At 34.3% G+C, this 121,896-nt stretch overlaps 3 protein-coding genes across 9 annotated transcripts in view; 2 read left to right on the forward strand and 1 right to left on the reverse strand.

The window, feature by feature from the left end:
• The window catches only part of LOC136027674 (carbonic anhydrase 7-like), a 56,206-nt gene extending 28,039 nt beyond the window's left edge, over nucleotides 1-28,167 (forward strand). Inside the window, exons 3-9 of the mRNA XM_065705121.1 lie at nucleotides 5,834-6,063; nucleotides 6,911-7,036; nucleotides 7,833-7,958; nucleotides 16,044-16,188; nucleotides 19,710-19,824; nucleotides 24,421-24,651; nucleotides 27,907-28,167. Of these exons, the coding sequence (XP_065561193.1) occupies nucleotides 5,834-6,063; nucleotides 6,911-7,036; nucleotides 7,833-7,958; nucleotides 16,044-16,188; nucleotides 19,710-19,824; nucleotides 24,421-24,651; nucleotides 27,907-28,065 (1,132 nt within the window). The 3' untranslated portion in view covers nucleotides 28,066-28,167. The remainder of the gene's footprint in view (nucleotides 1-5,833; nucleotides 6,064-6,910; nucleotides 7,037-7,832; nucleotides 7,959-16,043; nucleotides 16,189-19,709; nucleotides 19,825-24,420; nucleotides 24,652-27,906) is intronic.
• Nucleotides 28,168-30,631: 2,464 nt separating this feature from the next.
• LOC136026989 (zinc finger protein 391-like) lies at nucleotides 30,632-42,434 on the forward strand. Of its 4 annotated transcripts, none has more exons than XM_065703867.1 (2): nucleotides 30,632-30,669; nucleotides 37,679-42,434. In XM_065703867.1, the coding sequence occupies exon 2, from the start codon at nucleotides 37,684-37,686 to the stop codon at nucleotides 39,100-39,102; it is 1,419 nt and encodes a 472-aa protein (XP_065559939.1). In that variant the 5' UTR covers nucleotides 30,632-30,669; nucleotides 37,679-37,683; the 3' UTR covers nucleotides 39,103-42,434. The 4 variants fall into 4 exon arrangements, with proteins under 4 accessions (XP_065559939.1, XP_065559938.1, XP_065559941.1 ...); XM_065703866.1 differs by having other exon boundaries at nucleotides 30,647-30,782; XM_065703869.1 differs by lacking the exon at nucleotides 30,632-30,669 and adding an exon at nucleotides 31,835-31,854.
• Nucleotides 42,435-51,943: 9,509 nt separating this feature from the next.
• Nucleotides 51,944-114,405, reverse strand: LOC136026991 (atlastin-like). Of its 4 annotated transcripts, none has more exons than XM_065703872.1 (9): nucleotides 114,312-114,405; nucleotides 97,539-97,781; nucleotides 83,725-83,856; nucleotides 76,746-76,901; nucleotides 74,392-74,680; nucleotides 65,512-65,918; nucleotides 62,724-62,938; nucleotides 57,245-57,311; nucleotides 51,944-52,721 (listed from the first exon to the last, which is right to left on the reverse strand). In XM_065703872.1, the coding sequence occupies exons 1-9, from the start codon at nucleotides 114,312-114,314 to the stop codon at nucleotides 52,593-52,595; spliced, it is 1,641 nt and encodes a 546-aa protein (XP_065559944.1). In that variant the 5' UTR covers nucleotides 114,315-114,405; the 3' UTR covers nucleotides 51,944-52,592. The 4 variants fall into 4 exon arrangements, with proteins under 4 accessions (XP_065559944.1, XP_065559942.1, XP_065559945.1 ...); XM_065703870.1 differs by lacking the exon at nucleotides 114,312-114,405 and adding an exon at nucleotides 111,932-112,015; XM_065703873.1 differs by lacking the exon at nucleotides 114,312-114,405 and adding an exon at nucleotides 103,108-103,127.
• Nucleotides 114,406-121,896: the final 7,491 nt, after the last annotated feature.

The raw sequence follows: 121,896 nt of genomic DNA on the forward strand, positions 1-121,896 counted from the left end.
ATCTTCTTTTTTTCTATGTAAAAATACCATATTGGAGTGTATGATCGTGAACAATGTGAAATTCGGACGGCAACGATTCGGGCACATTCATTTGGTCGGTTACAACGTCACAACGTGTTCTATGGTGCACACTCCCACAAATCTTAACAAAGGCTGGATTTAAAATCTGTTTAAAGATTTTGTTTTCAACCTTCGTTTTTGACTCAGGTTATTTACTGACAAAGGTGTCGATAAACATCTTTTTACATGGCTTTTGGTCAAATTTGTGGGTTTCATGAATCTTTTGACCTTGAAATTGTTGAACAGCATCCACCCCAAATGAACGTGATGTACATCAATATACTGCTTTAAGAAAAGGTTGGCAAAAAGCTTTTGTTTTGAGGGGTTCCAGTACATACCCCCATCCTCTACAAAAGAAATACGATAGGGACTTAATGAATCTCTAGGAACCGGTCCATTTATACACGGGAAAACAGAATCCTTTACCGAGTCATGAAGTTCCACTGGTTTTTCAGCAGCAATATCAAAAAAACCTCCTTGTAGTCCATTTTCCTCAACGCTTGCAATGTTGAGGAAAGTAGAATCACAAGGATTGTCAAGCCATCTGCAATTCCAAAACAGCAGAGAGTGGTGAGACATTGCTGACGGATAAAGGGAGTTCATATCCAGAAAACTGTATTTGAGATTTCAATTGTGCTTTGTCTGTTGGATCGGTTTCCAGGATACGATCCCCGTGGAAAAAATATCCTTCCTTCATGGATCTCCCTATACATAATTGTTGATCCACGTCAGTGATCAGATCTATTTTTTCACTAGTGATTTTTAAAACTAAATCTGTCACGAGATTAGGAGTTGAAAAAATAATAATCAAAATCCAAACCAAATTTCTCGTAAATTTTGTCCCTTTTTTTTATGGACGATATCCAACAACGTCAATACATCACTTGTCAGGTACATTTTATAATGATCCTCCAGATTTATACACTCTTCCTTGGCCTAATCTCTCGTAGAAAATTCATTGTCAGCAGTGGCAGGATCACAAACACTTCGATGGGTGGCAATCTTTCTTCACGTAGCCTCGAGGGGGAGGTTTAGCACTCATTTGGGTAGACATCACTACTCTTTAATAAGACATTCATTTTATCATTTTGAAAGAGCTGTCTGAAGAGAGGAAACTATTAAATCGTCGCCTTTTTTTGTACTTTAAATAATTGACTTAGAAAAAGCTAGGATTTTAGGAAAAAGCTATAGGAATCCAAAAATTATATTTTATTCAATTACGTATTATTATTTTCAACTGCTTTTCATTTGAATTCTAAGAGCAGCGTCTTCTAAGATGATTTGGCTAGGATTTTATATGAAAAAGCCTAATCTACTCATTCGCCATTTTATTACCAAAATTGAATTTCTTCTTTTTTATTTACATTTAACTAGAATGTTGTATAAGAAAAATGTCAAATGTATTTTTACCGTGATGAACTTCAAGAAGACTAAGATTTGACAGGGATCAATTAGAGTGTTGATTGTATATCAACATGATTTATCTAAATCTTGAATAAAAGCAACAGTATTTTTCAATTTACAGTTTCTCTAGATTAAAAGTGAAATAGCTCTTATCAATTTTTCAGCCAATGCCACTTTTATTGGACAATGACTATAATAAAATGTTTTATTATATTTCAATGAAACATTTTTTAAAGCTGGATTAACAGATTCACTACCTCGATCTGTTTGAATTTTTTTATACCAATACTGCTGAAAGATAGATTCAAGTGCTCTAGAAAATTCATCTCCTCTCTTTGAATGCAATGAACCGGTATGTCCATAGGCACTAAAAAAAACTGATTGGAAGTAAAATGTAATTGTATGTGACGACTGTGGATCTCGTTTAGAGTCAAAAATCTGCTTGCAATATATACAATAGGAAAAAGACTTGATAAAGACCATCTTGATCTCTATGATTTCGATGAAGAGTGTAAATGATTTCTCTCTGTAAATACTCTGTCGTAAGCTTCCTTTCAAGTCCAGACACTGAAGGAAGTGTTGTGAGGAAACTGAAACATCCCACTGCACCAACATTCTCATAAATATCTTTGAGAATGTGAACCATTTTGAAGGTAAACGTGGTTTCAATTGTTCACTACCCTTTTGTATATTAATAGGTGATGCGCTGATATTAGGACACCTGGTTTTGATACCTCTTAAATCATCATCACCAATTAGCGTGCTAGTATTTTCTGAAAAGTGCCTATTTCATTTACTATGTAAGTATGTTTATTTTGAAAGGGTTTTTAATATTCAAGTGCTTATTAAATGTGTACGTGTGCATTTTATGTTCTTTTTCCCAAGTGCTTTTTAAATAGTTTTTTAAGTTTATAGCGCATTTATTATATTAATGGAAATATGTATTTTATATTTGTCTTTTTGAACATAGTTATGTATTCAACATATTGAGGGTAAGCTGGGTTACTTTAATTTTGACAGCGAAAAGAGTAATATGTATAAATTTAAAGCTCCATTCAGATCATTTCTTTGAGGACTATCATTGTCGGGCTAATCAACACTTCTAACGAAAATGATTCAAATCATTATAAAAGGTTTTTAGAAAATCCGAAAAATATCTGCATCGTAATTTGTGATGAAACATGGATTAAAGACATGAAGTGCGAAATGAAATTGCAATCAGTAGAGTGAGGCCACACCTATCCCCCCAAATAAGTACTAAAATGCTTTCAAACGATGTCTGCAACGGAGGTTATACCAATTGCTTTCTGAAACATGCAAGGTAAGCCTCTTGCGGACTTCCTAGAACTAGGAAGGACAATAAACTCAAAAATGTATTGTCAGACTTTGCAAAACCTTAGAAGAGGGATGCAAAACAAGCATAGGGGAAAGTTGGGTACGAAGATTTTTCTTTTCCATGACAAAGCCTGATCCAGCACGGTAAATCACGCACATAAAGTTCTGGATTATTGGACCATGCAACGAGTGACCATGGTTTACAACTGCTGACGTCTCAAAAAAATGTAAATCAAGGCCAAAAAAGTTGGATTATTGCTAAAAAAAGAGTACAAGTCTAAATAGTTGTGCGCGTGCGGCTGCTGATGTGTGTACAGCCATTCTCACGGTTATGATCACTGTCTTATGTTATTTAAAATTAATTATAAGTTATCCTGCAATACTACTACTACTACTAGTACTACTAATAACTCACTGCAGCACCAAGCCGCCTGAGGCCAACACAGCCACGCACGCTCCTCCTCCAACCTAATCAATTTAAAGCCTCCCTCTTCACACCCTCCCAGGAAGTTCCCATTTCCTTTAAATCTTTATTTATGACATCCTTTCAACCCAGACAAGGACGACCTGCTTTCCGTGTAGCCCTAGACGGTTGGCCAAAAAGGACAATCTTTGGTAATCTGTCATCCTTCATCCGTAGAACGTGGCCTAGCCATCTCAACCTTTCTTTCATTATAGCCCCAGAAAGCGGGATTGAGCCACACTTTTCGTACAACCTACGGTCAGTCAGCCGGGTGCCCAGAACAATCCGTAGGCAATTTCTCTGGAAAACATCTAGTAAATTTTCATCTGCTTTTTGGAGTGCCCATGCTTCAGAGCCATATTTGACCACTGTCATCACTGTAGCTTCCAATATTCTAACCTTGGTATGTAGACTTATCTTTCTATTCTTCCAAACTTTTTTCAACTGTGAAAAAACACCCTGAGCTTTAGCTATTCTACTTTTAACTGCTCCCACCACTGCTCCCACCGTCTTTACTAATAATACTACCAAGGTAACTGAAGCTCCCAACCTGATCAATCTTTTCGTTACCTAATGTCACCTGTTCATCATCACTTATTCCTATCCTTAGTGACTTAGTCTTCTTAACATTAATTTTCAAGCCTATTTTAGCACCCTGAACTCGTAAAACCTCTAAAAATTCATTCATTTTGCTCACACTTTCATCTAATATGCTTAAATCATCAGCATAATCTAAGTCCAGGAGCGTTCTTCCTCCCCATTTGATTCCATGGTCTCCAATTGCCTTTCCTGTGCTCCTTAAGACGAAGTCCATCAAAGTGATCCATATAAAGGGGGATAGAACACAACCCTGCTTAACTCCTGATTTAATACAAAACCAGTTGCTAACCTCATTTCCTACCTTAACCGCAGCAGTATTATTCTCGTACATAGCGCAAGTCACTTTAATGTATTTTTCTGGTATACCATATAACGCTATACCATATAACGCATATAACGCTATATCCGGTATACCGTTAGCGCTGTTCTATCAACAGAGTCGAAAGCTTGTTCATAATCGATAAAACTAAGGACCAAAGGTGTTTGACAACGAAGGGACTTCTCAATTATTAACCTAAGAGTGAAAACATGGTCGACACATCCTCTACCTTTTCTAAAACTGCATTGTTCTTCCCTTAAAAGTTTGTCTACAGCATGTCTCAGTCTAAAAAGTATCATATTACTCAGTAATTTGCTACCTACAGAGACCAGACTAATGCCTCGATAATTACGACACTCACTCTTGTCACCTTTCTTATACAGTGGTTTAATTAAGGTTTTCCTAAAATCATTGGGTACTTCTCCTTTTTCAAAAATCATGTTCATAATCTTCAGTAGCTTATTCCTAACCTCAGAGCCACCATATTTAAGAAACTCATTAATCATACTATCAACACCTGGGGCCTTATTATTTTCTAATCCTTTTAGTATTGTCGCTAATTATTCCTCACTAAACAAATCTTCCTTCACATCCAAGGTATCACAAACTTTTTCATTTTCATCTATATCTTTTCCTGCAACTGTATCTCGGTTTAGCACATTCTCAAAATGTTCCACCCATCTTTCTTTAACTTTTTCCTTATTACTAATTGTGGCCCAATTTCTATCTTTAACTGGGACTAGTCCGGATTGGCTACTCCCTTTCAATTTATTAACATGCCAGTATCCTGCAATCGTTATACAAATTGCACTTAAAATTTTCAAATGTATTTCAGAGGGCTCCCTACTTGAATGAACCTTTAAATAATGAGTTAGATAACAATGCTTGTTCTTTTTATAGCTGGAAGGTAATACTCTGCTAGAAACTTAAGTAAACTTTGATAAGGTTTGTTTTGGTCGTTCCTTCTCCATTACCTTACTGCACACTCACTTTTCAATTTCGAAGAAGCATGGTTGTGCCACACAGCTTTTGACTTCTTTTATTAAATTTTGGATTTTAGCTTTCCACGTATCCGCTTGTTGACTTGATTTTGATTTGATCTATTTTTTCTTAAATGGTTGGAAATGCTGGAAATACGACTGAAAGACTAAGGAAAGGCACAGGCAGAGATAACGGAGACCATAACGGCTAGCGGTTGCATCGTTTGCACTCAAATAATTTAAATTGAAGTTTTGTGTCGCCAGAACTTTAGGTATCGTCATTAGAGTGCAAAAAAGATGGATTCTAGCTATAAATTGGCAAAAAGAGAACATTTCCCGTCCGTCAAAGGGTAGGGTTCAATAAGGTAAGAAAAAGAGTGCAAAAACTACGAAAGTGTGCAAGTTCGCAAGAGTGACTATCACTTGTGTCTAATAAAGTAAAAATGGCTGACAACGCAGCGTTTTGACGACTATACAAAGCTGCAAGAAGCAGTGACAAACTGGATGAAGACCCAAGCAGCAGAGTTTTGCAAGAAATGAAACCGCCAAACCAACTCATTACTGCGGTAAGTGCCTAGATTTTTAATTTTGAAAAGTAGTATTTAAGTGTGGCTTTCAAGTATACATAGTAGGTCCTTCGTCTTACACCTTACCTATTTTATACCTTTTTAGGACGTATCATGATTTTTATGGTTATTCCCAGGCCAATCAAATTCAGCCAAGTATGCAACGCTTAACTGGAGTAGAAAATTTAATGTTTTTACCAAACATATTAGAGCTTCTCCATGGAAGAAAAAAGAATGTCCCTTCTACAGTTATAAGAACGGATGGGTCGTTGAGAACAGTAACTATACATTGCATAAACCCTGAGGAAGGCTTACCATCCAACCTGTGCATGAAAAGTTAGTAACTATTATTTCTTATATATATTTTTTTTCTTCTAAGATATCGAAGAAGTTTTGGTCTTTAGAGAAATAACCAATAAGATGAAAATCTGCTTCTCAGGTCACTGATTTTGGTATGAGCGTTTTTTCGTGCCTCTGTGTGTTTCTGAGTGATTGTGGCTTTTTGAATGGATGTGTGTGTGTTTATGTATTTGTGCATTGTGTCTGTTCGTGAGATACTTTATGGGTCTGTGCTCGTGTGTACCAGTTTATCTGAGTTTGAATTAGTGTATGGGCACGTGTTTATGTAAAGGTGTGTAAGTGTGAGTATTTTTGCGTGTCTATGTTTAATTTGTATATATTTTTGTATGTTTCTGCATATCTCTGTATACATCCACTCAAATTTGATCAGAAAAACAGAGAAAGGGGAAAATTCGTTAAGTGTATCATAGAGATACACTCAAAAGTGCAACATAAAATACTAGTGACTGACAACAGCTAAGAGAGAGAGAGAGAGGGCGAGAGAGAGAGAGAGGGGGCAGAGAGAGGGGGAGAGAGAGAGAGAAAGAGAGAGGATCTGTCTGTTTGATAGACAGAAAGAGGCCAAGTAACGTGGACGCAGGCGGGGGTAGAATTTCGAGTAAAAAAAATGGAAAAAATGAGTCATAGTAATGGTACGTTTCAAGGAATTTTTATGGAGAATCGAGGAAATACAGAGATTCTAGCCCTTTGGAGAGCCAAATGAATGGCTGCAAATTATAATACTACAAAAGAGAACGTTGAAGAAAACAAAACCAAAGCAAATATAGCACTTCACTTTTATAAAGACTAGAACTCTCTAACTATTTCATTTCCTTCATTCTAGATCCATGTGCACCTAACCCCTGTACTAAAAATGGAGATACAAAGGCTGTTTGTAACGTTAAAGGTACAGGCTTCTACTCATGCCAATGCACTAAAGGATTCTTCGACAATGGCATCTCGTGCATTGGTGAGTTTCTGTCCATCTTTTTTTTCATTTTTCCCTTTATATTAATAAAGCTTGTGTTTAAGACCTCTCGAAAATTTTTCAAGCTAGATTTTAAATTTGCACTTCAGCTTTCAATAAGCTACTTCATTTAAGGTCTCCTAAAAACTTTCAGATACCTCACAACGTTACATGTCTAATATAAAACGCAACTGTTTCAATCATAGGTGATAATTGTGCCAGCGCCCGTGGTCCTTCAAGGCACAGCTTTAAACTTAAGTCGATTACTCGATCTTAATTATACGGAAACCCTTTCTGGTACTTTTCTCCCCTGACCCTACACAAAGCTCATACAGGTCCAGATATTTGTTTCAAAAGATGCATAGATATTTGTTAGAGTTTGTTCACAGACGTTCGTTAGAAAAGATTGGCATTATTACCGAGAAGAAAAAAAGAGATTATTGAACATGACAAAAAGAGTGTTTCAGTTCCAATCCTTTAATTGTTCTTACATTTTCATAAGCTGCTCGTATTATGCCATATTTCTAGAGAAAAATAGCTCAGTGTTTTCTAACTAAGCTAACTTATGCTTCTGGTTTACTAATGCTTAGTGAAAAGTAAAGACTGACAAAAAAAAATCTATTTCTGGAGGGACAAATGACTACCGTTTTAAAACCTGGTTGGTTCTTTGTGAGTAACAACAAGCTTGTAATAATAAACAAAAAGTTTTTTAGCCAAATGGTTTTTAAAAGTAATCTCTATGTTTCTCAGTGAAAGTACTTCCAATATGTGCTCACGTAATAAATTCTTTATTTCGTAGGTAAAGAGCAATCACCAGTGAATATTGATACTTCTGAGGTGGTTGATGAGAACATTCAAGATCTAGAGCTTAGCAATTATGATTCCCCTCTCCGTGAATTTGTCGTTCAGAACACTGGTAAAACAGGTAAGTACTTCAGATTCGGGTTTCAACAAATACTCTGAGGTATACTCAACAAAAAATACTCGGGTTTCAACAATAAATAATCTTCAACAATTACTCTAAAATAGACTAGAAAATAAGTGGACATGAGTGTTTAGAATTGCATCAGTGACTAATTTTAGTTGCCGTTCTGTTTTTTACTCAGGATATTTTCCACCTCACTATAAACAGAAAAAAACACAATTACAGTCCCAAAAGGATACTCGAAGCACTTGTTCCTGTCCCAGGCTCTATAGTTGTGTGATGCAACACAACTGTGATACGGCTTCAGAACACCTCCCAAAAACGTCTCTGTGCCTTGTTTTCTCTCTTCAAAGCAAAGTGTATCCGATTGAGTCGAGACTTCTGGGTGGTTAGGATCTTACGATGGATACATGCCGTCTTTTGGTGCCTGTTCAGACCAATTTTTCAATTGCCATTTGTCAATACAAAATGGACTCAAAATCACAAGCTTCCAAACTCTGAACATCCCCTTTGATATTTTCAAATTGTATTTCAGGGTTCCCTTTCTCCTAGAAGGGCCACGATCAGCCTCCTTGAATTTCTCACAATCCTCTCAAGCGATAAGTGCAGCTATGTATACCTTCTTTTCTTCCCAGGACATTTTGTCCGAAAGCTACCAAACAACCTGTGCCTCTCACGTTCAACAATGGTTGTTTATTTCAGTAACCAATCGTAAACTCAGACTTTCTTTATTGCAATGGAATTGCATTCCAATATTTAGCATTATTTGCATTATTCTTTGCTTTTTTCCTTTGTATTCTTTCCATTGGAATCTAGCAAAATAATGTTTCAATCGGTTTCACTATGCTTTGATCTGTCTTTGTTCCTGTTTTTTCTAGATAAGGTTGTACTGTTTATCAGTTTGCTGTTTATTTCTGCGTCCAAAATTTTAATCTGGCAAACTTCCTAGATTTATCCTGTGGATTGATAGGTTCTCACTTTCGTTGGCAGGTATATTTGGTGAGAACACTTATATCTGCCAATTCAGCCAGAGTGCATTCCTTAGAAAAATTTTCGATTTGATCCGTTTGCTATCCCTGTTCATTCTTTGAGTTCACATCGGGACTGTCAATTCATTCAACATTTAGTAGCTCTGATATATCAAAAGGTTCATTGGTTTGCTTTGAAAGCCAAAGATTAACACTAACTTCTGTAAGTGAAGCAGTGTATATTCTGATTTCTGGAAGAACGACTACAAAGATGTATGTGCTGTAACCTCACTCTTGCTTCCTTCTTCTCCAACGAGTACTCAATTCTGACTGGCTTTGTCACGTCATAATCCAACTGAAGGCAGTAAGGGTCAGGAATCATCATAATTGTTTCTGAACTGGAAATGTTTTCAATATTAGATGTTGGAACCCATTCTACCACTCTGTTGGAGTGTTCTGCAGTAACCCAACCTAATATTTGGTTAGAGTGTTCTGACGTTTTTAAGTTCTCACTTGATTGTTTCTCTTTCTTCAGTGGTCAGAACAAAACAGTGTAATCTCTGCTGGAGTATTCTACAGTAATCCAACCTGATATTTGGCTAAAGGGTTCTAACGTTTTTAAGTTTTCGCTTGATTGTTTCCCTTTCTTCTCTGGTCAGAACAAAACAGTGTGATAGCATAGCATATTAAATTCAAGTGTCTAAGCTCTTTTCCAAAGGAAGCTATGAGGGGGTGTCAGAATCTGTAGACGGGTAGCATAATATTAGCAAACTAGATATTATAAAAAAGAAGAATCCTAGTACTCCAACAATTGGGTAAAGTAGCCATCACTGGCCTTCAACCAGTGGGCCATGAAATGACTATAGTGTGCATGGCTGTAACCAAAGGTGTTCTTTCATCAAACAATGGTACATAGATTGAACTATTAGGTGCTACTCTACCCTGATTTGAAAGTATGTGACTATAGTAAGGCGTCACCTGCTAAGGGGTTACACAGTGAGCGCATTTTATTTCCATAGGACAAACCTCATCCATAGAACTGTGTCCTTCTCTCTTGTCCAGTACGAAAGCTTATGCAATCAATCCTGAACTATTTAAACTAGCAATTGTTAGTGATAGGGGTCAATCTAGTTTAAAGACGTAATTTGGCAAATGAGGAATGAAAATTCTATGATGGAGCTTAAATAATAATTTGAAAGCTTGATTGATACAGGTGTTAGAAGTAACTTGGATAATATGTTAATTTGGATCTCTTGGAATTACTTTAGACCTTAGTTCCTCGAGTGCCTCCAGAGGTACAAAAGGTGTCAGCTAATAGCCTCCAATCTTCCTTCAAATGAGCCGCCTTGAGATCTCTTCTCTCCTGCTCCTATGTTCTACAGAGCATGGTCTTTGGTCTTTCTCGGTGATGAAAGACCACATCACCATGGTCTTTCCACGGTGGCGTTATTCCATTGGAAACGCTAGTTTCCAATAGAGGAGCATTTTAGGATTTCTATGAGCTGGTATACGGGAGGATATGTCCAAGGTATCACCATCTTAGTTGCTTCACAGCGCAAGGGATGTATGGTTGGTATTTGCGAGCACAATTCTCGTCGTTGCTGACTTAGTCTCTCAAGCCGATGTTTAGGATAAGGCAAAGCCAGTTATTTGAAAGGCGGTAAGACTTTTCTCCTGTTTTGCAGTTCCTCTCTTGTAAGGCGTTCCATATAGCAACTCATAAGAGATAAAATATTACTTTGGAACAGTCTAAGCCTCAGCTTCTGTGAGGATACTTAAATTATGGATTTCATTCTTAAATCCTGCTGTTGAAAACATTTGAAGGCAATGAATTTGAAGAACCTGATCAATAGGATATTATTGGACCTGATGATAGGAGATTTTGATACAATTTTTGTTTTTGTAGAATGCGTTCTAGCTCTTTAAGTAAGTTAATTTGTTAGTTACGTATATTTTTTACTAATAAAAACGTTCATTAAAAATTAAAAATTCTAGTTGCCTCTTTAAGTAACCGAAAATTGAAGGGCAGCTAGGCCTCCTCTCTCACCCTTTTTCTCAAAATCGTCTAATGAAAAATAAGAGAAAGGCACTTATCAAAAGACAAATTAATACGCAAATTTCGTTTTAATTATTCATTTGCAGAGAGCCAAAATCATACATACATTAATTCAAAACGTTCAGAAATTAAATAAAAAAACAAGTTTTTTTAACTGAAAGTAAGGAGCGATATAAAAACTTAAAACAAACAGAAATTACTCCGTGTATGAAAGGGGCTGTTCTTTCCTCAACGTCCCCCTCTTTACGCAAAAGTTACTTACTGTTTTATAAAGTAGAATGGAGAGAAAGAGTCAAACTTTAGCGTAAAGAGCGGGACGTTGAGGAAGGAACAGCCCCTTTCATATACGGAGTAATTTCTGTTTGTTTTATGTTTAATGTCACTTCATATAGTTTAGTTAAAAAACTTGTTTTTTTATTTAGTTTAATTATATATATATATCTATGTTTTTTTTTCTCGAAAACAGCCGCACATTTTTTCGGGAAAATTTGATATATATATATATATATATATATATATATATATATATATATATATATATATATATATATATATATATATATATATATATATATATATATATATATATATATATATCATGAAAAGAGAAATCACCAATGCAACAGCACAAGCACAAAAAAAAAAAAAAAAAAAAAAAAAAAAAAAAAAAAAAAAAAAAAGAGACAGAAGGAGAAAAGGAAGACTGTTTTCCTAAATTAGTGATTAATATAGACCAGCACTTGAATGAGGCCTTAACCCTACTCATCCATACAATCACATAGGTCAAACAGCATAGCCACACACAATCAACCATAAAGAATAATCCATGGACAGGCAGTCATGTCGTCAATAAGTATAAGTCGTCATTTACCAAACAATAGAAAAAATAATATAGACAAATAATTCAGATTATTATTATCACAAATATTAATATTTAAATCTAAGAAATGATCTTCATGACCAGCGCCATGACTAGGCTCAAGAATAAGCTCTGATGGATATATATTTTTAGAAATATCAATGAAATGCTTACAATTTAAGACCAAAATATCATCTAAATATCTTTTATTATTTGACAAAGCATGTTTTAAATTAATTGGATTATTCTTATCCATCATATATTTATATTCTAGTTGACTTAAAAACAAGTCAGCTATAAATGGGCTGGCATTCCCCCCCATGGGAATTCCCATAATTTGCTTGTACAAATCACCCCCAAATCTTATATAAGTATTGTATAAAACAAATTCCAATAACTCAAAAATCATATCCAAGCTGTAACATCTCAAGTTAACTGTAGTAGTAAAGCAGTTTGTCCATATAGCTTTTTTATTATAAATGTCTATTTTTAAGAACCTTTTACTAGATAAGAGGAAAGATTTCTTGATAACAGTTTTTAAATTATCAAACACTACATTAAGTGATAAATTAGTATACATTGTCGCAAAATCGAAAGACTCAATTCTTTTAGCTGAAACCATTGTTAAAGAATCTATCACCTGCAGTGAATTATTAACACTCCAATATGGATTAAATTTCGAAAAATTTTTAATACCAGAACAATAGGTTTTAAGTTTATTTACAATTTCCTTTAAAATTAAAGAGAGGTCAGTAGCAGCGATGCGGGTTGGACATTTAGCTGCTCCAGCAATAAACCGTGGTTTAGGGGGATTCTTATGAAATTTTACAGTCCAATATAGGAAAGGGGACTTTTTATCATTGCCATTTATTTTAATATTAAATTTTTTTAAAAGTATTTCTTCAGTCTTTTCAATTAAATTCTCATCCTCTATATTTACCTTATCGTAAACATTAGTTGTGCATAACTCCCTTTTTAAGATATCGCAATACAGCTTCTGACAAATTATGGCAAAATTATTATTAGCTTTATCCACTGGCACAATTACAAATTCATTCTTTAGATTAGCAATTGCTTGTTTAATCTTCGCATTATAAAATAATGATTTAGTGTTACTATTTTTTAAGTTAGAATATATTTTATTTCTTATTCTACTAATAATTAAATTCTTCCAACTTTGAAAACTCTCTTTATTTTTATTCTCTTTCTTACACCACTTATCAATAAATAAATCAAAATCATTTTCCAAGCCATCAAATAATATCATCTTTAATGACGATGTACCTTAAATAAAAAATAAGTACAGAAAAGAGAAATCACCAATGCAACAGCACAAACACAAAAAAAAAAAAAAAAAAAAAAAAAAAAAAAAAAAAAAGAGAGACAGAAGGAGAAAAGGAAGACTGTTTTCCTAAATTAGTGATTAATATAGACCAGCACTTGAATGAGGCCTTAACCCTACTCATCCATACAATCACATAGGTCAAACAGCATAGCCACACACAATCAACCATAAAGAATAATCCATGGACAGGCAGTCATGTCGTCAATAAGTATAAGTCGTCATTTACCAAACAATAGAAAAAATAATATAGACAAATAATTCAGAGGCAACACCCAAAATAAGGGCTCATCAGGAGAATACACTGGCCTATATAGGGTTTCGCCACTCTAAATTCTCTACCCAGCACAGTGTTGTGGCTACCACAGAATATCCATGGCATCCCCACGTCAGGTATCACCCTCAAAATACATGTCTATGAAAAAAAAAAAACAGCAAATGTAAAACAACCAAGTAAAACCAAAACAAGCTTATCCTGTTAATATATCCCTCCCTTTAGCAACAATAGGTAAACTAAATATTATAAATTTTACCAAATCACAAATATTAACACATTGCAAAAAACCTGAATGAACTAAACAATTATAGAGTTCATCATTACCATGTGGCTAATTTTTAAGAAAATCCGCTCAATTAGAAACACAATTCAAAATAAATGGCGCTGTGACAACATTTCTCGAACCTCCGAAATTATTTAAAAATTTCTTTAAGTATTTCTAGATAATTCTTTTGATATTTATTTAAAAGTTCGCTATAATGAAAACTAAATTTTTTAAATTGCCAAGTTAATTTATTTGCAGAAAAACCTCTTGATATCAGTTTTTGGCTTAAGATTTTACATCTATTTTTAAAATCAATATAATTACTACAAATCCTTGCATAACGAAGTAACTGTGAGAAAAACGCTGAATATGTGATATTTGAGTGTATATTACTTTCAGGGAATGGGAAACTAATCACTTCAATATATATATACATATATATATATATATATATATATATATATATATATATATATATATATATATATATATATATATATATATATATATATATATATATATATATATATATATATATATATATATATATATATATATATATATATATATATATATATATATATATATATGTATATATATATATATAATATAGATATATACATATATATATATATATATATATATATATATATATATATATATATATATATATATATACATATATCTATATATATAAAAATAAGTTGTCTGTGGATGGATGGATGGATGTGTCAGGTGACGTCACCTGAAAAAACTGGATCAGGTGACGTCAAAACTGAAAAAACTAAAAAAAGGCAAAAACTACAAAAAAAACTAAAAACTAATAAAAAAAATAAAAAAGCTAAAAAACTAAAAAAAACTATAAAGGTAAAAACCAATAAAAAACTAAAAAAAAAACTGAAAAAACTAAAAAAAGGCAAAAACTACAAAAAAAAACTAAAAACTAATAAAAAAAGTAAAAAAGCTAAAAAACTAAAAAAACTAAAAAAACTAAAAAAAGGTAAAAAACTAAAAAAAATAAAAAATAAAAAAAAACTAAAAAAAAGGAAAAAACTGAAAAATAAGCTAAAATAAAGGTAAAAACCAATAAAAAACTAAAAAAAAAAGGAAAAAACTAATAAATGACGACACTCAAAGAGAAAGCGACCAGGACAAAAGGAATGTTCGATTAGCAATCAACAAAGCACCGGGACACAGGGAGTATAAATGACGACCAGGACATAAGTTCGACCGGGACACAGGGAATATAAATAACGACCGGGACACAGGGACACAACTACAACGGGGACACTGGGGGAAACAGGGGGATATAAATGACGACCGGGACAAAAAAACTAAAAAGAAAAAAAAACTAAAAACTAATAAAAAAAACTAAAAAATCTAAAAATCTAAATAAGCTAAAAAAGAAAAAAAAAGGAAAAAAATAAAGGAGAAAAACAAAACTAAAAAACGAATGTATATACAGACCGGGACACCGGGATACAAATGACGACCGGGACCCGGGACACAGGGAATATAAATGACGACCGGGACACAGGGACACAACTACAACGGGGACACCGGGGGAAACAGGGGGATGTAAATGACGACCGGGACACCGGGACAGGGAATGGTCGATTAGCAATCACCATCAACAAAGCTCAAGGGCAATCATTAGAATCATGAGGTATAAATCTGAATACAGATTGTTTTCCCATGGACCATTATATGTTGCATGTTCAAGAGTCGGTAAACCTGACAATCTATTTATATGCAAAGACAATGGGACAGCAAAGAATGTTGTATATTTGCAAGTTTTACGTAGTTAAAACCATATATATATATCTATCTATATTCACAGGTGGGACATAGGGACACAACTACAATGGCGCGTAACTATTATGGCGCGTAACGACTTACGCGCGCGGGGGGGCTTGGGGGGGCGCGAAGCGCCCCCACCAACTAGGTGTTGGGGTGGCGCGAAGCGCCACCCCAACAGCTAGTATATATATATATATATATATATATATATATATATATATATATATATATATATATATATATATATATATAGATATAGATATACCATTATCATTCGTTTAGAAATATATATATATATATATATATATATATATATATATATATATATATATATATATATATATATATATATATATATATATATACTATCCTTACGAACGAGTAATGATTGTATATTTACTTATATGTTTATGTATGTATGTATTTTCCCTAAAAACGGCTCCATATTTTTCGAGAAAATTGGCATCCTAGGACATTTTGGCCTAATAAGAGATCTAGATAGGTTTCTTCCTTTTTAGCGCAGGCTTCTGTCAAAACTAAAAGCGGTGAAAAGATCACAATAAGTGGTGCTGGACTAAGTGGAACATATGAATTTGAGCAGCTTCATTTCCATTGGGACCTGGATACCATGGAAGGATCTGAACACACGATTGATGGTGTCGGGTAAGTAAACTATCACTACAACGAAATGCAAAAAGATTGGTGTTTTTTTTCTCTCTTCTCAAATCTAATTTTGAGACATAGCTTTCCTCAAAAATATTTAATGATGAATAACAAAGGCTTTGACGTCTATTTGAACAACAAACTTGACCCTAAACGATACCAGTAGCACTAGTAGTTTATATTGGGCTAGTACCCAATTTTGTTATAATAGTCCACGATTGTATAATAATTAAAATAAAGTTACTAAATCATTAAGGTCGTATTTTACATTTTTCTAAGTTTACAAGGTTTGAATCAGGCGGTGACTTGGGGTACAACTAGATTTTTATCATCAGAAATACTTTTCACAAGAATATCAAATTATCTGATGTACTAAATTATTTGAAAGCATAATGTTCAATATTCAAAAACAAACCTTTATCCTCGAACAAAAGCCTGAGTAACGAGGAGAAATAATTAAGAAATAGTTTCAAAGTTAAGAAATATTTGTAGAGTAAATCTTGAGAGAAGAAGTATTAGTAAACTACAATTGTTATAGGGTGGTGGTTCACTCTCATAGCAATGAGCCTGACAGTTCCCCCTTCAGATTTATATTTTGTCTGTTTTTCTATGTATTTCTCCGCGAATTATATTGTTGCATAGTGTGGGTGAAAAATAAATAGTAGTTACAATTCACTTATTAATCTGACTTTGTGGTCCTGCTGTTGGTGTATTGTTGAGACAAGAGTAGCCATTTGCCACTTCTAGCCGATCCTGGGCCAGTGTTGTATTGATGGATCAAGCTAAAAGAAAAATTTTTGGCCAATTTTTGACAGGCATTTGAAATAGGTTACCGAACCAACACAGGGTTTGCAGAAAAAGCTAACGGGAGGTGAGACTCTGGTTCTTAAGTGACCATAGCTGGAAATTGGAGACGGATGTCATGTCGCTTTATAATTTCTATCCGTCATAAGAGATGATCCTCTTTCAATGCTGTATCGAGTCGTATGTTTATTACTCCCTATTAATATGGATGTCAGCTTTTTCTCTGTCGCAAAACCCCTTTTTAAGGTTTGTAACAAAGCAAGGAACCTTTTTTAAGAAATTAACCGTGCCAAAGCTACATCTTAAACCGAATTGTGTAATTTCAAATGCACATTGTACTTTTTCTCAGCTCCACAGTGATCGTCGTAAGCTGTCGAGTCCCAACTTGAAAGGTTAATGTTGTGTAGAAACTCTTGCCTAACAAATGAAGATTGTTGTTTTGGGTGGATTTGGCAAAAGACAACTTGGTAATAGATAAAACAAAAAAACCGAGCCTTAATGTGCGACCCGGAGACAATTGGTTTCAAGAGGATCAAAGGTCTCTCGAGTGGAGGATCATAAGGAACAAAGTTGTTTGTGAGATTTCTGCAAGAGTTTCCACAAATCATTTACGTATGGATATGATGTGAAAAATATGAAACTCGGGGAATGAATGGCATGGTAATGGACAGTTTTTTTTTCTATTGGTTTGTAACAAAGAATTTTCTTCTAAGCTTCCATAAAGCTAATAAAAAGCTGAATGAGCAGCATATATTTTAGCACAAATGAAAAAGAAGATTACACTAAATAGAACCTTCATCATTGTCCCTAAAGAAGGGTAAAATCAAACAAATTTGGGTGGTTTTGGACGTGATATTTTCAAGGTAGAGCTGGTAAATGGTTTCAAAATACGATCTTTGATGCAAAAAAATTATTTCAGTTAAATGAGGGAAGGGAGAGTTTAGTTTCTTAAGTTTCTCTCATGGATTATTTTTAAAGTCCTTATTGCATTAAAAAAAAATAAAAAAAACTACGGTAAAATTTTTTAAGCAACAATGTGTCCACCTTGAAAGAAGAAGTATTAGTAAACTATAATTGTTATAGGGTGGTGGTTCGGTAATTTTTATAGGTATAGGATATAGGGTGAAGCTCAATGTAAGGGAAAAAAACAAAAACAAAAACAAACAAACAAACACGCTTTATTCGGCTTTAAAATAGTATAGGCTTATATATCTGCCTGATATTCAGTGTTCTTGATGTTCATTAACATCCTGCTCTCTCCTACTCTTAATATAGTATTTGCTATTATATGTATGTATTTTTCGGTTGGAAGGAGGGGGGCAATTTTTTCCTGGGGGCATTTTCCACGGAGAGATTTTTACATGGGGAGAAAGTTTCCTGGATGTGAACTTTTTAGATGAAGTTTTACACTGGGGGAATTTTGTAGAATTCCTATATAAAATTATTTTTATTTGCTTTAGTTTCTCTTTGCCGACTCGGTTCTAAATTTTGAGATCTTAAGGGTAAGTGTCTAGAATAAACTTTCACCTAGATTTAAATATTTAAAGGATCTTTCTATGGGGACAGATTTTTCCATGGAGGGGGGGAGACGGGCTTCCCAACATTATCAAAAAATTATGAAAAATCAAATTAAAAAGGTGAGCTTTTTAAAATGTAAGTAAGGCGCAAAATTAAAGCTCACAACGAACAGAAAATAGTATGTATAAAAGGGAGGTTGCCCCTCCTCAATACCGCGCTATTTACGCTAAAGTTTGACTTTGCCCAAATTCTTTAAGAATCGCTCCTGAGACACAAGGGTCGTTTAATTAGAACAATAAGAAGCTTTTTTAAAAGTACTAAAAACTATTAATGTGAGGAGCGAGGTATTGAGGGGGGTTTTCTCTGCTTTTATATAATCAAGACAGGGGCTTATATATGTAGCTTGATATCAAGTGTACTTAATGTCCATTTCCTTCCTGTTCTCTCCAAGTCCCAAGTTTTTACATTTTTTTTTACCACTTGCAAAACTGCGTGGCCTTTTTCTAGTAATCCAACATAGCAGTTGAAATGATTATAAAGTGAAATTGCCGAATCTGATATTATTTATACATAATAATATTAGATAAGAATAAAATAGTATAGCAATTGTGTTTATTACTTATATTATTGCCTTACGCTAATAATGACAAAATATCCCAAATGCCAATATTGTGCCTTATAAGCTACGAATAAACTAGGGCACGTTCTGCGGATGAAGGGTGACAAACTGCCGAAGATTATCCTTTTCGGTCAGCCGTCTGGGGCTAAACTGAAAGGATGTTGTCCGTGGTGATGAGAGGATGTCGTAAAAAGATGTAAGGGAAATGGGAACTTCCTAGGAGGGTGTAAAGAGGAAGGCTTTGAATAGATTAAGATGGAGGAGGTGCTTGCGTAGCTGTGTTGGCCTAACGCGGCATGGTATGCCGTGAGTTTTTAGTAGTGGTAGTAGCAGTAGTTATAGCATTTCTATCCTGCTCTATCCTACTCTTTTTGTCGCTTTTTTTACCAATAATCACCAAATAAATAACATTATACAAAGCGTATATGATTTCAATATATAATAAGAAATTAATAACGATTATTATAAGTAACTATTGATTATCTTATAATATTACACTGATTATGTAAAAAGATTACATATACTGTTCTTGTGCCTTATAAGCAAGGAGGAACTTTTTTTTAACTTTAATTTAGGTTTAACTTTTCAGGTATCCAGTTGAGGTACACCTCGTTCATCGCAACACTAAATATACTTCAGTTGAAGAAGCTCTAGCTCATCGGGATGGTCTTACTGTAATTGGTGTTCTGTTTGAGGTAAACAGATAATTTTATAAATATCTTCTTTTCCCTTTGGAAGCCGAAAACTCCCAAATATACTGGGAGGCGTTACTCGCCAAAAGCGAGGTATCAAAACTTGAATTTCTTTTCAACAACAGCGCAAAGGTTATTTGAATAATCAATTATGGTAAATTCTGTTCTTAATAAATCAACTATGCAGTCATTGAATGATTGAAAAATTGCATGTAATTTGTAGTTGAATAATTTTAAAATTAGATTGTAAAAATCATTGCAAAATTTGATAAGACTGGTTGAATAAACAATTGAAAATAACAGGCAGTTTTCACCATCGAGTAAAGTTCTTAATAGCTTTATTTCAAATTCGTTTTAATTTAGACGTTCAATTCAAGTTGCTTTAAAAAGATTTGTGTAGGTTATTTAATATTAATCAATTAAGCTAAATCAATCCACGTTATTTTTCAAGAACAAAACTTATTTCTATTTGGATGTTTCGGTTGATAACAGTGGACCATATGAAAATATAATTTCATTTCATGTAACTCAATTAACGTAAAATTGAACTGTTTTTTTTTTTTTTATTGCTTTAAAGAAGTATTATGCATTAAGTATCAAACAAAGAATAATATTAATAAAGAATTAAATTTTAAATATATAGAAAATATTAATATTAAATAATAAAAAAAATATTAATAAAAATTCAAAAATTTTTTTTATTCTAAAAAAAAAATAATAAAAAATATTAAAAATAATGATAGAAAGAATTAAATTTAGAAAGAAAGCAGTTGAGGTTTTCAAGCGTATGTTAAGCCTTGATAATAAGTTGAATGGGATAGTGCTGAGAGGGGATATAGGAATAAAGTGTATGAGACAGAGTAGGTTAATTAGCATGGTTAAATATTAGGAAAGGGTGTCATTGATAGAAAATAATAGGCTAGTTAAACAAGCATTTTTAATAATGCTTCAAGAAAGGAGGAAGGATTCGTGGCCAAATCAGGTGAAAATATATAGTAGACCGTGCAGGGCTCGGTAATTGCTGGAATGAGAGAAAGGGGATAGGACTGTATCTAGATTAGTTGCCACTAGGCTAGAATCTCAGGAAGTTCAGGTTTGGCAAGCTGAAAAGGCCACTTCGCCATCCCTTGGGATATATGCAGAGGTCAAGGAGAACTGAGACGAAGAAATTGACCCAAAAATAGGGCTGGCTCCGGAAGGTATGAAATGGGTAATGTATGTGAGGGGGAATTTTATGCCTCTTGCAGAACGTAGGAAATATTTAGGGAGAAGTAGATAGAGGGATGGTCCTTACAGTTGCCCTATGTGTGGAGAGATGGATGAGTCTTTGCATCATTTTTTAGGGGAATGTATGGAGTTGAGGGAGTTGCACTTGGATACATTTGGTAGGGAGGTCGGAGGGAGAGATTGGATTTTGGAAATTTTGAGAAGTAGATACTACTTTTGTTTTGGTGTTACTTGGTTGTTCTACATTTGCTGTTTTTTTTCATAGGCATGTATTTTGGGGGTGATACCTGACACGGGGATGCTATGGATATTCTGTGGTAGGCACAACACTTGACTGGGTAAAGAATTTAAAGTGCCCAAACCCTATAGGCAAGTGTATTCTCCTGATGAGCCCTTGTGTTGGGTTGTTGCATCTGAATTATTTGTCTTTATCGTTTCTATTGTCTGGTAAATGACGACTTATACTTATTGACGACATGACTGCCTGTCCATGGATTATTCTTTATGGTTGATTGTGTATGGCTATGCTGTTTGACCTATGTGGTTGTATGGATGAGTAGGGTTAAGGCCTCATTCAAGTGCTGGTCTATATTAATCACTAATTTAGGAAAACAGTTTTCCCTTTCTCCTTCTATCTCCTTTTTTTTTTTTTTTTTTTTTTTTTTTTTTTTTTTTTTTTTTTTTTTTTTTTTTTTTTTTTTTTTTTTTAATGTGTTTGTGCTGTTGCATTGATGATTTTTTTTATGGTTATATAAATAATATTGGAAAGATTGTCCGGATAGGTATGAGATATCGTGATGATTTTCTTAAATAATTAGTTTTAGTGTCTTTTCAATCTACTTTTTATTGCTGTATATGTTTGGCTTGTTTTGTGTACGTTACCATTGCCCAATTGGGCTTTCGTGTAAATAAGTCTATCTATCTATCTATCTATAAGAGAATCGATCGAGTTGAATTTGTCTTGTGCCAGCAAATATTCGTTGTTTGTAGTTGTTTCCTACGATCCAAACAAGACTATAGGGTATTGACTTTCAAACAGTTCGTGGTAACGAACAAATGGCAACGTGGTAATGTGGTAATGACGGGTATCGTAACGTAGCCATCAAAAGTTAAGAGCCTGGAAAAATTTGCCAATTTTTTGAAAAAGGGGGGAAACAACCCCAAAACATCAAATGATCTTAATGAAAATCACATCATCAGACTCAGCATACCAGAGGACCCCACTATAGAGGTTCCAAGCTCCTATGTACAAGAATTTGGAGTTTTACATTTTCTGCCATAAGAAAGATCGCGGATGCGTGTTTGTTTGCTTGTTTGTTTTTATCCCAGGGTTGATCATATCAAAAGTTCTAGTACCCTTTTAAAGTGACCAAAAATACTGGAGGGCAGCTAGCTTTCCCCAAAGTTACCTGATCAAAATTTTTAGATAGTTTTTTTTCAGGGTAGTCGAAAAATCTAGCAACTATGTCTTTGAGGATGACTTAAGCCTAAAAGTCACCGGGGGAACGACTGCAATTTATAAATTTTGACCATTGTTTGCACATAGTATTCGCTATTAGGAAGTATTCAGACATTTTTAGGTGGAATTTTTCTGATGGAGGTGAGGGGGAAGATTTACGTGGAAGGATCTTTCCACTGAAAAATTTGTATGGGGGAAGGGAATTTTCTATGGAGGGAGAGCAGGATATCTCAGCGTTATTTAAAAAAAACGATCAGAAATTAAATTTTAAAAGACGTTCTTTCAACAAAAAGTAAGCAGCAACATTAAAACTTAAAATAAACAGAAATTATTATGCATATGAGATGGTTGCTCCTTCTTCAATACCTCACTCTTTACGCGTAGTTTTTTTCTAGTACTTTTAAAAGAGCTTTTGATTCAAATTAAACGGTCTTTGTGATTCAGGAGTCATCCTTAAAGAATTGGGACAAAATTCGAACTTTAGCGTATTGAGTGAGATATTGAAGAGAGGGCAACACCCCCCATATACGCCATAATTACTATTTGTTTAAGTTTTAACGTTGCTCCTTACTTTCAGTTGAAAATACTTTTTTTTTTTTTATCTAATCATGTACAGATCCAGAAACAGCAGCACTAAAGGGGCTATTCTCCCAGAAATACCTCATGTTGTAGTATTTTTTCATCAATAATAAAAAATTTACAGATTTAGATAATTTCAGTTGCTTATTTTGGTTTTTACAAAAGAAATTTTTAGAAATTCTAGATTTTCTAGTATGAAAACTGCATTTTGTCATTGAAAAGTTTACAAAAGTATTCAGAGCCCCCCTCCTCTCCAGAGTATGTTTTGAGCTTCAGTCCCCTCTCCTCCACCCAAATTTTGGACCAATCTGGTCACTGTCGGCTATGAAACTGCGTGCAAAGAGTGGAACCAGTGGAGTCAAACTGCGCATTTTACAAGTGTATTTTGAATAATTGTTATAGTTGTGTATCTTAATTGAAACTTGTTCATGGACGTGACTATAGTCAGGCCTGGGAACAACTAGTTTTACAAGCGACTAGAATCAAATTTTTAATTGAAAGAAAAATACTTATATTAAACCCCACAGGCTACGTTAGGGGGGGAGTAAATTCAAATACTCGCAGCACAAATGGAATCTAAAAGGAAAATATAATCAAAGCTTGTGATCGTTTTTTTCTTTTGAATGCTGTTATTAAAGGCTATAAGTATTTTTTTTAACACAAAACTGTGAATAATTAACCAAAAAATAATTGAAGCGTAAAGTTGAATATAGTAAAAAAAAAAATTTATCCTATAAGCATTTGAACCATGGTGGCTCCTTCCTTTTTGTGGAAAATACCTGATGCAACCATGGGTGAGGGAATTTTTTTTCCGCTTTGGGACTTTCTTACATCCTAGCTCCCAAGCCAATTACTTTATCAATAAAACACTTTGGCTAATTCTCAACATGATCCCCAGCAAAATTTTTACACTTGTCTCATTGTTTTTTCAGTTTGTGTTTGCCTCTGACATAAAATTCTTTGATCTCGAAGTTATTTTGCACCTGATATTCAACTTCTTTGATATCAAATTTTTTTCCCGGGTAGAGCTTCTTTAAGTGGTCCAAACAAATAAAAGTCTGCCGGGACAAGGCCAGGGCCTTTGAGTAATATGGAACGATATTTCTCCTAAGTTTTGAAGTGTTTCTTGAGTAAGCAGTAAAAAAAACGGTCACATTTTGTCGTAGAGTAAATCCCGCCTTTAATCAGGAAACTACAGCACTTTCTTTGAATATACTATACTGTAAATTGCCGCATATCACTGTGAAATCGGATACTGATGGTTCGTTAGTCATCAAGATAATCGCAATAAAAACCACATATCAAAGTTAAAAATAAACTACTATTTTTCTTAGATTTCAGCAGAAGATAATCCAGATCTTGAAGAATTTTACAGCATTTTTTCATCAATAACTAAAGCGAAATCAAAAATCAAGCTGACAGATCCTTCAACTGTTCTTAATGACTTCCTACCAGGAGACAGTTCTAGGTTTTACCGATACAGAGGATCCCTTACAACTCCCCCATTCAGTGAAGTTGTTGAATGGATTGTAATGGCTGATAGAATCGTTTTGTCACAAGCTCAGGTAGGAAGCAAATTACTCAAATCTACTATAATGTATTTTTTACCATTTTCTGAAAAATACACTACTCTCCTAAAAAAAGCTAAAATTATTAACATCATTCTCTAAATAAGTACTGACCTTTTACTGACTTTTAAGTGCAATTTGTACAGACCTTTTCTGGGTCAGGATTGGAGAGCGGTATTGATGTGGAAAGGGCGTGACAAAATAGGGTATAAGACAAGATGTTTATTTTAAAAAAGGTATTACAAGCCTTGAAGGGCCAAATTTGAATTTCAGGGTCAGTAAATTAAAACAGGACAAAAACATAAGAAACTTAAAGAACAACAATACAGTTAAAACTGGTAAAAGAATGCAAAATTTAATTGTAAAATGAATAAGTCGCTCATTAATCATATTTCAAAACTGTCATTTCATCATATTCGACCAAAAATATAAACGTGTAAATTGTTCTTAACATGTTAAAAGATATGAACAAGTGGAATTTCATATAATACGTATATAAAAATCAAAAGGAACATTAAAATATAAAAATGAAAGAAAACGAGCAAACATATACAAAACATGGGTAACGCCAGCAAAGTAATCAAAAGAGAGAAAATAGCACGATGCTTTACTAATTTTTTTACGTAATGGCGTAGACTAGGGAAGTAATTTTGGTTGACCTCCTATTTGTTAAAGTAGATAGACATTGCCCTACGAGAATCTTCGTTTGATGATTCTGTCAAAAGTGTAGATGCAGCAAAACACCTACCAGTGCCGCACCATTCAATCTTGCATTTAAGTGAGCAAATTTAACATGGGGTTAAAACTTAGTTTTGGAGGGGCACTGAGAATCAAAAGGTGGCAGAAGAGAGGTCAAAGACAGTAGATTTGCTGGATGTCCAAGATCAATCCAAAGATGTGAAAATATGACTATTTTTTCATCTTACCATAACAGAAGAGCTAAATTCAATAAAAATCCATTGCACTTTCAGTTCTGACCAATACTGACTGATCATGGTACTTCACCCTTTAATGTTTCCTGAGTCTCCATGGACTACAGCCAAATGCAAAATTTCATAGTTATCTCAACTACCTTTCAGTAAAGATATGGCTCTAATAGCAATATTTATATTACATAGGATTAAAAAAAATTATTAAAATAACTAGAAAAAAAAATTTAAGAAAGATTAGAAAAAATAAGAACAAGGACTTTGATGCAATTCAAGTGCCTTAATTATTGAGCGAGCCCTATCTTTGTACGCATCATCTGACCCCGAAAATTACGAAAAAATTATAAAACCTTCAAGTTAACAGTAGTTTTTTAAATAAACACGGTATAAGAGATGTAAAGATGAATTGGACAAACATGGCAAAACCAATGGAATAAATCCTTAATTTGCTGTGTTTTCTTAGTAATTATTGTACATTCTTCTTTCATTGTCTCCTTTTCTTCTCTTTTTATTCAAGTTATTTTCGATTTTTCACCCTCTTTTAAATGATTTTGGTTTCAATCCTCTCCCTTTTTCAACACTGAGGACGTCTCGCTGTAGCACAGGCGATATGTTTTTTTTATTCTTCGCTCTTTTCTTCCTTTTGGCCGCAGACCCGTTCCTTCCAGAATGTTCTTCTTTTTACCGAAAAACCTAAACTATTTTTTAGAGTCAAAGTGGCATATATACTGAGTAGTTTTTCTTTCAAAATGTGCAAATTAGAAAAGCACAATCCTATGTCAAGTTGTTTTTGCATCAGTAGTGGTTTTTCTATCTGTAAGCTTTTAAAGCTAGGCAGAAAATACAACAGAGCCGTCTATCCCTGTTCCAAAATTTTGACAGTACGATTTAATTTTTATGCTTAGCAGGGCTTTATATATATTTTTAGCTCATAATGATGGATCAAAATTAAACACATTATGTAGCTTTTGCTTCGCTTGAGATTCACTCGCTCCTTGTATCCACAAACCAACCGGCAATTCAACCAAATTTAAAAAAAAAAATCTCGATGGAATTGCTTCGAGCGGAATATTCTCGTCCTAAATTGTCAGAAAATAAACTTAGTTGGTAAATGCAGTATATTAGTTTATGGAGCAAATTTATTTTCTTGGGTTATGTTTAGTTTTATTTTCCAATTTAGCCCATAGATGGTAGGCTATATTTAGTGATCAATTTTCTGTTTTTTTATTATTCTGTTTTCTTTTTCATCTTCATTTTGTTTGTTTTGATAGCTCATAGTTTGATTTAAGAGCAAAATACTCTTTTGGTAAACTTAATTGCTCATTAATTCATTTACTCCTCACATTGGGTTGATATCATAGAATATAGGAAAACTATCATTAAGAACTTCAAACAGTATGTGCATTTTTTAAAAACAAATCTAAACAAAATATGGGTTTATTCTTTTGACACTATGTTTTTTAAACTATATTTTTGTGTACTTCTTTAGTTGCACTCTTCAAATCAAATTGTAACACTGCATACGAGGCATCTTTAATTAAATTTGCCATAAATATCACTGACGATGCGAGACACATTGGCTTATTGGCCTTTGCTATTAGCTTTCATTGGCTGTTGGCATTTGCCATAAGTATCACTGACGATGTCTGCATGCAGGGCTAATGGCCTATAGGCTACTGACTTTTGGCTATCACAAAATTTCTAAGTGTTCTTCAAAGCTGTGCAATTTCCATAGCCCTAATAATAAAGTAAGCTGTGGATGCCTATGCATCAAACTAAACCTTAGAATATAAACTTTTCACTGACTTGAATTCTCTAATGTGTTGTATCTTTGAATAAAAAGAAGACTTCATCAGGAAGCTAGTTAAGTCAGCTTAGCTTTTTGGATTTCTAAGTTTAAATCGTGTTTTCATCCCTACTTACAAGGATGTCATCTTGAATGAAATTATAGAATAAACCTCAAAAAATGAAATATATATTTATCTATAAAAATCTGACTGAGACAGAATATTTTTGCTTAACTCAGTACCTTCTTTACGTATAAGAAAACATATGGATGATACTTAGAATCTTGTATCACATTTGCCACTTTGATGCCTCTGTGGCAACCTCATATTGAAAACACATACTGCAGCCTGGACGCCGTAAATAAATACTTTTTCTTATTTTCACAACTTTTTCGTTGTTGCTGTTATTGAACGGAGCTTCCAGAATTTCTTCTCTATAATCCAGGATCCTTTTTCTGTTTTTTTATCAACCTAGGAAAAAAAAACTTTTTTATAACTTTTTCCGAGTTTGAATTTTTTCGTTTTCTCCATTAAAGGTCATGAAGTTTGGTGTACTGCTGAACTCAAAGCGGATGCCGATAAGGTTTAACGACAGAGACGTGCAGCCTCTCAAGAACGGAACAATTTATAGAAGATATGGTGCAATTGATTCTAATAGAGACTGGTTTACACTACTCCAAAATTGGTCAGAGTAAAACTTGATGTTTGTTCGTCTTCCAATGTTCATTTTATTTATTGCATATTTATTTTTTTTGAAACTTTTATAATAAAAAACAACATGGAGTCATATCTGATCATGTGGTGTTATGGATTTGGTAGCAAAATAGGGTCCATTCAACTTTAAATGTCATACAAGCAAAATTTTCTAATGAGTTTTCTAAAATGAAAGGACACTGTGTAACACGATATAGACAAGGACTCAGCTGTTTCCAAAGCCGGGAAAGCAGGCAACCATAATATATGAAAAAATAGTGGGAAAATACTAGCGAAGAGCGTCTATTTCGAGAATTTAATGAACAACGGATGAAAGATTCTGAGGAAATGCGAGTTGCAGTTGAAGTAGAGCTTAAAAAATGGAGCAGGCTGGCATAATTGCAGTACATCAGGCATCACATTAAAGCAGAACAGCTGTCTGACAAAACAATTACTCAATGTTGCCAGAAAGAAAATTTAAATTTGATCCCATTCCAATATCTCCTTAATTACAGGAATTTCTGCCATCTCATAGTCTTCATTCAAAGAATTTTCTTGAGAGCATACTTTTCACTTGTATTAACTGGAGCCAGTATTCCACATCTCCTGGTTATGAACGTTATTGCTTAATGTCAAGAATATTAAAGAATAGGCTCACTTCTGTTATGAATCCTATTGATGATCGAAATTTTAATTTTTCATAATTGTATACTATTGACCTTGATGAAGCATGTCCACGATGCGAAATGTCAAATCCGACAGAAGAAACATGGATATTGGAAAAATGGAGAAATTGTTTTGAATTGTTTCTTTTCATCTTAATCTTGGCAAATCATCGTTTGTGAATTGTACAATTTTTACAATATGGACTTGTAATGAAGCATACGATTGAAACAAATGTTATAGCTCATTTTCATATCCAAAAAATACAGAATGAAATTATTATTTTTAACGTTCCAAAAGGACTTGAATTGAATATGCGATAGAAGCAATTATTTTATTCATAAAGACAGTAAAAAATAGAATCTAGTGAAATCTGTAGCAAAACAGTTTGCAGTACATAATTGGGAATCAAGTTTTTATTTATATGTGAGTAAAATCTGATTATCCAGTTCCAGTTTCAGAATTTGTATGAGGGTATATGGACTACCATGCAGTCCTTTCACCCCTTTGATTTCAAAGTAAAATCTTCAATCCTTCTTTTTTTCAGTAGTTCTTCCAGAATTGGCCAGCAACAATTCTTTTTCTTCATATTAAGAGCACCAGAATAAAAAAATACACCCCACTAGTCCTGTCAATTGAAAGTCATAAATTTGATGATGGGTTGGTGGGAAGCATGAATATCTGAGCTGCCTCTCCCCAACAGTTTAAGGCCAATAGGCCGGTCGGTACAAATACTGCTCTTCTTACTCATGCCTGCTCTCTTTTTCACTGTAGAATTCTATCAATATTCTATTGTCTTATTCATGACTGAAATCATCATATCATACATTGGTCTTTTAATATTCGGATGTAGTTGTACATTATTGATGGAATCCAATATTTCTGGAACACCAATTTTCTTGCAGCTTATTTTAATCCTTGTGGTTAGTGGTGCCAGTGCAAAACACTCAAAAAAGATATGTTGGGGGGTATCTATTGATGTCGAACATCACTTATATAGTGATGAATGATGCAGATTCCATTGGAATCGAAGATAATTGAGCAAAAGGTATCCTGATTTTGACCTGTAATACCACAGTGAATCCTTCTTTGATTGAAAGGGGGAACTCAGGAAAAGAGTGCATTTTGGTTTTGCAAGTTGTTTTATAATATCTCCAAGATTTCCAAGTTTATAGTTTGGAGGGGTGCAAGCATTTGTTTCTTCTTTATCTGGCATATCAGCTGTCATATTTTGGGTCGGCCCTTTATAGCTGGGAATATGGCAGGAAGCAAACTGAAGTGTCAACATTCATAAGGTTTAGGAAGAATCTCTAATTGATTTTAAATTTGAATTAGCAGCCTCACAATTTTTTTTTTGATGGCAGATTTAGAATCTGTGAGAATTAACACTTTTTTGCAGCAGGTCTGAGGTTGACCGTAACTTCCGGTGCTTATTGAATGGCAAATAACTCTGCTGACATTTGAAGTATTGGATAGGAAAATTGCTGATATAACAAGAAAACATAAGGAATGCATAGCACTGATCCTGCATTCACTGAGCCCCTTTACTAAGCCATCTGTGTAAATTTGGGAAATAGTTCAGAAAAAAGTTAGGAGTTTTATTCTGGTGGATATCCTCAATTCGATCCTGCAAGTCATCTTAGGATGATGAGTCGTTTTAAAATTGTCGTTTTCAACATCATCACATATGGTTGCCATTTTAAACGAGGGTCAAGTGTCACACCTGGTGAACAGGCAGATGGCTCATATGCTATTATACCCCCTTCTATCAATAAGAGTCATCACCAGAAGATCATCAGTAAATTTTCCATTTATTTATCCATGAATTTATCGGCGCGTTTTGAAATTGAAAAATAGCGCTATCTAACATAAATATTCTTGTTTCGTTGTCTGATTTCATCATTTCTTCACAAGACTAAAATTTCCGTCTATGGATTAAAAAGGTTGGTTTAAATGTCAGAAATATTAAATTTAGTGCAAGTCATTCTAATTCTAGAATATCTTATTTTTTTTTGTGAATTTCCTGTCATATCATGGTTTAAATAATATGGACAAGGTAATAAATCACCACATGGTAGGGCTCAAAATGGAATTAGTTCCAGAAGCAATTATTGGGTATTGACCTAGGTTTAGTTTGAGGACTATTCAGAAAGAAATATATGAAGAAAACAGTTAGGCCTATTACTTCACAATATGCAGAATAATTGTAGCTAGCACGTGTTTTGTGTAGCCCTGCTATACTTTAAATCCCTTCCTAGTGTACAAATATGTAGCCCAAATTATTTAATTAGGCTATAGGCCTAATGCATTCTGCCATGAATCACTTTTAGGCTATTTCTAGTTCTTGTCTTGCCACACTTGATATGATTTAAGGTATTTTACCTTAAATTGCATTTACAGCAAGATAAGGTGGACTGCATCCTCCTGTAGGATAGGCTATCTCACTGTTGAATTGATGTTTTCTTCTTTTTTCAACATCAATTCAAGAGCTGTTTTATTCTTTTTTCAACATCATCACAAGTGGTTGCCATTTTAAACAAGTGTCACACCCGGTGAACAGGCAGATGGCCCATATGCTATTATACCCCCTTCTATCAATAAAGGTTTAGGGACAGTTGTTTTTGATTATAAAATACTATTTTCTTTGTTTTCAGAAAAGAAATGGGCATTCCAAAAGCTTTAGAAAACAGGAAACATCATTTATGTCTTCCTAAGTTATGCTTTGGAGTAAGGTTATATTCTTCTGTCTATTCCACACCAGAAGATCATCAGCAAATTTTCCATTTATTTATCCATGAATTTATCAGCGCGTTTTGAAATTGAAAAATAGCAATATCTAGCATAAATATTATAGTTTTGTTGTCTGATTTCATCATTTCTTCACAAGATTAAAATTTCTGTCTATGGATTTAAAAGGTTGGTTTAATGTCTGAAATATTAAATTTAGTGTAAGTCATTCTAACTCTAGAATGTCTTATTTAAATTTTGTGAATTTCCTGTCCCTGTAAGTTTCTTTTTACTTACCCAAGATAGCTGAAAGTAGAATTTTGCTTCTTATTTCAAGCCTATGTCTAATTGGTTTAACTTCTTTGTTAATGTTACATCATAGTTTAAATAATATGGACAAGGTAATAAACCACCTCTTGGGACACCACATGGTAGGGCTCAAAATGGAATTAGTTCCAGAAGCAATTATTGGGATTTGGCCTAGGTTTAGTTTGAGGACTATTCAGAAAGAAATATATGAAGAAAACAGTTAGGCCTATTACTTCACAATATGCAGAATAATTGTAGCTAGCACATGTTGTGTGTAGCTCTGCTATACTTTATCTCCCTTCCTAGCATACTAATATATAGCCTAAATTATTTAATTAGGCTATAGGCCTAATGCATTCTGCCATCAATCATTTGTAGGCTATTTCTTGTCTTGCCACACTTGATATGATTTAGCCTACAGGTACTTTACCTTAAATTGCATTTACAGCAAGATAAGGTGGACTGCATCCTCCTGTAGGATAGGCTATCTAACTGTTGAATTGATGAGGTGACACAATTAGTGGGTGTGATAGGGTGTGGTGTCCCAATGGTACTTACACTAGTACATGGGTTGAAACAAGAGAGAGGGAATGGGAGAATACATGGTAGATATCTAATTTTGGCTGTATATTTGCACATTGATTTGAGGGAATAAAATATAGCAGAGCTGCATACAAAATGTGTTAGCTAGCCTACCATGTTTCTGCATAGGCTATTATGAAGTAAGAATTGTTCCTTGTCATGTCACATTCTAAATAGCCCCTAATCTAGACCTATATTAATTTTTGAATCTGAGAAGACCATAAAAAGGCATCAAGTAAGGCTTCCCCAGCTAAATTATATAAATATGTATAAAACAACCAAGAATTTATAATTATATCATTCCTAATTCAAGTTAAACTTAGAACAATGAAAAATTGCTACAAACAAGACTTTGGCTGCTGTCTCTTTTCCCCTCTCCTTGCTGTAAAAGTCTAAAGTCTGTTGCGTCATTTGTGTTTTATTGAAAACTGTATGTATCTTGAAGAGTGTGCTTTTGTTAGAAACATTGGCAATAAATAAATAAAAAAATCATTACAATGAGCAATAGAATCACCAATGAACATAAACTGGGATATATAATATATTGCCTTGGGGAATACACTAAATATTTGCAAAATTCACACATATAATCATATATTCACTTATATAACCACATAATATAATATGATTTTGCCCTAGGCATCACCAACCTTAGGAACGGTCATGCTTTTAAGGGATCAAAATGAAATTTGCCCCAGAAGTGATAATTGAATTTGGAAAAAGCATAAAAAGGGCATCTTATTATGCATTCTTTTTCTTCCTGGCTAAATTATGCAAATATTTATAAATTTACGGAATAGGCTAGGCCTACTTCAATAACAAAATGTTATTTTGACAGGAAAAAGGAAATTCATCCATACAAGTTCCAAAAATCTATGATGGAAAATTCAGCTGAATTCTAGTGGGTATTTTTTTTTTTCAAAAAATACTGGACACAGTTGAGTCAGGTAAATGAAAATTTCAGGAATTCATCCAGAGCCAAAGTGATGTCCAGGGAATATGTTTTGAAGCATCTACTTCCACTCCTTCTCCCACAATAAAGTATTAACCTTTGTTGACCTTAAGAATCTCTATGTTGCAAAAACGAAACTTTACAAAATAGATCCTCTATTCAAATGAGGCCCAAAAAATGGAGGTAAGCCTAAAATGGGGGCTGTTGAGAAAGAAACATGTCAAGAAAACAATTATTACTTCATAATCTTCAAATAACAGTAGTTAACACATTTTGACTACAATTTCACTAACCTCTACCCCAAACTCCCAATAACATACAAATATATAGCCCAAATGGTATATTTCTCATGCACTTTGGCATGCGCCACTCTTGTTTCAACCTGTCCATCCATAAATTGAATCAAAGCTGACGAAATAAAGAAACAGAAAATACATGAGAAATCTATAATTTGGGCTATATATTTGCACATTGTGGGGTGTCGTGGATAAAGTACAATGGAATCACAGTCAAAATGTATTAAACACAGTTATTTTTCGTGTTATCAAATAAGAATTGGTTTCTTAGCATGATTCCTTCTCAACAGCCTCCACCCTAGGCCTATACCAAAAACATTTGAAGCCTTTAATGTTATTCTAAAATAACAAAAACACCTAAAACTAGAATTTTACCTTCTGTGTAATACAGAAATCAAGTAGTAATATCATTTGATTTGGTATTTCCAAAAAGGTTTTCAGTTTAGTGGCTGGCCACTTCTAAGGGAGGACAACCAATATATACCTTATTTCATGCTCTATCCAAATATTATGACTGTTTTTCTGGCGGCACAATCCCCCCAGACTTTTTTTTAAATCATTTGCCCTGATTTACACAAAAAAAAACTTTGTGTAATTTTTCTAGATTTCTTTTTTGTTTTCATAAAATACAAAAGGAATGGTAGTTTTCAAACTTTAGGAGTCAATTTTTCCCATCTGATTCACATCCCTGGTTAGTTTTATTTAATATAAGGTGTCTATCAAAATGTTGCTAAGATCTCCTGGATATTCTTAATCAAACTCATTTACCTAATGAGTAAATTAATAATTCCGAAAACATCATTTTTTTTTATTTTTTTATTTATAAACATGAAAAGAAAAACCAAAGCACACTTTTTGGGTGCCATATGTCACTTTATGATTGCCGTGTAAATTCAAATTTACAAAGAGCGATTAAACATAAAATTTAAATTATAAATGATCATATATTTAGCTCCCTATGATGTCCATGTGTCGGACCCAGTCTTTCCATTCAAAAAAAGTCACCCAAATCGCACTTGTAGTGTGCCATGTTGCACTTTCTAGACACCAAACAATATGATATAATATTTATTGTTCATGAGTCCTTGAACAGCTCTTTGTGATTTTTCAGTGCCTAAATTCTGATGAAAAAAAAAAAAAAGGCAACATATCATTGCTGCCCTCGTAAAAGAAAGTGATTTTTCTTTCTGTTCAATGAGTGTGGTTGCATTTTGCCTAAATAATATTTCAACAATGGTAATTTAAAGAAGATACTTTTTGACTTGCTAAGATGTCATTTTGAAATCTCATGAAGTGATGCACAGGGTTGTTGGAATAGTGTTTAGTTGAACTGTGAGATTTTGTCTCCTATGATAGGTAAAGGTTTTTTGGAAATGGAAGGGGATGGGGGGGGGGTAGGGACTTTAATGTTAACGGCAAAGAATCCAAGCTTATTAACACGTCTCAAGTCAAGCTTATTGACAGTAATGTCTTTGCTAAATAGTAATTTTTCTTTGTTATCGCTGGAAAAATAAATGTCCTTTTGAAGACTTAGGGAAGGGACGGGCCATATTTACTTTTTGACCGCTTGGTATATCTCTCCCCCTCCCCACTAGGTGGAAGAGTGCACATATGGTCCCAGGATCAGGACAGCTGGGCTGCTAAATATTATGTAAATTATTAATTCAGAATAAGTACGTCCTTAAGCTCAGCAATGTAAGATGGCCGAACTTTTGATTCCTTAACCAGTTCCCTAAAAACTAGCATTGTCGAGCTCTCATCCTTGATGTGATTTATAATTTTCTTAAAAAATTTAATTTGTATGAATTTTAATTGCTTCTAACAGGCTAATACAACCAATAAAGGGTACAAATCCTTTCTTCCTGTCTTTGGCTCAGAACTAACTTTATAAAGCAACGATAAGTTGAACAAGAAGAAAAAAGATATTGAAAAGGGATTCGATTACCATCTACGTCTTTTTATAGCAACACAAAAATGACAGTGGAGACAAACTTAACATTGAAGGCAGCTCAACTTTGATCAAATTAATTAACAGATATGATCCAATTAATGGTCCAACATCAACTTTGGCTCATATTTGTGATGGCTCCTTTTGACAAAGAGACATGATTTTTGCTTAGACTAATGGAAAACAATCAGAATTTTCACCCTTTTTTTAAACACCTTTAGGTTTGTGTTTTCACAAGTTTTCTAATATCCTTTTCACCACAGGTGGTCTTAGAGACGAAAGGTTTATTGGCACTCACCCCGAGCGTAAAAATTCCAGGGACACAAATTTGAAATAAAAAATCTAAAATTTATAATCATTTTGTAGTTAGAAATAAAAAATCTAAAATTTGTAGTTTTAAAATTGTATCTTTATTGAGACAAAGTAGGGGTTGCAGTTGGCAGTAAATTACTTACTTACTATAAATACCTATATGATAAAACTTAATACTTACTGTGAATATAAGCAAATTGAAATAGCCAGAACCACCTCTGTTTTTCCCTGAAGAATAGTTCATGCCCATTGACTATCCAGAAGTGGCTCTCCTCATACCCCCTTCCTTAATAAAAATGCTAGAATAGCGCTCCTTGTTTTTGCTAAACTGGATTTGCTCTCTAGGTTGAAGATTTTAAAAATGGTAAATATTAATTTTTAAAAAGCTAGGGATCTTTGCATAGAACTGTAGTATTTATATTTTTTCTACATTAAGATTTAAATATATTTATTATTTTGATTTTGAGAAGATAATTATAAATTTTGAAGCAATCAGAAAATGGGGCGTTATGATATGAACTGCCTCCCAGAAAGTTTTGCAGTAGAATTTTAATTTGGTTAAATCACTATATTCAAATAAAAGTACATAATTAATTTTCTGAAGTGGTTTAAAACTAAAGGATATATTTATAATCAATGTTTTACCAACCAGAGGCATATTTATCTTACCATCAAAGGTATTAGAAACAAAACAAAATGGTGAGATTGAATTCGTCATATTGCATACCAGGAATCCAAAATGGCAAACAGACCAAAACAATTTGCAAGGCCCTCCTTGAAAAATAATATTCTGTCTAACTGGTGACTGCCACTTTTTCTCCTTAAATGTTTTGACTCTCTAAATTGTCTCAGACTTCTAATCCTGATTATTTCTTTCAATTACTTCTTTAAGATTAAGTTGCTAATCTTTTTACAATCTTGCAATATAAGCTTTGCAATATAATCTTTTCTTTAAAGTAGTGGAAATTTCCCTGTCTACTACCCTGATTTTTCAGGTAGATTTCAGGTAGAAAGGACCAGCCTAGAAGACAATATTCCTCGGAATTAAAAAAAATAATAATAATGCCACTATGTTTTAAGCCATTGTGTTATACTCTAGACTCTATGAGGCTCTTTCGACCGAATTTCTGAACAGCATCTTATAAACAGCTGTTGAATAAAAATAAGAACTGTCAAATTTGATAAAACCAACAAAAGCAGCCTACTACTTTTTTGTAGCTTTGAAATATATACAAGTTTTTGGGCTGATGAGGGAAGTGGCACTGTGCATTAAAACTGGAAGTGATTCTGAAAATCTTAAGTTTCAAATATATTACAAAAATTTATGCTGATTAAACAAATTAAAAATTTCATTACCGAATGTAATTTTAATGTAATATTATACATTTAAGAGGGGAATATAAATCTGTCGAATTCAAATATTAGTTCATTCTCATTATATATTTTTTAACCTTTTAGCGGTATTTTACATTTTTTTTTTTAATGAAAAATTTGTTGATTTTTTCGTTTCATTTTAACGTTTTCAGGATCATGATGTCAGTAGTAACTTGTTATTTAAAACATAATAAAAGTATTACCTACATACTATCTGTTTCAGCGCTACTCTGTAGTGAGTTTTTTAAATATTCTAATTCAACAAACTGATAGTTTGAAGTATTTCTTTCCCTTCTTCTTCAATTTAGAATTAAGTTTGATCTGTGCTAAGATAGCTTAAAAACTTGAAAATACCGAGGAGACAATTTACATCCTAATCATGTATTACTTTTGAAACGCTCACTTTTATTTATAATTGTTATGCTAGCTTCAATTTTTTTTTTTTACTTTAGAGATAATGAGTTCTACTTTGAGCACTTCTGATGGTATAATTCAACCAGAACTCTTAGGCCCAAAACTAATCATTGTCGTGAAAAGGCTGAGAGAGAAGACTATAGAAGAATTAACTGCTGGGATCTGGTGTTGTGACTCCTGTGGGAAAACAGAGAAATCATTTTTGATGCTGAATCTTCATTTTGACACTGGCTGTGAAAAACTTTCACCAATCGAGTGCGATGTCTGCCCTGCAGTAGCTCGTGATTACAGAGAGTTTGTTCCACATTTTATGGAACACCAAATGGGAGAAACAAGACGATGCCCCATTTGTTTGTGTGAATGCATTGATGATATAAAACAACATCTAATAATAAAAGGTCACTTTTCACCAAACCTGTCTGAACTAGACCTGCAGGAAAATGCATTGCTAGTGGTTTCACAGAATCAGTCCACTAATGGTTGCTCGAATTCACATGAATCAGAATCAGAAGCGAAAAGTATAGAAAATCGGGAAATAATTTCTAATAGTCACTGGCACTTTGAAAACCGCGGAAAATTAGAAAGATGTCCCAGAACAAACACGGGGAAAATACTAAATAAGTTTGATGTAGGCAAGAAACGCTTTTTTCATTCAAGCAGTTTGAATATCCACCATAGATTGCATGAAGATGAAAAACCGTTTAAGTGTGACGTATGTAACAAAGGCTTTTCTCAATCAAGCCATTTGAATGTGCACCAGAGAACACACACAGGTGAAAAACCGTTTAGATGTGACATGTGTAACAAAACCTTTTCTCAATCAAACGATTTGATTCGGCACCAGAGAGTGCATACAGGTGAAAAGCCATTTAAATGTGACGTATGTAACAAATGTTTTTCTGAGAACAGCAATTTGATTAAACACCAGAAAACACACACAGGTGAAAAACCGTTTAAATGTGACGTATGTAACAAAGGCTTTTCTCAGTCAGGCAATTTGATTAAACACCAGAGAACACACACAGGTGAAAAACCGTTTAAATGTGACGTATGTAACAAAGACTTTTCTCAATCAAGCAGTTTGATTCAACACAAGAGAACACACACAGGTGAAAAACCGTTTAAATGTGACGTATGTAACAAAGGCTTTTCTGAGAACAGCAATTTGATTAAACACCAGAAAACACACACAGGTGAAAAACCGTTTAAATGTGACGTATGTAACAAAGGCTTTTCTCAGTCAGGCAATTTGATTAAACACCAGAGAACACACACAGGTGAAAAACCGTTTAAATGTGACGTATGTAACAAAGACTTTTCTCATTCAGGCCATTTGAATGTGCACCAAAGATTGCATAAAGGTGAAAAACCGTTTAAATGTGATGCGTGTAAGAAATGCTTTTCTAAATATCAGAATTTGGACGCGCATAAAAAACTACATATAAGGTTTAAAACTGTTTAAATGTGATAAACGTAACAAATGTTTTAATGAATACGGTAATTTGATTGAAAACCAGAGAAAACACAGAGGTGAAAACCATTTAAATATAATGTGTGGAAAAGATGCTTTTATTTAGCAGTCCATACTAACGAGCATAAAAATTACGTACAGGGGAGAAATCCTTCTAACCTGGTATTTGTTAGAAGGAATTCTCCCAAATGCTTGAATGTCAATCAAGTATTTTATACAGTTGAGAAGAAAATAGTAAATTTTGAGGTGTGTTGTGTGGTTGAGGTTTAAGGTATGAAATGTGTAAAGTATCTGCTGTTTTCAGTATAGTTTATATGGCACTAGGTATTTAACAAGTGACATATAGCGATCGCAAATTCCAAGGTACGTGACTGGCATAACTGGAACTGATCCGCTCTTTTTGGAGGAGTTGGGGGGGGGAGGTAATTCGGAAAAAAAGAGGTATTTGTAACTTACGAATGGGTTATCAGATCTTTATGAAATTTGATATTTAGAAGGAAGTCATGCTTCTGAGCTCTTATTTTAATTTCCGACCAGATCCGTTGACATTGGGGGGTCCAGTGGTTTGGCGAGTTTGGTGCTTCTGGACGTGCTAGGACGATGAAAATTGGTAGGCGTGTCAGGGACCTCCATAAATTGAGTTTATAAAGTCATTTTCCCCGATTTGACCATCTAGGGGTCTGAAGGGAGAGGAAAAATTAAAAAAAAAGAAGGTATTTTTAACTTACGAGTGGGTAATCGGATCTTAAGGAATTTTAATATTTACAAAGACCCTGTGCCTCAGAGCTCTCATTTTAAATCTCGACCGGCAATAAGCCTCTGATTTTCCTTTTAAATTAATCTATTGATTCTTAGAATGTTGCTAGAGCTCATGCCACATGAGCTCTTGGTTCTTTCGACCTCGTCACAAGTGTCATATGAGCTCTTAGCTCTTGTTATGTTTCCTTCCCGGTTTTCGTGCTCTTTCTTGTGGTTCTGTTAAATCTATTTATTGTTTATATATTTTATCCTTTGTGTAACTTTTGCAGTAAAAAAAAATTTGAGTTAGTTTGTTACTCTGTCATTAAAAAAGAATATCTTGGTTTTGTACGATTGTCATATGGGAAATAAGTATGTAAAACTTAATTTGGAACATATTTATAATTATAGCTGGGCTTTGACTCAGGTAGGTGTCAACTTATCTGGAGATGGTTCCTACTATAGATTAAATAAATAAATTACAAGTTTTTTTAACGGAAAGTAAGGAGCGACATTAAAACTTAAAACGAACAGAAATTACTTCGTAAGTGAAAGGAGCTGCTCCCTCATCAACGCCCCGCTCTTTACGTTAAAGTTTGACTCTTTCTCTTAACTCTACTTTTAAAAAAACAGTAAAAAATTTAGCGTAAAGAGCGGGGCGTTGATGAGGAAGCAACGAAGTAATTTCTGTTCGTGTTAAGTTTTAATATCGCTCCTTACTTTCCGTTAAAGAACTTGTTTTCTTATTTAATTTCTGAACGTTTTTGAATCAATGCATTTTTTTTATTTTGGCTCTCTGCAGATGAATAATTAAAACGAAATTTGCATATTTATTTATTTTTTTGCTAAATAGTTTTCTCATAGTTTTGATCGAACGATTTTGAGAAAAAAGGAGCGGGGGAGGAGGCCTAGTCGCCCTCCGGTTTTTTGGTTACTTAGAAAGGCAACTAGAACTTTTAATATTTTACAAATGTTTTTATTAGTAAAAGATATACGTAACTTATAAATTAGCTTACGTAACAAACTTCTGTATTCTCATGTTTTTATTACGTATATGAGGGGGTTCACCCCCTCTTCAGTACCTTGGTCTTTACACTAAAGCTTTAATTTTGTCCCGATTTCTTAAGAATGACCCCTTAATCACAAAAGCCGTAGAATAAATAGTTGAAATTACTAAAAATACTTTAGCATAAAGAGCGAGGTATTAGGAGGAGGTGAGCCCATCATATGCATAATAATTTCTGTTCGTTTTAAGTGGTTTTAATTCTGCTCCTTACTTTCAGTTGAAAAAACTTTCATATTTATTTTTTAATTTTTTTTTAATAATGCTAGAAAATCCTGCGCTCCCTTCATGGAAATTTTCTTCCTCCAAGGAAACTTCCCCTAACATATCCTCCTCTTTTCAACCTCCCCCCTTCCTCAACCAAAAAATCCCCCTGAAAACGTCTGTACACTTCCAAATAACCATTGCTATATGTAAGCACTGGTCAAAGTTTGTAACTTGTAGCCCCTCCCACTGGGACTGTGGGGGAGTAAGTCGTCCCCAAAGACAAAGTAATAAGGTTTTTCGACTTCGTTGAATAAAATGGCTATCCCAGAATTTTGATCTGTTGACTGGGAAAATATTTAGCGTGGGAGGGGGCCTAGGTGCCCTCCAATTTTTTTGGTCACTGAAAAAGGACACTAGAACTTTTCATTTCCGTTAGAATGAGCCCTCTCGCAAGATTCTAGGACCACTGGGTCGATACAATCACCTCTGGGAAAGAAGAAAAAAAACGCATCCGTGATCCTCTGGCAAAAAAATACAAAATTCCACATTTTTGTAGATATGAGCTTGAAACTTCTACATTAGGGTTCTTTGATACGCTGAATTTGATGATGTGATTTTTGTTACGATTCTATGGCTTTTAGGGGGTTTTTTTCCCCCGTTTTCGAAAATAAGGCAAATTTTCTCAGTGAATATTGACTGAAGTGACACCCAAGCAAGCTTGTGATTAAGGAATGCACAGAATAATCGAGTGATACAAACGCATATGGCCTATTGGTTGAACGTCATGGAGCTGGAAAAATTAGGGATGGTTTTTTTATTACGTCACAATAACTCACCCCTGCATAGGGGATAAAATAAATATATTATATTTTGGTTATGGCAGAGGGTGCTGCCATTTTCATATATTATTTCTTTACTTTTCCTTTATCCATAGATTACGAACTTTGATCAGATTTACAATATAAATATACTCTCTGAATTTAATCCTGACAGGACTTGATTTTATCCGCTTAAGTTGATTTTTGCTTTCTACGATACCGAGAAGACTTGTCTCCAACTTGAGTCCAACTAAACTATTTTTCTGCTTGAAATTCTTTCCTCTTTTCCAAACCTTCTTTTTTAGACCTGCGATTCTTCCCTTTCTTTAATTTATGTTATTTACATTTGATTAGTCAGCTATTCGCAATTAATTTTTAGTGTTTGATTAATTTTTGTGATCTTTAAAGATTATCAAAACACTTTTGTTTGGTATATGTGGTTTTAAAGTTAGCTTTTACTTATAAAAAATAAGCAATAAAAGTTTATTTGAAAAGGTTTTATTTTTTATGTGCTTGTAACTAAATTTAAAGTAAAGAGAAGAAAGTGTGAAGTAAAGAAATCTCTCATCGAAAACAATAAAAAGTCAAACTTTTTATTGAAAACTACATTTATAACCCTCGGCTTAAATGAAAGGTTAAGCGCTATACAGAAAAAGATATTCAATAAAAATATTATTTAATATCTTGCATTTGGTAAGCATAAGGATCAATTTTCATAGTTTTAAAGAAAGTCAAAGCTCTTCTTATGTTTTCTGATAAGTTCTGGCTCAACTAGATACGTCCTATGACCACGCCGGCTATGTATGTTTAAAAAAAAAGTTAAAAATGCAATTAAAAGAATTTAGAATCCAAAACGAGGCTTATTTTCAGCCTTTAGAAAAGAAACAACAAAAAGACATTTGAAGATCTATTTATGTGTTCTGATACAGTTTACTTCAAAAATTAGTTTTCGTGTTAAATATATTCCTGAAATATCTTGCCTTTTCGTTTTTCCTTTCAACTGGCTAAAAATCAGCCTCGCTTTGGCTTCTGAAGCTTTTTTTAGTCAAATTGGCTACAAGTACATATGGATTTCCATTATCTAAGTGGGCTGAGCAGAAACTTCAAAACCATCCATATCTTTAAATACTTGAAAAAATATTGAATTCAATTTGTAATGGGAAATATCTCACGCGGGTGTGTAGCTTTTAGTAGTAGTGAAAGCCAAATAAAAATGTACTTAGGCAGGGGAAAGCAGAAACTAAGTAAAAAATACATGGTCCTAAACAGCTTAACACTGACAAAAATGTAATTTTGCCCTAATAACACTATTATTTTGAAAAAAGAAAAATATTTTGTCTTTGGAAAATGGAGAATTCTTTTAAAAACTGCTCCGCAGATGAATAATTAAAACGAAATTCGTGTAATTTTATTATAATTTTTTTTTGCTAAATGGCTTTCTCATAGTTTTGATCGGGCAATTTTGAGAAAAAAGGAGCGAGGGAGGAAGCCTAGTTGCCGTCCAATTTTTTTGTTAATTAAAAAGGCAACTAGAACTTTTAATTACTTACGAACATTTTTATTAGTAAAAAATATACATAACACGAATTAATTTACATAACAAACTTTTATATTCGTATGTTTTATTACGTATATAAGGGGAATATATATATAAGGGGTATATAATATGAAAAAAATTCATATTTATTTTTCTCTGTCTCTTTAAATTATGCTAGAAAACCCTGCGCCCCCTTCATGGAAATTATTTTCTCCCATGAAAAATTCTTCTACGGAAAGATCCTCCCATTTAACCCCCTCCCATCAACTACTTTCCCCCAACCAAAAAAATTCCATGAACCAAAAGAATTCAATGAAAAATGCTCATTGCCGCACATTAGCGCTTGCTGAATCTCGGCTTGAGTAAAATCTAATTGTGATTGAACCTCAAATGCCATTTCTGAAGTCTAAAAACCTTTCTGTTTCTTAAACAAATATTCCTCTCCATTTTCCAAACTTGTTACTGTTAGGCCATGAGTGCTTTTTATTTTTCATTCTTGAAATTATAATTAAAAGTCGCACTAAGAAAGTGATGACAGATTTTTATGGGAGGTCTATGTTTAATAAAAAAAAAAGTTGTTCACAATGCAAAAAGTTTGCCTAAACACATGCTTGAAAACATTCCCTCATCAAAAAAAATCTGATTATATATTTGAAATTATTGTGAAAACATGCATTTAAAATATAGTAGAAATCTAAATAATGTGAATGATGTAATTGTTCTGACGTAAAAGCTTGGCGTTCTTATAAAAAGGTAAGATCACGTGAAATTCAGCAAATCGAAGTTCTCAGGCAATTTTTACGCAAAAGCTGTTAGGATAGAATTAACACGATTGCCTTTTTATGAAATCAGCTAAAAAGGTTCTATAAAGGGACATGTTTTTATCCTAGATGCAAAGTCCTATGTTTTTATCCTAGATGCATCTATTTACAATAGTTTCATGACACTGAACAATTGTTCAGATAATAGGAACATTGACCTGCTTTTTCTCTGCCTTTAGTTCTGAAAATGTAATTCCTATTATTTGAGTAGAATTTGGAGCCACATCAATGTTTTTTTTTGCAAAATTTTGGAAATATATTTGCATATCTTTAAAACCTTATAAATTGGGATTTAGCATAGTTGTGAAGCTGAAAACAATTTTGTTGTACTTCATTCAAGCAGAAGATCTATTTTGCAAGGTTTCACTTTTATAACACACATTTTTGAAGGTCATCAAAAGTCAGGACCCTCTAGAGGGAGAGGGAGTAGAGGTAGGTACTTCAAAATACCTTCCCAAGACATATTTTAGCCTTTAGACTCATCCATGAAAGTTTTGTTTTCCTAACCTAACCCCTTTACAAGATAATATGAAAAAAACTTCGTTTTCTTAAAGAGTTAAAGAGGCTGCGTCCCAAAGTCGAACCTTAAAACGTACAGGAAATAGGAGAGGCAGTTGGAGGGCTGCCGCCCCCCCCCCCCAAACCCCCCGCTTTTAAAGACTCTTTTGTACAGGTTTTCTGTTGTGGGGGGCTGCTGCCCCCCTAACCCCCCGCTCTTGGTTTCGGAAAGGCCCTCTTTTAATTTACAAAAAATTGAAATGAATGAATAATGGAATAACTTCGAAAATGTTAAACGCAAGAGGACAGGAGAACCATTGGGCCCAAACTAGTAATTAGTAACAATGAAGTTGACCACTCCATTTACATTTTAACATAATTATTGAAACTGTTTCCTAGACACAGAGCACACAAGCTAAGAGCTGGGGGCGGGGGTAGGATAGCAAACAAAATCCTGTTTTGTATTCTTTGTTAATTAAAAGAGGGCCTTTCCGAAGCCAAGAGCGGGGGGTTAAGGGACGGCAGCCCCCACAACAAAAAACCTGTACAAAAGAGTCTTTAACAGCGGGGGGTTTGGGGGGGCGGCAGCCCCCCAACTGCCTCTCCTAATTCCTGTACGTTTTAAGGTTCGACTTTGGGACGCAGCCTCTTTAACTCTTTAGGAAAACGAAGTTTTTTTCATAATATTTCTGTACGTTTTTCTACAATCCATGGTGGATGTAATTTAATAATTCCTGTACTCCTCGTACAGGAATTAGGAGAGGAAGTTGGGTGGCTGCCGCCCCCCAACAGGCTTTTAAAGACTCTTTTGTACAGGTTTTTTGTTGTGTTCATGACAGAGATCCTCGACACTAAGCCGAAGTATAATAAATTTTTTTTTTACGAAGTATTCGTAGAAGCCGAGAGGAAACTGCCGGATGATGGTGAGTTTTTATTTTTATTTTTTCCAATATAAAATTTAATTACGGATTAAGACAGAATTTTTTGAAGCCTTCAGTCAGTCTCACCATGTCGAGCTGATCATTTTGATGTATTTGAATGTTGAAATTCGTAACTTTTAACAACAAAAAACTTTGTTGGTCGAAACTTTCGGCCAGATTTTCCCCATGAATGAAAAGTCGGAGGGGGATGAAATTTGGCAGGTTTCTTAGTTGGAGCTTGGGCTACGAAATGCATCCCTCTCCATCCCTCTGCGACCATTGGAACCGAATATCGCTTAACATTGTCGTGGTTCGCCTCTTTAAAGAGGCACGAGTGTACCTCCTTCAAATGGGTTTTTCTAAGTTAGAAAATCGGGGGGTTAAGATTTTCCGACGAAACTTTCCAGGAAAATTACTCGGAGAATTCCGCGTCGAATGAGTCTTCGTACACCCAGATCCGATGTCGGCTGTCACCTGTAGGCGTGGCAGAAAAAAAGGGTTTCTGTCATTTTTCTCAAATAAAAATTTTACGGATTAAGACAGAATTATTTGAAGCTTTCAGTCCGTCTCACCATGTCGAGCTGATCATTTTGATGTACTTGAATGTTGAAATTCGTAACTTTTAACAACAAAAAACTTAACATGGGCTCTTATGGGGAAATGAGGTTTTTTTAAGCTAGAAAATCGGGGGGTTAAGATTTTCCGACGAAACTTTCAAGCAAAATTGCTCGGAGAATCCCGCGTCAAATGAGTCTTCGTACACCCAGATCTGATGTCGGCTGTGACCTGTAGGCGTGGCGAAAAAAAACAAAAGGAGCACATGAACATTAAGTGGCTATGCGTGGTTTCTGGAAAACAGGGAAGGAGTTATCAGATCGAGCTGAAATTTCGTGGATAAGCTCCTGGGCCCTAGGGGACCTTAACTTGTGAGTTTCAGCTCGATCGGACAAAGTTAAAGGGGGGGGGGGGGGGGGGGGTGGGGTTGGGGGGTCGAAACTTTCGGCCAGATTTTCCCCATGAAGGAAAAGTCGGAGGGGGATGAAATCTGGCAGGTTTCTTAGTTGGAGCATGGGCTACGAAATGCATCCCTCCCCATCCCTCTGCGACCACTGGAACCGAAGATCGCTTAACATTGTCGTGGTTCGCCTCTTTAAAGAGGCACGAGTGTGCCTCCTTGATAGCCAAAAGTCAATCAACTAGAATTTTACCCTTATAACATTGTCAAGTATAGATCAAACTAGCTTGCCTAGTCCTGGCAATCTAGTCTAACTTTGTCTTTTTACCCTAGGTATAGTTGAAGAGGAAATATTCCACTAAACTGGGTGTTTAAATTATGTATTACAGGAATTTGCAGTACCAGCTTAGGAGTGCCCCTGTCTAGAAGGAAAGAGCTAAATTCTAAATTTAGTGACAACTGAAGGTTTCATCAGTGAAATTTTTCCTTCATTGGCTCTGAATACAAGACATCAATTCAGACCTAAGGTTTTACTCCAAAGTGAAACTCACTTGTCAGAGTTAATACAGCATATAGCAAATTGTTTAAGTAACGGGAATATTTAAAGAATATACCCTAATTTAGTAAGTTGCTTAAAATTGGACGTAAAAACTAGCATATAAAGGTAAGAACCATAACACTTATGGATCTTGCAAAATTGTTGCTAAGCATACAAAGGAAAGAACAAATGACGCGGCTCAATAGTAACCAATATATATATATATATTTGAGGAATGGGCTTATACTGACTTCGAATTATAGTATTCATTAAGCATAGTGCTCTCCCATACAAGGATACGAGCCTGAGAAAATGTGCTGAATTTTTGAAAAAGGAAGGGGAAACACCCCCTAAAAGTAATAAGAATCTTAAAGAAAGTTACATCATCAGGTTCAGCATATCAGAAAACTCCACTGTAGAGGTTTCAAGCTCCTCTGCAAAATCTAGAACTTGTATTTTTGGCCAGAAGAAAGATCATGGATGCGTCTTTTTTTCCCTAGGGTTGATCGTATCGAACCATTGGTCCTAGAACATCAGGAGAGGGCTTTTTAGAACAGGAATTACAAACTCTATTGCCATTTCTAAGTATCTAAAAATATTGGAGGGAACTAGCCCCCCTCCTACACCCCTTTCCCCCCAAAATCACCTCTTTATCCAACTATATGGTAGCTGTAATGGGGCAAGGTAATCCTTAGCTACGTACGTAAATTGAAAAATTGTGGATTAATCTGCAGGGCACTCTGAAAACATGATAAATAGACATTTCCTACATATTATAAAGTAAAAGTTTTGTTATTATAGTGTTTTTGTAGATTTTTGTAGTTGGCCTAGGGTAATGTCTTGCCTCATTAAGAGAGGGAATTGGGTGCGATTTTCATGGTAGGGAGGGTTATGTTTGAAAAGAGTGTTGAATCAGGAATTAAAATAGTATTATTCTTTATACTATTATAGTGTTTCCTTCAGAACATATATTATATAGATAGTGTCTTTTTTTATTATAGTGTTTCCTTCAGAGGGTGAAATCATTCTGCATAACTGCCAGGTTTTCAAATTCTCAAGTCAAAGAAAAGTAGACTCAAACCAAACGAAGAGGAAAAAATACAATCTGATACCCATTCCTAATATGATAATCACTTCTGTTATAATTACACCTCTTCCCTCTTCATGCAGCCAGGTACGACCCAGGGCTATATAAAAAGTTTTTTTTTATACGTCTTTTTAATATAGGTGTTTTTGTTAATATTTTTGAAGTCTTTTTATATAGGGAAATATAAAAAGTTTGTTGATTATGTTTGCTTTTCAAATAGGAATGAACAAACTTTTGACACACAAAAAATAATGGCAAAGCTTCCAAAATGGATAACTTTTATACATAGCCCAGGAGTGTGCCTGGGCCTATCAGGGAGGGAGAGGCTGGGACAAAATTACAACAGCAGAGACTAACGCGTTTGGAAAGGGTTATGGTCTGTTATAGGACAAAAAGCAGATAGGAAAAGAAGAAATTAACCATTATAATTTCTGTTCAATTCATTTTTGAATATAAATAAAATTGCAACTGCAATTGCAGAAGAAAGAAAAAAAAGCTGTTCATGAAAGGTCTGCTAAAGCATGAATATTAAGAAAAGGCTTTTAGAATTATAAGTAAATAGATATAAGCCTGGAAAAACGGCAGGCTACCAATCTCATCACATTCTCTTCAGTCCCCTACATTGTGAAGATTTAAATCTTATATACAAGTTAAGCTCTATTCTTACTAGTTTCAAAATGGAACATAGCGCAACTTTTGCATTGCCTAGAAAATAACACCTTCTTTTTGAAATATAGAAGACCCATTACATTTCAAAGCGTCAGTAGGACTTTTTTTAATCTAATGGCGGAATTCTCTAGAAAACCAGAGAACTATTCGAAGGAAACTCTAAAAAGTTCTGAAAACTACTTTAAAACAATGATAAATACTTACTTCCTTAAGATACACTGTTTCATCCCCTCCCCCATCTCTTCGATCTGATAGATTAATATAGTAATATAGATTAAAATAGTCCATATTACATATTTTTTTATACTTCACAATAGCAAACAGCGAACGCTACTTAAGAGGAAGAGAAAACAATAGCACTATCATAAGTATAATAGCAACGTATATAGGAGCAAATTATGTGTTGATAAACCATAGCAATACAATTTTAGAAATGATAAAAGTAAGCAGGCTACTTACAATTGTTTTAAAGTTGTTTTAGTAATTTTTAGGTTCCCTTCAAATATACCATATTCTTAATCATTGTCAATGTGATTTCAGTAAGGGGTAACACCAGGTCACATTCAAAGGATGCCCTAAAAATTTGAGGACTGCTTCCATTCACATCCAACAATGAATAACAAAGGTGGAATTTAACCACTGAAATGAACAAATGACAAGTGAATTGTTTAACTGAAAGATCCAATTCTTATTAACAAGTTAAGCCGTATTCTCACCAGTTTTAGAATGGAAAATAGTGCAAAGTATATCCTGCTTTAGACTCTCAATAATCTTTTAGTTAAACAATCTATTTGTAATTCGTTATGGAACCGTTGGTTGTATTACATCTCTGGGAATGTCAACCTCCCCCACGTTCCTCGCAACATGGGCTGTAAGCTAGGTAACTCGTTCATTGTTTACGCATAGTACTGGGTCTTTGATAGAATTCATGCATGTTTGTACAAATAATGTCAAGGGAAGCACCACCTTTTGTGGTTGGGATATTAACAATTTGTTTTAGATTAGCTTCCAGATAAAGATGACTTATATTTAGTTCATTTTTGTCACCGGTAAGTAGGATCCCAGCATTTGGATGTTTAGATTGGAAGTAATCAGGCGATGCATGGAGTTTTTCCAAGAAGTCTTTACGTTGCTCCGATTTTTGGCCGGGTGAATAATAAAAGAACCAACAATGATATTAGTTAATGGGCATGATAGAACTTTCGGTTTAACTTTAATCCAAATTATTTCATAATACTCATTTATTCCTGGAACATATACTTCCCTTGGCGACAAATTATCATGACAAAAAATTATTACCTCCCCCCCAAACTTTTTACCAAGGTAATGATCATGTGGGTGGAATTTAATAAACTCGTTAAAATAAGCCATCTTCAGACTATCTAGGTTTTGGGACTGAACCTCGGTTATACAAATTAAATCTAATTCTAGCTTATTCGCCGTAATTTCAAGCTCAATAAGTTTTTCAAAATTAAGGCTTTCTGTATTACTTAATAACAACCCAGGGAAATGGTAAGGTAATTTATTATTATTATGTTTACTATCATGAGCACAAGAAACACACGTTTTATCTGGCAAACGATTTGAAAAGGGAGTTAGAGGGAGAAGAGTTCTTTGCACTTTCTGGGAGTGGCTGGGGTTTATCATATTTAGCAGGGACGAGGCTGCTGTAGGTAGGGACAAGATCAATTTGCCTAGTAGTAGGGTGACCAGAAGGGGGACTATTTATTACAGGATAATTTTCGCATGCAGGAACTCTCAAACCAGAGTCACATTGATTGGGTACCAGCTGGGAATAAAGTGCAAGAGATGGGGGAAAGGTTTCCTAGTGATACGAGAAGTCAAATTGGGAGTTAAAATTAGCAATTCGTCCTCCAAGTGAAACCGAAGTTGGAATTTTCGCTTTCAACAGCAGCCACTTTAGGCTTTGTTCTCATCTAATAACCTCCATATTATCTGGGCCATTTCTAAGCTCTGCTTCAATGGATAAATAGGAACTTCGAAAAGCAAATAGTCAAGAATTTTCTTTTTTACACCCCCCCCCCCATAAAAAAATTTTTTTAAAGGACAGTAAAGTTTGTAGTTTCGTACCTCATTCCAGAAAAGTCCATTCGGGTAATACTGCTCAACATATGTTCCATGGCTACAAAGCTTGTATTTACCACAATTGTTTGGGTCTCTTACGGTGGTACCATCCTCACAAGCTCCTGATGAGCTTCCTCCAACATTACCACCAGTACCTGTTCCTGTTTCGCCACCACCTCCTGAAGTGGGTCCTACTGTTTTGTACTTTGGACCATCTTCTTCCTTGCCTCTTTCTCCTATCCTTTCCGAAAGAGTCCTAAATTCTCCGAACTTCCGGATACTTCTTATTCAAATTATCAAAAAATATGTTTCTTTATGACTGTTCCCTCAAAAAAAAAAAGATAAAAAATAAATCAAATAAATCCCCGTACGTGCCTAGTTTAGTAATGAGGATGATTCAGGTGAGGATTTGGAACCTTCTAAATTTTCACATGTCATGTAATACAGCGCGCACGTAGAAATGATATAAATGATTAATAAAAATGTAAAAAGTCGTATTTTTGACTAAGAGACATGTGTCTTATTTTATTTTTGAGGTTTTGTGACAGAAAATTATCTATAATCAAGGGTTGTAAGTTATTTCATATATATATATATATAAATATATATATATATATAAATATATATATATATATAAATATATATATATATACATATATATATATATATATATATATATATATATATATATATATATATATATATATATATATATATATATATATATATATATATATGTATACGTATTAGCCATTCATTTTCAACATCTTCCCTTTGCGTTGCCGAAAAATAAAATAAAAATAAAACAAAATTGTGTCTTATTTCATAAACCTATAGACTCTTCAGTCAGACCATCCTAATAAACGTATAATGCAACTTTAAAGGTCTTTAAAGGGTAAAGATATTACGATACGTTTTATCATATATATACACTCATCCATATAAAAAATAAATGTAAGTCACTTTCCTGCTACCCCATTATGGCACACAAAAAACAAACATAACATATTGCTTTTCGAGAGTTGAAAACCTTAGATACACTGGAGTATACAAAACATTCCTAACATAAAAGAAAAGAATCATCACCAGTACTATATGCCTTAAGGATTTTTAACTAATGAAACACAAACATAACATATAATAATAATTAGAAAACGAAGAAACTGGATGCTGCCTCCAATTAACTTCTCTGTTTCTTGACAAAAATAAAGTTTTATAGCTCTTTATCGTGTTAGCACCCATTTCTGCGTTAGACAGGGACAATTTTTAGTATGAAAAGATGGACATTCCTGAACGAAAATGATATAGACTTATTCTAGGAATCTGAAAGACAATAAAAAAAGAGGAGGGGGGTTGTTTGAGCAAAACTTGAGAGGATGTTAAACAAAAAATACTAACATACTGAATAGGTCATTAAAGGCACTTACCCCCCCCCCTCCAAAAGGCGACAGGATTAATTAAGCTATAAGCCCCAAAAACATTTTTTCAGCTGTTTCGCATTGATCTAATCAAGGCACGAATGGCATTAACTAAATTAGTCTACAATTAGGATTGTTTTTGCTTTCCATTAATCATGTGTGATGTCAAATTTGTCACAGCGGATTCAACTAAACGTTGTCTTGCCTCCTCATCTATAGCACCAGTAATAAACTTCCGGTACGTTGGACGTAGAACCTGAAATAAAGTTAACAGAATTAAAAAAAAGTAATTAATAGAAAAGGCAATCAATAAAAGAAGATAAATAATTGAAAGAAAATTCATAGAAAAGATTATTACCTGAAGGTAATTAATAAAAACACGATTAATAAAAAAGGTAATTAGTTAAAAGAAAAATTAATAGAATTAATAGAAAAGGTAAGTAAATAAAAAATAATTAAAAAAACAGGTAATTAACACAAAAGCTAATATATTAAAGGGAAAAAATAACAGAAGAGGTCATGTTTAATCGCAGAACACGGCAAAAACCAAACGCTAAAAGCATAATCATGATCCCTAGATTAATAGAATTAACAGAAAAAGTAACTAATTAAAAGATAATTAACAAAAATAGGTAATTAACACAAAAGCTTATTAATGGAAGGGGAAAAATTAATAGAAATGGTAATATTTAATCACAGAACTCGACAAAAACGCTAAAAGCATAGTCATAATCCCTAGATTAATACATCAGTTTTCCAAGTCTAAACTAATAAAAACAACTAAGATTAAGCTTGTAAATGAAAAGCCCAGCCGTTCTGTATACTTAAAAGCTTGATATATACAATATTTTCTTATATATGTATACATAGATATACATGTTCCTTATATATAGATATATGTAGAAATTCATAATATTTTCTTCCATCGTCTAAAGAGTTTGCATGTCTGAAAGATAAGCTGGCTTTTCCACATAGAGGCCCTTTCATGGCAAACATTTTAAACTTGAAAAATACGGATAATCAAAAAAGAAAATTTATTTCATCAAACCATCAATCAACATCAAGTGAAATTGAATGGGAGAACCTTACTCAGCGAGAATCTCTATCGCCTGGTATTTACAGAATACTGAGTTGAAAATATTTAGTTTCATTAAATTAAACTCTCTAGCTTGAAAATATCAGTTTAAAAAACGCCCAAAGTGACTGTTAATCTAGACAACACTCCTATTTCAAGCAGCTAGCTTGAATCCCGCCCGTAATGGATAAAGATGGTACAGATGGCCTTGAGGTTGACAGAAACAAATATTAAATATAACATACGAACTATGATTGTGAAATTACGAAATATAAAAGTCGCGCAACATGCAAATTGCGATATATGATTGTTAAGTGTTGTCATGTGTCAGATTAAAACGTTTTCATATAAATCCTTAGCAGGGCTAAAACAGGTAGCAACAAGCCTTCTAAGTTATCAATTCTGTTCTGTAAATTTTACAGGCTTGGTTGAAAAATAACTAGATTTACGTTGCATGGGCAACGTGAGGTGTTGCGGCAACCTTTGCTCGGCTTCACCGAGTAAAGTGTTGCGAGAGCAACACTTTGGTTTTGTTTCCTCGCTGCGACTAAACGCTGAAGTTGTTAATCTGTAAGGATGCTAAAATACATACTAGGTACACCAACTCGCAAAAGTTGCAAACTCCTCATTGCTAAAGATGATTGTAGCCTTACAGCCGATTATTACTTACAAGTCCCCTACATGTCTTACCACTGGAACCAAATTGGTCTTACCATCAAATACAACGGAAACAAAAAATAGGTACATCAACTAGTAAGAGTTGCGAACCCCTCATTGCCGAGGATGATTATGAGCTAACAGCCGACTGTTGCTTACAACTCCCCTATATGTCTCACAATTGGTATCGGCCTATTTTTGGTTTCAGTGTGTACCTTACTACTGAAGTTGTCAACCCCTTTAAACTTTCAAACTGGTATATCTCATGAAGGAATTTTTGTACAAAAAAATGGATGACATATACTTGATCAGCTCATCAAAAGCTATCGACTGCCGTCGAAAAAAAATCTATCTGTCTTAGTTCAAAAGTTGACTTTTTTGCCGTAGGCCAACTTTCTAACGTCATCACTTAGAAAGGAGCAAAGGATAAACTCTAATTTCTTTAGCAATGAGAGAACTTTTAAAGTTTAAGAGGCACATCTGATACCATTTCTCTACCGCAATCCCAAGTGCGAAAAACCGAATGATAAACTCAGCTGAAATCAAGAACAGAAATGGGTAGAAACAATAGATGGTAGTACTTTCGGACCCGTGGGAAAATGCCGCTTTTTTACTTCTCTAAATTTTTCTATTTATCACTCAAAGAAGATATATTGGCTGTGGGGCAGGGTAACTGTCGCATATATTTAACATTTATAGATTTTAGTCCATCTTCAATTTGTAACTGGTGCCTGCCTGCTTGCCTGCTAGTTTCCACTCGAAAGCAGAAACATGGTTTGATGAAACGAAAGCTTGGCTGCATAACTTCAGATAGTCCTCTCTGACATAGGCTATACAACTCCTCTTCACTTCACACACTATAGGCTCTGGCTCAAGGACAAGCAAAAACCATCCTTTTTGGCCCCAGGCAAGAGTTCTACGAAGCTTTCCAAAATGTAAAGTCATATTCATCAATCCGGCCTAAGGTCCACACTTTCCGTAAAAACCGCAGAGGCTAGACCCTTACCACTTTCTAGGAATAAGCTGAAATCAAGGTGCTGGGAACAAAAAAAAAAAAAAATCACGACAAAACCAAAGCGTTGCTCTCGCAACACAATGAATGAACTTTGAAATTTTCCTGCTATATATTCTATAAAAAAATCTATTGTAGTTAGTGAAAAAATGTTAAGCAAATACTAGAAATATATGAACTACGTGCTTTCATTTCGAGTGCTTGTGTCGCTTTCTGTTGAGGGATGCGGATTTTCGGAACGTGTTACAAATAATCTTTGTTGAAAAACGTTATTTATGTCTAGCACTTATCGTAGTTTATATGAAATTTATGCAGTAAGAAAAAAATCGTATTCATTTTTAGTACAAAAAATAACAAATTTTTTGTTAGCAAGATATCTTTCTTCAGGTTTAAGATGTATATTGGGAATTAAAAGCTATTTTAAAGTATTTTAAATGTCTTTGTTAGTTTCATCTTTACTAAACCCTGGGAACCATCCCTGAAGTAAATTTAGTCAAGAATAATCTTTGTTGAGAAACGTTACATATGTCGAGCACTTTTCGCAGTTTACATAAAACTCATGATAAAATAATTCGCATTCATCTTTAGTATTAAAAAAATTCAATTTTTCCCGTTAGCAAGGAATCATTTTTTTTTAGTTTACAGCATACACTTGGATGTAAAAGCGTTTATGATTTTTTTTTTTATCCTTGTTAGATTCTTCTTTACAGAACTCTGGATGTCTACCATGAAAGAAAATGTTTCCAAGAAACTGATAAGGCATTGTACTGCAGTTGCTCAGCATGCTTCTCACCCAGGGTGTATCCGGGGTGAGAAGCAAAGGGGTATTGAAAAACATTTAGAGGAGGACATATGTTTATTTCACTTTTATAAAAATAAAGTTTCAAATAAGCTATTTTTCAAAAACTAAGGAGGAGGGTCAATTTTAACTTTTTCAATTTTCTTCAATGAAAATACCCTAAAAGGCATTTTTCAGAATCTAGGAGGCTATCAGTCCCATCCTCCAATTGGTGCCTCTATTTCCGCCACAAGGAGTTTTCAGCAAGAAAATAATTTGACTAAATACATCATGTTTGATGGGTGAAATTTACATTGCTCCGTCAGCATATATTCTGGGATTTCGCGCATTTGTGGCATAGTGTTTTTTTTTTCTTTCTTTTCTTAACAAATATCAGGGATTGACAATAAAAAAAAAAAACTCCCACCGTTACATTACATGGAGATTAAAAAGGACTATGTGCCCTGCACACAGAAGACTAAGGAGAGTGTAAGAGTCATCATTCCCTCCCCCAGAAAATACCCTAAAAACTTTTTTAAATGAAATAGAAATAGCTATTTGGGAGATAAAACGCACTTTTTGGTTCCCCTGCCCCTGCAAAAATGTTCTGAAAAAAGTCACCAACAAAAAACCAATGTTTAAATTTATCTGAAATTTCTTTTGCTTATTTTACAAAAACAAAATCCTGTTTCTTACTATGATCATTTTTTAATCTTTTTTTTTTATCAGTTTAGGAATAAAAAAAGAGACAAGAGCATATACGAGGACATTAACATCATAGTTTTTTTTTGTCATATCATAGCGGTTAATAGGTTTCCGATAAAAAAAAAAGAGTATACGTTACGGTTTATTCTATGCCTAACTTCCGCAACCTCTGCTGCTATTATCAAATATATATGAGAACATTACAAAATTGGACAAGAGGGAAGAAAAATGTAATTTTTTTTCTAGCATAACAAATCAAGTGCTATTAAAACAATTACTTGAAATCATTTTTAAGGTCAGTTAATAGATTAAATTATTTTTAAATTATAACATATTAATTTATATACATAAAATTAATAAAATCAATTCAAATAAACTTATATATCAGAGGACATTAATGATATGTTATTACAAAAAAAAAAAAACATATGAGTTTTAACTATTTATTGTCACCAGAAACAGTAAGCAGACCGTCCTTCCACTCTGGTTATTGCAGAGTGTTTACGCTATAATGTATGAAGGTCCGAAATTGACCCTAAAAGAGGTACTTACATTGTCCCAGATGCTGGCAGCCACAAAGTCAATCATTTGGCCAATTTCTCTAAATTCCCCTGCATACCTAAAAAAAAAATTTATATGGAAACATTTTCTTGCGAAATTCCTTAGCTTGAAAGTTGTTTTAAGGATAATAACATAATGCAGGTATATCAAGTGGATAATCAATTAGGAAAAGGCTGTAATTCCCACTTAAGTTTGGGTTCAACAGTCTTTCACATCATAAAGTATAATGCAAAATATTACTCCTCTAATGGTGCTAACGGGAAATACAGAGAGATGTGCCTCCTAAATACTAAATATTATTTCCGATATATACATCTAAAGAAGTTATATCAGAATTCAGGATTAATAGAGACTTTTTCCTTTCTTCATATAATTGATAAGTTTTCAGAACCCCCAGTCGTTCACTAATATAAAACATAACCATGTGATGATATACAACGTATACCTAAAGCCAAGCAAGTATGTCTCATACAAATTGTATAGTCACTAAGACCGATTTAACACCCTAACGTTAACTTAGTAATGGACAAAGAGTTCTACTAGATTTTATGCTTTTTCTCAGAACAGGGGCCAAGTTGAACGACCAGCGAACAGTATTTTGTTTCTTAGAAGGAGGGGGAGTTAACAGTAATTAGAAATTAATGCTTGGGGCAAGGGGTATATATATATATATATATATATATATATATATATATATATATATATATATATATATATATATATACATATATATATATAAATATAAGTTATATGACTATATAAGTATAAGTAAATATATAAATAAGTAAATATAATGACTATATAAATATAAGTTATATGACTATCTACCTTAGTTCTACTGCCCTAGTAATGACGCATGGACAGATAATAGATAGACTTATCTATCAACAAATGAACTAACATCATTGTCATACAATCCTAATAAAGGGTTAATGCTAGAAGTGCCTTTTATTCAAATTGGACTATTTGTCTTAGCTCTGTCTTAGAAATTGTGAAATTGGAATTTTAGAATTTCGTTTCTTTTTTTTTAAGAGTGAAATCTTTACTTGCGAAGAAGAAACCTATCCAACACGAACAAACAAAAAACCTAACGGCACCGACGGCTTTCTCTCTTTAACACGCGGTAATAAACCCTAACGTAAAAGAATAAAATAATCAAAACCTCACAAAACTAAACCAAAAATCAACTAATACCACTTGAGAGAGAAACAAAATAAGAAAGAGTGGGGGAAAAAGAGAAAGAGAGAAAAAGCTGAACTCAGAAAAGAGAAAGAGAAAAAAAAAACTCAGAAATATTCAGACAATGGCCTTCTATCGTCTCAAGAAAGCGATTAGATCCACCTCAGAATCAAATCCTTCTGAAAACGAATTTCCAATAGGGAAGGACAAGGCGACTAAACAAATAGAATAAATTTTCAGATCAAATAGAATATACCAATCGAATTCCTTCTATACGCAAGCAAATAAGACAACAATACTTCCCTCATCAGATGATAGCAAAAAACTAAGTAATTTTCTAGAAACTAAAAATTCACTAAAATACTTATTCTCTTGGAAATAAGCAAACACAAAGAAAATTTGAAATATTATCTCCGCCAGGTAATTGGTGAAATAAAATATTGGAACTAGGATTTCTACTTTATGGAATGTTGGACTTTATGGATTATTGATATATATATATATATATATATATATATATATATATATATATATATATATATATATATATATATATATATATATATATATATATATATATATATATATATATATATATATATATATATATATATATATATATATATATATATATATATATATATATATATATATATATATATTGTGTCCATTTTCGAATCATTTGATTCTCTAGTAATACCTTAATCTTATTCTTAGTGGCCATGATCTTTTATTCCACTGCAAGAGTATATCTTCATAAGCTGCCTTAAACAACCTGTCACTCGGTAACTGGACGACTCTCAACCAAAATTTAACCATTGAGACAAGTCTTGTCATTTATTAGTGGCCATATACCTAGATCGCCATTTAACAACTGGGAATTATTTGTTCTATGCAGCCCAACAATTTCTTATAGTACCCTAATTGAATACTCTCTACCTGAGCCGCTTTCTCATGCCCCCGAATCTTTGCTCCATAATGTGGAATGAGCATTAATCACGATAAAAGACCCTTTTATGCAACGACAAACATTTTATTCCCATTACATTATTCTGGAAAATTGTGAACATTGCTACTCTTCCCCGGTTTAACGTTTTCTTTATGTATGAATTCCATCTTCCATTACTTTGAAAATATATCCAAGATGCTTAACTTTATCCACAATTTACGTCTCCTCTCCCTTAACTAAAATTACTTCTACAATTATAATAATAATAATAATTCATTTCTTACCCACTTACAAAAGGCAAAAAGTGGAGTACAAGGAGAAAAAAAAAAAAAAACAAAGAATTACAAATAACACAAAATACAAGAAAAAGAAATAACAATTTAGCAAAAGAGGCGGATAAGATGATTGTTAAGACCAAGACGGATTGGGGCTTCGTCAATTAATTTTGAATTAGTTTTTCCACTCAGAGAACAATATCCGTTGCCTGATATTTACTACTTAACCTTCGGTTCCGAAATGATCGTGGTAAATAAAGTAAGAGCTTACAATACCGATAATTATCCGTCTTGACCCTCTTTACGTCACCTTTATTCAGAAGCATATAAAACCCAGTAACAATAACACAGAATGGTCGCAAAAAAGCACTTACAATACAGCTTTGTAAGTGCTTGTCGCCGGAAATGTCCACGATTTCCAGCAATTTTAGAATACCTCACTTTAAGCTTAAATTGAATATCCCGGATTGTCTGAAAACAATAAGAACTTAGAGAATTGGGAACGGAAATCCTAAGCCATCGAAAAGAAGCGACTTGTAGTACGGAAAAAGAACTGCAATCCAAAGGATGAGACGAACTAACCCCATTAAATATAAGAAATTCACATTTATATACGTTTATCTACGTCACATTTATGCGACGGATAGGACAGAACGCGCTAAACCAGTCTCAGTTCGGCTAATAAGAAGCAAGTCGTCAGCATAAGCTAAGTATGATACGTCTGTGAATCCTGTAAAACAAGAACTACATATACCAGACAAAACATCTTCAATAGAAGCATTAAAGATATGAGGAGAGAAAGAACTCGCCCCTGTCTAGCTCCATACTTGACTAGTATATGTCCGAAAAAATCACCATTTCCTGACTTTAATCTTAAATAAGAATTTGAATACCATAACTTCAAAACCAGACTCACAGGCGCATTAACACCAAGTTGACTAAGAGCATACCCAGCCCGAGTATGGCAGAACACCATCGAATGCTTTATATTTATCAAGGGTGAAAAAATGAAGACTATAATTACTCCGAGTGGCTTCCTTAATAAGCTGTGCTAAAACACTATGAGCACGTTGACAGCTCAGACCTGACTTGTAGCCGAATTGGTTAGCCTCATAATTAACAAATTCATCGATATGTGGAAGTGGAACATACTCAAATAATTTGAGTACAGGCGACGGTAATCGGCCTGTACGAGTTACACGAACTTAGGTCTTTTCCTTTCTTTAATATAGAAGTAACACTTCCACATAAAAATGAAGCAGAACAATAGACCCTGAAAGGCACACCCAAAATAATAACTGAAGATGCGATAGAAGTTCAGTTGACTTCGGATGAAGATGAGCCGCACAAATACCATCAAGGTCACAAGACTTTGACTTTAACCGTCGAAGAGATTTCACAATATTAGATTTATCAACAGGTATAACATGTCTTTGGCTCACACGATTAGGAAGAACCTTCGCCACTAAAGCAATAAAACGGCTATGAACATCATAATTAATGGCGGAATAGATGCGCGTATAATGTTTAATCCATAACAATCTCGGAATAATTTAACTAGAAGATGATTTTTCGAGTTTCAGCACAGCACAGCACATTCAGCACATTTTGCCACTGTTTACCATTAGTCGGAAATTCAGCACCCGAAAACCGAACTGCACGAAGATGAGGCTTACAAGCCGATTTTGTTCTCTACTTGATGCTAAAAACTTGCCTACTAGAAGGTCTACCGCAAGCAATCCACATTTTCAACCAAAACTTGGCTTGGTTCTTCACTTTCTTAAGTTCTGAATCACACTTCCAAAACGTCTTACGGGTGTTAAGTCGCACGCGAATCAATGAAAAAGCTATTGCTTCAGCTTATTTAATTGAAGAAACGATATTTCTGTAGTAAGGCTTTAACTTACCACGAACATCGCTGACAAAATAACCAGCGCCAAGAAGTTGATAAGGCACCGAAATAGTGGATAGCAGAAAAGCGAGAGTCGAAAAATAGAGTGACTAATTTGCATTATCCCAATCTCGTTTGCAAATCCATTTCTTAGGCTCCTCAGGAGGAGCACTGAAACTGATTGTAGAGCTAATAGATAGATCTAAATTAAGAAGGAGATGGTCGTAGTCTCTTTCCTCATCGTCGACATGAACATCAGAGGAATGAAGAAAGGGCGAACACACACAATGGTCCAAATCAGAAGCTGCTCCACTATTATGGATATAAAAGAAGCTGCAATCGTTATTTATAATCCTATACTATAATCTTATAGTCTTCTTGTTAAATATAACCACTTTTGATTTCTGAACATTTACCTGAAGGAACTTCATCTTTAGATAATCATATGTTAAATCCAATAGCTTCTGTAAATTATGTGCCGAATTGGCCACTAGAGCAACGTCATCCGCAAACAACAGCAGTGAGAAGTTTTAATTACCTAATCTTACTGTTGGAGCCCTTTTTTTTTGCTAAAAATTCAACAATATCCTTAATAAAAAGAGCAAAAAGTCGAGGTGACCCTGCTTTACTCCTTACTTAACTTTAGAAGGCCTCGGAAGACCCGACCTACGTACTCTGACTATTGCACTAGTTTCAAAATACATATTTACAACCAAACGAATGAAACAAGAAGGTAGCTTCACATCATCTAGGCTTTTTTTAAAGCAGAAATCTATTAACACATTGAACTTTTTTTTTTGTAAGTCCAAAAATGCAACATATAACTTATTTTTTCCTGATACATACTTTTCAATTAATCCACTTAAAATAAACACCCTATTCGTAGTACTATAACCTTCTCTAAAACCTCCCTGTTCTTCTTTCATAACTCCAAAACCCTCTAGCCAATCATTTAATCTAAAATTTTCTCTAAGATTTTGCTAAACATAAGATCTAAGACTATCAACATATTATTCTCATGATCCCTGGGACTCCCCCTTTAAATATAGGTACCACTATCGATGTCCTCCGTGTAGAAGACCATACTCCATTACCCCTATATATATATATATATATATATATATATATATATATATATATATATATATATATATAAATATAAAATTGGCTACTTACTTGGTATAAACCCAGGTGAAGAGGAGAACCAACTGAATTCCCATAATAATATTACAAATATTGGCCACCGTGTAGAGCCCAAATAGACCAAAGAGTCCAGAAAAGAAATAGAATATCATAACGACCACAATCAAAGTTCCAGGAGTTTTTCCAGTTTTGAATATGTTTTTGCTTTCGTTGCTCTTCTTAAATAACATAAACGATTCTTCTATTTCCTGAAATTGGGAAGAAAACTTTTACTTAGAACCCTATCTAAATTGATCTTGTGGCTGGTCTTCATTTACAGTTCAACGAGGAAATTCCTGGTTTAATTTCCCGGAGGTAATGCTGCTAGGGCTGTTTTTAATGCGATTTCTTTTATATTTTTTTCTCATTTGTTTTGCTGAGAACAGCCCTTAGATATAGGGTCGAAATATCCATTTAAAGTTGCATTCTACTGTCTTATATAAAACAAATTCCCTATTGATCTACTTGTTGTTTATGATGGAAAGGCAGTGTGGTCTTCGTCGCTATTTACGATATGCTAATGAGACCAATACCACAAAAGCAAATCAATGTTCTAATTTTTTGTGGCCTCAAAAATTAGAAGTAGAGGAAGGCGTGGTCTATTATGCACAAATTTAAAATCTTGTATCTCATACAGGACTTTGCATCTAGGATAAAAACATGTCCCTTTATAGAACCTTTTTAGCTGATTTCATAAAAAGGCAATCGTGTTAATTCTATCCTAATAGCTTTTGCGTAAAAATTGCCTGAGAACTTCGATTTGCTGAATTTCACGTGATCTTACCTTTTTATAAGAACGCCAAGCTTTTACGTCAGAACAATTACATCATTCACATTATTTAGATTTCTAATATATTTTAAATGCATGTTTTCACAATAATTTCAAATATATAATCAGATTTTTTTGATGAGGGAATGTTTTCAAGCATGTGTTTAGGCAAACTTTTTGCATTGTGAACAACTTTTTTTTTTTATTAAACATAGACCTCCCATAAAAATCTGTCATCACTCTCTGAGTGCGACTTTTAATTATGATTTCAAGAATGAAAAATAAAAAGCACTCATGGCCTAACAGTAACGAGTTTGGAAAATGGAGAGGAATATTTGTTTAAGAAACAGAAAGGTTTTTAGACTTCAGAAATGGCATTTGAGGTTCAATCACAATTAGATTTTACTCAAGCCGAGATTCAGCAAGCGCTAATGTGCGGCAATGAGCATTTTTCATTGAATTCTTTTGGCCAATCAGGAAAGTCTGCGAGAAAATCTGATTGGACGAATATAGCACTAGTTAAATCTCAGTATTAGAAAAGGTCATTGAGAATGGGTCTTTGAAAAAACCCAAAACACACTTGATCTAAACATATCTAAGCACTATATTCCTGAATAACACCTTTTTTTCCTTTCCCGAGGGGAGGGATCCTTCATAACATTTTTACTTATTGAAACAATCCATATGTGAACGATTGGTACACATTTTGATTCAACCTCTTAGATCCCCAGTCTCATATAAAAGAAGAAACCCGAACTGCCATATTTGGGCAACAAAAAGTGAAATAAATCCGCTGGAACTCAAGACTTTACCAAGCTCCGATAAGATATATTAATGAAAAAGAGGCATTTTATTTCACCTACAATTTAGATAGAATTAAATAGAATTGCTGTTCAACCAGGACGTTTGCTAATAACCTAGCAACAAAAAGCCAATGATTGCACGTGTTTAAAAAGGAATAACCAAAATTTTCACAGTGACCTATAGAATAATATCAAAACGTACGTTTATAATATTTCCATGAAATAGAAAGCTTCCATCACTTTTTATATAACAAAACCTAAAATTTATCAAGAAAACTTGACTATAAGCCAAATGTTTGACGAAATAACAAATTCCGGAAATTTTGCATAAAAATTCAGCCTCAATATAAAATCTCCTCAAAATAAATTTAAATTTTTTGCCCAAAAGCTGTGACAAAAATGAATATTTTGATAGAAACAACAAGAAAGAAAGTTTGATCATTGGAATTTAAACATGTGGTTTGTTTATCGCTAATTCAGATATTTGTCAAAAAATCTGTAAATCAAATATCTAGGCCAAAAACACGAATTCTCAACCAAACATCACTCCTATGAGAACAATAGTCTCTCCCCAACATCATCAGACGAATACTAACAGGTGGCCCAATCTAAACTAAGCACTCATCAGACGCAGTCTTTTGGTTGGAATCGACGGTAAAGGGTAAGAACACACCATGACAAAGTGCTTGTTAGTCTTGAACTTCCAAAAGAAAACAAAATCCAGACCGATGTTAGAAGACGAATCCCCCCCCCCTCTCAGCCCCATAAAACATTTTGTTTGCAGGTAGTTTTTAGTAGAAAATGCCATTAAAGCTCCCAAAACCCCCTTTTTATTTAAGAATCTCTAACATCCTAACCCGGATCGAAGTCCCCCTACAACCTTATGGTAAAAGTTAAATATAATATTCTTTAATTTAAAATAATGGGTATAACCTAGAATACACCAATTTTTTTTTACTTTTCCAAAGTACAAAAAGGCAACAAAAATTTATTCAATCTTTCCAGAAATAGATACAAACGATTTAGCAGACTTCGTAATTCCTATTATACTTCAGAATTATAACGTTTTCCGATAATTTTTGACCTCCTTTCTAAATACCCAACCTCCTTGTCCCCACAAGGAATCTTTTGACCATCCACATAAATGTTAAAAGCATACATTAATACATGACAGGCGCTTATAAACAAGAAAACACCAAATAACACAAACCTCTTCGAGTTTCAGCCTATATTTTTCAGAGAATTCAGCCCCTCCCATCTTCCGCTTATTGGTAAAAAGTTTCATAGCAGCGTCTTTATGTCTCAGATGCTCCCTCTCTAAAGTACCAGAAGCTATATACGGCCTAGATGCTCCGCATAAATTCTCCATTTCAGTACTGAAGAAATCTTTCGCGGCTGCTACAGCGCTAAGATTATTAGCCTCCGCGGTTGCTTCGAGCATCGACTTTGGCTCAGGGAGCTCACCACCTCTGTAAATACTCATATAAGATTGAAAATAGTACAAAAGATCTTTTGTCCGGATTTTCACGCCGCTAATTTCTTTCACCACAATGTTGGAAGGAGTGAGGAGGGTTTCCATTAAGCTGTTTAACTGCTCTTTGAAGTCTCGCTCAATTTCTGAAAAGACAGAGGCGAGAAAATTAAAAGATATATTTATGGTGTTTTTACGGCGTTACGAAGGTGTTAAATCATAGACTACTCACTATAAGTGATTTATAAGAAAAAAAGAAGAAAATAGTACACCTTTAAGAACCTAGATATAAACAGACACCAATTATAAATTTCCTATAATAAATTCCTTTAAAGTGTTAAGTTTCAAAACTTAAACAATATACAAACAGGAATGTATTTATAGCACAATTTTTAGGTCGAGAACAAGTTTTCCTGATTTGATTCCAAACAGAAGCAAGCCGAACATTGGTCCAGAGCCGTTTAAAGGAAGAGGCAGAGACCGGGTCAGCTCCCTCAGGGATCGCAGCTAGAGGGCGCCGCTACTGGGGGATTGTCTGCTTTTATCAAATTGTTCACTTGGATTCGAATTTTTTGTTTATATTTGAGTAGGAAGGGGGAGCCCTGTAATTAATTTTTATCCGGGCAACCCTAGCAACGGCTCTGGTTCACATTAAACTCCAGTCAGCTTTTCAGTATTAATGACATTGAAAATGAAGTCTGAATGTTTCAAGAGGTTAATTGGAGGTTTCCACAACCACATGTAGCTTACAAATTAGGAAATTGATAATTCAATTTTCAATGAAAAACTTCTATGCGTTACGAAAACTTTTTGCGTAAGAAGGTATAAACAATTGTCAAAAAAAAAAATCATAGTTTTCTTCTGATGATGCAGGTGTTTTCAGGAATCAACATATTGGTAATGCCAGAATTTTACGGACGAAAAGCACTACGGACTAATCAGATTTGCTTACATTTTTCCACGATTCAACATAGCAGCAATGACGAAACTATGATACAAGCCGAGCAGGGCCGTATCTAGGATTTTTGTTCGGGAAGAGTTATTTTGTGTGTGTGTGTGTGTGTTTGTGTGTGTGTGTCTGTGTGTGTAAGGGGCGGGGGGGGGGGGGTAAAAACTACTCAAAACGAATCAGGAAAGCATTTGGTGGGGGAGGGAGGGGTTCCAACCTCCTAGCCTCCCTCCTGGATACAACCTTGTATCCCAGAAACTTAATAATCGTGAAAACACCAAAAAAAATCTTAAAAATGCAGTTTTAAAGCATGAAAATAGAATTAAGATAGGTAAGATTTAAGGGACAAGAAATGTCTATCTGTTGATTTCTTTGGTACTGTAAGAAATTAAAGGTAAATTTTTATAAGAAAATAAAAATTGGGATCCATAATCCGTTGATCTTGCAAAAATAAATATAAATGGCTAGTCAAACAACTTTTAAATGTACGAAAAAAGGTTGAAATTCTTTTACTAATAGAATACGTATGTATTTTTCTCAATAAAGCACAGACTTGGGCCTTTTAACAAAATATTCGTAATTATTAAGGAAACCGATTAGGTGGTTTACAATTCCTATATTTTTAATTTGCCATAATCTAGCTTCTTATATCCTTATTTTCTAGTGCCAATATAACCCAGATGCACAAAAGAGAGAAAAACATAAAAACATTGATTATCCCATAAAAGGGCTAATATTTTTTTTTCGAACGACTTGAAACTTGCACTCTTAAGTTTTTTGGCAAAGGGAATCATAGTGTAAACACAATTAGGTTGGGTTCACTGGCTCCTAAAAATTTGGATCAGAAAAAAAAAGAGATCGCCTGAGAATAGAAGCCGTAAGACGGAGCGGACTCTAATTCTAAAAAAATAGTTTGGAGACACGGGTTCCCTCGACATTGCCGTCCAAATAAAGGCCAAATCATTTGCGATTGGTACTAAATATTCAAGGATTTTGTCTTGTCTAAGATAACCGCACATTGCGTATTGGAGTAGGAAAGTTAGGGGGGCCATAGATTGCCCAAAACCTTCCAGCACCAGGTCAGTTTCAAACTTGTAGTTACAAGTTCTAAAGTCAAGAGCAACCTAATACAACAATTAGTTTAAGATCATGGTCCTCCCCCAAAATGAATCTAAAAAAGGATAAGAAAAACTGAGTAGCTCAAAAGTTTAATCCAAAACTTGTTTGGCAAAGAGGATGCAAGTAAACAAGAAAAATTGAAAGAAAATACTGGTTCCTCCGAAAATGGGCCAACAAACTTTTTTCCAAATTGTCAGAAACTTAAATCCATCAGTACCTGGACTAAGACGAAACGAATTCACAAGATAATTTTTTTTCATTTTTTAATGTCGACTTGCCTGAAAATTTATAGGGTCAACAGTTGTTGTATCGCATATTGAAATTTCTGATCGAATTACGACTCTAACATACGAGAAAATTTTTAATCTAAGGGCAAGGTATTCATTTCGGTACCGAAATGAAGAAAAAGGAGGACCAACAGACTTTTCCTTCGATCGGCTTGACACTCTCAGGAATCGTGGGTTGGAGAAAAAGACGGATCATTTTTTTGGGACGGGGGGGGTGCTAGGGGGCCTGGGAATGAGCCCAGACATTTTTTTGGCCTTACCAACTGGAGTTAATTAAAGAAAACCAACATAATTTGGAATTCAAAAACTAGATTGTTTTTGGCTCTATCTGTTCATTACACACGAATATGACCATTAAGTTTGTTTCGTCTCTGAAAAATTGTAAATTAATCAGGCATGCAAAAAGGGTCGGGAATAATTTTTATGTTCCCTATGCAGTTTTTGGTAGCCTATGTTATTTTCCTGCTCTTTAACGTTTTCAATACACCAAACAAAACACGACACATTTTAAAACACAACAAAACACGAAACACAAGCAGGACAATTTTACAATCATTTCATATGTGAAAACCATGATTTTTAAAGATTTTCCTTTCAGCTCATTTAAAATTACGAAGTTTTTAGGACATTGTCATATTCTCATCAGTGTTGCAATATTGAACCATGAAAATAAGTAACTAAAATTAGTTAATTCAAATTTGACAACACTTTTCGTCCCTAAAAAAAAAAAAAAAAAACAATCCATCCATTTGCAGTAAAAACTACACCTTCAAAGGAAAGCACTATCTTCAACCGTCTAATGCCACGATTTTAATTTTTTTTTAGCTTATTTGCTTGCTGATTAGATTTGTCACTCACTATTACCAAAACTGCAATTGCTAATGAAGGTCTTTTCATCAAGAAATGATGAATTTTTTCCTAATTTTTCCCGATATATATGGATGTGCAAGTTTTATTTAATGTTTAAACAATCAAATTCGATTTTCACTATGCTTTGTACTTTCAACGTAAGGCATAGAGACTGGGACAAAGAGATCTCAATGAACAAAAAAATAGTCAAAAGCACACTGTTGTATTGGTTCGAGATGCCCAAAACATGCTAGAATTCATTTTTTTTTTCCATGGCTCGCAAATTAATAGGAAAGCAACCCAAAAAAGGAAAGATATTTTGAAAAAAATTGGTTTTGTATTAGCCCTTCACATCTCAAAATAGGCCAAAAAATGTTTTGTTCGAATGACACGGAACTTTTAGGGTAAGTAGACTGAATCAAGAGGAACTTAATGAAGACAAAAAAAAAAAAAAAAAAAAAAAAAAAAAAATAGGGGAAACATTTATTACATTGATTCTTAGCTGTCGTCCCCATTGAAAAGCAGATCGTCCCGATTATGGAAGGAAGATGTAAGGAAACCTAGGGGAAATAGGACCTTCCTTAGAGGGTGTAAAGAGGGAAGCTTTGAATAGATTGAGACGAAGGAGGAGCGTGAGTAGCTATAGGGGAAACATTTATTGCATTGATTCTTAGCTGTCGTCCCCATTGAAAAACAGATCGTCCCGATTATAGAAGGAAGATGTAAGGAAATCTAGGAGAAATAGGACCTTCCTTGGAGGGTGTAAGAATAGATTTGAATAGATTGAGATGAAGGAGCCTGAGTAGATGTGTTGGCCTCAGGCGGAATGATGTTGCAGTAAGTTTTTAGTAGTAGCATTGATTCTTAGCTCGAAAAATTCGGTTTTCGCTGACTCGCTGGAAAATTTTAGGGCAGGATGACAGGGCAAGAGAACCTCAATTAAGACAGACAATCAAGGAAACAGACCCGGATGAATTTATTCTTGCCTTAAAGGCCGTATCTAGGAGGGGAAGGTAGGGTTTCGATCACTCATTCCCGAAATGTTTGTCCGACTCGAAAAAATATAACAAAACTGCATAAGAGAAAATTTTAATGTATTTTCACAGTTTTTTTTTTGTAAACTCTTCCCAAGAAAATAATGCTCCCCCCGTAAGTATCCTAAAACGAATGAAAATTAAACCAAAAAAATAAAAAAAAATAAAACTTCAAACGAACATAAATTACCACCAATAAAAGTTGGGCTACCCCTCCTTTAAACTATCTGAAGACCAGAATGTCATTTATGCTTTGTTGAAAACAAAGCGCAGTATAAGCAGTTTCTCATTTATTATAACAATATTTCAAAACAAAATATTCTTGACACTCCCTGGAATTAATGTAATTACAATTAGGTAATCAATCTAGTTTCATCTGTATGATATTCAAAAATTGTTTATCTAAACTTGTTCCATATTTAATGCATTTTTATCGACAGTCATATAATTAAAAAATTCAGTTATTTTTAAATTATTTAATTAAATTTTATTTATCTATTTATTTATCTTTTAGATAACATTTTTAGCACATTTTTCATTTTAATTAATAGTTTAGTTATTTCAATTGGTTATAAAATTATTCATTGAATCATAAGCTCAAAATATCGCTTCAAAATTATCAATCTTCAATATGAAAATTTCATATAGGAATCAATGTTCAATTTGTTTGTATGAAATACGATCAAAAGGAAAGATTATGACAAAAAGTGCCCTTAAACAACAGTAAAATTATGTTTAAAGTGACAATGTAACTATTCTTCATTTTTTTTTTTTCTATTGAGCTGAGTCGCTCCTTATTACAGTTTGTTACCACAAACTGTTTGATTAGTCATATACTTCACAAAGTTCTAGGTTGAGGAACGTAGAACCTTGTGTATAAAGAGACTTTCGCATCTAAAAAGATGAAGGATAATTTCAGATATATAGCCTATACATTACAAGTCATTTAAGCCTCGACTAAAAAAAAAGAACTTTGTGTTAAAGTATCTGACCACAAAGAGAAAAAGATCAAATTGACGAGCCTAGAACTTTGTGTATAAATAAGCTTTCGTATCTACAAAGATGAAAAGATTGATTTGAGGTAAGTACATATGATGATACAGTCCATTTAAGCCTCTACTTACTAGAAAATGTTCTTTTGTCTAAATATACCATAAATGCCAACAAAGAAGATAAAGAATGGGCGTCAAAAGAACTCTGTTGAAGTAACTGACAAATAATACGAATATACTTCAAAATTGAGCCGCAGAGATAAAAAGTATCCATTAGAGAAAAGAATATTTGATAATACAGTTTATTTAAGCCTTTTCTTACATGAAGAATGATGTTTATTTCTCTAGCTTCACAATATTTCAATATATACGACAAAAAAATGATTTGAGCTGAAGTAAATGACTAATAATACAAATTAGTCATATACTTCAAAATTAAGCCACAAAGATGAAAAGCATTAATTTGGGTAAGTATATTTGAGAATCCAGTTTCTGTAAGACATTACTTACGAGATAAATTTGCTTCCTCTTGCTTCATAATATATATCAATAAAGAACACAAAAAGGATGGGCGTCAAAGAATCATTTTACTGAAGCATCTGACTAATAATACATCACTCAGCAAAAACAAAATTTAAAGCTCACCCTTTGTCTTCCTTGATAACATATATTATGATACTAGAGAAAAACATAATTTTGCTTGTAAGTAACGGCTTACAGGAACTATATTCCCAAATATGCTTTCTTCCAATTGGTCCCTTTCATCTATGTGGATTAATCTTGAAGATGACCAATGTGTATTATTAGTCTGATACTTCATCACAAACATCCTTTAACGCTCATTCCTTGTCTTCTTCATTGACAAATATTATGAAAAGAAAGAAAAACATTTTCTTATAATCAAATGCTTACAGGAACTGTATTCCCAAATATACTTACTCATATTTTTTCTCTAGCTTCACCATATATGTCAATAAAGCCGACATAGGATGAGTTTCAAAGGCTCTTTGTACTGAAGTATCTAAGTAATGATACAAAATTGTCATACTTCTAAATTAAGCCACAAAGATGAAAAAGATCAATTTGAGAAAGTATATTTGGGAATACAGTTCCTGTAAGCCTTTACTTATATGGCAAATGATGCTTTCCGCTAGTTTCATAATATATGTCAATAAAGAAGACATACGATAAGCGTCAAAGGATGTTTGTGCTAAAATATCTAACTAATAATATTATTATAATAATAAATTATAATAATAATTATAAAATAAATAATAAATAATATAAATAATAATAAATAATAAATAAATAATAATAAATTATAATAATAATTAGTCGCATTTAAGCAACATAGATAAAAAGGATCAATTTGAGTAAGAATATTTGGGAATATTACAAGAAAATGATATTTTTCTCTAGTTTCATAATATATGTCAATAAACAAGACAAAGGATGAGCGTTAAGGGATCTTTGTGCTGAAGTTTCTGACTAATAACACATATTTGTCATATACTTGAAAATTAAGGAACATAAATGAAAAGGATCAATTGGAGGAAAGTATAATTGATCAAACGTATATTTGAGCAATATAAAAGCCTTTACCACTCATTTAAACCTTTACTTAAAAGAAAAACCTTTTCTGGGTTCATCCTTTATCAGCTTCTAATGCGATTATATTCAAGGAATTATTAGACCTACTTTTCGGGCACTGTTGAAGAATAAATGATTTTTTGTGAACGGTTTAAGACTTTTTTTTTATGTTTTCGTTCTTTTTTTGTAAATAACAAAGTTTCAACTGGTGATTTTCTTATCCTAGAAAATGGAAATGGTTTATTTTCTGCTGGATAGTTTTTTTTTACTATTTGTATTGTTATAGGCCAGCATTTTTGATTTCCCATGCCCTAGCTTCTCTGCGACAGTCCCTTCAATATGATTATATCCAGGAATTTGATAGGATAGCTTTTGGGATGTTGTTGAAGAAACATCACTGTGGCGTGCATGACTAATGACTTTGTTATGTGTTTTCGTTTTTTGTGTTTTTTTTTTTTTTTTTTTTGTAAATTTTAAACAAAACTACTGTTAGGCCATTGTGATTGTCTAAAATCACAGGTTTACAAAATAAGGAAATATATAGATTGCTATTATTGAAAATTAAACAAAACATGATTTTTATATGAAAGTAAAGAGCGACAATAAAATTTAAATACAGAAACTACACTCTTTGTTTAATGTAGGGCCTCAAAGAAACTAATACACACTTTGAATCGCTTCTTCTTATTAAAATACTTTGACAATGACTGTATCTACTTAAGTAAATTTCGTTTGCAACATAGGGGTTTTCGGTAATACTTGAAACGGCAAAATTTTCAGTTAATTTTTTTTTAAGGGCAATAGCTAAATAATATGCTGTTAATGATCAAGAGACTATATTTGTTACATTCTAGTAAGCTCTCAGTGAAGCCAGAACTAAATTCGACTGTGGAATGCCTTCCCTTCTTAGCTTTGGTGTAGTTTTCACTGACACACTTGCATATATACGAATCTCTAGCAAAAAAAAAAAAAATCTAGGTAGAAACGCACATGCGCTTTTCAATTCACAACGGTAACAACGATATTCACAACAATAGAATGGAGCAACACACAAATGTGTCTCCTATTTGCAACAAAGAGGTATCAGCAATACTTGAAAAGACAAAATTTCAGTTAAAGTTCTTTTTAGACAAATAATTAAATAAAACAATGGTAAATATCAAGATATATGTTAATTTTTGTAGTAAGATTTCAGTGAAGGTAAGGTCAAACTCTACTGTGAGGTGCTTCTCCCTTCCTAGCTTGATTACACACTTACGTATATGCGAATTTGTTTAGCAATCAGAAATCTATGTAGCCTCTTACCCCCTCTCCTTCCGCAATCCCGGTTTCCCTACCATAGAAAAGGAGCAATAAATTCACTAGATTTGTTTCATTTGGAACACAGGGGTTTCAGTAAAACTTAAAACGGTACGATTTCAGTTCAGATTTTTTAAGGGAAATAAGCAAATAAAACAATGATAATTATTAGAAGGCTATGTTTGTTATATTCTAGTAAGCTTTCCGCGAAGACAAAGTTTAAATTCCCTATGGAGTGCCTCCCACTTCTTAGCTTAGGTGCAGTTTTCACTTACCACACTTCATCTGTGCAGCAAAATAAAATTTCAGTAGTCAAATATACCCCCTCCTCTTCCAACAATCCTGGATCTAAAACTGTAAAATGGGGCAGCACAGTGACTCTTCATTTGATATTTCTATTGATTTTTTTAGTCATATATTTAAAAAGTCCTTTAGTAACTACTAAAATATCACGGCCAATTTACACATTAGAAAGTTAAAACTAAATTAAATTAGTCTACCTGTGAGTTTTCCAGTAAAATGAGGGTCAATTGCCACCTTCAGCCCGGGATGGGGCATCAGAAAGCACTTGATGCTTGTGAAACAGGCCTTTATATGCTTACGAAGAGCCTGAAGCTCTGGATGCTGCTTTTCAGACACTTGAAGTCTTCGGTCAATAATTTTCTGACCCCCAACAATCCCATAAGGGGCTTCGTAAGGATAACTCCAGTCCCTTACAAGAAATAAAAGTTTCTGGAAAGGCTTATCCCCAGTGTCTTCTAGAGCGAGTCGACCGTACTCAGTGAACAACTGGAAGAAATTAAAACTTTAAAGTTTTAAACAAAGTAAAAAAAAAATGTACTAGGGAATGTGCTTCACCTACAGTCCTAGCTGTACTTATCTGGGTTTCAAATCAGATCCCTAAAGCTCTTGTAATCGGTAGATCTAGAGAAAGGGCGTATCAGATCTCCATTAAACTAAGTGAGGAGAAAAAGTGATTGCCCCGGGTGGGCATTTCGGATATATGAATACAATCCATACACGACGGGAAGGAGCGAGAGATCCAAAGTCATTGCAATAGGACACCTACAAGTGAGATATTCGATTATCAGCCAACCTTTGTGCGAAGTAAGAGTTAGTGTCCCAGTTATAACCTTCCGGCATCCAGACGCAATACGAGGGTTTATAAATTTCTGTCATCGCGAGAATTACTGACTAGGTTACAGGATTTTGAAAAAATGAATTGACATTTGCTTTATTAATAAACACAATTATAGCTCTTTACATTTTACAGCTACTACACTGATGGAGAAAAACACGTTTTTGTTGGTGTACAGTAGTAAAATTTAACCATTTTCTAAACACATCAAAAAATAACATAATCAATGAAATTTATTTCCAGTTTTATCTAATTAAAAATGGAGCAATAATAAATGAATAAAATAAAAAAAGGAAAAAAAGAAGCATACTGAAACATAACACAAATAAAACAGAAAATAACACAGAAAGATAATATAGAAAATAGCAAAATATATACACCACCGCCAAAAAAAGAGACCTTCCAGTGAGTAAGCTAAAACAAACATATTAATAACATTTTGCACAAAACACATAAATTACGGTTAAATTATACACTATACAACTGATACATTACACTCTAAGAAAATAACACATATGGATCATGATTTGGATCAGGGGAATTTTTAAATTTATTTCGTCTTTCAATAACAGCGGTATCAACCAAACTTAGCAAAAAGCAACAGCTAGTTTCCTTATTGGCTTTCTGAAAGTTCGTAATCGATCTGACCGATGTGAGGGGGAGGAGGTTTCTAAATTCTTGCTATTTAAACATTTACTAGGAAGAGGTATTGGATTTTGAAAAACCTTGTTGATATGTAAGAGCGACCGTACTAACTATGTTTTGAAGAGAATAGAAGAAAAAAAGAAGGGCTTTTAAATTGTTGTCATCAAGCATCTAGCATCAGTGGTTATCTGTCCCCGATAAAAATTGGAAGGAAGTAAGAATAAGTGCCCTATATGTGCAAACAAGGGATCCATATACAATCTGACTTATTTGAGGGGAGAGGTCCCTTGATTCTTCTCATTATGATATCTTCCGGTAGTTTGGCCAGCCCGAAGTGGAGCAAGGAGGTTCCCAAAGGCTTGTCATCAGTACATTCACCAGAGGAGTTTTAGACCTTAACAGAATTTAATGGGAAGTAAAACCTAATGAGGTAATTGTGCTTCTTGTGCATCAGGAGCCATTCCGATGTTTTTAGGAAAGAGACCCTTAAATTGCCACTATCAGGGCATCTAGAATAAGAAATTATTACATTTCATCCGAAAGAAGTCGGAAATAGGATGTGTGTCATAGTAGTGCTTAATTGAAGCCCATACCAATTTTAACCTATGTAGAGGGATGGGATTCTTAAATTCTTGTCATCAGGGTTTATCTTAGAGGGTGGCATAGGATCTTAAAGAAATTTGGTGGGAAGTAAGAATTGACGTAATAAGTATAGCTTTGAAAGACCCATCCAAGCTTCTTAGGGGAATGGAAGGAAAGGGTCCCTAAATCTTGAGTATTAGTGCATCTAGAAGAAAAAGTTACCGAATCTAAGTGAAACCTGGTCGGAAGTGAAACCAAGTTTCTTAATTGTGCTTTTCGGGAACTCGTATCAATTTCTTTCTCTGTTAGAAGAGAGGATCGCTAAATTCTCGTCATTAAAATATCTACCAGAAAACCTCAAGCTTTCCTGATTTCTTGAATATCAAAATATGTTAGTTGCATAAATAATTAATGTTAGACAACCTGTTTACACATATCAGAAAGTCAATACATACATGTCTTTATTGATATAATAAAAAATAAACTTACTTGAAGATGTTGGAGGTCATCTTCCTGTATGTTTTGTAGGAGATTGAATACTTGGATGGAGCTTATCATTGTGCTCAATGCAAAAATAGTAGCACAGTCTCGAACAGTACTCTCACTGTCAAACGCCCCTTGGGTATCCATCAGTAATATAGCTACCTAAAAAATAAATCACCCTTAAGCAGATATGAGGCTCAAAACTTCCTGGTAATTTTGTAGCAAGATTCCACCTTCGAAGGAAACACTAAAGCAACAGAAGAGTGGCATCTTGTGGTATTTAATCCCCATTCAACTTGTCGGGGCAATTATAGGCCATCATCCCTTCCCTAGCGGAGCTAAAATGGCTCTTGTATACAAATCTTTATATTAGCATTTAGTTACAGGAATCCAAACAATAATCAATTTATAAGAAATCAAAGCTTGCATCAAGGCTTCCACTGCTTGGAATTTTCCCAAAAATATTAGGATTTAAATACTGAGCTTAATATCATAAAAAAATTATGTATATTAAACATAATTATCAAAGATTACAAAAGTACATATGTAATTAATCTGCATATGTAACAATACAAGTAGAAAGTACACATGTACTAATCACATGCAACTATTTCACATCTTAGGAACTCTTACAGATGATTTTAGGAATGCTGTTAGTTCTCATTGACAACCCTGACTTGAGTGCAATTTTGTGAATTAATGCTTTTAGTTAGTAATGGTAAAATTCAATTAAGCGGAAAGTTTTATTGAAAGGAAATAGAGTTTCTGGCATTTACTATAATTTTTACTTATGATTCACTGAAGACCAACAGAACAAAAAAAAAATAGCTAGCATATGAAATGATATTTATTAACAATAAAAACCTTTATGGGCCACGAATAATACAAAGATGCGCCAACATAAAGATTATATACAAAGGCAAACCCGGAAGTCCAAATTAGAATTTAAATAGATTACAGAGAATGGTCGCTTTGGATTATTACTGTATCCACAAGCATTCCCAGCTTCCTAAATTCTATAAAAATTGTGTCACTTAATATAAAATCTACCGGTTCCTTTCTTGTATACCACACCACTGAAAAGCAGTGTTAGTTCCTCTTCTTCACATATTGAGAAAAAGCAAGAACCTATCTTCTATTTCATCCAACCAGATACTTTCCTTGTTGCCAAGGAATGCAGTGTTCATTTAGTAGGTCCAATGTTTCTTTGGAATCCATCAGTTAAACATCTTTCATGGAAAAAATATACTAAATAATAAAAAATAGAGCTTAAAACTGAAAGTATTTGCTAACGTATAATTTTACAAGGTAATCATTTTGAAATCAACAATAATTTTTCCTTCGAGAAAACTACTATCATCTTATTTTCAGGTCTTTCGAATAGTTTCAGGAACCAGTTTGACTGGCTATATGCCAAACACTAGTATGTGCGAAAAATGTGTTTTTATCTCACTGTCTAAGGCTATAATGGGATAAATGCTGAGATGGCCAGGATGGGAATGCTGAGATGACCGTTTTATAGATGAAGGATGACAGATTACTAAATATCATTCTTTCCGGCCATCCCTTTAGGGTAAAACGAAAAGCATTTCTTCTCCAATGAGGCGGATAGAGGTCATAAGGAAGAACTTGAAGGAAATTGGAACTTCATGGGGAGAGGTTAAAAAGAAAAGCGGCTCAGGCGGCTTGGCGCTGCAGTGATTTTTAGTAGTAGCAGTGGCGGTTAATTTATCCAAGTAATAAAGATATAATTATTGTTTTCTTCTGTGAGTGAAAATTTCAGTTTTTAGAAAGTTTTACTGAGACTAAAGTAATAAAGTTCTGATTCTTACTGTTATTTTTAATTTACAAAAAAACCGACAGAATAAAAACAATAATTAAAATGTTTAGTTAATTTGTCAAATAATCCTTGTGTTTCCGTAAGTGATACAGCCACAAAAAAAAAAAAAAAAAAACAATGATCGATTTATAAAAAGAAAAATAAGCCTAAAGTGTAATTAATTAAAAGCAAGAAATATCACAAGTTGATTAGTTTTAGATGAAGAATTATTTTCCACGGGAAAAACTGTAATCATCTTAATTTCTAGCATTTCATATTAAGCAAATTTTATAGATGTAATTATTATTTTTTGTGCCATTCCGGCGAAAAATCGAAAAACGGAAATTTCGATTAAGGGCAAAGCAAATAAATTTTGTTTTTTTACTTTTATTTACAGTTCACTGAAAACTGACAAACTAAAACAGTAACTAGCTGAATGTGTAATTAATATGCCAAACGTCCTTTGCGTATATATCAGAAATATAATCACTTAAAAAAATAATGAATTTATCAAAAAGACAAACTTGAAAATTACTCATGATTGTATTCTATCCCCAATCAACAATAATGCATTGTAGGAGTTAATATGTGAACACCTCTTGGGCATTCAACAATAGTACGTTTGTTTTCAAGTTGAGAGTCGTATGATACCCATTACTTGGGTATCCATCCTTTCTCGGTAGAATCGAGGTAGAAAAAAACTTAAAATTTTTCGCATGCTTGCCAATGGTCTGTCTAGTGCACGTACCAATATCCTGATTCTCTACCTTCAGCTGGGAGCGCAGTGTGTGGTTGGGGGTAAATAGATATAGAAAAACAGAGAGATTTATAGCAACAACAAAAAACAAATAAACTACAGTTTAACAGCCACCATAAGAAGTAAAAATATTATCAAAGGGGGAGGCAAACCAAACAGTTCGTGGTAACTAACTGTAGTAAGGTGCAACCCGGCTCAATAGGAACAAAAACTCCGAATTTTGATACTAATTGATAAATCAAAAGAAAAGATTTTTATGGTGATTTTAAATATGTAAGTTTCATCAAATTTAGTCTTACCCATCAATGTTACAAGCCTGAGAAAATTTGCTTTATTTTAGAAAATTGGGGGAAACATCCCCTAAACGTCATAGAATCTTCATGAAAATCACATCATTCGCATTTGGCGTATCAGAGAACCCTACTGAAGAAGTTTGAAGCTCCTATCTACAAACATGGGGAATTTTGTATTTTTTCCAGAAGACCGACGGGTGCGTGTTTATTTGTTTTGTTTGTTTTTATTTCCCAAGGGCGATCGTATCAACCCAGTGGTCCTAGAATGTCGCGGAAAGGCTCATTCTAACGCAAATTAAAGGTTCTAGTGCCCTTTTTAAATAACCAAAAAAATTTAAGGGCACCTAGGACCCCTCCCACGCTCTTTTATCCCAAAGTCACCGGATCAAAATTTTGAGATGTTATTTGGTTCAGTATGGTCGAAAATCCTATTAAATATGTATTTGAGGGTAACTTACTCCCCCACAGTCCCCGGGGGAGCGGCTGCAAGTAACAAACTTTGACCATTGTTTAGATATAGTAATGATTATTGGGAAGTGTACAGACGTTTTCAGGGGGATCTTTTCTGGTTGAGAAGGGGGGGGGGGGGGTTACGTAAAATAATCTTTCCATGGAGAATTTTTCACGGGGAAATAGAATGTCCATGATGGGAGTGCAAGATTTTGTAGCATTATTAAAAAAAAAAACAATGAAAAAATAAATATGAAAAAGTTTTCTCACCTGAATGTAAGAAGCACGAACAGAAATTATTGCGCATATGAGGGGGTTCATCTCCTAAATACCTCACTCTTTACGCCAAAGTATTTTTAGTAATTTCAACTATTTATTCTATGGACTTTTTGATTCAGGGGTCAATTTTTAAAGAATTGGGACACAATTTTGAGCTTTAGTGAGGTATTGAGTGAAGTAAAGAGCGAGGTATTGACGAGGGGACGAAACCCCTCATATACGAAATAAAAATATACTAATATACAAGTTCGTTACGTAAGTTACGTACATTATTACTAATGAAAACGTTGGTGAAAAAATTTTAAAGTTCTAGTTGCCTTTTTAAGTAACCAAAAAATTGGGAGGGCAACTTGGCCTCCTCCGTCAAAACTATAAAAAAGCTATTTAGCCAAAATCAAAACATGCATAAATTAAAAAAACGTTCAGAAATTAGATAAAAAAACAAGTTTTTTCAACTGAAAGTAAGGTGCGACACTCAAACTTAAAACGAACAGAAATTAGTCCTTGTATGAAAGAGGCTGTTCCCTCCTCATCGCCCCGCTCTTTACGCTAAAGTTATCTTTATCGTTTTAAAAATAGAGTTGCGAGAAAGGGTCAAATTTTAGCGTAAAGAGCGGGGCGTTGAAGAGGGAATAGCCCCTTTCATATACAGAGTAATTTCTGTTCGTTTTAGGTTTTAATGTCGCTCCTTATTTTCATTTGAAAAAACTTGTTTTTATATTTAATATACACAAAAAAGAACGTAAAACAGCCCTTCCACAACACACTTCCTAACTTTCACTAAAAATCTTGTGACAAAACAATCTCAACAAATGTGCTTATTTTTTCATACCCAAGGGGCGGTTACTAATTATTTATTTATTTAACCCCCCCCCCCCTCCCCAACCAAAAACAAAATTCATACTTGCTAAAAAACGATTGAGTACGTGATGAGTAAGCATTTATTCTCTAATGACAAAAATAAAAGCTAACCAATATACCATTAGCTTCTCGTGATTACCATTAAATAAATTATAATCATTCTGATTTAGAACAGCGATCATTTAGGTTATATAACATCATGTTTAAGACTAGTGGTAGGGGTGTAGGTTAGTTGCTCTCTAGAACCATTTAATTTCAGAGGCTCAGTTTATTTTCTGGTGTCTTACCAGCTAAGTGAGACATGTTAGTTGCGCGGGTTTTATTCTTATTGTAATTCCATTTTGTGATACAATATTTTTAATGAAAAAGCCAACTTATACAGTCTAAAATAGAAATAATTATTTATTCCACAGTCCTTGACCGGTCAATGGAGTACATAAGTAAGCATTTAATCTCTAATGAAACAGAGAGAAACTAAATTATATTAACTTCTCGTGATACTAAATAGAGGTACAAACTAGACCTACGTTGCCTGAGCAACGTGAAGTGTTGCGACAATCTTTGTCCGGCTTCGCCAAATAAAGTGTTGCGAGAGCAACACTTTGGTTTTGTTTCTTTGCTATTGGTTAAACGCTGAAGTTGTCAGCCTATTGAAGCTTTTAAAACGTTATGTTCAAAGAAGAACGCGATCAGTAATCACATGATCAAAGGCTATTCCTCAGCGTTGAAAAAACAACAATAACAAAAGAATATCGAAAGAAGGGACTAAATTGACTTTGCAGCTAGTTGAACTTTATCCTTTTCAATCGTAAACATCGTGACGGATCAAGACTTGGAACAATATCTTATATAATCTAGTTGGTATTATAAAGCTATCCGTAACTTTTCACAATCAAAATACCATAGATGACACTCTATTAATTATTACAAAACTGCCTCCTTGTTTTACGTTACCGTTTGTACCCGGTGCGTAAACACTCAATTCTAGGTTACAGTGGGTATGGGTAGGCTACACCAACTAGCTAATGTTACAAACCCCTCTTCACAAAAGATGATTGTAGCCTAACAGACGGTTATTACTTAGAAGACCCCTATATGTCTTACCACTGGAGCCCACTCGGTCTTACCATCAAATACATTGGAAACAAATAATAGGTAATAAAAGTCCGAAAAATCTCAAGTCAAGCTCAATCTCAAGTCCGAAAAAACAAATGATAAACCCAGCCAAAATCACGGCAGCACTTAAATTTTTCTATTTATCACTCAAAGAAGATATATTGGCTATGGGGCCGGGTAACTGCCGCATATATTTAACACTTATAGATTTTGGTCCATCTTCAATCTGAAAGTGGTGTCTGCCTCCTTGCCTTCTAGAACGGAGCTTTCCACTCGAAAGCAGAAACATGATTTGATGAAACGAAAGCTTGGCTGCACAACTTCAGATACTCCTCTCTGACATAGGCTACATAACTCAGCTTCACTTCGCACACCATAGGCTCTGGCTCGTGGAAACGTCTGGCTCGTTCAAAATGTAATGCCATATTCATCAATCTGGCCTGGGGTCCACACTTTCCATAAGAACCACACAGGTTAGACCCTTACCAGTTTCCAGGAATAAGCCGGCATCGGCGGCATAAAAAAAACGGGAGAAAACCAAAGTGTTGCTCTTGCAACACAATTAAAAAGCTATTTGCTCAATCACTTTAGATGTCATTGCTTTTAACTTTAGTAATTCAAGAAGAGTCAAATACATTTTACTAAAAGCGTGAACAAATAAATATGATAATCTTGTAAAATAGAAATTTCAGCCAAATGCAACATAAAAAATGTCTCCTTTAAAAATTCGCTATCAGAAGCCACGAAAACTCAAATTCGAGTTTCAGGGTCAACAAACAAAACAAAGCAAAACCATAAACAGAAGTTTAAAAACCACGCTATACTTAAAACTAGCAAAAGAATGCAAAATTAAATTGACACAATGAACAAATTATTCATTATTTAAACCTGGTATCTAACCAAGTTCGTTAAAAATTATAAATATATAAAAGGTAATATGGGTTGCTATGGATGAAGATGGGGTACCAAGTAGATGATAAGATTGATAAAAGTCTGTGTGTTTTTTTAATGAAATTTTTTAATTGGATCCAGGCAAATCGTGCATTCATTAAAGCATTGGGTAAGACAAGGACGCATTTTCCCCTCGTATTTTTATGTTCGTGATTAACTGGATCATGCTCAGGGCCATGTCTGACTTTGAAAGAATGCGCATCAGTCCGATTTTAATTGGAACAACTCAGATTTCATAAGTGGCATTAGCTTGGGATCGTTAGTGATGCCAGAAAAATGCTCAGTACGGTTATAAACACCGCTCGACCAATTAGCCTCAAAAGCGGTGTCCCTAAAGTGAAAATCCCCATGTCCAGCGCCGTAAGCATGGTGCGGCCAATCTGCTTGCAAGGAGAAAAAAGGAGATGTTAAGGGTGCACACAAGTACAGGTCTTGAATTATAAAAAAAATAAAAATTACCTCCCCTCCTGGGGTGTCAACCATGAATACTTCCGACCAGACCATAATTCCAGTCGTTTCACGTTCACAGCCTCCACGCCACTTGAATCCTGTTAGGGGAGCATCTTCTGGACCTAGCCATCCTTCGCGTCCCTAAATATATATAAAATAAATATATACAGGTAGAAACATAAAACATAAGAAAGATACAGAGCTAAGGTACCCTTTTTGTAAATAAATTGATTGAATTCGTTGATTAGCTGTCCGAGTTGTTTCATCAAAGTAAGTTGCTGGCGCCTTTAAACAAATGCTCAACAGATGAAAAGAGCACAGCCTAGGAACTAGCGATAAATAGGGTCAAAGATTTTGCTAGGGTAGTACTGATGTATCAGTATTTAATGACGTGAAAAAAAGAATTCTTGAGACTAAAAAAAAATCGTTTCTAGTAAACAAATTTATGCAAAAAATGATCTGTAACAGTTTCTTTTTTCTCTCTTCTTTTGTCAATTGCATAATCCAGAACAACAACAAAATCCTTGCAGTCAAAAAATTTTTAAACCACTTTATTCAATAGCTAAAATATTCACCTTTCTGTTTAATGACGTAAAAAAAGAGTCCTTAAAAGTAAAAAACACAACATTCATTTACATAAATCATTTATGTTGAGATTTTAAAGCAGTTCCTAGAATATTCGTACAGTAAAGGTTCTGTAAATTATCCTTTCAAAAGGATCTGTAAATTATTCTTTATGTCACCTTGGCATAAAGATGAAATTAATTAAAAACCTATTTCCACAAAATAAGCTTTTCAAAGAAAAGTAAATAACTTGATTAAACCAAAAATGAGCAAAAATATCATGAAATAATCTACTAAGCATAAAACTACCACAAGACAGCATCGATAAATAAATAAAACCCAAAAGAACAGAAACTACAAATTATAGCCGGTTTAAATTCAAAATGAGCAGACATTAACATGAGCAGGGCTCAAAACCTCTATGATCTCCCAAGGCGAGAACATAATTTGCACTTTAATGAAAAAGATACAAATGAATGCACATTGTCAGTTAAGTATTTATATACTGATATTTATTAAAATGTTAGTAATATTTTATTTATTCAAGTTATAAAAGTGAAAACATTTAAGTTTTTTTGAAAAAGGAAATAAAAGTTTAAATCTTTTCGATTTTTCTTTAACAATTTGTAGTTTCGCCTTCTATTTGTATGCTGGAGGAAATTTTTCAGCAATTTTTAACAATATACACCTTTTTAAAGATCTGGACATAAATAGTAGTGTTTAATTTAGTTTTATTTAATTTTAGACCTGAGATAGAAAACTTGATGCCATTCGCAAAAAATCTATTTATGCTCTTTGACAGCTTGGATACACTTAGACTCTTTTGATTTGGTTAAATTTTAAGAGTAGAAGTAGCAATAACCCCAAAAGTTCGAACATAAAATCTCGAAAGTCTGAGATGCCTTAATGGCAATTAACATTAACACGGTATATTTTTATTTTAGTCTTAAGGCGAAATTTAGTTCTTAAAACATTATGGATTAATTGCACAACTGTGGGGGTATGACCTATGCAATAGCCTTAGAGATACAGTAACAAGACCGTTAGAGTTACATAATAGCAGGGTTCAGACAGGTCGGTTCGTTTCAAATTATAGGCTCTGTCCTATTTTTATAGGATTTCCCGGGCCCAAATATAGGCCAATTATAGGATTCGGAAGTCATCGGGATCAGATCTGTGGTAGATGGCGTGGGATGCCTGGTCAAATAAATTACCAAGTTTCATCCCGATCCCTCCAATCTAAGCGTTTTCCATGATTTTAGGTCCCCCCCCCAAAAAATTCCCCCAATGTCACCAGATCCGGTCGGGATTTAAAATAAGAGCTTTAAGATCCGATATCCTTCTAAATATCAAATTTCATTGAGATCCAATCACCCGTTCGTAAGTTAAAAATACCTCATTTTTCTAATTTTTCAGAATCAACCCCCCCCCCCAAACTACCCCAAAGAGAGCGGATCCGTTCTGGTTATGTCAATCATGTATCTAGGACTTGTACTTATTTTTCCCACCATGTTCCAGCCCAATCCCTCCAATCTAAGCGTTTTCCATGATTTTAGGTTTCCCCCTCCAAACTCCCCCAATGTCACCAAATCCAGTCGCGATTTAAAATAACAGCTCTGAGACACGATATCCTTCCAAACATCAAATTCCATTAAGATCTGATCAACCGTTGGTAAGTTAAAAATACTTAATTTTTCTATTTTTTTTTCTGAATTAACGGGCCCCCCACTCCCCCCAGATGGTCAAATCGGGAAAATGACTATTTCTAATTTAATCTGGTCCAGTTCCTGATACGCCTGCCAAATTTCATCGTCCTAGCTTACCTGGAAGTGCCTAAAGTAGCAAAACCAGGACCGACAGACCGACAGAATTTGCGATTGCTATATGTCACTTGGTTAATACCAAGTGCCATAAAAACACTATGCTACAATGAGATTAACCGAACAGACGGACCAAAGGTTGATGAGACGATAAACGATAAAAAGCTGATTCCAACAATCTTCCATGCAGGAGGGCCAACTTTGCACTTATATCAGGGACATCAAACTTACGAATTATCTTACCATTGCTATACCAAGGGGGGAGATAAAGTAAAAGTTTACAATATCTGAAATAAAAAGTCCGAATCTGATTAACATCATTTTTCTTTAGAAGGGGATAAAGACCAGATAGATAAAGGACAGATTGATCACAGAATGTAGCATATAGCCTACCCAGTGCACGTCTACTATACTTCATTCGATTAGCAACTATCTTAGAATAGCCCATTTGAGTAACTGGGCATAATTCACATCAGCCAGCCAGCGTTCAGCCAGGAAAAACGTAAGTCGCAAGAACTCCAGTCTCATTAAGCAGAGACTGCTAGCCTATATACTGATCTTTGCTCATTTCGGACAGGCCCAACATGACAAAAAACAAAACATAGGCTACTAAGTCAAAACAGCTGTAATTAATTATCAATCTACACCAAAAGACAGAAAATTGCAAATCATGAGCAATGTTCTTAGTGCTCTTCAGCCGAAAATATAGGAATAATAGAATTTTAGCCAAAATATAGGCATTTTATAGGAGTGCATTAAAATATAGGAATTTATTGGAATTTATAGGCGAGTCCGAACACTGTAATAGCTATCTTAAATTTTGAATCACTTTTGACACTTAAAAGGGTGCTAGAACTTTGAACTTCCAACCAAATTAGCGCCTCTAAAGTATCGATGATAATACTTGCTAGGATACAGCAGCGCTGCTTACGATATTGTTTATATGGCCTTAAAATATTTGCATGAGTATAGTTTTTTTCGTTTAATTGAAGCTCCCCCTTCAGCAATAAACCGTGATTTAGAGGGAGTTTTATGAAATTTTACAGTCCACTACAAGAAAGGGAAGTTTTTATCATTTTCATTAATCCTAATATTAATTTTTTTGAACAGTAATTCCTCTATAGTTTCAATGAAGTTGTCATCCACTAGATTCACCTTTTCGTAAACATTGGTCGTACATAATCAAACAGTTCGTGGTAACGAACCGTTTTTGCGGAGCGACCCGGTTCAATAGCAACAAAAACTACAAAAAATGGAATTTTGATGCCAATAGATGCATCAAAAGAATCGGATTTTTATGCTTAAGTTTCATCAAGTTTAGTCCTACTCATAAAAAGTAATGAGCCTCAGAAAATTTGCCTTATTTTCGGAAAAAGGATAAAACACCACAAAAAAAATAATCATAGAATCTTAATGAAAATCACACCATCAAATTCAGCGTATCAGAGAACCTTACTATAGAGGTTTCAAGTTCCTATCGACAAAATGTGGAATTTTTTATTTTTCGCCAGAAGAGATATCAAGGATGCGTTTTTATTTGTTTTTTCCCAAGGTTGATCGCATCGTTTTTTTACCTTATCTATGTTGATCTCATGCGTTTTTACCTGAAAGATGTCTTTCTCGCTTGCTGATGATACCGTTTTAAGTGTGTTTGCCTCATCTGTGGAGGAGCTGGTGAGAAAAGCGAATCTTGCATTGGAAAGGCTAGAGGTCTTTACCTCATTAAGTCTACTGTGCGTAAATGTGCGCAAGACATTTTAATGATGTTCTGAAGAGTTGGTACACCACTGGATGTGTATGGACTCGTAACTTTATGTGGTAAACCAATTCAGCAAGTTGATCATCTCCGCTATCTTGGTTTTTATTTGGATCACCACCTGTCATGGAGATGTCAGAGTGACGCTATTTCGTCAAAAATTGCCTGTGAGGTTGGCATACTTCGGCGTCTGCAGCACTTTCTCCCACAGAGGATACTTCTAACTATATATTATTCGTTGGTTTATCCATATCTCCTACGGCTGCCTCCTATTGAGCAGCAACTTCTTATCCAACTATTGAAGAGTGCAAATTCTACAAAATAAAGCTGTTAGAACAATAGGTAGATATGTCCAGGATGTGCATGACACCTGTGCTTGCTTTACGTCGCTGAAGCTCCTTAATGTCGGTCAGATAAGAGATTACCAGGCTGCTGTATTTGTGTTTCAGTGTATGAACGGCCTAGCCCCGGATGTCTTTAAGAGTTTTTAACAAACAAATAGTGATCTGCATAATTATGGAACAAGGCATAGTAGTGATATCGTTGTGGATTTACGTCATGGTACCCCGATCTTCATTCTCAATGAAACACCTGGGTCCAAGTGTATGGAATGAACTACCAGTGAGCATTAGGGTGGCGGAACACGTACCTCAGTTTAAAAATAAATTAAAAGATTATTTTTTGGGGGATAAATGTTGAATTTTACTGTGAGTGGTAGGGTGATTAGGTGAAGAAGGGTGGGTTCGGGAGGTAAGGGCGGGGCTAGGGAGGTAAGGGTGGGCTAAGGAAGTATGGGTGGGCTAGGGAGGTATGGGTGGGCAGGAGGGTAAGGTGGGGTTGGGAGGAATGAAAGGGGGGAGGGAGAGTTGTGTATTAATGAGTAAGAGAGATTGGGTTGGTTATTATAGGTAGGTAGATAAGTGGATAACTTCGAAGACCACACTGCCTTTCCATGACGAAAGTAAAACAGTTCAAAATAGGGATGATACCTTTTTATTGACAGTGAATAGATATAAAATTATTTAACTGGATATTTCGAACACATATACAGTGTTCATCATCAGCAGTAAAACTAAAAAACATGAATAAAAATAAACAAAATTTATACCTAATAAACTAATTACACATAGTTTATTGCTCTTATTTTTTTCAATGCAACATCCGAGGCAAATCTCTTTGACCTTTTTGGTTCCTGTTCATTAGAATCATCTGACATTTTACGTGGACAGAGGTCATAGCTCTTAGGTGAGGTGATATTTACTTTATTTGTCCTCAGTAAATTATCATAAATTGAGTTCAGTCCAAATTCGCTTGTATCTCTGTTTATGGAATTATTCTCTCTAATTATTCTTTTTAATTTCGATTGTTTCCCTGGAAGTTTGCTTTAAACCTTGGTCCCTAGAAATCAACGAAACATTTTCAAACAAAATAAAATGATTTGGAAAATTAAAGATGTGCTCCGAGAGGGCTGACGTGAAATCTTCAGGTTTGGTATTTTGCTTTAAAGACGATGAAATAGAATTATGATGTTGTAGCAATCTTGTTTTTAAATTCTGGTTAGTACGTCCCACAGTTGCTCTACGGAAGTCCGATCCTTTCCAGAATTTAAAAAACTAGCCAAAGTATTACTACCTCTTAAAGCTACCTTTAAACCATTATTTTGTAAAATTCTTTTAAGGTTTTCACTCAAACCTGGAACATATGGTAGAGAACAAAAAATATCTTTCTTTTCTGTTGTTTCCAGAATATCGTCAGAACATTCTAGAAATTTTTTCCTTCTTTTCGAAAAAGTCTGGTCAATTAACCAACCCGGATAATGGTTACTTATTAAAATCTCTTTTAACAACGATAATTCCTCCTCAATGAATTTTGGAGAACAAATTCTAAAAATGCGGTCAGTTAAAGATATGATTAAACCAATTTTTACTTGGCGAGCATGACCGGAGAAAAACGACAAAAATCTGTTATTGTTAGTAGATTTTCTGTAAATCTTAAAATCCAGACTATTTTCATTTTTTAAAAGAAAGAAATCCAGAAAAGGAAGTTTATGATCCTCTTCTAATTCTATTGTAAATTTTAAATCCCCTCCCCAAAAAATTAAGATGTTCTAAAAAACTTTTTAATTCCTCCACCCCATAACTTAGCTTTACTGCTGATGATGAACACTGTATATGTGTTCGAAATATCCAGTTAAATAATTTTATATCTATTCACTGTCAATAAAAAGGTATCATCCCTATTTTGAACTGTTTTACTTTCGTAGATATGTGGACTTTCGCGCGAATACAAACCCTCATAGGTATTCCCCAGCACGGAAGTGTTGTATTTTATTTATTTATTTGTGAATGTTGAAATAAAAACTTGAACTTAAACTATCGACCAAGTGGTCCAAGAACGTCACGAGAGGGATCATTTGAATGGAAAAAAGGTCTAGTGCCCTTTTTAAGTGACCAAAAAATTGAAGGGCAGCTAGGTTCCCTCCCACGCTCATTTTTTACCAAAGTCACCGGATCAAAATTTAGAGATATCCATTTTGTTCAGCATAGTCGAAATATCTAATAACTATGCCTTTGATGACGACTTAATCCCCCACAGTCCCCGGGGGAAGGGCTGAAGGTTATGAACTTTGCCCATCGTTTACATACAGAATTTGTTATTGGTAAGTATACAGACGTTTTCAAAGGGTATTTTTTTCTGGCGGGGGACGGGGAATTGGGTTACGTGGGAGGGTCTTTCCATAGAGAAATTTTTCATGGGGTAAGATAATTTCTATGAAGGGGGCGCTGGATATCTCAGCATTACTTAAAAAACGATCAGAAATTAAATTAAAAAACAAGTTTTTCAACTGAAAGTAAGGAGCAACATTAAAACTTAAAACGAACAGAAATTATTACATATATGAGGGGGTTTATCCCCTCGAGAATACCTCGCTGTTTACTCTAAAGTATTTTTAGTAATTTCAAAAGAGCTATTTATTCTAATTAAATGGCCTTTGTGTATCAGGGGTCATTCTTAAAGAATTGAAAGAACATTCAAACTTTAGCGTAAAGAGCGAGATATTGACAATGGGGCGAACCCCCTTATATTACGTATATGAGTAAGTTCACCCCCTCGTCAATACCTTGCTCTTTACGCTAAAGTTAGAATTTTCTGAAATAATGGCCGACTTAAGCAATAATTTGTTTGTGTTATTTTCCGGGCAATCTTAGCATTTAATTTTACCTTAAGCAGCTTCATAAGTATGATTTTTATGTGAAAATAAACCAAAGATATTATAAGTTCGGTCGGAAATTTTTTTCCAACTGAAAGTAAGGAATAATATTAAATAAAACAAAGGTAAATTAGTACGTTTATCTTTTAAAGATTTTTTCTTTCCTTCATTTCAGTCATTTGAGAATTGCTCAACTTATGACTTTTATTTTCATAAAAATAGTTCGACCTCTTTGGCCATTTTATTACCATGTCTTATAAAATTAGTTCCGCAAACATCGCTAAGTTGAATTACGTGGAAGCATCTTTCCATAGAGAAGTTTCTCGTGGGGGAAGGGAATTTTCCATGTAGGAGGAGCTGGATTTCCCGACATTACTGAAAAGACGATCAGCAATTAAAATAAAACAGGTTTTTTCAACTGAAAGAAAGAAGCAACATTAACGTTTAAAACAAACCGAAAACATTACGTATATGAGATGGATTGCTCTCCCCATAGCTCGCTCTTACGCTAAAGTTTCTTTTATAACTTTCAAAAGAGGTTATTATTCTAATTAAATAGCCTTTGTGATTCAGGAGTCATTCTTAAACAACTGAAACAAAAATCAAACCTAGGTTACTATAAAGGTATAATTAGTTTAAAAAACTAAAATTAATATGCAAATTTCATTTTAATTATTCATGCACAGTGAGCCACATTCAAAACCTGCTTTAATTCAAAAACGTTCATAAATTAAATACAAAAAAAAGTTTTTAATTGAAAGTAAGGAGCGACATTAAAACTCAAAACGAACAGAAATTATAGTGTATGTGAAAGGTGCTGTCCCTTCCTCAACGTCTCACTCTTACGCTAAAGTTTTTATCGTTTTAAAAAGTAAAGTTGGGGCAAAGAGTAGAACTTTAGCGTAAGTTGTTGCAGTTGCACTAGCAGTTGAAGTAATTTAGTAGTATTAGTAAAAGTAGCAGTGATATTAGTGTCAGTAGTGAAACGCATATATTACCTCTTTGTCAATTGATCTTCCCCTTTAGGTATTATCCAAAAGATTCAACTTAATACTGTAATCAATTCTTGAGATATGCCCTTTTGGCAATCTACATGTGCACAGTGTGTTTTGATTTAGTTAAAATTCCTCCTCAATATTCTGTAAAATTTTCACCTTTATACGTGTAGTCTTAATTATATTATTATCACAAAGTGGTAGTAGTAGTAGTAGGAACAGTAGTAGGAGTAACAGTGTATAATTGATTAGTAGTAACAGTAGTAGCATCAGTATTAATAGCCATAGTAACAGGTACATTTTACATTTTGGTCAACTGAACATCCCATTCATGATGCCACTGAAGTTTCCTCTTCGGTTGACAAGTCGTTCCAAAATATTGCTGATACACCCACAATTTGTATGCACATAGTATCTTTAGATTTAGCTCAAGTTTCGCCTTAAGGTTTTCTTATATATTTTTTTCAATACCATCAGCCTTAGTAGTACTCGCTACAAAAGTATCAGTTTTAGCTATAGTAATGGTAGCAGTAACATTACTTATGGTAGCAGTAGAAGTAGTAGTAGTAGCGTGTAAATATTGTCTTTTTGGTCAATTGATCATCTCCCTTATCGTTTCCTGAAAACTCAAAATTAATATAATCGGTCATTCCTGAGGGACACCCATTTTACAAACCATATACACATAACATGTTATGCTGTAGTTCAAAACTCTCCTCTATATTTCCTGAAAGACTCAACTTAATGCCCTTCGTATTTTGGAGAAGTAGAAGCCAAACACGCATACCTCTTCTCAATAACATGTACTATATGTGAACAATGAACAAATTGCATAACTTGCAGCCCTTGTCCTGAGGCCTCGAGGAAGGGGGGTTGACATCCCCAAACACATAATTACTGTGCTTTTCAATTATGCTTAAAAAACTGATGCCTCAAAACTTTGCTTGGATTTTTGTTAAGGAGATTGATGGGCGTGGGGAGGGGGTTCTCTCAAATCACATTGAATCTGAAAAAGGGCACTATAACTTCCAATTAGAAATCAAATGGGATCCGTCTGAATGTAATACGACCACTCATTCCATAAGAACCTTATATGCCTCCAGGTCATAACTTAAAGCCCCTGCTCCAAGCCTCTGTTCCAACATTGGAGGATCTATGTTCTTTGGATTATTTTTAACAAAATTGTCATCGCACAAGTTCAACCAGATACATTTGGTGAAAATAGGGGTAGTTGAGGGGAGCCTAGTTGACCTCTACCACTATTGACTCTTAAAAAGGAGCGAGAACTTTCAATTTCAACCAAATGAGCCACCTCTAAATTTTACACAACCATCCTTTTCATAAAAACCTGAAACTTCCCACGGGCATAACTTACAAGCCTCGCCCTTAGGCTCTGATGGCTTGTATAAACCACAAAAGCCATCTTCTATGATCTTTGGACTATTTTGAATAAAAGGCCTGGCTCAAAATATCTATTGGATGCATCTCGGGAAAACACGACGTGCTTTTGTGTTGGGGAGCGGAGCAGCTGCGCTCTGGTCACTTCGACTCTTAGAACGAGCACTAGAACTTCAGATTACCTATCCAATGAGTCCCCTCCAAAGCATATTCGACCAGCCTTTCTATAAGAACCTTGTATGCCCCTGGGGTATAAGTTACAACCCTTACCCTGAGAGCTGTAGGGGGGAGGAGGATTGGTCTTCACCACAGACATAATTTCCGGACCCTTCAACTACGATGAACAAAATCGCTACCTCCAAATTTTGATTGGAGGTATTAACGGAAATGATGAGCGTGGAGGGGGGGGGTTGATTGTCCTAACACTTTGACTCTTAAAAAGGGCACTATAACTTCCAACTTTAAATCAAACGAGCCCCATCTAAAATTTATACGACCGCCTATTCCATAAAAACCTTATATGCTCTCATGGTATAACTTACAACTCTATCCCCAGGGCGCTGGGGGTTGTGTCAATCTTAGAGGCAATGTTATATGGTCTTTAGACCATCTTGAACAAAATCACTATCTCATAATTTCAATCAGGTGCATTTTGTAAAAAATGAGGTTGTTGGGGAAGGGGGCTAAATGCCCTCCATCACTTTTGACGCTTAAAAAGGAACTAGAACTTCCAATTTTCAACCAAATGAGCCTATTTTAAATTTAAACAATCATCCCTTCCATGAAAACCTTAAATGCCCCACGGCTCTAGTGGTTTGTATCAACCCTAAAAGCCTTGTTCTATGATTTTTGGACTATTTTGAATAAAATGACTGTCTCAAAATCTTTGGTCCGATGTATTTTGGGAAAACAAGACGTGTTAAGAGGGGGGGGGGGGTAGCTGTGCTCAGATCACTTTGATTCTTAAAGAGGGTACCATAACTTCAGAATACCAATCCCTTTAATATTTCAATCCAATGATACATCTCAGGAAAACATGACGTTCCTGTATGTGGGGGGGGGGGGGAGTAGCTGTGCTCTGATCCTTTTGATACCTAAAAAGGGCACTAGAACGGGGCATAGCTTACAACCCTTTTTCTGAGGGCTGGGGGGCTGTCATCTTCAAAGACATAATTTCTGGATCTTAAACTATGTTGAACAAAATGGCTATCTCCAAATTTTGATTAGATCTGCTTGGGAAAAGGGTGAGCATGGGAAAGGGTTTAGTTACCCTCCCATAACTTTTGACTATCAAAAAAGGCACTAGTCATTTCAATTTCCAGTCGAATGAGCCCTTATTCAAGTTTCTACGACAACTATCTTGAGACGAAGTGCCCTTGTCTAAGACCAAAAAAAATAATAATAAATAAATAAATAATACATTGTGCCAACATTGTTCTTTACTTAGGCAGCGCTATTGCGCTGCCTATGATAGGAAGTTAAGTAATAGTGTCCTCAATATGTTTCTTTTTTAATTAAAAAAAAAATGGTATTCAGAAGAAATAAGAAGTCAAATATATGTTTTCCATTAATTTTCTCCTTTTTATTATCAGTCCTATTTCTACTGTCCTAGCACAATATGTTAACAAGAGTTGTGTTTCCAGAGGATAACAGATAACTGTTGCAAATTGTTATAAATGAAAATCCTCAGCAATTAGAGGCGATATTAGCAAAAATTGTTGGTAGGTTTTGAGAGCAAAAAAAATGAACGCCTAAAATATTTAAAGAAGAATTTTGTACTACAGTTTTTAACTGCATTTTATGCTTGATTGAAGCTCAAAATACTGTTATAAAAAGTAAAGTAGTCAGATTAACGATGATTCTTGACTACTAAGATCCCTGCGTCGGCTTCCAGTGTGGTGCTACATCTGGATTTAATCTCCGGGTCCCGTATTACGAAGCTAAGGTCAAATCCACTGCGCCACCATAGGACGTAATACTATTATTATTTAAGAATTAACGACGCTTCTTGACTACTAAGGTCCCAGCGTCGGCCCTGCAGTGCATTCATGAAGCATGATTCGATCTCTGGGTCCCGTATTACCAAGCTAAGGTCAAATCCACTGCGCCACCACAGGACCGTAATACTATTATTACATTTGAAGGTCCCATTTTCAAATTTCTTGCCAAATTAATATGTGAAGAAAAAATGTTTGCAACAAGAGGGACGGCGGAAATGATAAATAAAAACTTTAGCCCATCGGTTGTTTATTTTGTAATATCTTTACAGTTCACATAACGGTCTCTCTCTTTCGCTCTGTAAAAAATGAAAAAAAAAAACGTTATTTCATAGTGACTGTCGGAAAAAAGCCAGATGGACAGTGAAACAAATTTCAAGTTAAGCAACTGGCAAATCGATAATGCACTAAATCTAAGACATTCTGTACAGCAAAAAGACCTTGAAATCTAAAAAAAAGTCCAGAAAGCCTCTTGAATATATAAATGTAAAAAGGAAAAGTTTATTTAAGTATTAAATCGATAGAACTGAGTGAAATAGAGCGACTGCTAGACTATTTAAACGAGAGTTGTTCTCAACAAGTTCGAGTTTTCTCTACTGAGAGTCTCCTTCAGAACATGTCTTACTGCGATAGAGAATTGTAAACTTCCAATCAAGGGTTTTCAACAATGACAATTTTTATAGTTAGTTTCATTTCGATCTACTTCAAATTTGGGGTTTTTTAGGCTCTTTTTTGGGATTTCCAAAAACTTGCTTCTGTAACTAAAATTATTATTCAAGTGAATCTGGATAAGGATTATAACCACTGAAACAGTGGTAACTGAGGAATTCTTCTCATAAGACAGTTTTCATATAAATAAATTTTCGATCATTAGTTAAAATTGGCTAAAACCATAGTAAGTTTTAGTTTTTTATCTCCTAGGTTATAACCATTGCTGCAGCCACAACTATCATCTTCATCTCATGAAGTCAGTGATGATGTAGCCTTTAACGAAATTTCTTTTCTTAAACAAGCAAATATTTATTCCAAAGAATCTGAATTTAGAACAAAATATAAAAAAAAATCGTCTACTCATAGCTTTTAATAGTCTTCGAGAGATCGACTTCAAACCAAAGTAAAAAAAAAAGAGACGTCAGTGACTTTGTGGCAGCCTTAACATGAAGAAGCCTTTTCATAATATGAAGACTAGGGGGAACATTGCCTCTGCTACCCCCGGATTTTCCAGGGTTTCCTCATATTCCTCTGACAAAAAAAAATAGCTTCTTTGAAATTACCCCGAAAACTAATTTTAACAAAAATTGACGATTTTTTTGTTAACATTCGTTTGTTTAAAAAATTAATTTCTGGGGAGATATCGGAGAACCTAAGTTTGTTTCTGAAGAATTCATGGAAACCCCGGAAATTCGGAGAGGAAGCACTGATAGGTAACTATACCATTAAAAACAGTTTTTTATGTTGCTCAAATCATTCATTAGGGTATTTTAGACTATTGAATACGATAGGGTAGTTAGTAGTCTAAGTAGGATGAAGGCAGTACAGAATCCCTGGGGTATGGGCTCTCCTGAACCAGGTAAATAATGTAACTAAGATTGATATTGCATATTGTTGTTTATAAGGTAAACTTGTTTAAAAAGTCGTTTTAGCTCAGTAATTGGCACGCTAGACTTGCAATCCTATGTTCTCCAGGACAGATTCAAGTCCTGTTGCCGTTGATCATTTGGTTTAGGATGGAGGTCATTTGTTGGATTCTGCAAGCTTAGCCAGAGTCAACCAAATTCCAAATGGGTGCCTGGCAATTGTGGCTAAATAATTGGTCCCCCACGAGTTAGTTGATATTACACTGTTGAAGAAATACTCAGTTTTCTCTGATATTGTTTATAAAACTGACTAAAGCTTTTTGAAAATAAAATGAATCCTTCAATATTTTCCACTGTCTTCCTGATTCTGCAAAAAAAAAAAAAAAAAAAAAAAAAAAAAAAAAAAAAAAAAAAAAAAAAAAAAGAAAAAAGGCAATATATCTAAAATAGCTGTTTAAACATTCAGAAACAGTTAAGCTACTCAGTACAAGAAGAAAAAACATGCCTGTCTTTTCAGATATCGCAGCATGAAATCCAAAAGAAATGACTTTCCTTTTCTGAATGCTCCAGCTACGGAAATGATTGCGAGGGGTTTGTCTCTACAATACTCCTGATTGAGTACCTCAGCCAAAGCTTCTTCATCCAGGCTAAATGTATGATCTTCGCTTACTCTTACAATTTGAACTGCATGTCCTTCAGTAGGTGAATCTTTAACTTCCTCCATTTTTGATGCTTCTTCAACAATACCCTATCAAAACAATTTTTATAAATTGTATGGCTCAAAAAGGAGCTTTAAACCATCAAAAATGTGGTTCAACCATTCCTATGCAATTATTAATTGAGAAAGGGGTTTCACTGTTTGATTAGTCCATTGACCAACCTCAACCTGGATTTTTTCTGACTGACCGTCCTCCCGTTCTAGGCAAACTAGAAATTAAAGGCAAAACTAAAATTCAGAAGATTTTGACCCCCACCTCATAGATGAAAAACACTATTTTGTCCCATTTCTCTCCTAGGGCTCAGACCCGTGTGCACCTATCGTTATCAGGTTTTGATTTTGAGCGTATTGCTGCAATATTAAGCTTAGAGGTGCAATGAGCAAGCTAAGACACGCTTAAATACCAGCTTTGGTAAAAATCAAATCAAACTTAAAAACGCAATTAAAAAAAACAATAATCGGAGCACATTTAATCAAGACATAACATATTGCACTATTTTTTTCAAGCCACCTTTGCAGGGAAGAGGACAATAGCATTCCATGGCACTGCAACGAAAGAAAAGAACCAATTTTCAGCAGATTATTTCTTTTTGTGAAAAGGGCCGAATTCGGACTTCGAAGTCGCCAAATCACATGATTCCGCTAAAACTGGAAACAATTCAAAAAACAACAACGAAAAAGAAAATAGCTTTTTTTAGGAGCAAAGAGTATGGCACTTTGCCTTCTTTGAAAATTATTCGCAAGGCTCTTTTTTGGATTGTTTCAATTTTCCGATTCCGATTCTTCGCGAGAAATTCCAGGGTACCATACTGGACAAGCATATTCGAGATGCGGGTGGATAAAAGACTTGTAAATCCTTAAGGAGTGAGAGAGGGGGATGCTAAAATTATTTGGGAGCTTAAGGAAGGCTATAGACACACTAGCTCTATGGAAGATGTCTTTAACGTGGATATCCCACTTTAAATTTGAAGAAATTCTGACGCCAAGTGGTTTAAACGAAGACACTGAGATGTCAGGAGGGATAAGATTAAGGAAACAGTGCGAGGATTTGAGGAAACAAATCGGCATTATCATAGATGTAGAAAGGTTTACTGTCATGTCTAAGTCCAAGGCCTCATCTCCAATTTCTTCGAGGATACTCATAGGGTCACTTATTAAATTTCTGATGCAAATTTCAACAACCGTTAGGTCATCAACAAATCTTCATCGGTCAGGAAACTCCTTCATGAGCCTGTTAATCACGACTGAGAAAAGGAGGGGACCTACAAGAATACCTTGGGGTATGCCATTGTGGACAGGGAGAGGATTTTAATAATGATTGAATAATGATGGAGAAGATTTGAATAATGATTCTGGTAGTTGAAAACCTGAGTTCTATTTCTTAAGAAGGAGGCAACCAATTTCACCAGTAAAGGATCAATATTGAACTCGTGACAAGTTTCTCAATTGAAATATTGTGGTGAACAAGGTGAAATGCTTTCTGAAGGTCAACAGAAATTAAGCTTAGCCAGGATTTAGGAATTTTCGAAGATTTTCCCGATGTGGTCGAAAAGAGAAACAAGGAAAGTAGAAGTGGATTTTAGGTTCCCGTTTGCCTCAGGTCCGTAGGAAGTAGGATTTTACTTTTAGCCAATCTGAAAGGAATCCTTCATAAAGTTTCAAGAAAATAAGAGTAAGAGTAATAGGACGAACGCCTTCGAACCAATAAATTGTTGAAATTCGCCCAAACTCTGTAATCTCGTCAAACAGGAAAGACAAGGGCTTAGAAAGGAAGTCACGAAGGCACTAATAAGAGAAAATGGTATATCCTATATACCTCTTGATGTTAAAATAAAATCGAGAGAGGTATTTCTCCGAGTTGTTGGCATTTTAAAAATTGTATTTCAAGAGGAACACTTTTTTTTCCTAGCACCCCAATTTCACCTTATTCCTAGAAAGTTGTAAGGGTCTAACATCTGCAGTTTTTACGGAAAGTGTGGACCTTACGCTGGATTGATGAATATGACTTTGCATTTTGGAAAGCTCCGTAGAACTCTTGCCCGGGGCCAAAAAGGATGGCCTTTGCTTGCCCTTAAGCCAGAGCCTATAGTGTGTGAAGTGAATTGGAGTTTTATAGCCTATATCCGAGAGAACTATCTAAAGTTATACAGTCAAGCTTTCGTTTCATCAAACCATGTAGGGGACATGTAAGTAATAATCGGCGGTTAGGCTACAATCATCTTCAGCTTTGAGTGGTTTGCAACTTTTGCTAGTTGCAATAAAGGGTTTGAACTTTTGCAAATTGGTGTACCTAGTATTTATTTAGATCTAGTTTGATTTAGCAGATGTAGTTTGGTTTGGTATAAATGAGGAACAAAAAGAATCCATTTTAAGGTCGCTGGAATCACCAACTAAAAACAAGAGCTAAGAGCTCATATGGCACTTGTGACGAGGCAAGAAGAGCTAAGAGCCAAGAGCTCATATGGTATGAGTTCTAAAAAAATTCAAAGAATCAATAGATTGAGCTGAAAGGAGAATCAGAGGCTTAATGCCGGTCAGGATTTACAATAAGAGCTCTGATTCACGATGTCCTTCTAAATATCAAAATTCATTAAAATCCGATCACCCACTCGTAAGTTATAAATACCTCATTTTTTCTAATTTTTCCTCTCCCTTTAGCCCCCCAGATCGTCGAATCTGTGAAATCGACTTTATCAAGTCAATTTGTGCAGCTCCCTGACACGCCAACCAATTTCCATCGTCCCAGCGCATCTAGAAGCACCAAACTCGCCAAATCACTGGACCCCTCCCCCCAGCTCCCCCAAAGAGAGCAAATCCAGTACGGTTACGTCAATCACGTATCAAGGACATTTTCTTATTCTATCCACCAAGCTTCATCCCGATTCCTCCACTCCGAGTGTTTTCCAAGATTTTCCCTCCAACTCCCCCCAATGTCAAAAAATCTGGTCGAGATTTGAAATAAGAGCCGTGAGACATGGATTCCTTCTAAATATCAAATTTCATTAAGATCCGATCACCTATTCGTAAGATAAAAAAAAAACAATTTTTACGTTTTCCAAGAATTCCGGTTTTCCCCTCCAACTCCCCCCAATGTCACAGGATCTGGTCGGAGCTTTAAAGCACAAGATCCTTCTAAATATCAAATTTCATTAGGATCTGGTCACCCTTTCGTAAGTTACAAATACCTCATTTTTCCAAATTACCCACACCCCCCCCCCCAACTCCACAAAAGAGCAGATCCGGTCCGGTTATGACAGTCACGTATCTTAGACAGGTTTTTATTCTTCCCATCCAGTTTCATCCTGATCTCTCTGCTTTAAGTATTTTCTAAGATCTCCGGTCTCCCCCAACTGCCCCCCCCAATGACGCTGGATCCAGTTGAGATTTAAAATAAGAGATCTGAGTTAGGAGGTCCTTCTAAATCTGAAGTTTCAAGAAGATCCGATCACTTCTTCGTAAGTTAAAAATACGTCATTTTTTCGAATTTTTCTGAATTACCCCCCCCCCCCCAATAGAGCGGATCCGTTCCAATTATACAAATAACGTATCTAAGACTTCTGCTTATTTTTCCCACCAAGTTTCATCCCGATCCCTCCAATCTACGCTTTTTCCATGATTTTAGCCCCCCCCCAAACTCCCCCTAATGTCACCAGATGCGGTCGAGTTTAAAAAAAGAGCTTTGAGACACGATATCCTTCTAAATATCAAATTTCATTGAGATCCGATCACCCGTTCGTAAGTTAAAAATATCAATTTTTTCTAATTTTTCAGAATCTACCCTCCCCCCTCAACTACCCCAAAGAGAGCGGATCCGTTCCAGTTATGTCAATCATGTATCTAGGACTTCTGATTATTTTTACCACCAAGTTTCATCCTGATCCTTCCACTCTAAGCGTTTTCCAAGATTTTAGGTTTCCGCCTCCCAACTCCCCTCAATGTCACCAGATCCAGTAGGGATTTAAAACAACAGCTCTGAGACACGATATCCTTCCAAACATCAAATTTCATTAAGATCTGATCAACCGTTCGTAAGTTAAAAATACTTCATTTTTTCTACTTTTTCCAAATTAACAGCCCCCCCCCCATATGATCAAATCGGGAAAACGACTATTTCTAATTTAATCTGGTCCGGTCCCTGATATGCCTGCCCAATTTCATCGTCCTAGCTTACCTGGAAGTACCTACAGTAGCAAAACCGGGACCGACAAACAGACAGACGGACAGAATTTGTGATTGCTATATGTCACTTGGTTAATACTAAGTGCCATAAAAAAAAGCCAGCATTGGGCTGCTTAGGAATAACAAAATCAACATTTGTCTGCAATTACAGGATGAATTTACGTTTTGAATTAATATCTTGATTTGAGGAGTAATAGAAAACAGCTACTGCAATAATGATAAATGAACAAGGGAGTACTTTTGGTCTAATACTTACCCAGAGGATTTCGTCATATTCAGATAAACTAGGGACTCGAATAACCTTTGGGCAAAGGTGACTCTTAATAAACAACAAAACACCGCCATCTTTTTTTCCCGAGTCAGTGATCTAAAGGACGGAGTTTAATAAACTCTGAATGATTGGTCAGGCGCAAGGACCCTGGGTCATGGGACTGTACTTCAGTAAAAGCTATAATATGTGTTATATTTGATTCTGAAAGCACCTCTAGTTCAGTAAGCTTTTCAAAATTAAGTCTTTAAGCATTAGTAACTAAAAGCTTAGGAAAAACTAACCCGATTGGGGAATCAGGAAAGAGAGAGTTGATGAGTTTGAGAATCTACTGGGATGGTTTTAATTTAATTTTATGATGCTTTGGAGAAGAAGGGTAAGAGAAGGATCTGGTAAATCTGAAACTTATGTGTTGTACATATAACTTTGTAAGTAACTGATCGAGTAGTCGTCTTAAATTTTCAACTGATCCTATATTGGCCTTGTTCGGGCCAATATTTTCATTGATAGCACAAAATGGCAGATTTGAGTACTTTCCACCAGTAGACAAGGATTTTTTTTGTTATTTAGGGAGAACGCTGGAACTTCTAAGGTACGCTCAAATGAGCCCTCTCCTCAAATTTTATGATCATTAATTCGATATGATCACCCTTGGAAGAAAACAACAAGCAAAGAAAAAGGCACCCTTTATCAAGTTTCTCCGAAAAAAAAACAACAAAATTCCTATTTTTGTACGTGGGAGAATAAAACTTCCGCAATTAAGTTTTTTGATATGCCGAATATGAAGCTCAAATTTTTCCAAAGACTGTACCGTCTTAAGGGGCGTTTCTTCATTTTCCTTAATTCGCGCAAATGTTTTCTTGTCTATGACTTTTTTATTTTAATCATAAGTTTAATGAATTCACTTACAGTTGGTTATCACGGACTGTTTGAAAGAAGTAAGGGTTTGAGCGCAAGTTAGACTCTGGTGTAAGCATTGATGGCTTCTATCCTTTCTAATTTTTAACTTCATTCCGAGCTTGTATAAAAAAGAAATTTTCCCCAAGACTTCTTTCCATATGGGCCTTGTATTATCCCTGCAATGATCACGAATCCAAATGTAGTTTCAGCACATATTTGCAAGACAGTTCAAAAATAAGGATTAATTTCCGACAATAGTTTAGATTCAGCGATTAAATAATAAATTTTCGTTGTATCCTTAATATATATAGAAGAAGAGGACGGGGGGAAAGGTATCTCCCATAACCTAAAACTGTAACCTTTCAGCTGCAATCTAAGTCACACTTTAACACCAGTTTGAACATCACCATACCAAGGATGACAGGGATTAATGTGCTGTAAGATTGATCCAAATGCTTTCCTACTAAAATATTTGACGAAAAGGTCTAAATAAGAAAAAATCGAACAATTTTGTGTTGGATTTTTCCACAGGCCTGGAGAAAAATCCCCAACCCTGGAGTACAGACTTTGTGTGTGCGAATTTCGAACTTTTAATCACCTTACAAAAGATCATTTAATTCTTTGTTGACCCCACTCTACCCTAGTAAATGAATTGAATTCCTGAGATTATTTCATTCATATTTATTTTCATTTTAATCAAAATGGTGAACTCAAATGTGATTGCGCAGCCAATTCAAAAAAAAAATGACCAAATGTAAAAAAAATCTCAATTAACAATCCACATGCAACTGAAATAACACTAAAGGAAACTAAAATCAAAATAACAATGCGAACAATTATACACTGTAAAGACCAAATTGATACTGAGCATTTTATCCAACCTGTACTTGGTGATTCGTATTCATCCGGATTAACTCAACACGTAAAGTGGCATTTGCGAGAATTTAAATAATCCTAGATGGGGATGAGCTCATTTTCCAACGAGCAAGCTAGCGAAATCCAACAGAGGGTACAACTGTTCAAATTGAATAATAGACAATTTGGATTGCATTAATAATAAGGTAATTAACATGAAAAAAATTTATACAATCACAAATATTATCATAAAGGCTGTTTATACTTGGAAATGTTGAGGATTGTAAACAAGAGTTGAAGGGCTAATTTAGGCTGGGGGTAATCTCCCTCTGATAGGAGTCTACGGCCCTGTAAAACGGGTAAGACAATCCTGGAAAAGCCAATTTATATTTAAATGGTATAAATCTTTCGTATTTTCTAAGACCCCCGCCCAAAAAAAAAACGCTTCTTAGTAACTTTAGCATAAAAACAAGACACAAAACTCAAACATTCAGATATGTATATAGACGCACGATATAAGGAATGTCAGAATGTCGATATTATTCAATCTGATTTAAATTCCTTGATTTCTAATGATTAACTATATAGTGGTATAGCCTACTCAACTAATTATTTATACGTTGCTTTTGATCAAGCCAATAATGTGTGTTGATTGTAGTGGGCCTATGGGAAACAGCTGCAACTATAGCTATGCAACCTTTAAGAGCTCGACAAAAGCTATTACAGGCAGATTTGTCAGTCTAGCTATTCAACCAAAATGTCAGCTTTCCACATAGAGAAGCTTGGATCTGCAGCTGAGGCAGCTCAGAGACTAGAAAATCTGACAGAAATACATATGTGCAGATAACTCAAAGGAAATAGATTAAGCAGGATGAGAAGGATGGTGCATGGTTTCTTCGCCGGGTTTTAAATAAAAGTCATATTAGAGGAAAGACCCAAGCTCTTCAATATACAAAAAATTAATTTCAAATCAAGAATTTCGATGCACATGACCCTATGACCAGCCTATCACAATTGTACTCAAACAACGTCGAATTTCAGAGGAGTGTAATGATGCAGAAGAATGTCGAAATGCTGAGCTCAAGCACATTGGCTTCATTGCAGAACACTGTCTTTCAGGATTATGGAGCATCTACCAGTCCTCAAGAAAAATGTGTTCTCTGATTCAAGGGTCACAGGTAAAATTATTTTTCGTAGTGACAAAACGCAAAATATTGTTGTAAAAAAAAATTAGCGCCTGCTGCAGATCAGTCTCTCTCAAAGAAACTTCAAAGAGGAAAGCTTTGACCTTGCTTTGCGAATTGACGGACATAACTATTGTTAAACCTATGGGCGTTGTAGCTTGCTTTATTGTCCTCAGCTGAAACATTTCTATGATTGCTTATTAGGGCTTGTTGAGGTGTCATCAGTGACGGCTCAAATAATGAAAGAAGAGGTAAATAAGCTGCTTTGCATAAGCAATATTCAAAAAAAGAATTGCCTACATAATTCTTCTGTGAATTTACGCATGTTGTGCTTTGCACCTCATTCTTTTTGTGTCTGGTACCTTTCCCAAAAAGTACATTTTTAGAGCTGTTTGGTACAAATCCAACACTGCTAAACACTCAAATTTCAAGTCACCTGAGGTTAATATAGCTGCACAAGCCCTTTCCCCTCAATCTATTCAAAGCTCCCCTCTATACCCCTCCCATGAAGTTCAAATTTTCTTTTCAAACCTCCCTCATGATCCCTTCCAACGCAGTTCAGGGATAAACTGCTTTTCATTTGGCCCAATATAAGAGGTCAAAGAGCATAATCTTCGAAAATCTGTAACCTTTCACTCAGAAAAAGTGTCTTGGCCATCTAAACCTTTCTTTCAGGGAATAGAACCACCTTTTTCAGGTCAAGGATAAACTGCTTTTCATTTGACCTAATACAAGAGGTCAAAGAGAACAGTCATCAAAAATCTATAATCTTTCACTCAGAAAAAAGTGACCTGGCCATCTAAACTTTTCTTTCATGGAATAGAACCACCTTTTTCATAAAGTTTGTTGTTTGACTTATGGACAGTCAAAAAGGTAACTATAACTATCTTTAAATTAACTCCCCTGGAAAATGTTCAAGAAATATTCCCCCATCTTTCACAGCGTCCATGCTTCAGGACCATTCTTGACCACTGTCATTACTGTAGCTTCAAATATTCTAATCATGATTTGAAGATTGATCCTTGTATTCTTCCTTATTTTTTCCAAGCAAACCCTTATGGTTCACTTGTATTTAGGGGCTCATTTTGTCCTCCCTCTTGGGGTTGGGATTGGTTCAAATCTCAAACTAAGGCATTAGCTCTTGCTTCAAACTAAGCACCCTTCCTCTCACAAGGATTGTATCAGGAACAAACCATCAAAAGGCAGAACTAGGACACTTACTATGATTTCCCATCAAGCTTGATTAGGTTTGGCAACGTATTCTTATATATAAAGTAATAACAGAGATTTAGAAGCCCCCCCCCCCTAAACAAAATGAAAATGTGTGCAAACCCCCAAAAAGAAAAATTCCAGTATTCATTTTTAGTTCTGACCCAATTCACCTGAGAAATGATGGTTCCTTCAACTAGATGTTGAAGAAAGAACACTAGTGTTCACTGAAACTTCATCTGTTAGAGGATGTGTTCATCCTGTTATTTTAGGCCCAGATTTCCATGCTTTCATGGGAGGCTCTTTGGATCAGTGTTAAGGGTGGAAACTCGCCTATCAATTCCCATTTATTTGGAGGAGTATATTTTGACCAAGCAAGTAATATGGGTGCTGAAGGGTAAAAGCTCTTCTCTCATTACAAAAATGGTGCATTAGAAAGAAAACATCAACATTTAGTAGTTAATCGAAAAGCTTAACCCATAAAGAGAAGATGGCTAAAAGGGGCATCAGCCCATTATATTTAGGTTAGCTTTGTATAATGCCAAAAACGAAAGGAATTCATTTTTTTATGATAGGAAACTAATATTACCACTACTAATAACAACTCCCTGCAGGACCAAGTCACCTGAGGCGAAAGCAGCTCAGCATGCTCCTTCTCCATGCGAATATATAGAAAGCCTCCCTCTTTACACCATCCCAAGAAGCTCAATTTCCCTTAAATTACTTCATACGACCTCTTTCTGCTCCATTCTGGGACATGGGGCACAAGATGGCTCTTTTCATTTGGCCCTAAATGGATGACTAAGAAGGACAATTTTTGAAAATTTGTCATACTTCATCTGCAAAACTTATCCTACCCCATTTCAATTTTTCTCCCATTGTAGCCCTAGAAAGCAAGAGCCACATTTTTTGTACACTATGCTGTTTGAAATACAGTCAGTTAAATGGATTTCCAAAAACTATGCAATGACAATTCTTTTGGTAGAAAAGCAATAAAACACAAAGCAGACAAAATTATCCTTCTTGAAGTAGAGCTATTACACAACATATAAATAGCTATGCCTTATACAAAGATAGGAAAGGAAGAAGGCTAAATAGTTTTGACTAAAAAGCCCACAATTTCTAACAGAAGAAGGTTATTGTACACAAATATGCAAAGGTACTTCTGGTACTTCTCATTCATTTCATTTATTTTGAACAGATGAATTTTATTGTTTAAGGCAATCAGTAAATAAAACACATTGAACAACCTGCTTTGTTTATTGTAGTCTAAACTAGAAAGAAAACATTCCTCAAAGTTTAGCCTAAAGTGAAGCTTCACCATAAAGTTGAATGGGTTAGTAAGACCCTAATTAATAGGGCTAGTCTGGCTTATTTTCAGTTTTAAATCCTACTTTCATTTGGATTTCAAATGCTTGCTTTTTCTGCTGTGTAAAAGAAGCCATTTATAATTACAACTATCCAATGTGTCTCAGCCTATATCTGCCAACCACAGTACAGATATCTAGACAGAATGATCATCTCCTATCTCAACAATTAGACAAGGCTGGACCGCAATACTGCTCCTCCTAAGAAGATATAAACGTAGAGAATAATAGGCGACATTAGATGTTTTCATGGGTAGGCATGCGTGTGGCATCAGTATTTGCAGCCAGGAGAACAGGAAAAGAAGTGAGACAAATCAGCTGTATAGAGGATAAGGAAGAATGCCATATGTTGAAGAGATAAAAAAGAAAAAGAAAAAAATCGGTCTGGCTGTAATAATGCAAAAGGTAAAGATAACATTGGTTTGAGAATAGAAAGAAATACAAAGAATGGATTTGTAACAAAAATAAGTTTTTATTTGAACAATGTCACAACATGATGACATTTGATTAGGGAGTTTGACATTTTGCTTTGATATTTCATAGTTTTATCAATTTTTTCTCAAAGGGAAATTAAGTGGTTGGAATTAATACAGACTCGCAGTTAAATTAAATTTAGTCTCTTCCTTTTTTCACATATGTTTATTGATATTGGTTTGATTTTTATTGTCTGTGGTACTGAGAAGCTCATTAAGGAGATAATCAGACAGTAGTTTTCTAAAATTTTGTCTCTTTACTGAAAAAAGCAGATAATCAAATATTTAAACTATCAAAACAATTACTTGCTAATTTATTTTCCTTGATTGGGATTTCTGTTGATTTCTAACAATTCTTAAATTTCACTTTGTAATAACAATTCTTAAATTTCACTTTGTAACATGCACGTATGTGCAAAAATAATTATGCCAAGTCAGCTAAATCAAGACTTGAATGTAAGCAATAAAAAAAAAACTCAGCCCCCTCCCTTTCTCTAAAAAAGAATATCATAGAAATGCACATGACTAAAATCATTTGTTTTGGCATCTGTAAAAGTCTTTTGCTATGTCATGTTAAAGCTTAATAATTAAGCTACAGCAAATTATGCAAGCAAGGCCATTATTGGGTCTAGTAAGGGACCAAACCCTAACCCCTCTTGCTTCAAACATGTCCTAGACAAAACAATGTTTGATTAGTAGTTGACATTAAACTTGGTAACTAGAATAATTAAATAAATTTAAATAATCTTGACAATCCTGAAACATTATAAGTTTTATACCAAACTTGAATGTAACCAAAAAACTCGTGAACAATTTCACAACAAACAGTTCTAAAGAGATAGTTGGTATTTTCTTGGACACAGCTCTTCCACAGTAATAAGAAGAAAAAGAAAGGTCCTATATCATATTTCCAAGAACATTTTTATGGCCCAAACAAGATTATAAGAGAGGAAAAATAAAAAGGAATATGTTTCCTTGGTAAGAAGAAAAAGTTTTGATGCTCCATGGCACAATATTGCTATCTGAAACCAGAGATTATTGTGAGACCATATAGATAATATATGCTAAAACTAATAAGTTTCCCTTTTGTGGCAAATTTTAAATTGTCAACCAACTTTGAGTATCCTTCTCCCCCTATTCATAAAATTCCCTGTTGCAGTGTTGTTTTAGTGTTGACCAGAAGTTAGCACCATTTCCCTATTGCAGCATTGATCAGAAGTTAGCACTAGTAATGACAGAGATTTAGGAGCCCCTCCCCCTCCACACAAGGTGAAAATGTGTACAAACCTCCAAAAAGCAAAGTTCCTACGCTTATTCTTAGTTTTGACCCAATTTGGCTTAGCAATGATGATTCTTTCTACTAGATGTTTTGAAGAAAGAACATTGGTGTTCAACTGAAACTTCATCTGTTATAGGATGTGTTCATCCTTTTATTTTAGGCCAACATTTCTATACTTTTCATGGGAGGCTCTTTGGATCACTGTTAAGGGTGGAAACTCGCCTATCAATTCCCATTTATTTGAAGGAATATATTTTGACTGATCAAGTAATATGGGTGCTGAAAGGTAAAAGCTCTTCTCTCGTGCATTAGAAAGAAAACATCAACTTTTAGTAGTTAATCAAAAAGCTTAACCCATAAAGAGAAGATGGATAAAAGGGGCATCAGCCCATTATATTTAGGTTAGCTTTGTATAATGCAAAAAACGAAGATAATTCTATTTTTAATGAAAGAAGACTAGTACTACTACTACTACTGACAAATCCCCATGGGACCTAATTTGCCTGAGGCAAAAACAGATGAGCACAGTCCTTCTCCAATGTGTATCTATTGAAAGGGTCCCTCTTTACACCATCCCAAATAGCTCTATTTTACTTAAATCTTTTCATAAGACCTGTTACCACTCTGTTCAAGGATATCAGGCACTAAATGGCCCCTTTGATTTGGCCCCAAATGGATGGTCAAAAAGGACAATCTTTGACAATTTGTCATCCTTCATTTATAAAACTTATCCTACCCATTTCAGCTTTCTCTGATTATAGCCCTAGAAAGCAAGAGCCACCTAAAAATCCTAGAAATGCGTATGACTAAAATCCTTTGTTTTAGCATCTGCAAAAGTCTTCTGCTATGTCATGATAAAGCTTTGTAATTAAGCTACAGTAAACTATGCAAGCAATGCTAATGTTGGGTCTACTGAGGGACCAAACCCCCTCCTTCTGGCTTCAAACATCCCCTACACAAAGCAAGGTTTTACTAGCAACTGAAAATAAACTTGGCAACTAGAATGATCAAATAATATCAGATAATCTCAACACAATTCTGAAACATTTGAAGTTTTATACCAAACTTCCATGTAACGCAAAACTGGAAAGATAATGAAAAGAAATGTGAGGGTTAAATTAATGAGCCATAAAGCAAAATGCTTTCTTTTGCAAGTTTGTGACAGAAGATTTACAACAATAATAACAACAAGCATTACTTTACATTCTTCTTATAATACAAGTACAATTCTTTTGATGCCCTTACATTTTCTGAAAACTCACTAACAAATTCACACCAAACAGTTTCTAACAGACAGTTGGTATTTTCTTGGATAGGGGTATTCCACCAGTTATTAGAAGAAAAAGAAAGGTCAAGTTACATCAAATATCCGAGGACATTTTTATGGCCCAAAAAAAGAGCACAAAAAAGGGAAAAATAAAAGGAATATGTTTCCTTGGCAAGAAGAAAAAGTTTTGATGCTCTGTGGCACAATATTACTATCTAAAACTAAAGATTATTGTGAGACCAAATAGATAATCTATGCTATCATATTAGGTTTCCCTTTGTAGCAAAACATTTTTTGGCAAATTTCAAATTGTCAATCCATTTTGGTGATCCCTCTCCCCCTATTTATGAATTCTGGCTATTTTCCTGTTGCAGCATTGATCAAAAGTGGAAATATCCTTATTTACTAAAATTTAATCCAAACTCTCTTTTTAGAAATCCTTTCCAGCCAAATCACCTTTCCAGACAAGCTGACCAACATGAGTTATCAGCCAAAGTTTTGACCAAAAAGGAGTTAAGTACAGAAAAATTTTAATATTCAAAGGCTTGACTATGGAACTTGATTCTAGGCGATAGTTTGACTAAAAGGCTACAAGTACCCATTTTGAATTAAATCAGCCCTCCACATAGGGGGCACATGAATAGGGGGGAGGGATCCCTGAAGTGGGTAGACAATTTGAAATTTTCAGCAAGTTTTGCCAAAAGAGGAAACCTAATAGTTTTAGCATAGATTATCTATTGGGTCTCACAATAATCTTTCATTATTGTATAATGAGAGGAATAATTTTATGCAAGGGAAAGGGCTAATGTCTCCAACTCCCTGCTTTTTCTAATGAGCTATGGCTATTGCTTCACTCCAAAAGCTGTAGAATGCAGCACATATGGCCAGTTGATAAGTACAAGTGATTTATTGAACAGACTTTGAAATTAAGTCTTACTGTTTAAACTAAATACAAATCAATAACTTTGGTCATTCTAAGGCTTTCTGATCAAGATTCTCTCAAGGCATGATGATCAAGATTGTTCAAAAAGCATATCTATAATAGCTCAGAAGTGTTTAACAATATTAAGCTTAAACTTTCATTGGAGGTTGATGGGAATGTTGGAACTAAATCAAAAGCCACTCTATGCATCCAGGTTGTCAAAAGGACACTCTGGATCTTCTGTTTATGCATTTTGCTTCAGAAGGATACAACTTACATGCAAAACAGTAGATTCACTTTGGCTTTCAGGGGAGGAGAGTAGCTCTGGTCTCCAGCCTGGATACATGCCAAATCTGAATAAAAACTGGATCTGTATAAATTTTACATGGCTGCAGCATTTGCTGTTTGAAATTTCATTGTCAAATACTATTACCTTAGTGCTCTGAAGAGTGCTTAATCATGAGTTTATTTAAGGAGGAGGGGTATTTTGGGTGGAGGTGAAACTGGAAAACACAAAATTGGCATTGGACATGCAATATTAAAAAGTTCCAAAAATATCAGCAGATTAAAGATCACTTGGGTAGACCATGAGGAACTATGAGAAACTCTATAGACAGACAATTTAATAGTATGCTCTACATTCCCTTTGGCTGGTATATGGCTAAATTCCCTTTGGCTGGCTATGCTAACAGTAGTACTTATCAAACATACAAATGGATAATATATGGACTACTTTAATTTTTCTGAATTGGTCCACAGTTTTGACATAATTATTTTTGGTAGTTAATCTGTCTTTTTTGCTTAGAATTAACAATAAAACCAACCCTAGTTTTACACAAAAGAACTTTCTCAATTATTTATCACTAAATGCTAAAGTATTAAGAGGAAACAAGAGCTAAGAGCTCATATAGTACTTGTGACAAGGGAAGAAGAGCTAAGAGCCAAGAGCTCATATTGTATGAGCTCTAATAAAATTCTAAGAATCAATAGATTGATTTAAAAGGAGAATCAGAGGCTTAATGCCAATCAGGATTTAAAATAAGAGCTCTGAGTCATGATGTCCTTCTAAATATTAAAATTCATTATGATCTGATCACCCACTCATAAGTTATAAATACCTCATTTTTTCTAATTTTTCCTCTCCCTATAGCCCTCCAAATGGTCGAATCTGGGAAAACAACTTTCTCAAGTCAATTTGTGCAGGTCCCTGACATTCCTACCAATTTTCATCATCCTAGCACATCCAGAAGCACCAAACTCACCAAAGCACTGAACCCCTCCCCCCAACCCCCCAAAGGGAGCAAATCCAGTACAGTTACGTCAATCATGTATCTACAACATTTGCTTATTCTATCCATGAAGCTTCATCCCAATTCCTCCACCATAAGTGCTTTCCAAGATTTCCAATTTACCTCTCCAACTCCCCCCAATGTCCACTCCTTCTCCAACTCCCCCAAGGACCAACATCTACTCCTTCTCCCTCTAGAGGGCCCTGAAATTTGCCTACATGACAGGTCTATACCTATTGAAATTTTGACAAAACAACATTTTACCCTAATTGTTTTGTCAAAATTTCAATAGGTGTAGACCTGTCATGTAGGCAAATTTCAGGGCCCTCTAGAGGGAGATGGAGTAGATGTTGGTACTTTAAAATACCTTCCCGGCACATACTTTAGTCTGCAGATTCATCCCTGAAAGTTTCATTTTCCTAACCTAAACCCTTTTTGAGATAGCAAGAAGTCAATTAACTAGAATTTTACCAAAAATTAACTAGTAACTGAAAATTAAGGTAAAATATTGTTTTGTCAAAATTTCAATAGGTATAGACCTGTCATGTAGGCAAATTTCAGGGCCCTCTAGAGGGAGAAGGAGTGGAGGTGGGTACTTTAAAATACCTTCCAGGATACACTTTAGCCTGTAGACCCATTCCTGAAAGTTTCATTTTCCCAGCCTAACCCATTTTCAAGATAGCAAGAAGTCACTAAACTATAATTTTACCACAAAAAAAATCTGAGAGACAAGCTTTTTAAAAGAAAGCAAAGAGCCTTATTAAAACCTCATCAAACATAAAAAGTTGTATAATAAGCTAGTTTAAACTTTGAACAATCAGAAGTTAGGCTACTATCAATGAATAAATGAACAAAAATTTAAAAAATAATTAAAGATACAGATAGGCATAGCCTACTAAGAATGATACATAAATAAATCCTTAGATGAACAGAAAAATGAGCAATCTAGTTAAACTTAGAGCCAACAAGAATTAATAAATACAGGTGTAAGGTTAATAACCTCCCCCTGCCCCCCTCCCACATCCAGCCATAAACCTTCTTAGGGATAATTAAATCAATAGTGTTTTATTTAAAGCTGTATTTTACAATTTAACCTATGGTGTTGTTTTCAGAACTAAGATGGAATGGATGTTGTGCATGCAGTCTTTTTGGCCCCAGAAACCAGAAAAGGTTTGACCTCATCTTGAATATAATTTCTCAGGTCTATTTTTAGGTCCTGGATTTGTTCCTGAATATTTATTCACCTAGCTTAACCTCTTTTCAAGGTAGAAAGAAGGCTCTTAACTAGAATTTTAAAGCTAAAAAAATTAGTGTATAATTTTGATAAGAATCAGGAGGTTTAAATAAGATGAAAGTCAGTCCACTTGCCATTATCTAGGTACAAAATTCTGGAAATTCAAAGCAAAATTTTTTCTATAAATTCTTCATTGAAAATAAATTCAGCGTTGTCGCTGTTTACAACTCTAAAGAAAAAGGAACTTTTTTCTTATAAAAAAAAAAAAACGAAATATACCAAATGGAATAATAAGAAACATTCATTTATTATTGATGCTACTAAGGTTGGTTAAACTAATGTTAAACTTTAGTCTAATGGAGTTGCAGCTTTTTATATTGCATAAAAATCAAATCCTCACAAACAATAAATGCGACAAAACTTAAAGCTATTTATTTGAAGCTGGTTTTAGCTACTAAATCTTATGTCGCCAAACTAAACACATTCAAAAAATTAGAAGATTATTATTTTGCTCTTGTAGGAGTGCATATCCCAGAGCACAGTTGATAATTTTCATAGATATATTTCATAGCATATACGTGCATCGAAACCATATAAAAACCTCAGGGATAACCCACCTGAAGCTGTTTCTGCGTGAAAACAAAATTGTTAGAGTTTTGGGTGTAAGGATCAACAAAAATATAAACATTAAAAACAATTAAATTCCGTTCAGACATGAATCAAACAATTTCAATATTGATTCTTGTGGCAAAATTTAATTAAGATCTTTGATAGTCAACCTAGTGTATTTATAAATAATCGTGGATTAACTATTAATTTGTATATAATTATATAAATTAAAGAATGCTATTGCACATGATACAATGAAGTTACAACGAAAGACACGGTATTCAGTTTAGGCAGCACCAGTTACGTCAATCCACAAAAATTAGTGAGTGTAAGAAGGTACAAAGGTAATTTTCTTTTTTAATTCAGGGGATTCGTTTCGTTTTATTTTAATGAAAATGACAGAGAAGTTACTTGGTATAATGGATATACCAAAAATGTGTTCATTAAAATTTATAAAGAATATGGAAACTGTAAGAGTAGCATACGTCTCCGACAATTCATGTAAGCACTGCTTGAATAATAATTTTTCTTATCAAACCATTAATAGCAGTCATTAAAAATTCAGAAGTTCTTGTAAACTATTGGACTTTTTTTCTATTGAAACTGTAATGTTAAATTTCACTGAAACTTTGAGCAAACATTTTAGTTTATTTTGACAGTACCACATCTATGGAGAGGATCAGAACACAGAACCAGTTAAGCCAAATTGGAACGCAGTGTTTTAGCACTTAACTATAATAAAACCAAACATAACCTCATAAACTACATGCCTACATTGATTTTACATTGACTAGTGCCTTTTTAAGAGTAACAAATGATCGGAGGGCAACTAATAATATTATCATAATTACTATTTTATCATTATTGGATGCAAAACATTCAACAATACACCTTTCAAACATTATTTTGGCATCCAGGGATAAAAAAATCTTATTTCATTCGAACTCGAAAAAAATCCTTCACAATGACCACTAAATGCCCAAGTTTTGTCGTGTTCTATTAACTTAAAAGTATTTAATTATCAATGTTAATTTTACTTTTAAAATTTTCTTTTAAAGAATTTTCTAATATCCCAAAGATATCTGTATGCAAAGATATTTGCAGGGTGAGTTTCAACCTGCCCGCTATTCAATCTGCAACGGCTCTAAAGTGATATTCATCGTGTATGAGATTGGGAGGTATATGAATAATATAAGGATTTCCATTTTTATCCCGAACTAAAGGTGCTTCAAAAACAGCATTAAGCAGGAGTGAATCTTTTTAAAATTTCCTTTTTTAATTGAGGAACATAAATAATGAGGAAAAACACTTGCATAACTATAGTGTTTATTTCAGACAGTTTTTTTTAACAAGACAGTGGAAAAACCTTTTAAAACAAGAGTAATTATGAAAACTTCGATTTCATCGTCGCTGGGCTTCCAGATGTAAAATGGACTAATTCAGATCCAGATGTAAAATGGGCTTTTTTTATCCAAATGTAGACAGACTTCTATTATCATGTTTTTTATTGTCTTATTAAAAATTCACTGTCTTTAAAATATTTATGTTTAAGTTTTACTTGAAAAGGCACTAAAGTACCGTTGTTTACTTAATGATATAAGTCCTGTTCCTAATATAATTCACACTATTGTCTAAAAATGAAAGATTCTTTTAACAAGCATCTGAAAATTTGGATTAGCCATCACACTAAATTCGACAAATTTTCGTCTTCAACAATTTCCTCTCCTTCTAGATTTGTAGCCAGGAAAGATGACACTGATTTGCATTTCGTTATTAGAGCGTTTGGATTATTCATGTTTTAATCCAAAAATAAGGAATCCTATTTATCATTCTTCCACACTAAAACTAGCCACCACTCCAATTTAGACTAGGCTTTATGTAGAAGTTTCAAGAGAAATGTAACAAAAGTAAGGACTCTGAAGTAGCCGATTTCCAGTTGGTTATAATCAAGCCGGTCACAACTATCGACTCTTTGAATAAAACCTTTTGTAGAAAGTATTTATCTATCGAGTCTTTGAATAAAACCTTTTGTAGAATATGTTTATCTTTCTTGTCTTTCCTGATAGCATAAAAAATAATTAGCCTGTATTTCACACTTTGAATTTCTTAAAATTCAAGAAGCCAAATTTCAAGGCAGTTCAAAAATAAAATTCATAATATGACCATTTTTAATGAAATCTAATTTCACAGGTAACCTGTTAACTGGAGGCAAAGAAGAAAAAGCGGAAAGAATTTGTAAAATTCTATGGAGTCTAGCGTCAATTGTTGATAATAAAACGTCTATTGCTACTAGGAATACAAAAAGTCAGTTGCTACACAAAATGGTGTTTTACATACAAAGAATAGAAAAAGAGAAGACTTGACTCATAGGAACTTAGAAAAGATTCAGGCCAGATTCAAAATCGAACATAAGGCATAGCACAGAGCACATAGGACATAAATATACATACAGGGGATATCTGCTCCAGAATAATGTAAACGCCATGCATAATTTTATTACGGATCCTGAGTTGATTACTTTGTTGTAATAAAATTCGGTCACTTTGGCTACAACAACAAGCCAATAAAAGTATGCCGTATTATATAAAAAAAGAAATAATAAATGAACATGTTGTGAATGAAACTAACAATATATTGTTCTGAATTAAGACTCTATTAGCAACAGATTTATATTTTATCGCGAGCCAAGGGTGCGAGAAAACAGCATTCAAAAGGATTGTATTTTTTTTTCTAACTCTTTAAAATATTAATAAAATAACTTGAATAATGACGGAATGAAAATTGCGTAATTATAATTGAAAGGAAAACGTGGTAAAAATGTTTTTTTTTTTTTAACACGACATTGGGAAAACCTTATCGTGAGCTAAACATGTTGGGAAAACAACATTAAAGAGAATTGAATCTTTTTCAAATCCCTATAGTTTAGAAATAGGGGTTTTACGAAACCAAGTAACCATCATTAATTACTGATTTCACACCAAGACTCCAATTCCTTTCTTATCGACTTTACATATTTATCCGTAGGATCGAAATCCATTTTTTTTGTAAATAATGGTAATCATCAGTGTCCATAATTACAATAGTATTGCCTTTATCTGCCTTAGTGATAGTAAGGACCTTATCCTTTTTTAAATCAGAAAGTATTTTAATGTAATTTTTTATTGTATCATTTTCAATTTTTCTCATGTTAAAAGTCTTAAGTTTCCTTACCATTTCAGCTCAAAGTTCTTGAGGAGCTTCGACTTTATCAATAGAAGCCATAATTCCTGACTCTACCTTAGAAATTATTTTTGAATAAGAAATTGGTGTTGGAAAACATAATCTAAAACCCTTCGACAAAACTGCCTCTTGTTTACTACTAAGAGGTTTAGACAACAAAACAATCAGGAAGATACCCATTATAACACTTATAAACAAAAATCAGTATATAAAAAACACGCAGTCCACCTGCAGGAATCATGTTTATTTCCCTGGCCTCATAGAATCTCGCTTTGAAACTGCACAAAAAATTCGAATGAAATTGTTCTGTATCACACTAATTGGGTGAAGTATAGAAGGGAAAGTTTCAGGCCATGTTGACGAACAATATAAAATATACGGATGTATTACTGAAAAAAAGTAGTTGTAAAATATGGGGAGGAAAAATATATTCTAATTTACGAATAATTCCCAAATGAAGTGATAATATTTTGCAAATAGATTTTGCATGATCATTAAATTATAGAATCTCATGATAGGAGCTAATATTGAAGCAACTCTTTTTGGTCTAGTAGGTAATCTTGTCCCCTGGTGATTGTGTAAAATTTTAATTTCCTTATTGATTATTGGTTCATTTTTCAAAAGAAAATCATAAATTGGGTCAATATTTAAATTCCCTGTGTCTCTATTTATTGAAAGATTAGCAAATATATGTTTTTTAATTTCTATAGCCTACCTCGCCCACTGAGAAAAACCTCTATCATTAGAAATAGCTGTAGCCTCATCAAATTGTATAAAATGTTCGGGATGAAAGAATGTATGTTCAGCTAGAGCCGAAACAAAAGTTTCCGGGAGCTTTCTTAATTGTAGGATTTTTTGTATTGAGTTGCGATGCTCAATAAATCTTTCAGTAAATTGTTGGTGAGTTCTACCAATATAAAACTTTCCACAAGAACAAGGAATTTTATGCACCCCACTAACTAAATCTCCCCGGGTTAAATCTTTCCCAGAATTAAGAAAACTACCTAATGGTCTCACTGATTGGAAACAAGTATCAATGTTATGTTTACCTAAAATTCGTTTAAGCATCTCCCCCAAAATAGGTACATAAGGCAAAGAAATGAAACTTTTCAGTAAGTTTAATTCTGTGCACTCTGAAACCCCAATGTGTTTAATGCGTCTATTTTTTACTATTTTATCCATGCATTTAATCGGGTAGCTATTACAAAATAAAACATCCCTCAAATACAGCAATTAAGAATCTAAAAACTCCTGGGAACAAATCCTAATAGCTCTATCCACCAGTGCAATCACAACCCCTCGTTTCTCTGAAATAGAGTGGCACGAGGTAAAGTTCAAATACCTATCACTGTGTAAGCTTTCTGTATACTGAAAAAAGTAAACGGAAATCAGTTTTAATCAATATCAAGAAAAGGTAGTTTGTCATTTTCTTCAAACTCTACTGTAAGTTTTACATTTTGTCAAAACCATTTAAATGTTTATGGAAAAGGTCTAAAGACTCTAAACCGTGTTTCCAAATGCAAACCACATCATCCATGAATCTGCTCCAGATAACTTGGCGCAATACATCTTTTAAAATAATAATAATAATAATAATAATAATAATAATAATAATAATAATAACAAATAGTGAAAATACAACAATTTTCAACTATTAAGATACACTATTGAGCAATGTCGTCGATAGACCATAAACAACATAGAAAAGAATCACTAGCGAGACGTACCTAAATCCGACCTTGATCAGACTACTATTGCTGCTTATTCCTATATTTATCCCGTGCTAAGTTCAGAGCATCACATCTTCGCTTCGTCAGATTCTCCGACACAAAAATACCAGTGCGAGCTAATTTTGAATTTTCTTTAAAAACATTAGAAGTAAGGTCTTTAGACTTGAATGTTACAACTACAGGAGCAACTGCATCCTGTTTACTTTTACCTTTGCTTAGATTTAATCTTTTAACTTCTATCATATCTTGTTTTAATATTTTAAGCTCTATTTTGTTTGTCAATATATCAAGAACTACCGACTTCAAGTCACTACTGGGAGGTTGCTGAACCCCATTGAACATGACACTATTTAATCCCTTTTCTTGCTCATATTCATCAAGCTTTTGCTCTGCAATTTTAATCCGTTCCTCAATAAATGAGCATTGGTTTTTTAAATGTTTTAAATCGTTTGATAAAACAACAAATTTCAGCTCGAATTCAACAACTAATGCTCTGTCAATTTCACTTGAAATCGACGAGCCTTTACGCTTTGATTGCACTAACTGAGTCCTTAGAAGACGAATGTTTGCCTCCAACAGCTGTCAATTTTTCATCTCATCTCTGATCTGTTTCTTGACCATGGTTTTCTATGACAGACTGAATTTCTTGTTCCGTCACTGTAGTCTTGTTAATAAAAGTGTTGATCTCTAAAAGTTATTTAAATTGGCATTTTCAGACGCTTATCCTTTAAGCTTATCTTTGCAAATGTCTGGTTTTAGCACAAGCTCTTCAAACGCTCCCTTTACACCTTTTCTAGAGTTTTTCATAGCATCGGCTTTATTGCATTTAAAATAAAAAATTTGGGACTCATTAAGGAATTGGGTATTATGTGTACCGTAGCAGAAAACTAGATACTTGCAATTTCTAGTTTTTCCATTTTCCTTCGGATCTATTGCTTCAACAATACGTATATACCATTCAGGGTAACCTTGAAACCTAGACAATACCAGTTTATGAAACTTAAATTTAGCCATCGGCTTAACTAGCAAGGAATTAGTTAGTAAAATAGCTTCGATAGCATAAAAAGTTCGCACCTTTTGGTTGAACCGTTCACTTAAAAGTCATTCACACTGTCTTAGTAATGTGTCAAACTGAACAAAACTGAATTGAATAATAAATTATGCGAATTTCTCTTCAATGCATATATTTTTCACCAATTAACTTCCTCGATCCAAAATACTATTTGAATGACTTCGCAATCACTTACTGAACTTGTTGCACAATCAAACAGTTCGTGGTAACAAACTGTAGGAAGAAGCGACCCAGCTCAATATTAACCAAAACTCTAAGAAATGGAATCTCGATCCAATAGTTACATAAAAAGAATCGTATTTTAATGCTGATTTTAAATGTATAACTTTCATCAAGATTAGTCTTGCCCATCAAAAGTTACGAGCCCGAGAATATTTGCCGCATGTTTGAGGCAATTTGCCTCAAATTGCCTCATTTGTGAAAATTCTATTAAAATTTTATTATGTGAAAGTGAATGGGTAGAATAGCAACTTTCAAACAGTTCGTGGTAAGGAACTTTGGTAAGGAGCGACCCGGCTCAATAGCAACCAAAACTCTAAAAAATAGAGTTTTGGTACCAATAGCTACAGCAAAAGAATTGCATTTTAATGCTGATTTTAAATATATAAGTTTCATCAAGTTTAATCTTACCCATTAAAAGTTACGAGCCTGAGAAAATTTGCCTTATTTTAGAAAATAGGGGGAAATAACCCCTAAAAGTCATAGAATCTTCACGAAAATCACACCATCAGATTCAGCGTATCAGAAAACTTTATTGTAGAAGTTCCAAGCTCTTGTCTACAAAAATGTGGAATTTCGCATTTTTTGCCAGAAGACAGATCACGGATCCGTGTTTATTTGTTTTTTTTCCTAGGGGTGATCGTATCGACTCAGTGGTCCTAGAATGTCACGAGAGGGCTCATTCTAACGGAAATTAAAATTTCTAGTACCCTTTTTAAGTGACCAAAAAAATTGGAGGGCACCTAGGCCCCCTCCCTTGCTCATTTTTCCCCAAAGTCACCAAATCGAAATTCTGAGATAGTCATTTTATTCACAATGGTTGAATAACCTAATAACTATCTCTTTTGGGACGAATTACTCCCCCGCAGT

Source organism: Artemia franciscana, chromosome 5 (assembly GCF_032884065.1).
Source record: "Artemia franciscana chromosome 5, ASM3288406v1, whole genome shotgun sequence".
Taxonomy (NCBI): Eukaryota; Metazoa; Arthropoda; class Branchiopoda; order Anostraca; family Artemiidae; genus Artemia; species Artemia franciscana.

Excerpts from the sequence above, each read along its gene's own strand:
- LOC136026991 (XM_065703870.1), bottom strand. The coding sequence starts at position 112,000 with ATGTATCCAGGCTGGAGACCAGAGCTACTCTCCTCCCCTGAAAGCCAA. Across the intron at positions 62,939-65,511 it reads ATAGGCTGAAACTCGAAGAG|GAAATAGAAGAATCGTTTAT; the intron begins GTTTGTGTTATT and ends TCCCAATTTCAG. Across the intron at positions 52,722-57,244 it reads CTGCCAGCATCTGGGACAAT|GTTCTACGTCCAACGTACCG; the intron begins GTAAGTACCTCT and ends ACTTTATTTCAG.
- LOC136026989 (XM_065703867.1), top strand. The coding sequence starts at position 37,684 with ATGAGTTCTACTTTGAGCACTTCTGATGGTATAATTCAACCAGAACTC.